At 40.3% G+C, this 111,804-nt stretch overlaps 4 protein-coding genes and 1 long non-coding RNA gene across 9 annotated transcripts; 1 reads left to right on the plus strand and 4 right to left on the minus strand.

Moving 5' to 3' along the window:
* Window positions 1-29,291: 29,291 nt before the first annotated feature.
* On the minus strand, window positions 29,292-51,919 carry LOC309513058 (tumor necrosis factor receptor superfamily member 14-like). Its single transcript, XM_082188850.1, has 6 exons — window positions 51,778-51,919; window positions 46,755-47,040; window positions 46,246-46,371; window positions 45,923-46,078; window positions 45,687-45,774; window positions 29,292-29,727 (listed from the first exon to the last, which is right to left on the minus strand). The coding sequence occupies exons 2-6, from the start codon at window positions 46,879-46,881 to the stop codon at window positions 29,538-29,540; spliced, it is 687 nt and encodes a 228-aa protein (XP_082044976.1). The 5' UTR covers window positions 46,882-47,040; window positions 51,778-51,919; the 3' UTR covers window positions 29,292-29,537.
* On the minus strand, window positions 37,239-39,463 carry LOC309513075. Of its 3 annotated transcripts, none has more exons than XR_014211273.1 (4): window positions 39,000-39,463; window positions 38,844-38,894; window positions 38,636-38,709; window positions 37,239-37,838 (listed from the first exon to the last, which is right to left on the minus strand). It is a non-coding gene; the product is annotated as an uncharacterized lncRNA (long non-coding RNA). The 3 variants fall into 3 exon arrangements; XR_014211274.1 differs by having other exon boundaries at window positions 37,239-37,640; window positions 37,741-37,838; window positions 38,844-39,463; XR_014211275.1 differs by having other exon boundaries at window positions 38,844-39,463.
* An 854-nt stretch (window positions 51,920-52,773) lies between the features above and the next one.
* Window positions 52,774-56,691, plus strand: mrps25 (mitochondrial ribosomal protein S25). Its single transcript, XM_082188834.1, has 4 exons — window positions 52,774-53,007; window positions 53,228-53,334; window positions 53,405-53,492; window positions 56,310-56,691. The coding sequence occupies exons 1-4, from the start codon at window positions 52,874-52,876 to the stop codon at window positions 56,500-56,502; spliced, it is 522 nt and encodes a 173-aa protein (XP_082044960.1). The 5' UTR covers window positions 52,774-52,873; the 3' UTR covers window positions 56,503-56,691.
* A 331-nt stretch (window positions 56,692-57,022) lies between these two features.
* Window positions 57,023-80,192, minus strand: rbsn (rabenosyn, RAB effector). The gene is made up of 12 exons (XM_082188708.1): window positions 80,025-80,192; window positions 79,147-79,408; window positions 70,750-70,881; window positions 70,489-70,589; window positions 67,651-67,696; window positions 67,402-67,563; window positions 64,529-64,773; window positions 63,823-63,893; window positions 62,744-62,830; window positions 62,551-62,653; window positions 61,222-61,326; window positions 57,023-59,862 (listed from the first exon to the last, which is right to left on the minus strand). The coding sequence occupies exons 2-12, from the start codon at window positions 79,307-79,309 to the stop codon at window positions 58,927-58,929; spliced, it is 2,151 nt and encodes a 716-aa protein (XP_082044834.1). The 5' UTR covers window positions 79,310-79,408; window positions 80,025-80,192; the 3' UTR covers window positions 57,023-58,926.
* A 1,867-nt stretch (window positions 80,193-82,059) lies between these two features.
* Window positions 82,060-94,910, minus strand: LOC309512941 (uncharacterized protein). Of its 3 annotated transcripts, XM_082188695.1 has the most exons (4): window positions 94,628-94,910; window positions 93,611-94,302; window positions 87,274-87,449; window positions 82,060-87,228 (listed from the first exon to the last, which is right to left on the minus strand). In XM_082188695.1, exon 4 carries the CDS (start codon window positions 87,212-87,214, stop codon window positions 84,155-84,157), a length of 3,060 nt encoding a protein of 1,019 aa, XP_082044821.1. In that variant the 5' UTR covers window positions 87,215-87,228; window positions 87,274-87,449; window positions 93,611-94,302; window positions 94,628-94,910; the 3' UTR covers window positions 82,060-84,154. The 3 variants fall into 3 exon arrangements, with proteins under 3 accessions (XP_082044821.1, XP_082044820.1, XP_082044822.1); XM_082188694.1 differs by having other exon boundaries at window positions 93,611-94,910; XM_082188696.1 differs by having other exon boundaries at window positions 90,173-94,910.
* Window positions 94,911-111,804: the final 16,894 nt, after the last annotated feature.

The following is a 111,804-nucleotide window of genomic DNA, read 5'->3' on the forward strand; positions in this document are numbered from 1 at the left end:
TAGTAATAGTTACTAGTATCTAAAAAATAAGTACTAGTACCTAATAAATAACTACTAGTATCTAGTAGTATATATGTACTAGTCACAATTGGAATACATACTAGTCAGAACTGAATAGTTGATATCTGAATGACAGATCCCCATAGAAGTCAACATTTGGCAATTTTTTTTATTTGTTACTAGTAACAAAAGAATAGTTACTAGTCACTATTGGAATAAGTACTAGTATATAATGAATAAGTACTAGTATCTATTTAATAGGTACTAGTATCTAATGAATAAGTACTAGTATCTAATAATAAGTACTAGTAACTAATGAATAAGTACTATGGCAAGCCGTTTTAACATTTAATCATTTAAACCGACTAGTCTCTATTTTCATGCTACTAGTGCTTATTCATTAGCTACTAGTGTTTATTCTTTAGGTACTAGTGCCTATTCTTTAGATACTAGTGCTTATTCTTTAGGTACTAGTACTTATTCAATAGATACTAGTACTTATTCATTAGATACTAGTACTTATTCATTAGCTACTAGTACTTATTCAATAGATACTAGTACTTATTCATTAGATACTAGTACTTATTCAATAGATACTAGTACTTATTCAATAGATACTAGTACTTATTCATTAGGTACTAGTACTTATTCATTAGCTACTAGTGCTTATTCTTTAGGTACTAGTGCCTATTTTTTAGATACTAGTGCTTATTCTTTAGGTACTAGTACTTATTCAATAGATACTAGTACTTATTCATTAGATACTAGTACGTATTCATTAGATACTAGTACCTATTAAATAGATACTAGTACTTATTCATTAGATACTAGTACTTATTCATTAGATACTAGTTCTTATTTATTAGATACTAGTACTTATTCATTAGTTACTAGTACTTATTATTAGATACTAGTACTTATTCATTAGATACTAGTACCTATTAAATAGATACTAGTACCTATTAAATAGATACTAGTACTTATTCATTAGATACTAGTACTTATTCCAATAGTGACTAGTAACTATTCTTTTGTTACTAGCAACAAATACATTTTTTTGCCATTGACTTCTATGGGGATCTGTCATTCAGATATCAGCTATTCAGTTCTGACTAGTATGTATTCCAATTGTGACTAGTACATATATATTAGATACTAGTAGTTATTTATTAGGTACTAGTACTTATTTTTTAGATACTAGTAACTATTACTAGATACTAGTATGTATTCAATAAACACTAGTACTAAGTCATTAGATACTAGTACCTATTAAATAGATACTAGTACCTATTAAATAGATACTAGTACTTATTCAAAAGATACTAGTACTTATTCAAAAGATACTAGTACTTATTCAAAAGATACTAGTACTTATTCAAAAGATACTAGTACTTATTCATTAGATACTAGTATATGGCAAGCCGTTTTAGCTTAAATTGTACTCAGCGTTACTCGTCGTAATTGCATTTTTACTAGTAACAATTATATATATATATATATATATATATATATATATATATATATATATATATATATATTAACATATCTTTATTGCGAGGATTAACCCCTTGAGATGAAACATCTCGTTTTCAAGGGGGTCCTCCAGTATTTCAAAGCAAAAAAAGAACCAAAACAGCAGAGCAAATATCACGATCAAAGACAGCATAACAAAACACAACAACACACACACACACCAGCTCACAAAGCTCAACCCCACCCCACCCAACACGAACCCCACAAGTCGCATGACAGAAAAACAACCACAAAACTAACATAGCTAGCATTGCACAAGGTCAAGGACTAAGAAGAACACAAACAAGAACATTGATGATGAAAATAACAAGATTAATAATAAATAAATAAATAAAAATAAGGACATAAAAAAAATAAAAAAAATAAAAATAGTAAACTCATGACCAATGAAGGCCAAGGTCAAACAAGCAAAACTAGAAACAAAGACAAATGTTCCGAAGATGTTCCCCGATAGCCCTTCTAAACGCTGTAAGTGAAGTTAAAGAACGGATAGAAAATGGAAGATTATTCCAATCATATGGAGCCTTAAAACAAAATGCATATTTCCCTACCTGTCTTTTAACTCTAGGAACAAAAAAAAAGATCTGATCATTGTGTCGCAGGCTATATATCGAATTATAAAGCACTAAGTGTTGCTTGAGATAAACTGGATAATTAAAGTAAAAACTTTTAAAAATAAACTGTAACCAGTTAGACTGTCTCCTAGCAGAAGGGGCAAACCATGACAACTGTCTGTACAACACACAGCGGTGTGTCCTAAAGGGACAGCGGAGAACAAAACGGCAAAGACTGTTATAGACCACATCAATAGAATGCAAACAAGAAGCAGTAGTGTTCTGATAAATAATATCGGCATAGTCCAAAATAGGCAGAAGCAGCAGTAAGACTATTCTTTTCCTGACCAAAAAATTAAAACAATTAACAGATTGATAAAGTATTTTAAGATGAAAGTTGAGTTTGTTTGTCATTGCTTGTACATGAGTTTAATGGCCGGTTCAGATTACACGTTTTTTTTTATCTTATGCGATAGTCACTGTGCCAGATTACACGATTTTGACTCCTAAAATCGTGTCGTGTCGTGGACAAGAACCATGTCAGACTACACGTTTCTTCCAGACCAGTCATCGCGTGTCGTCTTTGAAGACGCGCGTGAAGGCGAAACTAGTAGCGCGTGAAGGCGAAACTAGTAGCGCCTGACTTCCGGAAACGAACGTAAACAAACAATGGATGAAGCGGCGATTTTCCTATTGGCTGTCTTGTGTTCAGAAAAAGATAAAAAAGAAAGAAAACCCGACAATGGACACGTTCTTGGATTGCACGAAGAGGACAGACTGTCAATCCTTCAAAGAGAACTTGAGGTAAAATATGTTTCACACACACTCTCGCTCGCTCGCTCATTCACACACACTCTCGCTCGCTCATTCACACACACTCTCGCTCGCTCGCTCATTCACACACACTCACGCATTCTCACTCGTAACACACATACATAATCACACTCACACAAACAAGTTTCTCTATAGCGAAGTACAATTTAATGAATGATTAGTTAGCTTAATGCTAATTCCAGTCAGTTACTCACCGGGTTGCTGAAGTAACTTACTTCTGCTATTTTTCGCCAGCATTTTTCTTTTTTAATTCTGTCATGGTACTCTCTCGATGAAACATCATACAGGCAGGAGTACTGTTACCACAGCTCCACGAACCTTTCCTCCATTTCATAATTCCACTTAGCAACACCATCGTCTCTATTTCGTTTTGGCATTTTTGAAAGCTGTGTATGGAAATGCGTCTGTGCTCCTATTGGTCAATGTCACACGTGATAGAACCCGTCGTGGAGGACCGAAAAAAAAATTAAACATGCTAGTCTTTTTGTCGTGGTGTCGTGAAGCATCGCAGACGCAACGTAGGCTGTCGCCCGCTATGACACACTATACGAGATGAAACGATCGAATCTTGCGTCCCGACGCCCGTTGTCGTATACGAATTCCCACGACACTCTAAGTCAAACGGATCGTGGCAAAATCGGGCTAAAAACGTGTAATCTGAACCGGCCATTAAACGATAAATCAGTTTCCAGCCAAACACCAAGATATTTAATGGTCTCAGTTGACTCTAATGGAGAGGAATCGAGAAAACAAAGATTAAGGTTGTTTTCACCTATATCCAAGGCTTTTCTATGGAACAATAAAGAGTAGGACTTTGATTTATTAAGGAGAAGTTTATTAGCCAATAGCCACTGCTGTACTAAATTGAAGTCGTACTGTAAAGAGAGGTTTATCCCAGAGATGGTAGGTTTACTACAGTAAATGACTGTATCATCGGCATAAAGATGAATATTACAGTCTGTACAGCATAAGGGCATATCATGAACAAAGATAGAAAATAATAAAGGTCCCAGAGAAGAACCTTGAGGAATGCCTTTCACTATTCCTGTATAATCAGACTGACAACCCCTGTAGGACACACCCTGACGACGATGATGAAAATAACAATTAAACCAGAGTAAAGATGATCTCGAGAGGCCAATACCATGCAATATATCCAATAGAAGATAGTGATCTACTAAATCGAACGCTTTGGAGAGATCTAAGAAAATGGCACCGGTACACAAATTGTCATCAAAACTAGAAAATATATCATTAGAGAGTTTTAAAAGGGCAGTTGTAGTGGAGAAGTGTTTTCTGAAACCTGATTGACATTGAGTAAGTAAATTATTATCAGATAGATAGTCAGATAATTGATTAAAAATTATTTTCTCAAAGACTTTAACCACACTATTAATTATTGATATAGGCCTATAATTGTTCAGAATTTGCAAGTCTCCACCTTTGTGCAAGGGAATGACTTTAGTACATTTCCAAGCGAGGGGCACTTCACAAGTATCAAATGACATGTTGGAATGACATCAAATGACACGCCATATTGGATTCATTTATCCGAATCCAATATGGCGGAGTAGGAGTTCGGCTTCTCACAGCTCTCCCTGCTCAATGTGCTAAAACAGCTAAAGCAGCAAAAACAGCAAATCTGGAACTTTTGTGAGTACTTTTTTGAATTTTTGAATTTGGATCCGACTATGCCTCCGAAGAAGGCACCCCAACTTAAAGAAGTGCATTCACATGTTGCAGACGCCGACTCGGGCGCGTGTGAGTTGACAACTGCGTCTTTGGAATCTATCCTTCATAAGTATTTTGCTGAAGCTGATAAACAATTTAAAGATCGCTTTGATCGCTTGGAAAATCAGCTTGTTTCCATTAAAACAACACTGGAGGAACACTCGAAAGAGTTGGACTCCCAACGTAAGCTTACTACTTCTCTTCGAGCTCAAGTGAAACGTGCTGAGGACGCCACAATTGAGCATTCTGAGGCTATAAAGAAACTTCAGGAGAAATTAATCACAATGGAGGACCAGGGCAGAAGGAGCAACCTACGTATAATCAACCTGAAAGAAGGAGTAGAACATAGTAATGCTTTGTCCTACCTGTTGCTCATCTTTCCTACATGGTTTCCCGAGTTGGCCTCCAAACTCCCGGAGCTCACGCGAGCACATCGCGTTGGTCGCCCGCGTTCTGTGGGTGCTTCTCCACGGCACATGATCTTTAATTGTCTTCGCCTCACTGACAGAGACAGGATTTTGGATCTCGCAAGGAAAACATCTGTGGTTGTTGATGGTCAAACTATCCGCTTTACTGCTGACTACAGTGATTTCACCGCTCGACTCAGACGTCCTTGCTTCCCAGTAATGAACCGGGCCCGCACTTTGGGGTTTGAGGCTTTTTTGTTGTATCCCGCTGTCATCAAACTCAGCCAAGGGTCGGATCAAGTCCAGTTTGGTGATTTAAGTGAGGCTGTCAAGTACTTAGATTCTTTTGATTCTCTTGATCCTCACTCATTATGAAAAATAACAATTACGATTGCTGTCATGCTTGTTTGTTTATTTCCGCATGTCATGAAGCGTTATTTAACGTCTGACGTCACTCCGTGGTGACAGATAGACTTGTTCTCAAAGAGAGAGAGGAAAAGGGTGAGAGAGAGGAACAGGAAAGGGGGAAGGGGGAAGAGGAAATGAGAAGAAAAGGGAAAAAGTTAACTTTTTTTTTTTTTTTTTTGGTTTACTTTATTTAAAGGAGGACAGAAGGAAAAGAAAGAAAAAAAAAAAAAAATAAATAAATAAAAATGATGTTATGTTTTTATTTCTTTTCACAAGTGTCCAAGTAGTATCTAGTAGCCATGCCTACGGCCTACGTTATGTATGACGTCTCCTAGGTATCGTGTTTTTTTTTGTTGTTGTTTTTTTTTCTTGCCTGTGTAGCCTACTTGAATGTTTGATTTTCTCTGACCCTGAAGATTGCTGTAGTAGTTGTTCGATATATGCTGTTTTATTTTATTTCTCCACTGGGTTTTTTTGGAATATAAGCAAACAAAAATGTATTGTGTGTATTTTCTTTTTGCTTATTAATTTATTTTACTTATTAATTTTAAGGGATTTATAATAATTCTTGAAGTACTTGTGTTGTTGGAAGTAACTCAGTGGTTCTATAATCAGGGGAGTGAATGAAGACAGTTTAGTTTAATTTGTTATCTTGCTTTTGTGTGTGTATCTTTGTGTTATTGTTTTGTTTTTGTTTCTTTTAAATGTGGGTGTGGTTGAGTGTGTGTGTGTGTGTGTATATGGTGTTGGCTCTCATGTTCACCTCTTCTTCACTTTCACGATTTGTACCTCACAAGGTTAGTTAGCTCTATTTTCATTGATCACAAATATATATTTTATGGGTAAAGGTCTCCATGCCATCCATCTTAATATCCGTAGTTTACTCCCTAAAATTGATCAGCTTAGAGCTTGGCTGTCCTATAACAATCCTAATATAATCACTTTATCTGAAACATGGCTTACTAATAGTACTACTGACGCTATTGTTCACCTTGAAAATTACGTAATGTATAGGGCTGACAGAGGATCTAGGGGAGGTGGAGTCGCTACTTATATTTCATCTAATCTGAGTTCACAGCTAATTATTCCTGAGGTGAAACCTGAGCTTTTTGAAGGCATTTTTGTTAAGGTAACTCTTCATGCAAATAAATATTTGATAATAGGCAATATTTATCGACCACCCACTTCTCCTAAATTAGAGTCTGTTAAGAACATTTTAGCTACGGTATCATTATTGGGAGACTCAAGAGAAATTATTCTGTTGGGGGATTTTAATTTAAATTGGAATGATTCTTCTACATTTACAGAACGTAATATGGTTAATGGTGCCAATTTGACTCAAATTTACAATTAGAGAGCTCTACAAATGAATTTTTACAAGTCATATGTCTCCATTGACTTCCATTCATTTTTAATTACGGAGCTCTCTAATTGAATTTTTACTAGTAAAAATATGAATTAAAGATATGTATAATTGCAGAGCTCTGTAATTGAATTAAAGAGCTCTGCAATTACATTCTTACTAGTAACAACTGAATTAAAGAGCTCTGCAATTGCATTCTTACTAGTAACAATTCCATTGTACAGCTCCGTAATTAAAAATGAATGGAAGTCAATGGAGACATATGACTTGTAAAAATTCATTTGTAGAGCTCTCTAATTGTAATTGCTACTAGTAAGAATTGAATTGTAGAGCTCTCTAATTGAATTCTTACTAGTAAAAATGCAATTACGACGAGTAACGCTGGGTACAATTTAAGCTAAAACGGCTTGCCATACTAGTACCTATTAATTAGATACTAGAACTTATAAATTAGCTACTAGTACTTATTCAATAGATACTAGTACCTATTTATTAGATACTAGTATTTATTCAGAATGTTACTAGTAAGATTTTTTTATTTTACTAGTCACAACTGCTTTTTTACTCGTCTTATGTTATGACTAGTCAGAACGGCCACTGGATAGTTCAATTAAAAATCTTACTAGTAAAATTAAAAATCTTACTAGTAACATTTGGAATAAATACTAGTATCTAATAAATAGTTACTAGTATCTATTGAATAAGTACTAGTAGCTAATTTATAAGTACTAGTATCTAATTAATAGGTACTAGTATCTAATGAATAAGTACTAGTATCTATTGAATAAGTACTAGTATCTAATGAATAAGTACTAGTATCTAATGAATAAGTACTAGTATCTATTTAAGAGGTACTAGTATCTAATGATTTAGTACTAGTATTTATTGAATACATACTAGTATCTAGTAATAGGTACTAGTATCTAAAAAATAAGTACTAGTACCTAATAAATAACTACTAGTATCTAATTTGTACTAGTCACAATTGGAATACATACTAGTCAGAACTGAATAGTTGATATCTGAATGACAGATCCCCATAGAAGTCAATGGCAAATTTTTTTATTTGTTACTAGTAACAAAATAATAGTTACTAGTCACTGTTGGAATAAGTACTAGTATCTAATGAATAAGTACTAGTATCTATTTAATAGCCTACCTGCAAGTGCATAAATAACTTTACTTAATTTATACTTGTATGCTTTATGGCAGCAATATAAGTGGCAGGATTCCACATCTACAAAAAGGCCTACAGAAGAGTCTGCACAGACAGAGGAGACATAGGCCTACAGGTGGGCAGTGTATAGACAACTTTTCCTTTTTATTTGTTGCATGAGGCATGTGTCTAATATCTCTTGTTGCAGGCACTTGACCACTGGCTTTTCTTTAAGAACAATTGAAATAAAACTCAAGGAACTAAGCATATTTGTCTTTTATTAAACATTTAATGAAAGGTGTTTTTTTTTTGGCAATGTTGTGTAATATGGCACATGCAGCAATGTCACAGGCCCTGTCAGGTGTGCAACCCTCAGACTTATCAGACACTGAAATCTTCCCTTTAGTTAGCCAAAGATCATTTCATTGTGTGCCCTTGTCCTGGCTAGAGCTGCATTGTAACTGGTTTGGGTCAGGGAATGGGGTCATAAAACACCTGTCTGCAGGAACATGTCATAATCACCTATGAAAAAATGCAGTTCTGTTAGGATCAGCATAAGTGTATGTAATACAGTGAGCTTGATATTTAATTGTGGAACTTTTCTTACCACTTTCAAATAATGTGCATAAATGTGAATCTCTGAAAATTCTTAAGTCATGCACAGATCCTGGCCATTTTGCTTTCACATTTGTGATATGGAAGATTTAAGTCAACTGCCTTTTTTTATTTTATATAATATTACTAATCTGGAATATTAAGAATCCCAATAGTAACTGGGCTGCACATTTACATTGTGAACCCCCTTTCTGTTCACATAATCCCCTTCATTGAGGCCTTGATGGCAGTCTATGGAAGCCTATAGTCTATGGTACCAATCACGTTAGTGAAGCCTGAGTGACATACTGTAATCGGCATGGTCATGATTGCATGATCTTCATAAAAAATGACGATAGCCTAAAAAAAAAACTGCTTTACAACAGTGGCTTGGAAATGCCACCAAAAAAAACAAAAAAAAACAAACAAACTGTTTTTTAAACCTAATAGCGCCAGGTAAACTCTGAATGACACGACAGACAGCACTTTCCATCAAGTTCTCCGCATCTCCAATAGTGTAAAGGAAAGATAGATATAGGAAAGATATTTCCAATAGTGCAAATAATCTTAGGGCAATGCAAACAGTTTGTGCTGTAGTTAAAGCCCGACTCCGAAAAGTCGAAAATAAATGTGCGTTTCCAACAAATTAATAATGTAAACGACAATCTCACGAGTCACGAGAAAAAATATACATCTCAAAGTGCACTATCGCGCTGCGCTGGACTTCCCATATCAGCTCCGCTTATGAAGCCGCAGTCTAATCCCGTTTACATGAAATAAGCCTCTGCTCCCGAGCAGGTTTAAGCTTACGCACCTGTTGCTATGACAGCAAGTCCAGGATGAGCGTCGAAGATTCAAACAATCCAAGATCATGCCAAATCGCCAACAATCAAATCCAGCTAACTGAGTTAGCGACGTACGAAGAACGGGCCGTCGGGCCCCAGGTGCTTTATATGGAATAATAAGCACATTCTATATAAATCTAAATCTTTATTTCTTATGAATTGGTTTTGTAATGATATAGTTTTTGTTCACAACTGTATAACAATGAAGGTCTTATGTTGACCTACTCTGAATTCCTTTCTAAATATAATATTCCAGTTACTCCTAAGGACTTTGCTGTGGTTATGGATGCTGTTCCTTCTGGTTTAAAGCAGCACTCAGTAGCTTCGGGATTTCTTCGCTGTATTCTCGCTTTTTGCTCGCAGGTTTCTCTCTAGAGCTCCCCCCACAGCTTCGGAATAGATATTTGACAACACTGTTGTAAAAACTCGTTGGTGATTCTCAGACACCAGAGGCTATAGATCAACGACATCAAAGCAGATGGGACATTCTTTAAAACGGCTTCTTCATTCGGGTTCGGACAGCGTGAGGGAGCGCAATAATGACAGCATTTTAGCAGATTTCTTTTGGCCGTTAAGCAATTGTTTACATCGCGAGACCTGATATCACGCGAGAGTTCCTGACGCAGCGGCCGGCGGCCCGCCGGCTCAAAGTTGCAAGTGCGTATTTTCCGCTCACGGGCACCAGGGGGGTGCGAAACGACCACCATTCAACCCGAAATAAGTAATATAACCATTCCAATGACTCCAAAGCTGTTCAGTTAAGGTAAAAAAAGTTACTTAGTTCACCTTTAAACAACACCTGTCCTCTGCTCTCTCCATACTCGTTGGATCCTGCTACTGAAGTAGGCCGTATCTGTTTCTCTCTTTCCTGCAATAAAAATAATAATCGTTGCGTTTTATAATAATCCGTTGTGGGATATTGTCTCCAGACCTGCTATTATATCATTTTGGAATGGTTGTGCTGATGATCTGTTATGGAATAAAATCTGGGAACTTCCTCACAAATATTTGATCACAAACGAAATCAAAGAAATTTCACTTAAACTCATTTATAAATATTACCTATTATGATCTTGTGAACAGATTTAATTGTGATATTGATACATTTTGTACATTTTGTGATCTACATGATGAAACATTTTATCATTTATTTTGGAGTTGTCCTCATACAGTTCGTTTTTGGTCAGATTTCTGTTCCTTTATTAAGGCTCATATCATGCCCAGCTTTCAATTGTGCTTTAAAAATTTATTATTTGGTTTTATCTCTTATGACAAATCCTTTCATAAGGAATATTACTTCATTAATCTGCTTCTTCTGTTAGCGAAATTTAGTATTCATAAGTGTAACTTTGGAGGAAACAAGCCTTTATTTTTCATTTTAAGAGCAGAAATGTTACAATACCTAAACACAATATTGGGTTTGAAAAATAAGAAAGCTACAAAGTGTGTCTCAATCTGTAAACATTTTCAAATTTTTGTTTAACTTTTAAATTTGTTGCTGTTTATGTATGTCTTTTATGTTTGTTTATCTGCTTTACTCGTTGTACCCCCCTGACTGTAATTGTAGGCTAATTCTTAAAATCAATAAAAAAAAATTAAAAAAATTGTTGCACACTTCCGCATAAACAGAATGGTACTATGGCAGAAAGAAAGCGAAGTGTGGTGTGGTGCTACTTTTCAATGGCAGACAAAAAATATTGCAAGATGCAATATTCGTGACAAGAAAGTTTCACACAGCAGCAACACAAGCAACCTCTTTAAACATTTAAAAACAACACCCCCCCCCCTGAAACGTATAAAGAGGCTGAAGAAAAACAAGCTGCCAACAGTGTGTCCCGCTCCACCCTCTGTCCGACAGAAGACGTTGCAGGAGAGTTTTCATGGAGGCAGACCCTATCCAGGTACTACAGAGTGCACATTCAGTTATTATCTCCCTCTCTCTCTTTCGTTAGGCTACATTAGGGTAAAAACCTAATATATACATTAGCCTTCGGGCAACCCACATGTTATATTATATATACACATATACTAATGGGGTCTGTAATTTTTGAATTTTTTCAAAAGAACAGTTATGTTCACAATTGTTGCATCTATTTGATCAAAAATACAGTAAACACAGTAATACATATATTATTACAATTTAAAATGACAGTTTTTTTATTTTTTTATTTTAAATATATTTTAAAATGTAATTTATTCTTGTGATGCAAATCTGAATTCTCAGCAGCCAATACTCCAGTCTTCAGTAACATGATCATTCAGAAATCACACATATATTCAGCTCCCCTTCATTGGAAACCTTTATCCTTTTCAGATGATTCCCAAAGAGCCCAAGACATCACACAGAGCTCAACCAAGATGATTGTTACTGACTTGTTGCAACCAGTTTCAATGGTTGAGGATGCAGGTTTCTGTAATTTCATCAAGGTGGTTGATCCCCGATACAATATCCCGGGTAGGAAATCCTTTGTCAAGTGAAATTCCAAAACTATATGAGCAAGTCAAAACATCACTGAAACACTCATTAGACTCTGCAAGCAGTGTGGTTTTAACAAGTGACATGTGGACATCAAGAACAACTGAAGCATATTTGACTGTATCAGGACATTTTATTGACCAGAATTGGGAGATGCAGGCTTGCACTCTTGAGACAGTCCATTTATCTGTACAGCACACAGGACAACATATATCTGAGCTCCTCACAAAAATATCTGATGACTGGGGCATTACCAGTAAGGTCTTTGCTGTTATTACTGACAACGGAGCTAATATGGTCTCAGCTGTGCGGAAAACCCACTGGAAACACATTCCGTGTTTTTCACACACCCTTAACTTAGTCGTGAAAGACTCCATTAAGGCCGATACGATTTTGGAGTCCATTCTAGAGAAGTGTGGTGCTATTGTTCGGTTCTTCCACCATTGCACCAAAGCATCTGACAAGCTAAAAGAAGTGCAAGTACAAGTTGCAACTGGCACAGACTAATCCAAGCAGTAGAGACCCGGTGGAGTTCTGTGTTCTACATGCTGGAGAGACTGTCTAAGCAAAGACAAGCGGTTATAACAGCACTTTGTCTTCTTGGGAGAAACACCTTGTGCTTGAATGATGAAGAATGGTCCCATCTCAGGCCCCATCCACACTACTGCGTTTTCGTTTAGAAACGGAGACCTTTTGCTACGTTTGCACCTCCCGTCCAGACTAAAACAGCAAAAACGAAGACCTAAAACGGAGAAGTTTAGAAACGCATTTATCTGCATGCCTTACACCCAGTATCCCTCCACATGACAATAAAAGATCCTTGTAACAATGACTATATTTACATGAACAGCATATTCCCGTCCTAACCGGAACACTAACTGCTTTCATACACGTACTCTGTAGTACATGCGAGCTCATTTACATAATGTCCGTCGGAAATACTAAGAGGGGAGTAGTATAACAGCCGGCTAAGTTCGGAATTTCAGCTGGCCGGTTATGTTGTTCAGTTATACGGCCCAAACGCTTGACATCTGCACAAGCAGAACATGCGGACACCTAGGTCTGAAAGCAGCTAACTTACTAATTAAAAATCAGCTAGCAATTTCTACAAAATTTCACGATAAACTATGTTGTGCAGAAATGCACAGCATTTCCATCCCTGTCCAGACTAGCTGACCGTCACAGATGTAAGCTATAGCCTACAGCCTACAGCATTCATTTAAAATATGGGATCTAAATTAAACATTTTAAGACACATGTTGCTGGCATAGATGGTGACAATCTACATGGATGCTTGAAAAACAACAAAGTCGACAGCAATATTGCTAAATATGATTTATTAAAGATACTGCAATGTGATAAACATGGAGACAACGTTAGCCACAATTAGCTATAGCCTGTGGTCACTCACCAAGACACCTGCCAAATTCTCCACCGATTCTCCTCACACCACAACTCTATCTCTCTCCTCTGTCCATTTACCTTTCCCCTTAACTCTGCCTGACCCCTCTCTCGCCTAGGCGGCTCATAATTATATGGCAATGGCCCATCGTAAGAGTTGACATTAACCCCTACTGCAACCTCTTCACTGTCTGACTCCGTTACGAAGAGAGATTTACCGGCCGTTGCGTCACTTCTGATCAGAGCGTTTTTGACAGCGGAAGTAATTTTACTCACAATTTCTTTAAAAAAACTTTTTTAATGCACATTTATGATTAATTCCTTCACGCAAATCGAGTTCCTACACTATTTATCTACACGTTCATTCACAGGGATCTTCAACTTGAAAGATGGGCTTTAACTTCCATAACGTAATCGTGGTCGATAGATTGCTCTAGAATCTTTGCGTCCTTAGCACTCATCGCAACTTGCTTCCTTTCAGTGTCCCCGTCTTTGAATATCAGTCTAGCTGGTTTGATCATACTTCATTGTACTTTTTACAGAAATTTGGAGTGTCTTTTATAAGCACATAGTCAAAATTAGGGACACTTTTCTTCCGACTCTAAAGCGAGTGACTAATCAACATGCCATCTTGCCCTGGAATGCCGAGTCGCTGTGTCCATTTCTTTTACTGTCTATGCATTTTCCCACGTTCTTCTCCCACACAAAAACAGAATTTCATTCCAAATATGTTAAATTCTGCGTTAATTTGCTTAATTTAATTAATTTAACTTCCGGGGGGACACCGAGGCGTTCCCAGGCCAGCCGGGCTGAGCTCCTCCTGAGTGACTTCCCGGGCTCCGTACTACGCTTTTTAAGCATTTCACTTTTGACGTTGGTTGTAGTAGGCTAATCGGAAATTGGAAATGTTGACCTTTAGTCATTGTCATAGTAAGGTTATAAGGAAGGAAATACTCTTTGTTATATTATGCTATACAGGAGGCTATATCTTGGGACAAAGCATGCAAAATCCAGCATAGAATCAAGGTCAAAACAGTCATAACAATTACATGTAATATTATATATATAGGCTATAATATAAAAACCATAACATTTATTTTGAAATAGTCTATACGTTGATTAGTGTATGCTGTAGTATAGACTCTTGGATAAACCAAATTAGCAAATGTGGCATACAGTAAAAGTAATAATGTACTATATCATATTTATTTGTTCATTATTACATGCATTAAAACGCCTATATCTAACGTATTTTATGTCTGTGTCAGTGGTATTGCAAATACATAGACTACATGAACCATTAATAATACAGCATGTTCGCTTCTGGGCTAGGAAGGGATAAAATGCATTTTACCAAAAGTACTGAAAAACGGACGTCCTCTCTCACCCCTTTACTCACACTGTCAGCTTATTGATATATTTTGTTATAGCACCAGCACGTGGTTCATGTTTAGATTCCAAGCACATTATATATTTATCCATTATTATTGGCTATAATACTGCTATAAAAGCTTTACAGGGTAAATAGATCGTTTACAAGTGTCAAAGGCTTCTACATCTGTGCCATGTCAAATCTCTGTCAATTAAATCTGAAGGAGCTCCAAGAAGGTGTTCCTTCTTGTTTCCCAATCAGTGCATTTTCTGTGACAAAGCAAAATCCAAGTTCAAAGGCAAGACTGAAGAGTGAAAAAAGGCGCTGGCTTGTGATGGGGGCCTGCTGGCGCCCAGGCAGAAACCATCCATCCAGCCGGCTTCTAGGTGGCTCCTCATTCGAGACCGAGGTCTGAAACAGCCGCAGTGAGGATATGCAGCATCTCAGCATCCGAATTAGTTCCGGTAGCAGCAGCACCAGACTGCGAGAGGGCGGGGTCAACCGAGCCCGTCCACTCTTCCTCAGACACAGCAATGGAGAGGCTGTCGTCGTGTCATCTTCCTCGTGTATGCATGCTCCGCACGAGGTGCACGAGGGGCGAGGCATTTGAAACAACTTTTGCTAAATTTTACTCTTTTAGAACTGAGTGTCGCAGCGGCGAACACAACAGGATATAGAGTTTTTAGGATATAGCGTTTTTCTCGCTGGATGGCCTCAGGAGAGCTGCGACAGAAGAGAAGCGGCTTCGAGGTGAGTTGAAGGCGCTGTCTGCTATATGCAAGGCTTGTTCTAGCTATTCTGGCTTGTTTCGACGGCGAAAGCTTCAGAGGAGGTCAGAGACGTGAAGAGTCGCTGAAGGAGAGAAAATCTGCTATTTGGCCAAAATGGGCTTACTTTATGGACTAAGGCAACTTACAAATAGTAACAAACAACACATGATAAGAAACTTCAATCGTCTCCATGTATCCTCCACCCCGAATTAGACCATAAACCCCTCTGGGAGATTCAGAAGACACAGAATAACAGTTCGGCATCCATTAGACATGAACGATAAGGGGAAAAGAGGAAGAGGATTGGGAAGTATGAGTTAGATACATGTGTATGTGAATGAATGGCTGATTTAGGAACTACTTCACCACAAATCTACCACTACTAACATTCAAGGAAACATCAAGAAACACGGATCTGTGGTTGTGGCCGCCCAAAGCTAACAAACTAAATGTTTATCCTGTGCAACACTCACACACGTGACGCACCCACACACAACAGATTAACATCAGATTAAACTGAAATGGTTGTGTAGGCTGTATCTTGGCACAATTATTGAGGCTTTTTTAAAGTCTTATGTTAAAAAGACTGCATTAATAGAGCAGTTCAATCTTGCTTTCAGAGTTGAACTAATGTTAAAACTGAATAAACCCCCAAAACCAGTTTCAGAAGCTTCACTTGAATGTTATATTGAAGATCTGCTGCTTGCATAGGAACAGATCAACATGCACAAACACACACGCTCCACCAGCATGAGTTAGAGCAACACTATCCAGGAATGCCACTGTTTCCGAACTGATGACATCACAGTTTGGAGGGATTCAAGCGTGTTCAGGAAGTCAGATGAGCCTCTTAAACATCTGGACAAACTGTCCAAGAAGACTGAGTTAACTTTTAGACACGCATCCCGTTATGGTGATATCACCTTTATCTTGCATGATATAGCAGATGCAGCCCTCTGAATCAGAGAATAATTTTTTGGTTCAGTGGTGATTTGGTCTGTTTGTGAAGCAAAAGTTTGGGCTGAGTCAAGAATTTGTTGTTTAAGGAAATAAATACTTATATTCAGTTGCTTAAAAGTATGCATTAAATTGATGAAAAGGGAAAGTAAATATGTATCAAATAAATGCTGTTCTTTTGAGTTTTCTTTTTATCAAAGAATCCTTAAAAAAAAAAAAATGATCACGGTTTGCACTGTTCTCAACATTGATTATAATCATAAATGTTTCTTGAGCATTAAATCATCATATTAGAATGATTTCTGAAGGATCATGTGACACTGAAGACTGGAGTGATGATGCTGAAAATTCAGATGCTCCATCACAGAAATAAATTACATCTTAAAATAAAATGAAATTGAAAACTGCAAAAAAAAAAAAAATTGAAAAAATTGAAAAAAATGCAGCATTGGTGAGCATAATAAGAGGGTTTAGTAAAAACAAAAATTGTTCAGACCCCAATAATTTGAATAGTAGTGTATGTTGTTGATATATAGTTTTTTTAAAAAACAAAATATAACAGTGGTATTTTAAATAAGGTTTTGATTGAACTAACATTAATAATGAACAATTGTATTTTTCAACATTGACAAAGATTAATGAATGCAGCATATTGCTCATTGTTAGTTCATGTTAGCTAATACATAAATAATCACAACACCCAATTTTTATTTATATATTTTTAAAATAATATTATGATGTAATTTTGCCATTATCGCATTAATTACTTTTTTAAGCTAAAACTTTATATTTTGTTTTAGCAAAATTGTGCAGGGATCTAATAGACCTTATTAATCAAAAGTAAAATATATAATACATTGCTACTTTTGAACCAATCAACAAAAAAGGTTAAGGTTTAAAATGGACAAGGGCTTAATACTAAGACCATTTAGTCCAATCTGATTTTTTTTATTATTATTGAATTTTCCATCAAACAAAATGTATAACCTGTCTATTACACATCCATGAATGTTTCTGAACCATAAATTCTCACATACAGAAAATGTTTAAAGGGATAGTTCACTTTGAAATTAATTTTTGGTATGTTTTAGCTTACCTCAAGGGCATCCAAGATGTAGGTGTCTTTTTTTCCGGCAGTAATTTCAATTTTGATATTTTTTAGGTCAAACCGTTCTTGTCTGTCAGTCATATAATGCAGGTCTATGGTCACTGTCTCAAAGAGCATGCACAGAGTCCAAATTAAAACAATTCCCCATCGTCCAAATTAAACAATTCCCCATCGTAAGTACACATTGATGGCCTAAGACACGAAACGAGCGGTTTGTGTGAGAAAACGAACAGTATTTATATCGTTTTTACCTCTTATACACAGCCATGTCCGAGTGATCTGATCTCGGTAGCTGAGCAGGATTTTACTTCCTGCTCAGCTACTGTTCGGACGCTCTTGCTTACTGCTCCGCGCTTTGCTCTATCGCTTTGCTCTTACTGCTCCGCGCTTTGCTCTTACTGCTTTGCTCTATCGCTTTTATATTTTATCTTCTATACTTTTATAATTTGAGCTCCTTTTATCACCTAATTTTAACTTCAGCAAATCAGCACAGTGCTCAAACGACAAAGTTTGGATTACTACAAAAACGCAGAACTCTTCTACCCGACCAGCTTACATTCCGGGGAAAGGAAAACACAACTGCCTACAAGGATAAGAGAGAAAATGCCTCTTCTGGAATCTACTTGCTGCACTAACTGCCACAGACTTTTACAAAGGATTGCAGTTCTTGAAACAAAGTTATTTACGGGACCACCAAACCAGACGGAACACACAACAGAGCTTCGTCATGGACGCCCTCAGCATATAGCCGGTGAGTCCCATGAAACTAGTGCTCCTCGACAGGTAGAGAAACAAGCCGATCGACTTACGAATCGATGGCACAAACAGGGAGCGAGACCCAAAGGCACTCGAGACATCAGATTGTCACGAGCCTCACATATTACCGCAGTAGCATCCTCTACCCCAGATACAGCTCTGACAAAGACTGCAAACACTGGTCTCCCACCAACACCTATACATCTTGAGAACAGATTTGAAGTACTAATGAATGTAAATGAGGAATCCCCAAACGTGATGAATGTGATCGAACACAGACTGTATCAGCCAGTAGCTAACACTGATGCTAACTGGCGCTCAAGGTCGAGCAGACAGCGGCACTCAGCTCAGAGCACAGCCGAGCCCAGGACTCTGATAGTGGGGGACTCCATAATCAGAAACATTAGCTGCAGGGATACAACTACATGCTGCCTTCCACAAGCAACAATTTCTGATATAAACAGGGAACTTCAGAACATTCTAATGAAACATAAGACTGCAAATCGACTCATCATTCATGTGGGGAAGAATGACATTCATAAAGAGCAGTCAGAACTCCTTAAGAAGGATTTCAATGAACTTTTTGAAACACTTAAAAAACTGAAAGTTCAGACATTCATCAGTGGACCACTCCCAGCAAGAGGAACAAACAGGTTTTCACGGTTGCTTGGGATTAATACATGGCTGCAAAAAACCTGCAATATAAAAGGAGTAAACTTCATTGACAACTTCGATCTCTTCTGGAGTCAGAGACAACTATTTCATCGGGATGGCCATCACCCAAACAAACTTGGTTCAAGAGTGTTAAAGGACAACATCTACTTCTCCCTCAATCATCCTTCTGCAGTGTGTGTCAATCCACTCAATCAGAACGGCACACACACACCTGGACACAGTATGAATGACCACAGGACTTCACTTCATGATGTTGACATATCACACAAGGACAATGATAACACCACTGAGCCACAACAACCTCTGCTCACGGACACAATCTCAGCTGAGCCATGCCCACAGAGCTCACCACAGACAGACACATCAGAACTGCTCCAAGATTCAGCACCCAAGGACGACTTCCTGGAAAACAGCCAGGGAAGCCAGGACAGCATATCACAGCCTCCTATAACACCAGAGCAACAGCCCCTTTCACCAGACACGTTCTCCCTCTCGCCACCAACTCCACTCCTGTGCTTCTCACAGAAAATGGAAGAACTTGTGCATGCTGGAACCAGAGTATCACACTCTTTTGCTGCAAGCCCCCAGATATCAACCAAAAAACGTCGGGCACCGCTACCACCAAAGCCTGCAGGCCCAGCTCGCCCTCCCCCTGCCTCTGTGAGAGCTCTTCGGCCTCTGCCACAACGCCAGGGCCCACACCCTCCTCCATCTGCTCGAGGTTAACCAAAAACAACTGATACCAGCTCTCAGTGATGTATGTCGGGTCCCCGTTTTGATAACAGTAACTTTCTCAAATGTTTACAGAACAAGCGGGAACCCAGTGTGCCTGTATCTTTCTCTATTGCTGTTCTATTACAAGATAGAAAGTCTAAGGCCTTCAATAGCCGTACAGCAAACTCAACTAATCTGGTGCCTATTGCACGTCTAACTAAGATTGGTGTAGGGAAAAAAAGTAAGACTGTTAAGTTAGCAATTTTAAACATCCGCTCACTTAAAAATAAATCACTTCTAGTCAATGACTTAATAACCACAAACAACCTGGATTTTATGCTTCTAAATTAGTGGTTCTCAACGGGGGCGGTACCACCCCCCAGGGGGCGTTCAGAGAACAACGGGGGGCGTTGGAAGCAAGATTTTTGAAAGGGGGGCGATCAGGTGTTAATGGGGGGCGTTCACGAGTTTAAATATGTAAAGCAAATTTTTGTTCATTTACTTTTATTCATTTTAAGCATTTAGTAATTTAGTTACTAAATTGCCCCAGAACCACCCTAGAAGGCCAGAGGTCCACTCACCACATATTTACCAAAAATCCTGTGAGAAACACTGTTATTGCTTTGCCAATGCAGTTTATAGCTTGTTTTTTGAATGAATCACTGTGGAGTATAGTTCAATTATATTAATAAAAGACAATTTTGCACTTTTTTCATCTGTTAACTCTCACTCGTTCCTTGTCGCTCATTAGTTTGGGGGTGGGGGGCGTTCAGGGATTTGGATATTGGATAGGGGGCGCTGGCCCAAAAAAGGTTGAGAACCACTGTTCTAAATGAAACCTGGCTAGAAGACAGCTGCAGTGCAACAATCCTCAATGAAACAGCCCCTCCTAACTTTACTTTTATGAGTGTCTGCAGAGCTGTTAAGAGAGGTGGGGGTCTAGCTGCTCTTTTTAAAGATATCTATCAATGTAAGCAAATATCATTTGGGAACTACACGTCTTTCGAATATCTGGGTATTGTATTAAAAGGTGCTCCACGCATTTTACTCATCATTATTTACAGGCCTCCAAAATACTCTCCAGCCTTTGCTGAGGAATTTACAGAACTGTTATCAACAATTACCTCAGAGTTTGACTGTTTTGCCATTGCTGGAGATTTGAACATTCACATAGATAATGCAGAAAACAATATGGCAAAAGAAATCAAAACTGTTTTAAAAACTTTTGATCTGACTCAGCATGTACATGGACCCACACACAATCATGGACACACTCTAGATTTACTTATCAGTAAGGGTCTAAACATCTCATCGACTGTTATTAAGGATGTAGCACTTCTAAATTTCTGTATTTTCTTTGACATATTGATCTCTCCTGCCACTGAAGCTAGATCTGAGTCTGTCAAGAAGAGATGCTTAAATGAGAACACTAGTGTACTATTTATGAAGGCTATATCCTTAACACCAAGCATATCTGCTGACTCTGTTGATTTTCTCCTTGATTCTTTTAACTCAAAAGTTAAAAGTGCAATTGATGATATTGCTCCTGTGAAAGTCAGGAAGAAGAGTGGCAGACAAAAAGCACCTTGGAGAAACTCAACAGCAGTGCAAAATATGAAAAGACAATGCAGAAAAGCAGAGCGCATGTGGCGGAAGACAAAACTTGTAGTCCATTATAACATCTACAAAGACAGCCTTCATGCTTTTAATATGGAACTAGGCAAAGCTAGACAGACTTTCTTCTCAAACATTATAAACTGCAATTTAAACAACACACGCACTCTTTTTGCTACTGTAGAGAGACTGACAAACCCCCCAAGCCAGATTCCCAGTGAAATGCTCTCCAACAGCAAGTGCAGTGAGTTTGCTTCTTTCTTCTCTGACAAAATCAATAATATCAGAAAGGTGATCAGCACATCCGTGAGTTGTGCTGGGGTCAGACAGATCAGACCACCTGAAAAAGTAGTAACTTTGTCTGATTTCAAAAAAATTGATGGCAAAATTTTGGTAGAAACCGTACAGCACCTTAAAACATCAACCTGCGCTCTTGACACACTTCCCACATCTTTTTTCAAAAGTGTGTTAAACAGTTTAGAAGCAGATCTTCTAGAAGTGGTAAATGCCTCACTTCTCTCTGGGAGTTTTCCAAACTCCCTGAAAACTGCAGTTGTCAAGCCCCTCCTGAAAAAGAACAATCTGGATAAGACCATATTAAGCAACTATAGACCGATCTCAAATCTTCCTTTCATAGGCAAGATCATTGAAAAAGTTATCTTCAATCAGCTGAACAAATTCTTAAGCTCTAATGGATACTTTGATAATTTTCAATCTGGTTTCCGACCGCACCACAGCACAGAGACAGCGCTCATAAAGATAATAAACGATATTCGCTTAAATACTGATTCAGGCAAATTATCAGTGCTGGTACTACTCGACCTCAGTGCTGCATTTGACACTGTCGATCATAACATACTTCTTGACAGGCTGGAAAACTGGGTGGGGCTTTCTGGGATAGTCCTAAAATGGTTCAGGTCATACTTAGATGGGAGAGGTTATTATGTGAGTATAGGAGACCATAAGTCTGAGTGGACATCCATGACATGCGGAGTCCCTCAAGGCTCAATTCTTGCGCCACTCCTGTTCAACCTGTATATGCTCCCAATGAGCCAAATAATGAGAAACAACCAAATTGCTTACCACAGCTATGCAGACGACACACAGCTGTACTTAGCCCTATCGCCTAATGATTACAGCCCCATTGACTCCCTGTGCCAATGCATTGATGAGGTCAACAGTTGGATGTGTCAAAACTTTCTTCAATTAAACAAAGACAAAACTGAAGTTATTGCGTTTGGAAACAAAGATGAAGTTCTCAAGGTGAACGCATACCTTCTCTCTAGGGGTCAAACAACTAAAAATCAAGTCAGGAATCTTGGCGTGACACTAGAGTCAGACCTTAGTTTCAGTAGTCATGTCAAAGCAATAACTAAATCAGCATACTATCATCTGAAAAATATTGCAAGAATTAGATGCTTTGTTTCCAGACAAGACTTAGAGAAACTTGTGCATGCTTTCATCACCAGCAGGGTGGATTATTGTAATGGACTCCTCACTGGCCTTCCCAAAAAGACCATAAGACAGTTGCAGCTGATACAGAACGCTGCCGCCAGGATTCTGAGCAGAACCAGAAAATATGAACATATCACACCAGTCCTCAGGTCTTTACACTGGCTCCCAGTTAGATTTAGGATTGATTTCAAAGTATTATTACTGGTATATAAATCATTCAACGGCCTAGGACCTCAATACATTGCAGATATGCTCACTGAATATAAACCCAACAGATCACTCAGATCATTAGGATCATATCAGCTAGAAATACCAAGGGTTCACTCTAAGCATGGTGAGTCTGCTTTTAGCTATTATGCCAGCCACAGCCGGAACCAGCTTCCAGAAGAGATCAGATGTGCTCCTACAGTGGTCACATTCAAATCCAGACTCAAAACACTTCTGTTTAGCTATGCATTTACTGAATGAGCACTGTGCCGCTGTTCGTCCGACTGTACTGTATTGTATTTCATTTGATTTTTCTAAACTGTTTTAATTATTCTTGTTTCTTTTTATTATTTTAATTTCTTCTATGTAAAGCACTTTGAATTGCCATTGTGTATGAAATGTGCTATATAAATAAACTTGCCTTGCCTTGCCTTGATCTGACGTGTACGCAGACTGGTGCATAGATATATACACACTAGATGTCGCCTTAAAGACATTCGTTCCAATGAACTGCCGTAGACAAGGCGAAATCTAGTGTGTATATATCTATGCACCAGTCTGCGCACACGTCAGATCAGATCACTCGGACATGGCTGTGTATAAGAGGTAAAAACGATATAAATACTGTTCGTTTTCTCACACAAACCGCTCGTTTCGTGTCTTAGGCCATCAATGTGTACTTACGATGGGGAATTGTTTAATTTGGACGACGGGGAATTGTTTTAATTTGGACTCTGTGCATGCTCTTTGAGACAGTGACCATAGACCTGCATTATATGACTGACAGACAAGAACGGTTTGACCTAAAAATATCAAAATTGAAACTACTGCGGAAAAAAAAGACACCTACATCTTGGATGCCCTTGAGGTAAGCTAAAACATACCAAAAATGTATTTCAAAGTGAACTATCCCTTTAATCTACATTAATATTCATTTACATGAATAGCTTACATGAGTGTTAACACCTCATATCTGTTCTCCACTTAAACACTTCAAAAACATAAGCAAGCTGCAGATAAACAGCATAACATTACTGTAAACAACTGAAAAAGAAAGCCATCTTCATTCAGACAAACATGAAACCCAAGGCAAAAGAATTGTAAGTGTAGGCCTACAGGAAGCTGAAATCTTACCTACAAATAAACACTGTGCACAGCAGTTCTTCTTTTCCTTCTTCAGACAGAAGGCCAACTGCAACAGGAGGTTTGGGCTTCCCTTTTCTCTTTCTCTCTCTTTCTCTCTCTGTGATCCGTCTCTGGCTCTCTTGGCTGATTGGATGCCTTTTGTAAAGTTCCAGTAAACGTCATTTTGAGCCCAGCCAATCAGAAGACAGATCTGAGGAGGACGTTCTGAGGTTACGTTTAGATGGATTTCAGGAGGTGTTCTTTAATTCCTGTGCCTATAGGTTCAATAACTTTCCAGGCTGGTTCCTTGTGTTTCCAACTCTGAAACTTGTAAGCTCTTCAGTCTTGCCCTTGAACTTGGATTTTGCTTTGTCACAGAAAATGCACTGATTGGGAAACAAGAAGGAACACCTTCTTGGAGCTCCTTCAGATTGAATTGACAGATATTTGACATGGCAGAGAGTCCTTTTTCAATGATGATGATGATGATTCACCAGATGTAGAAGCCTTTGACACTTGTAAACGATCTATTTACCCTGTAAAGCTTTTATAGCAGTATTATAGCCAATATCCAAAGGCAAGTCCTCTAATGTTAATGGATCTGTTCACAAATATCCATCATGCGGTATGGTGAACTGGCTGCTTCACAGAGTCTCATATCTCGGATACTGTGTAGGTATGATAGCTTCTCGCTTTCCAAAGCATGTGATTATAGTAAAAACTGTTGAAAAATTACTTTAAAGGCAGGGTAGGCAGCTTTTTTCTAAAAAAACTTTTCCCAAATTTGTTTAAACTGTCTTTATATACCAATACATACATAATTAAAATGTAAGTACTCTGAAAAAGAGAATATAAAAATCGAGTGTCTGTAGTCCTCTCAGGGCGCAATAAACACAGCTTCTTATTTCCATTCGGAACGAATGAAATGATTGGCTGGACTGGACGACTGTCACTCCCCCTCGCTACCATGGCTACCACCCCCACCGGTACAGGAGCTGCACATATGCGCGCACCCGTTTGACTCGAGGAGGGGAAGAGGCACGGAGAGAGGCACGGAAGCTAGGAAGAATCACAATAATGGCAGAGAAAGAGCAGTCAAAATTCCAAGTACCTGCATATACAGTCAGCGAAGGCAAACAAGGCAAAAAAAAAAGGAACTAGTAAGGTAGAAAGATAGGCTACTTGTCACTGGAGTGTAACGTTAGTCCTCATCAGAGCCAACAGTGCTTTCATCGTGGAAGCTCTTACATGCAAAACACCGTATATGTTATGAATCTTACACGAAATTCACCTTCATCACAGTGTAACTGATGGTAATGGGAAAACGTGTATCAATGCAACCTGTTTTTAGCTTTGCTAGCTCGTTACCGAATCAAACTCAATATATTTGTAACTTTTCCAGTATCGAAATGCTAGCTTTATTGTGAGTACTAACAGTCATGTTAGTTGTTTATATTCATAATGATAAAGTCAGGTATTTTATTATGTGATTCTGACATGATGTCACTACATGCACTTCGCTCCTCTCCGCTCGGCGCTGGCAAACGCGTCCTCCAGCTGAGCGGTCGGCATCGCGCGTTCATGTGTTTTGGGGGCGTGGCTTTGGAAGGAGCCCAGAAGGGAGGGGGTGGGAGTGAATGGACATAAGTAGCTGTGTTTATTGCAGCCCTGAGAGGACTACAGATACTCGATTTTTATACTCTCTTTTTCAGAGTACTTACATTTTAATTATGTATTGATTTATAAAGACAGTTAAACAAATTTGGGTAAAAGTTATTTAGAAAAATCCTGCCTGCCCTGCCTTTAAATGTGCCTTTTGTAGAATTTTTTAATTTTTTTTATAGCAGTACCTGTAAAGGGACTATTGTAAGTGGGGTAAATAAAATCTAGTAGGCCATAGACATTATGCACTAGGGAAACAAGCATGCAGCCATTTCTAGAATTTTGTCTTTGAACTTTCTGTTTTTAGCTCTGTATATTTCTATGGTATCGCATCGAAGAGTAATTAGATGGGGAAATGGATTAAGTTTCAGAAAGTTATCATGAGCATTGTAATGTTTGAAGTGGATGTCATAAATGTAAGTAGACCAGGAAGATTTTAAAACAAGTGGTTCATTAATAAATCTGTAAGATCTTACCTTGATGCAGATGGGGATACAATCAGATTACTGCAGCACTGAAAAGGGGTGGAGCTACAGATCATATATAGACCTTATTACTAATCCCAGGTTAGTTAATGTGTGTTACTCTTACTAGTTAACATAGTCTGTGCTTTCGTTATTTGTTTTCATTTTTTATTTGAGTGAATTTAACTTTGCCTTAAATGTTACGGTCGGTCTAGGTAAGGGTGTAACAAATGACAAAACAGTACTTCTTAATTACCCCTTTTATAAAAATAAAAAAAAACATTTTAATAGTGTGACACTTTGTTTTTAACAAAACAATTTCTTTAATAAAAAAAAAAGTTTGGAAGCATATCTTCAGGGGTGAGCTAATGTCAAAACAATGAACACATGAAACTAACTTCCCACGTAGAACTGCCTTCCATACGAATCAAACAAAAGAAACAAAACATACAATGACATATAGCCTACCCTATCTCCTTATCTATCCAAAAAACAGGAGAAGAGTGATGGCCTTTTGGCCTTCAAAAAAAACAAAAAAACATAGTAGGAGTAGGAGATCAAGACATGTAAACGACTGTATTTAGAAATATACATAATCAGTTAGTGGAACATTTATTAATTTAAACTAGGGCTGGGACGATACACACATCTCCCGATGCGATACTATCACGATAGTTGGGTGCCGATACGATATTGCAATTTTTTTTAAAGAATTGCAATTCTACAAGTATTGTGATTTGATATTGCAATTTTTTTTAACACTAGACGATCGGGAAAAGCTAAATCATACACTTATACAGACTGTACATGATGTATAAAATGAGTCATATTTACAAAAGCAAATCATCACATCTTTCTGAGTTTTATTCAGAAGCATCATACAGCACTACGTACTCGAATAAATGATTCAATAACAAATGATCCCTTTCATGCATGAATTATGATAACCTCAGTCAGGATTTTTTCCATGTGTTTTTATTGCTCTTAGGGCATGAAAAACAAGAATTGATTTTTATTTTTATTACAAATTTTTCAAAGAGATCTTCAGATGTCCACTTGAGTGGACAGCATGCAGTTATGGTTTAAACTTAAGATATACTATATTAAATATAAGACAATAATCAAACAGATAAAGTATGTGAATTTAACAAACTAATCAATACAATTATATCAAATCATGTGAAAACTATAAAATATATACGCTAAATATTGCAAAGACTTCATACAAGTTGCACTTCGCGTATCTTTGATATCAGAACATGAGGACGTGATTCCATCAGAATTTTCTACAGCCTGTCAAGGTACAACTGTGGAAACCACTCAGATGCTCCCTCCAGTGCACCAGAGTATGGAGATTTACCCTTATTAGCTGATAATTCTGATTATGTTCAAGATGGACATGCACATTTCTATCATAGCCCTCCTCTGAAAAAACCTAGCGATACGTTTTTTCAATCTCATCTGAAATGATCAGTGTTGGAGGTAGTAACGCATTGTGCTGGGGCGTGATATGACTCATTAGATATTGCTTGATGCTGCAATATTTTTTTTACCTATACAAGAGTCCTATCCTAGGAGAGAAGGAATGGGTGGATGGATATTCCGGAGCAACTTGGCATGTCTGACTGACCCTTGGCCATCTTGGCTTGGAGAAAAAAAAAAAAAAAAAAAAAAAAAAAAAAATCGAAACACAAAGGCTTGCCACTTGGTTGCAATTTATAGGATGATGCACAAGGGTCTAATGAAGAGGCTGATGTGCAACTTTGCCATAAAAACCCGTGCAAATTCAAGAAAATGCTTTTTTAATAGCTGTCCACTGTAGTGACCACTATGCGTGAAAGGGTTAACAAACACTTGTCGCCACCTACTGGTGAAACAATGTAATCGAGAAATGCGTTATTTTAAGTGCCAAGTTTCTATCAAAAACTTATTTACTCTATTTTGATCGCTACTGTGGACATCAGTGTTCATATTTTAAATGTTAACTTTTATCTCAGAACTTCTATGATAATTTTAACTATTGCATCACAGAAATAATGATGCTATGAGGTTGAAAAGACTGTTTGTAAAGCTGTTTCATGACGACACAGCTTTGAATGTTGCGATATGATTTTATCAAAGGTTTAACAGACAGACAAATTGGAAGATGGGTGTTTGAATCGAGATCACAGTCTTTTAAAGACTAATCGCGCAGCTCTACTGTATTAACTCTCTCTCAGCATATGAGCAGCGCGAGGGCAACTCAGTGCATTCAGTCTCACGTCTCTTCCACGCGTCCACTTAACAGGGATATTACGTCACTCAACACTCATAGATAATGACACATTTCATCCTCTGTTGGAACAAAAGTGGCTAACTTCTGTCAAGCTCGTCTATAAGCAAGGACAAAAATAAAGCAATTGAATTAATATCGATTCTGGTATAAAAAAATACTTGTTTGTAAACAAATGATTATGACATTTAGAAAAATGTAGCATTGGTGCATGTTGATTCAGAGTTTGCATCATCTGAAGTCTTCACCACAGACAGTAGGCTATAAGAAAGGTCTTCACAGGAGTTGGCGTTCTCTCTTCACTGGTGTTGGGTAAAGGAGAGAGACAACTATTTCTGCAAGTTGGGAATAGTCTGCATTTGTTCAGAAGTATGTGCACTGGCATGGCACCGGTCCTGATGTGGAGACAATTCTGAGTAGTCTGGAAACTGTAGCTATTCCTAAACTTTTACGGGTTGTTCCAATCCGAATTGATTAGTATTTTTCCAGTCATCAACAACTGAAAACACATTACTTTCAAACTTGCACAGGCACAAATAATGTTTTGCATTGCTTTCTCACAGTCAAACCACAGAAGACCAACATATTGTTAAATAAATCACAATTCAAATCTAATATGTCACTGAAGTTTCTCATCATGTACATGAGCTGATTAACTGTGTTGTATGTCAACATGAATTACTACTCTTACCCCATACTGGCTTTTTCATTGAGATCATTTCCCATTTCCTTTTAACAGAAAACAGATAAACATACATTTTGTTATTTAAAACAAATTAAAAGTAATTTGTTTTCTTTTTTTTCTCTTTAATGTGAAAAAATAAATAAACTTTCAATACCTGCATTCCTGTATGAACAGAACGGAGACAAAATTATTCTTCATTTAATCAACATTATATTACTCACTGCATCACCATATTTTTTCTAATTGTAGCAAATATAGTGTATATGAATGATTGTCAAAAAGTATTCCAGCTCCATGACTGTATTTTAATTTTTATTATATTTTTGGCTGAATTTACAAAGAAATTATATGAAAAACAACTCTATATCTCATACTACAAAAACGTTCTGAACAAATTGATTAAAGCTTACCTGACTGACGAGATTGTCTCTTCTTTAGAATATGTTTGATAAGGACACTTATTACTGTAATTGTTATTAAAGTAACTATAACACTAACAGCAATGGCTGTAACATCAGGGAGATTTCCACATTCACTGTCAGACGACTGTGTTCCTGGATGTATTTCAGTAAGTCCCAATGCTTTACATCTGTGAATAATATCCAGGATCAGATGAAAAATGATGAGCAACAGCACACACACCAACAGCACACACACACCAACAGCAGCACACACCAACAGCACACACACACCAACAGCAGCACACACCAACAGCAGCACACACCAACAGCACACACACACCAACAGCAGCACACACCAACAGCACACACACCAACAGCACACACACACCAACAGCACACACACACCAACAGCAGCACACACCAACAGCACACACACCAACAGCAGCACACACCAACAGCACACACACACCAACAGCAGCACACACCAACAGCACACACACCAACAGCACACACACACCAACAGCAGCACACCCCAACAGCAGCAGCACACACACCAACAGCAGCACACCCCAACAGCAGCAGCACACACACACCAACAGCAGCACACACACCAACAGCACACACACACCAACAGCACACACACACCAACAGCACACACACACCAACAGCACACACACACCAACAGCAGCAGCAGCACACACACCAACAGCAGCACACACCCCAACAGCAGCGCACACCCCAACAGCAGCGCACACCCCAACAGCAGCACACACCCCAACAGCAGCCCACACCCCAACAGCAGCCCACCCCCCAACAGCAGCACACCCCCCAACAGCAGCACACCCCCCAACAGCAGCACACCCCCCAACAGCAGCACACCCCCCAACAGCAGCACACACCCCAACAGCAGCACACACCCCAACAGCAGCACACCCCAACAGCAGCACACCCCAACAGCAGCGCACACACCAACAGCAGCACACCCCAACAGCAGCGCACACCCCAACAGCAGCACACACCCCAACAGCAGCACACACCCCAACAGCAGCACACACCAACAGCAGCGCACACACCAACAGCAGCACACCCCAACAGCAGCGCACACCCCAACAGCAGCGCACACCCCAACAGCAGCGCACACCCCAACAGCAGCGCACACCCCAACAGCAGCGCACACCCCAACAGCAGCGCACACCCCAACAGCAGCAGCACACACCAACAGCAGCGCACACACCAACAGCAGCGCACACACCAACAGCAGCGCACACCCCAACAGCAGCGCACACCCCAACAGCAGCACACCCCCCAACAGCAGCACACCCCAACAACAGCGCACACACCAACAACAGCGCACACACCAACAGCAGCAGCACACACCAACAGCAGCAGCACACCCCCCAACAGCAGCACACCCCCCAACAGCAGCACACCCCCCAACAGCAGCACACCCCACACCCCCCAACAGCAGCACACCCCCCAACAGCAGCACACACACCAACAGCAGCACACACCAACAGCACACACACACCAACAGCACACACACCAACAGCACACACACCAACAGCACACACACCAACAGCACACACACCAACAGCACACACACCAACAGCATCACACACACACCAACAGCAGCACACCCCAACAGCAGCAGCACACCAACAGCAGCACACACACACCAACAGCACACACACCAACAGCAGCACACACACACCAACAGCAGCACACCCCAACAGCAGCAGCACACACACCAACAGCAGCACACCCCAACACCAACAGCAGCACACCCCAACAGCAGCAGCACACACACACCAACAGCAGCACACACACACCAACAGCAGCACACACACCAACAGCAGCACACACACACCAACAGCAGCACACCCCAACAGCAGCAGCAGCACACACACCAACAGCAGCACACACACACCAACAGCAGCACACCCCCCAACAGCAGCACACACCCCAACAGCAGCACACACCCCAACAGCAGCACACCCCAACAGCAGCACACACCCCAACAGCAGCACACACCCCAACAGCAGCACACACCAACAGCAGCGCACACACCAACAACAGCGCACACACCAACAGCAGCACACCCCAACAGCAGCGCACACCCCAACAGCAGCGCACACCCCAACAGCAGCGCACACCCCAACAGCAGCGCACACCCCAACAGCAGCGCACACCCCAACAGCAGCGCACACCCCAACAGCAGCGCACACCCCAACAGCAGCGCACACCCCAACAACAGCGCACACACCAACAACAGCGCACACACCAACAGCAGCAGCACACACCAACAGCAGCACACCCCCCAACAGCAGCACACCCCCCAACAGCAGCACACCCCCCAACAGCAGCACACCCCCCAACAGCAGCACACACCCTAACAGCAGCACACACACCAACAGCAGCACACACACCAACAGCAGCACGCACCAACAGCAGCACACACACCAACAGCAGCACACCAGCAGCACACACACACACCAAAAGCAGCACACCCCAACAGCAGCAGCACACACACCAACAGCAGCACACCCCAACAGCAGCACACACCAACAGCAGCAGCACACACCAACAGCAGCACACACACACCAACAGCAGCAGCACACACCAACAGCAGCACACACACCAACAGCAGCAGCACACACCAACAGCAGCACACACACACCAACAGCAGCACACCCCAACAGCAGCACACACACACCAACAGCACACACCAACAGCAGCACACACACACACCAACAGCAGCAGCACACACCAACAGCAGCAGCACACACCAACAGCAGCACACACACACCAACAGCAGCAGCACACACCAACAGCAGCACACCCCAACAGCAGCAGCACACACACCAACAGCAGCACACCCCAACAGCAGCACACCCCAACAGCAGCACACCCCAACAGCAACAGCAGCAGCACACCAACAGCAGCAGCACACACACCAACAGCAGCACACCCCAACAGCAGCACACCAGCAGCACACACACCAACAGCAGCACACCCCAACAGCAGCACACACCAACAGCACACCAACAGCACACCAACAGCAGCAGCACACACCAACAGCAGCAGCACACACCAACAGCAGCACACACCCCAACAGCAGCACACACCCCAACAGCAGCACACACCCCAACAGCAGCACACACCCCAACAGCAGCCCACACCCCAACAGCAGCACACACCCCAACAGCAGCCCACACCCCAACAGCAGCCCACACCCCAACAGCAGCCCACACCCCAACAGCAGCACACCCCAACAGCAGCACACACCAACAGCAGCACACACCCCAACAGCAGCAGCACACCAACAGCAGCAGCACACCAACAGCAGCACACACCAACAGCACACACACCAACAGCAGCAGCACACCAACAGCAGCACACCCCAACAGCACACACACCAACAGCAGCACACACCCCAACAGCAGCAGCACACCAACAGCACACACACACCAACAGCAGCACACACACCAACAGCAGCACACACCAACAGCAGCAGCACACACACCAACAGCAGCAGCACACACCAACAGCAGCAGCAGCACACACCAACAGCAGCAGCACACACACCCCAACAGCAGCACACCCCAACAGCAGCCCACCCCAACAGCACACACACCAACAGCAGCAGCACACCAACAGCAGCAGCACACCAACAGCAGCAGCACACACACACCAACAGCAGCAGCACACACACACACCAACAGCAGCAGCACACACACACCAACAGCAGCAGCACACACACACCAACAGCAGCAGCAGCACACACACCAACAGCAGCAGCAGCACACCAACAGCAGCAGCACACACCAACAGCAGCACACACACACACCAACAGCAGCACACACACACACCAACAGCAGCAGCACACACCAACAGCAGCAGCACACACCAACAGCACACACCAACAGCAGCAGCACACACCAACAGCAGCAGCGCTAGGGTTGGGTACCGAAACCCGGTTCCAATAGGGAACCGGTTCCGACGTAAACGGTAGTAACCAGACCGAATAAGAACGCAACTTTCGGTGCCTGATTTCGATGCCTGACTTTTTTCACCGCCCCCTATAAAACATCTCGCGGCACGAATGATCCAATAACAAAACATCTCCAGTTAACCAGCAGAGCATTCATTTCGTTCGTTTGTTAAATAAGAGACCGATCTAGCGCTGAAAATTATTTTCTCTTGTGGCTCACGCTCACTGCACTCGTCTCGGACGCGCGCTTCAATACGTTGCAGATATCGATCTATTTATGAGGCGTCGTCTATATGAGTAACGTTATGTGCTTGGAGAGTTTGTGTGTGCGTGCTCGCGTCTCAGATGAGTATGTGCGCGAGTTTGTGTGTGTGTGTGTGCTCGCGTCTCAGATGAGCATGTGCGCGAGTTTGTGTGTGTGTGTGTGCTCGCGTCTCAGATGAGTATGTGCGCGAGTTTATGTGTGTGTGTGTGTTCGCGTCTCAGATGAGTATGTGCGCGGTTTGTGTGTGTGTGTGCGTGAGCGACTTTAAATGTGACGTTGTATGGCAAGCCAAGAGGCTCAGAAATACGCCATAGATGAATCGCGTTTAAAGCCAAACGCCGTAAAATACGGCGTTTTAAACCGTATTGGACGCCGTAAAATACGCCGTTGTAATTACAAACGCCGTAAAAGACGCGCGAAATACGTCAATGACGGCGTATTTGACGGCGTTTTAGTGTGCATGGAAAGCGCCGCTTTTTACGCCGTTCATCTCGCCATATGACGCCGTAAAAAACGCCGTTTTGGTTGCACAGAGCGCGCGCTATTTACGGTGTTTTGCTTATAGTATAATGAGACACGCCCACTGATTTCCACAGCCAGTAAGTTTGAACTGTTCTCTCCCAATCAATGATGAACTGAGTCAGACCAGACGAATTCAGCACGGATCATTTGTGGTAATCCAATTCGTATGCTTCCAAGGAATTATTAATTTTATGTTAATTATTAATATTAATCCAAGCTAAATAATAAACTGAAATTAAAGAAAATATTAAAGATCATTCAAATCAATAAAGCAAAATGAATAGGATTTTCACATTTTAAAATTTGAGCCGGAACATATGAACATGGGTGACACATGACTTGCCCGCTTGTTGTGCTAGTTGAGATTGCTGTTTGCCTCGATCGTTTCACTCAGGGAAAAAAATGTCAAAAAAACAGCAAAGTTTGCTTAAATTTTTCAAATACGCTGGCCAGTCAGATCCCAAACAAGCAAAAATCGTTTCCGCTGATCAAGAATGTGGAGACCATGGTGGACACAGCAGTAGTATCGACATATCTCGTTATTTCGAGATATTTCACATATTATGTCGAAATAACGAGATATTATGTTGATATAACATTATTATTAATAATAGCCTACATCTTTATTTGATTGTGCTGAATGCTGAATGTTGCGCTTGTTCAATTTAATAAAACTTTAATTGTGATCATTAAAATAACTGAATATTAAATATTTAGTGGCCAAGTTTTGCGCAGCTCCCCCTGTCAATGATCTAGCACCCCCTCAGCACATGCGTTAAAAATTCTCTGGCGCCGCCCCTGCAGAGAAGCTACGTAGGCAGTGTAATTTATTTTATTTTTTTTCCGTTACCTCCAACCCCCGTTTTGAGTCGCCGGATTGTTCAGACATTGTATCAGAATTATGGATAGAGTATAGAGCAGCACACCAACAGCAGCAGCACACCAACAGCAGCAGCACACCAGCAGCACACACCAACAGCAGCAGCACACACCAACAGCAGCAGCACACACCAACAGCAGCAGCACACACCAACAGCAGCAGCACACCAACAGCAGCAGCACACCAACAGCAGCAGCACACCACCAGCAGCAGCACACCAACAGCAGCAGCACACACCAACAGCAGCAGCACACACCAACAGCAGCAGCACACACCAACAGCAGCACACACACACCAACAGCAGCAGCACACCAACAGCAGCACACACACACCAACAGCAGCACACCAACAGCAGCAGCACACACACACCAACAGCAGCAGCACACCAACAGCAGCACACACCAACAGCAGCACACACCAACAGCAGCACACACCAACAGCAGCAGCACACACACCCCAACAGCAGCACACACCCCAACAGCACACACCAACAGCAGCAGCTGTGACAATTTCGTGACGAACCCGCACCTTTTAATTACGATCACATGAATGAACTGAAGTGACCAATCAGGAGACAGACAAAGAATGACGCAGAGGGTATGAAAAGGAAGCGGTAAGGAATTGAAGGAAGGGACGGTAAACGTAAAGACAGCAGGGGACTGACAGCAGACAGTCATAGCTCACGGTTCTCTTCATTCACTGCATGAATCTTTCGTCTGCTACTAAAGATCTGCGTGGAAGTGAATATTACCAGTAACGCGAGTGAGTCAAGTCAAGTCCAAACGTGGAACTTTACCAAACGCACACTGTTTCGAGTTGGTAGCCTACAGTCAACAGAGGGAACGAGCCAAAAGGGATTTAATCGCCGCATTTTTGGGAACCTTCAGACACCAGCTGCCGAGCGTTGCCTGTGTTAAAGCCTTACCTCAGGTACTCACTCCAAATCCATTCCACTCAAGCCCGAAAGTCTCCTCTGTGGCGTGGTGCATTCACGTTAGTGATAAACGCACATTACGTTACACACACACACACACACACACACACACACACACACACACACACACACTCACCATTGCTCATTCTAACTCTTTCAGGATACGCTCAGAGCGAGCGCTTTTCTTTTGTTCCTGTTTTGTATGATTTGAGCGTGACGATTTTGCATATGAGTGTAAATGTGATATCTTGAGTTATATTTTGCAAATCATGGACTATTGATTACTGCGAGCCTACAACACTCGATCTACATCAAAGACATTGTGATTCGTTATTGTAACCTCTGATGTGAGAAACGTATGTTTTTATTTTGGGTTTTGTTTGTTTTGTAAAAGAATAATATAAATATTTACCCTAAATCTTTCTTGTGGGATGTTTTGTGAAGAAGGGTATTGCTTATACAATTTGTTTTGTGTAACTGGTGGTTTATGAGCTATCCTGGTATAAATTATTATATGTGGTAGACCTTAATTCTACCTGGCGCCCGAATTAATTTAAAAATCCTTTTGCAAGGGCATGCCACCGTTACATAAGTGGCGCCCGAACAGGGACTTGAACGGATAATACTATATTTTGTTGTACCTTCAGATATTCTTATAATTGTGTGAGTCTATTATTTGATTTTGTGAATATAAATTTGAATGTTTTTGGGAAGATTGCATGACTTCTGTGAATAGTGTTAATGAATTGATAAGCTGAAATTTCTTCTTTTAACACTGCATTTGACATTTTTTTTTTGTTATCACTTGTCATAATTGTCATGTAAAGAAATTATTTTGTATTGCTACAACTGTGTGTTGCTGATTTTGGAACCAACTGTTATTTTTTAGCCCTATGATAAGTGTTTTTGATAAGTGGTTAAATGACAGACATCAAGGGTGTGGCTTCTAAGCTAATGGACAATTGAAGTGATTTTCTATGCTAGAAAATTTAATGTGTAGGCCTATTGGTAATTGCTGTGGGGAATCATTTGAAAATTGTGACTTGTGTGAGGGTGTGTGTATGTTAATATTTTTTTTTTTTTGTGATTACATACTCATCACACAGATTGAAAAACAATACCTTTATTGAACTTGTATACATTGACTGATATACACAATGCATATGGCCACAAAAACACCCTCCCCGTCCACTTTGGTGGATATTGAACCTCCTCCGGACATCCCTACGCCAAGTGGGCAACCGGGGCAACTGCAGAATGCGCAACGTTTCAGGCACCCACTGCCAAGCCCTTCCATTTTCTACTCCACACCCACACTGCCCCACAAACTTCCACAGGGATGGAATGTCCGTTTTGCTTCCACACCACCACCTGCTGAAAACCTTCTTGACCAAGGCCAAACCTGGGAGCAGGAGCTAGATCCTATGCATCTGTGCACCCCATCTGAAACTACTTCTCCAGAAATACAACATGGCTTACCTGGTTCCCTACCTGGTTTCTTTCCCACGCCTGGAAAAGAAATGCATCATCTTACTACACAACTACAAGGGAATTGGGATCGTCTATTTGAAAGTCAAACAAATCAAGAAAAGACTGTAAGTGAACTTACCTATGAAATAAAACAACTGACTTCTCACACTGGTGGGCAACTGGATGCTTTGACTGTAAAAATGGAGTCCAACCATCAGCAACTCTTCACCACCTTAACTGCAACAAAACAACAAGAAGAAACCGAGACTGATCAATTAATTAAAGCCATGAGACTGCTACTAACAGAGAAGCTACAAAAAACTGAAGCTACCATGTGTACTGAATTTCGCTTTATGGTGGAGCAACTACAACTGGAGTTACAGCAGGACATCAAGACCACCCAGCGAATTTTTCAAAAGGAGCATGAGCAACTCGCTGCAGAAGTTACCAAAGGTAACATCAAGATGAATGAACTAGACAGGAAGATAACTGAACTTCAACTTGAAATGAACAGCCTCAAAACAATCAAGGGGGATATAGAAAGGCAAAGTGAGTCCTCATCTACAACCCCACCTAACATACCTGCTGCACCAGTAGTAAGTCCAGCACATCTACTAACTCCTGCCATCAAAAGTGACCACTTAAGACTGACCTTTCCTACTTTTGGAAGATCATCTGATGACCCAGACCCGCTGCTATATCTAGCACGATGTCAAGACTTCCTAGCATTACACCCTCTTGCCGACATTGAAGCAACTTTTCGCACAGTCCTACATGGCACAGCACGGGACTGGTGGGAGGTCGCTAGATCTTCCATAACCACTTGGGATGAATTTAAAACTGCATTTCTTTCTGCTTTTCTGTCAGAAGATTATGAAGATGAGTTGGCAGAACGAGTCCGTACCCGAACACAAGGAGAAAAGGAGACCATTCGAGATTTTGCTTTTACATACAGAGCTCTCTGCAAACGGTGGAAACCAACCTTGACAGAAACTGAAGTGGTTAAATTGATTCTCAAAAACATAAAGCCTTACCTGGCCAGTCAGTTACGTAGTCGTGTCACAACAGTGGAAGAACTCGTAAAGTTGGGTCATCAACTGGAGAAGGACTACGAGCAACAACAGCAGTATGAAACTTGTGTGAGTAAACCATCATTCCCAGATGTGTCACAAAAGCCCACAAACAGAACTGCTGACAAACCATCTTCTGTACGATGCTGGAGATGTAAAGGATATCACGCACCTGGAAACTGTCCACATTATTCAGTCACTCCTGAGAATCCACAGCACCCACCTGGTAACAGAAGAGCATTTCAACCTCACAAACATGGTAGCCAACCAACCAGTAATGCTGTAACTGCTACAACCATACCTAAAATGAAAACAACCCCGAAATTACCTTCATCTCCATCTCCTATCATTCCGCCACAGTTAGTAGTGCCTGTCTGCATTGGTGTTTGGGCAGGAAAAGCTATTGTGGACACAGGAGCAAGTTATACTATGGTGCAGGAGGAGGTGTGGAAAAAACTTACCCCACATGAGAAACTGCAACCTTGGACTTTGGGACCTTTGTATCTGGCAAATGGAGAAGCTGAAGTTCCTTTAGGATGGATACATCAACAAATTAATATACATGATCATTCTTTTACTTTACCCATTGCTGTCCTTTCTTCCAAGGCCCTTGCCTATTCAGTAGTTTTGGGTTTGGACTTCATATTTTTTAGTGGCATGCAAATCAACGTCATTGACCGACAATACTTTTTCAAGTCAAATCCAGGAGAACAACATTTGTTTCAACCTGGAAATGCCAATGTGCCTGCAAGCAGCAAATCCCAACGACAAAGAAATGAAAGAAAGCTGCAGAGTCTGTCCTTACCAAGTTCTATACCTCCTCAATCCACACTTATGTTACCATCTCCTGAGATTACAGACTTAACTCTGATTGAAAAGGCTGTGAATGATGCCCACTTACCTCCTGATGGTAAACAGCAATTGCAGGAACTTCTAGAGAGGAACACTCAAGTATGCACACTTCAACTTGGTCGTACTGATGTTCTGAAACATTACATCTACACAAGTCAGCAAGTACCCATTAAACAGAAACCGTACCGCATGTCTCCTGTCAAGCAAGCTCTGGTAAAAGAACAACTGGAAGAGATGCTTAAGACAGGAATTGTGGAACCATCACACTCGGGTTGGGCTTCTCCAGTCGTTCTTGTCCCCAAGAAAGATGGCAGTATGAGATTCTGCGTGGATTACAGGAAGTTAAATGCCATTACCGAAACAGATGCTTACCCATTGCCAAACATTACAGAGATTCTCGAATCACTTTCAGGAGCAGCAATTTTTTCCACAATAGATCTCAACAGTGGTTATTGGCAAGTGGCCATGGACCCCTCAAGTAAACCAAAAACTGCCTTCATCACTCCTTCAGGACTTTTCCAATTTAACGTTATGCCTTTTGGGCTTAGGAACGCCCCCGCGACCTTCCAAAGGTTAATGGAGACGGTATTGGGAAAATTGCGAGGAGAACAGTGTTTTGTTTACATAGATGATATAATCATCTATTCATCAGACCTAAAACAGCATCTACAAGACATTCAAACTGTCTTCCATAAGCTACAAGAAGCAGGTTTGACCATCAACTTGAAAAAAAGTAAATTCTGCCTCCAAGAAATTTAATTCCTTGGTCATGTTGTGAACACTAAAGGCATTATGGCAGACCCAAGCAAAGTTGAGGCCATTCGGTCCTATCCAGTACCCACCAACCTTAAAGAGGTACAACGGTTTCTTGGACTAGCCGGATGGTACCATCGATTTGTGCCGAATTTTTCAAAAATTGCAGAACCCATAAATGCTCTGAAAAAGAAAGGGAAAACATTTCATTGGTCAGATAAATGTCAACAGGCATTTGAGCAGCTCAAGACATGTTTGTCTTCACCCCCCATTCTTGATCATCCAAATCTGCAGCATCCTTTCACAGTATACACAGACGCTAGTGGCACGGGCTTAGGGGCTGTGTTAACACAAAGAAAAGAGCAAGGAATGGAGGAAGTTATAGCTTATGCAAGCCGAAGCTTAAACCCAGCAGAAACTAACTACTCCGTCACCGAGAAAGAGTGTTTAGCAGTCATCTGGGCGTTAGAGAAGTGGCAACATTACCTTGAGTACAGGATGTTCACAGTTGTGACTGATCACTCTGCCCTTCAGTGGGTAATGTCCTCTCCTAAAACCACTGGTCGTCTCATCCGATGGGCCCTGCGTTTACAAAAGTTTGACTTTGTCATCGAATACAGAAAAGGAAAACTAAATGCAGCGCCAGATGCCCTTTCCAGAATGTCCAACTTACCTGCATGCACCTTGTTCACTAGTCTGAACAACGAAGTAGACTTCCCAATCACTGCTATGGACCTATGGGAAGAACAACATAAGGATCCTGAAATTCAAAAGATTTTCAAAGGAATAGCAGAGAATGAGCAAGCTACACCTGAACAATTTGAGATTGTTGAAGACAAGTTGTATCTCAAGACGCAACTGGCCAAAGGGCAAGTTCAGTACAGAATGTACTTACCTAAAAGCCTTATTCCTGAAATTCTTCAGCATTACCATTCACATCCTCTGAGTGGACATGGAGGTATTTTTAAAACCTACAAACGTCTACAGGATGTTGTCTTCTGGCCTAAGATGTGGACAGATGTCAAGAATTACGTTAAATGTTGTGAGAAGTGTCAAACCTACAAATATGACAATCGCAAACCTGCAGGCAAGTTACAAACTGTCACCACCACACGTCCTATGGAAATGTTAGGAGTGGACATTATGGGACCATTGCCTAGCAGCAGCCCACACCGTCACGAATACCTTCTAGTCTGTGTAGACTATTTCTCTCGGTGGGTTGAAATGTTCCCAATGCGTAAAGCAAATGCACAAACCATTGCTTTGATTCTCCGCAAGGAAATTCTTACCCGTTGGGGTGTGCCAGACTTCATCTTGTCCGATCGAGGAACACAATTCGTCTCATTACTTTTCAGAGAATTGTGTTCAAAATGGAACATTGCACAAAAATTAACGACAGCGTACCATCCACAAACGAACATGACCGAGAGAGTGAACCGCACCTTAAAATGTATGATTGCCTCTTACCTGGATGAAAACCACAAAAAATGGGACCAGTACATACCTGAGCTCCGTTTTGCTGTTAACTCCGCCATCCAAGAGAGTATTGGAATGTCACCTGCAGAACTGCAACTAGGCCGAAAGCTCCAAGGTCCAATGGACAAACGGTTCCGATCTCAAGGAAACAACCTCTCACCATCTGATCCATCTTACGATGTTGTAAACCACATAGCTCAGCTAAAGGAAAGAGCTAAAGAGAATTGCATACGAGCGAAAAAACGGCAACTGCGAAACTATAATAAAAACAGACGAGAAGTCTTGTTCAAGGAACAAGATCGCGTCTGGCTGAGGAACTTTCCACAATCCAGCGCCCAACAAAGTTTCAGTGCCAAATTAGCACCCAAGTGGAAAGGGCCTTACAGAGTAATCAAGCAGATGGGTCCAAATAATTATCAAATCGTTTTGGAATCTACGGGCGAAGATGTTAGAGTTACTCACGTCTGTAATCTGAAACCATGCTACCCCAACGCTGCTGATTTGGAGTTATATGGTAAACAAAGACTCCAGGAAATCTTTCAAGAATCCTTAGATGAGGATACAGAATTCCGGGGATTTTAAAGCATATGACTCTCACAACCTTGAGGTTGTTTTTTTCCAGCGGGGGGGAATGTGACAATTTCGTGACGAACCCGCACCTTTTAATTACGATCACATGAATGAACTGAAGTGACCAATCAGGAGACAGACAAAGAATGACGCAGAGGGTATGAAAAGGAAGCGGTAAGGAATTGAAGGAAGGGACGGTAAACGTAAAGACAGCAGGGGACTGACAGCAGACAGTCATAGCTCACGGTTCTCTTCATTCACTGCATGAATCTTTCGTCTGCTACTAAAGATCTGCGTGGAAGTGAATATTACCAGTAACGCGAGTGAGTCAAGTCAAGTCCAAACGTGGAACTTTACCAAACGCACACTGTTTCGAGTTGGTAGCCTACAGTCAACAGAGGGAACGAGCCAAAAGGGATTTAATCGCCGCATTTTTGGGAACCTTCAGACACCAGCTGCCGAGCTTTGCTTGTGTTAAAGCCTTACCTCAGGTACTCACTCCAAATCCATTCCACTCAAGCCCGAAAGTCTCCTCTGTGGCGTGGTGCATTCACGTTAGTGATAAACGCACATTACGTTACACACACACACACACAGACACACACACACACACACACACACTCACCATTGCTCATTCTAACTCTTTCAGGATACGCTCAGAGCGAGCGCTTTTCTTTTGTTCCTGTTTTGTATGATTCGAGCGTGACGATTTTGCATATGAGTGTAAATGTGATATCTTGAGTTATATTTTGCAAATCATGGACTATTGATTACTGCGAGCCTACAACACTCGATCTACATCAAAGACATTGTGATTCGTTATTGTAACCTCTGATGTGAGAAACGTATGTTTTTATTTTGGGTTTTGTTTGTTTTGTAAAAGAATAATATAAATATTTACCCTAAATCTTTCTTGTGGGATGTTTTGTGAAGAAGGGTATTGCTTATACAATTTGTTTTGTGTAACTGGTGGTTTATGAGCTATCCTGGTATAAATTATTATATGTGGTAGACCTTAATTCTACCTGGCGCCCGAATTAATTTAAAAATCCTTTTGCAAGGGCGTGCCACCGTTACAGTGCATATTCATTACCGCGATTTATCGCACTACCGAATACCGGCACATGTCTAGCACACACCAACAGCAGCACACCAACAGCAGCAGCACACACACACCAACAGCAGCAGCACACCAACAGCAGCACACACCAACAGCAGCACACACCAACAGCAGCACACCAACAGCAGCAGCACACACACCCCAACAGCAGCACACACCCCAACAGCACACACCAACAGCAGCAGCACACCAACAGCAGCAGCACACCAGCAGCACACACCAACAGCAGCAGCACACACTAACAGCAGCAGCACACACCAACAGCAGCAGCACACCAACAGCAGCAGCACACACCAACAGCAGCAGCACACCAACAGCAGCAGCACACCACCAGCAGCAGCACACCACCAGCAGCAGCAGCAGCAGCACACCAACCGCAGCACACACCAGCAGCAGCACACCAACAGCAGCAGCACACCAACAGCAGCAGCACACCAACAGCAGCAGCACACACCAACAGCAGCAGCACACACCAACAGCAGCAGCAGCACACACCAACAGCAGCACACCACCAGCAGCAGCACACCACCAGCAGCAGCACACCACCAGCAGCAGCACACACCAACAGCACACCCCAACAGCACACCCCAACAGCAGCACACGTCAACAGCAGCACACGTCAACAGCAGCAACACACCCCAACAGCAACACACACCCCAACAGCAGCACACACCCCAACAGCAGCACACACCCCAACAGCAGCACACACCCCAACAGCAGCACACACCCCAACAGCAGCACACACCCCAACAGCAGCACACACCCCAACAGCAGCACACACACACACCAACAGCAGCACACTCACCAACAGCAGCACACACCCCAACAGCACACACCAACAGCAGCAGCACACCAACAGCAGCAGCACACCACCAGCAGCAGCACACCACCAGCAGCAGCACACCACCAGCAGCAGCACACCAACAGCAGCAGCACACCAACAGCAGCAGCACACCAACAGCAGCAGCACACACCAACAGCAGCAGCACACACCAACAGCAGCCCACACCAACAGCAGCACACACCAACAGCAGCACACACCAACAGCAGCACACACCAACCAACAGCACACACCAACCAACAGCACACACACACCACCAACAGCAGCAGCACACCAACCAACAGCACACACACACCACCAACAGCAGCAGCACACCAACAGCAGCAGCACACACACACCAACAGCAGCAGCACACCAACCAGCAGCACACCAACAGCAGCAGCACACACACACCAACAGCAGCAGCACACACACACCAACAGCAGCAGCACACCCACACCAACAGCAGCAGCACACCAACCAACAGCACACACACACACCAACAGCACACACACACAAACAGCACACACACACACCAACAGCAGCAGCACACACACCAACAGCAGCAGCACACACACCAACAGCAGCAGCACACACACACACACCAACAGCAGCAGCACACCAACAGCAGCAGCACACACACCAACAGCAGCAGCACACACACCAACAGCAGCAGCACACACACCAACACCAACAGCAGCACACACACCAACAGCAGCAGCACACCAACAGCAGCAGCACACACACCAACAGCAGCACACACACCAACAGCGCACACCAACAGCAGCAGCACACACACCAACAGCGCACACCAACAGCGCACACCAACAGCAGCAGCACACACCCCAACAGCAGCACACACACACCAACAGCAGCAGCACACCAACAGCAGCAGCACACACACAGCAGCAGCACACACACACCAACAGCAGCAGCACACACACACCAACAGCAGCAGCACACACACACCAACAGCAGCAGCACACACACACCAACAGCAGCAGCACACACACACCAACAGCAGCAGCACACCAACAGCAGCAGCACACCAACAGCAGCAGCACACACCCCAACAGCAGCACACACACCCCAACAGCAGCACACACACCCCAACAGCAGCACACACACCCCAACAGCAGCACACACACCCCAACAGCAGCACACACACCCCAACAGCAGCACACACACCCCAACAGCAGCACACACACCCCAACAGCAGCACACACACCCCAACAGCAGCACACACACCCCAACAGCAGCACACACACCCCAACAGCAGCACACACACCCCAACAGCAGCAGCAGCACACACACACCAACAGCAGCAGCACACACACCAACAGCAGCACACACCAACAGCAGCACACACCAACAGCAGCACACACCAACAGCAGCACACACCAACAGTATAAGAGAACACTTACTTTGTGTGTGGTTTACAGGATGATAAAGTGCCATCTGAATATGTGTCAGCTGTACAGTCAGCACATACTGTATCTGTGGAGCCAGTGCCTGTAGACAATAGACATATAGTTACATAAAAGATATTGTGTGTTTTTTAAACACTCTTGTTTCCTTAACTGCAACTAATGCAGCACAGATTACAATAAACAGCATTTCATGCACTGTCCATGCATCTTTATATAATGTGATCATTTACCTGCTTGTCTGATGTATTGTCCAGGTCTGCATTCAGAGTGTTGCACAGCGGATCTACAGGTGTGTTTATATAGATCAGTGCAGAAGAATCTTTCCAGTGGCTCACACACAGCATCTGATGACCGAGTGCAGGCTTTACTCACTCTTAACCCTCGCTCTAAGATAGAAATGTGTCAGCAGAAACCATATTACATTAGTTACTGTCAGGAACAGTTACCCATGAGCAACTAGCTTTCATCTCTTTAGATGCTAAATCACCAGCATTAAATTATAACAACTTTTTTTAATTTTCAGATGAACACATTTAAAGGGGGAAACACTCACTTAAATCACACTCTGTACATTCAAAGCATTCTGATAAGTCGTTGGGTTCATCAATATAAGTGGATTCAGGGCATGAAACACAAGTTGTGCTGGTATCTTCTGCACAGGCCCAATAAACACGGTTTCCTAAAAAGCAGCACATAACATTTGGTATTAATTTTTACATTTGGTGGTAATTAATTACCACCAAATTAAACATTTGGTGGTAATTAATTTTCCATCTCATAATTTTCAACAGAAATCACTTAATAATGAGATGGAAAATGCACTGTCAGGGTATTCTGACTTTCTAATTTATTTTATTTTTTTCTAACCAAACAAATGCTTTTATGCCGAAGAATATATTCATTAATGCAGAATAAAGCAGATTATCATCACTGAAGTAATAAGTTCACAAACTTGTAGTAAAAAAACATTGATAAAGAATAAAAAAAAAACATAAAAAGTTAGAAACTTTTCAATTATACACATTGTGTAAAATCTGTAAACTATATGGTATAACGTCTTACCAGGAGCACACATTGGACAGCATCGGCCATTTATCTCATATTCAGCACGATCACATTGACAAAAGCACAGTTCATAGTTAAGTGGAACAATAACAGTAATGAGAAGAGTAATCCTTAAAGTGGTCATGTCACATGAATGTCCTCAGCCTTCACAGTAGCGGTGTCGTTCACTGCATGGTCTGATGCTGACGGTAGGACTCAAGACAGCAGTTCAGAAACTCAGATCTAGTGCAGGTTGTATTTCCCACAAGCATCTTGCAGACATATCCATTCTCTGTCAAACAAACTATAAAAAGAAAGAAAAACAAGAACAAGAAATTAATAAGCTCACTGTGAACTTTATTGGCAGTACATTTGGCTGTTTCTTCAAATAAAATCACTTTTGTCTGGATAATATTAAGGAAATAAAGCTCTCATTAGTTTACTGGTCTACTGTGGACCTGCATCAAATTCCATCATTTTTAAAATTTTCCTTAAAACATCAAAAACATTTCCACCACAGTGGGTTAGGGCTAACCTAACCCTAACCCATTTTTAAACATTTCGAGGAATAAAATAAACAAATCGTTGTTTGTTTTGCTATAGGTTCAGTATTCTAAATGCAGAGTCTTAAAAAAATAAAAAATAAAAATCATAATAAATAATAGTATGGAATAAATAAACATAATAATTCTTATTTTGTTATCATGGCATTAACCTCCTAAGACCCGAGCTTTGGTTTGGCGTGCATTTTAGATTTCTTCTAGCTTTTTAGGGTTAGGAGGGACCAATAAATATAATAACCAGAAATTATCTTTGAACATGAAGCACTTTTTGAAAAAAATGATGTCCACATATGTGGACACCGGGTCTGTATTCACAGAAAAAAAATCAATACACCATTGTGTAACAAAGTGCAAATCTCTTTTATTTACAGCCAGTGCCTGAACATTTTTCGTTGTTACTCTTGTATAACTTCTGAACATACATACATACATCTTCCGCTTATCCGGGGCCGGGTCGCAGGGGCAGCAGTCTAAGCAGAGATGCCCAGACTTCCCTCTCTCTAGACACTTCCTCCAGCTCTTCCGGGGGGACGCCGAGGCGTTCCCTGGCCAGCTGGATGACATAGTCCCTCCAGCGTGTCCTAGGTCTTCCCCGGGGTCTCCTCCCAGTGGGACCTGCCCGGAACACCTTCCCGGAAAGGTGTCCAGGAGGCATCTGGAACCTCAGCTGACCCCTCATGATGTGGAGGAGCAGCGGCTCTACTCTGAGCTCCTCCTGAGTGACCGAGCTTCTCACCCTATCTCTAAAGGATCGCCTAGCCAGCCTGTGGAGAAAGCTCATTTTGGCCGCCTGTATCCGGGATCTTGTCCTTTCGGTCATGACCCACAGCTCATGACCCACAACTCAGCCCAGGTGAGTTGGATCCGAAAATTTAGCTGGGGCCCCACCCTGGAGCCAGGCCTGGGGTTGGGGATCGTATGAGAGTGCCTGGTGGCCGGGCATCCCCCCATGGGGTCCAACCGGGCTCAGCCTGAAGAAGCGATGTGGGGCCGCCCTCCCGTGGGCTCACCACCTGTAGGAGGGACCGTAAGGGGCCGGTGCTTAGAGGATCGGGCGGCAGTCGAAGGCGGGGGCCTCGACGACCCGATCCCTGGAGGGGTGCTGGAAAGTGCTCCGACTGGGGACTCTGTCGTTCTACTTGGGGACTTCAACGCCCTTGTGGGCAGTGACAGTGACACCTGGTGGGGCGTGATTGGGAGGAACGCGATCTGAACCCGAGCTGTGTTCTGTCATTGGACTTCTGTGCTAGTTACAGCTTGTCCATAACGAACACCATGTTCAAGCATAAGGGTGTCCATCAGTGCACGTCCCAGACAGCAACATAGTGTCGGCCCAGATCCGGCCCACATCTGGACCGTGTGGAATCCACATGAACCAGATTTGGGCCAGATCTGGGCTGATACTATGTTGCTGTCTGGGGTGGCACCAGGACACCCTAGGCCAGAGGCCGAAGATCGACTTTGTGGTCGTTTCATCTGACCTGCGGCCGTATGTCTTAGACACTCTGGTAAAGAGAGGGGCGAGCTGTCAACTGATCACCACTTCTGAACATTGATATGGAAAAACTAAATTTATCAAAATAAAAAAAAATATCCAAAACAAAAGTGAGCAAGAGTGTGTGTGTGCGCGAGTGAGTGAGCGTGTGCGATCGCGAGTGAGCAAGAGTGTGTGTGTGTGTGTGTGCGCGCGATCGCGAGTGAGCAAGAGAGTGAGTGAGTGTGTGTGTGTGTGTGTGTGTGTGTGTGTGTGTGTGTGTGTGTGTGTGTGTGTGTGTGTGTGTGTGTGTGTGTGTGTGTGTGTCTGTGTGTGTGTCTGTGTGTGTGTCTGTGTCTGTGTCTGTACGCGAGTGAGTGAGCAAGTGTGTGTGTGCGCGCGCGATCGCGAGTGGTGTGTGTGTGTGTGCGCGAGTGAGTGAGCGTGTGTGTGTGTGTGTGCGATCGCGAGTGAGCAAGAGAGAGAGTGTGTGTGTGTGTGTGAGATCGGGAGTGAGCAAGAGAGAGTGTGTGTGCGCGCGATCGCGAGTGTGTGTGTGTGTGTGTGTGTGTGCTCGAGAGTGTGCAGGGCTCGCAAAATCGCCTGCCCGACGTCCCGGGGCTATATTGTTTTCGATTCGGGCTACCAAAATGTATAACCGGCCTGCCCAACGGGCTATCTGAAATACTGTTCGCTTAAGTCTTGTTATAATCAGATTCAGCGCGTTCTTCATCTTCAATCCGCAGTGGCTCCGAGCAGAGCGCACGTCAGAAACAGAGGACAGGGTGTGTGTGTGTGTGTGTGTGTGTGTTCATCTGAATCTCATTGGTCTGTCAATGTCAGAATATTTGAGATGACCAATCAAATCAAAGTAGGCGGGCTTTATATACACAGAAGCTTCTGAGCGCGAATTTGAGCAGAGCGACTCGCTTTAGTTTACGGTCAAGTGCGAGATAAGATGTAAGTAAACTAAACATTTCATATTTGACAGTTTTTTAGGTCATAAATGTGAAACGAATGACAAAAATGATCAGACAAACGAATATACTTTTGTCGAATTTCGCCATTTTGAACTGAAAATAGGCCTATGTAACGTGACTAATAATTAGTTTGCTGTCATTGTGAGGGGACATTAACAGAGCATTAACAAAGCCGTTTTCATGTTGGGCACAAGATTAATAATGAATGTGTACGTATTGAGAATTAATATACAATTTGTAGCCTTCAGTAAATTAAAGTTCAGCTTTAGGAGGGGAAGAGACAGGGCAAGATGAGGAGACTGAGAGAAAAAGAAAGAGTGATGGATAAGAAGTGAGAGCAGGTATTGACAAATAATCTACTGCCCACTGACGTTGTTTTAAAGCTATTTCTTATCCTTTTTTTGGCCTTAAAATGTCTTGAAATGGACAAAAAATTGAAAAATTGAACCCCCTAATAACCTTAAATGCAGGACCTCTTTGATTATAAAGCCCTGTCTACGGCCCTGTATTAGGAATAAGATCAATAATGAATGTGTACATACTGTGAATGAATTTAATAAACTTAGGCTACCTAGCTTTCCTAGTAGCTTTCAGTAAATTAATGCGTCTGAGAAAATGATTCATAAATCAACCTATCAGATGACCCTATGTTTACTTCACTGACAGACAAAAATGAAAAGCCTATATCAGTCAAAGCTCAGCTTTAGGAGGGGAAGACAAAGAGAATATGAGTGTGATGCTGATGAGGAGAGAAAAATAATCAGCTGCCCACTTACATGGTTTTAAAGCTATTGTTATCCATTTTTTTTGGCCTTCAAAACATCTTAAAATGCACATATGTAGATCAGAGAAATAAAAATTTTCTCGAACCCCCCTGACTGAGTATGAGTGAGTATTAGACCCTAAACTAAAGTGTTACTTTTTAAAATGTTTTTATCATACCCTCATTGGGGGCTAAGTCACAGACATGACTGATTCATGTTCCATACTTGTCACACACATTTCAGTTCAGTCAGAACCAGATGCATATTTGTTGATATTTTGTGTTTTGAAAAAGTTTTTGATTCATTGTTTTGACTCCTAACCAATTTTCTACATTGAAAATTGTCTTTTTATCTGGGCTAGTAAAATTCATTTCGGGCTACCAAAATCTGAAGAGTGCCTGCCCGAAGGGCTACCAGAGATTTAGAAATTTTGCGAGCCCTGGTGTGAGTAAATGTGCGTCACGAAGCTCAGTGCAACTACAAATTTTAATTTTTTTGCAAGCATTCTTATACAGTTTCATCGAAGTTAAGTCCCATTGTCCACATATGTGGACATCAAATTTAGCAGCCTAGTAAATCTTTCCTGTTACAAAAGTTTGTCAAATGTGCATGCCATTTTAATCATACAACACTATTATGCATAACTTAACAAGAATCAACAATGAAATGTTATTACATTTTTTACCTTGTGGACGTTTTGGTCTGATGTGCCTGCGTGACATTTCGCCTGTGTTCTCCGCCATCTTGACATTATTTATGTTACATTTTTTTCTCTCCTGACACCACCAGATGGCAGTATAAGTGTCCTCGTTTGTGAAAAACATGTTCCAGTTACACAGAATTAAGTATTATGATTATGCCGCACACAGCCAAAAATGTGATGTCCACGTATGTGGACACGGGGTCGTAGGAGGTTAAGTATATCACCAAATCAAGTTTTTATAAAACTGCACATAAGAAGCAAAAAAACATAAATTAAACCATGAAAACAAGTGGGAGGAGCAAAAGGCAAAAATACTTTAAAAGTTAGACCTTTAGTCAAAATGTGAACGAAATTTAGAGATAGTATAGAACTAGATCAAAGCGACTCATAAAAGATAAAGGCACACATTTATATAATTTGGTCAGTTCGACTGCCTTTAAAATACGGACAACAAAAGCCTATGTTGTGCCGTGATTATTTAGGCTAGTAGTTCAAAGCTCCAGGTCAGCTGCAGATTTTCCTTTTTAATAAAGCTAAAACTAACTAAAACTACTTACCTTCTGAAAGGCTATATATATTCACGTCTGTTTCTTTCACATCACAGCACTGGTCGGAGAGGATTCGTCGAAAAATAGGCCGCAGTAAGTTATTGTCAGTACCTGACATTAGATAGACAGTAAAAGAAAAGTACCTGACACAGGTGTGGCCACTTTTACTGTCTATGGTGGTCACATGACAAACTGGATGTCGTCCATGATGTCGTCGGCTGCATTTACAACAGGAAGTTGGTCGTATGAATAATACTTGTAATTGTGATTTTAAATGATCAATTCAAATTATAATAGGCCTATATACTTATTATATACTAAATATATGTAGGCTATATTATTTTGTATTCATAACCAGGTTTAGAAGATAGGAATAATATAAAGCAAGTCATAAAAAAACATCTATCAAGAGCAAAACCTGAAATTACAATGGAGCAAAAAGTAGAGATGAAAACAAACGACATTCTCTTGACATTAGAATCACCTCTTTATTATTTATGTTTATCAATAAGTGGACAGAAATTGATAGTAATAGTAGTCAAGTTGTATTCTTATAATACTCTGAGATATTGATGCACTTAGAATAAACATTCAGAAAACTTGTGCATAATGCAATACTTATTTAGACTATAAATATAATTTAAGATCTATCTGAATGACAAAAGAATACATTTTGTGTGTACTATTTTAGTGGAACTATTAAGAAGACAGAATACAATAAAATCACTTATCCAGCAACAAAGACGTCCTAGCGTGTGTTTACATTGAAAAAAAATAGAAAAGTAGCGCGGTTGAATGGAAAAACGTAAAAAACATTGATTCTGAATATTTTCTATTATTTAATATAAGAAATTAAGTATTTCGCGACTTATATTTATTCCTACATTTTATTGTACTTTTGTTTATTGCAACGAATCATTACGTAATCATGTAAATTGTATATGAATGAATTTATTTAGTTTAGTCTTTGCTTGTCAGTGATTGTTCGTTCTAGGCGGCGCGTGTATCTGACGTCATCATTAAGCGCGAGGCAGGAGCAGCATGAGCTGATGTGTCGGGATCACGTCTTTGGATCATCAGTGTTACTCAAATAAATCCTATAATCATGCCGATGAAGGGAAGATTCCCCATACGGAGGACGCTGGAGTATCTGCAGAAAGGAGAAATTGTGTTTAAGAAATCAGTGAAGATTATGACTGTCAATTATAACACGCATGGAGATCTGAGTGAAGGAGCAAGGTCAGGATAACAACATCAACTACAGCTGACTTTATTAGGCAGAAAGGTCTTACTGAAAGAGTGTTAATCAGTTTTCACAGTCAATATATCGGATAAAATTACTGTTTGTGTTGTGTGATGTCAGAAGAAGATTAAATATATGAGAATTGAAGGTTATAAACATGATAGATGTTTCAAAGTCACTCATGTATGTGAAGTATAATGTTAATGTATTTGACAGGAAGTTTGTGTTCTTCAACATTCCTCAAATCCAGTACAAAAACCCCTGGGTTCAGATAATGATGTTCAAAAACACGACTCCATCCCCTTTCCTGCGGTTTTACCTCGGTAAGTGTCTGACTCTCAGGGCTGTGTTCTGATAGGCTCTCTATCCTCTAACCTCTGACCCTGTGTTCAGATGATGGAGAGCAGGTGTTGGTGGATGTAGAAGGAAAGCATCATAAAGAAATCACACACCATGTGAAGAAGATCCTTGGCAAGCCGGAGTAAGTAGCGGAGCATGATGTGCTTTAAAGTCCCCATGAGATCAAACACACTTTACAATAGCTGTCTTTCACTACTGTCCTGAAGGAAACAGTGGTGAGTTAGACCTCCGGGTTCTAACTTTATTTTTCAAAATAATTTTTTCGTTAATAATTCGTTACACCGAACTTTATTATTTTAAATATTAATCAAAAATACTTCACACCTTCACAAAATCCACTCAAAATCCACGCATTTAACACCCTAAAAATGAAATAATTTTTTTTAAACGTTTATTTGATTCACAGCTTATATAGTGTTTTGATATCGACAACCCAACTGCATCTTACCGCACACTTGCGACTAACGTTAGTTAACTTACTAAAGAAGACGCAATCGCTTGTTTGCTAAGGGTCGGTACTCCAATATTAACACACTGACAACATTGTATTCAGAATATAAAATATTTTTTGGGAGGGGCTGTGTGTGTGTGTGTGTGTGTGTGTGTGAGAGAGAGAGAGAGAGAGAGACGCGTGAGTGACAGACGGAGGGAAAGCAGGGAAAGGAAATGCAGAACGAATACGCTGCGTGTTTTAAATAGCGTAAAAAAATTATTAATGCACAACAAAACACAATATGTGGCGGCCGGTGTTGATTCTGTGGTGCACCGCCACCAATTAGCGGCACGCGTTTGCACCGCGGTTCCTCTTAAATCTGACGACGCATCTATAATATAGTTTATTGAAAAGAACACAGACAGACAGAGTTCGGCTAATGCATGTTCCTGTCGATGGACACATTTTGGGTTCCCAATACATTACAACAGCGATGGATGTCGCCAAAAAAGACGTGGACAAAACAGTCACTCTTTGTAAACTTTGTTCAGTGCGAGTGCCGTATGCTCGAACATGACCATCATTAACTCCGTCATCACCCAGGTGTTGATAGTGCACAAACACACGAGACACTGAACTGCACACGCTGCTATCTGCGCTTCAACTAAACTCATTTAAACCTTGCTAAGTTAAAGGGTTAGTTCAGCCAAACATGAAAACTTCTGTCAGTAATTACTCTCCCTCATGTTGTTCCAACCCCGTAAGACCTTTGTTCATCTTCAGAACACAAATTAAGATATTTCTGATTAAATCTGAGAGCTGGATCACTCCTCCATAGGCTTCTCTGTTATTGAAACTTGCCGGCCCAGAAAGTTAGTAAAGACAATGTTTAAAATAGTCCAAGTGACTACAGTGGCTCAACCTTAAGTTTATCAAGCGTCGAGAATACTTTTTGCGCTCAAAAACAAACAAAAATACTGACTTTATTCAACTCTTCATTTTCTTCTGTGTTTCTCTGAGTGAGTTCTTCTGGGTTGTATGTCAGAACGGAAGCTCACTATTGGCCGATGCTGGTCATGTGTGTGATGCTGGCCAATAGTGAGCCTACGTTCTGACGCAGGAGTGAGACAGCTCTCAGATTTAATAAAAAATATCTTCATTTGTGTTCCGAAGATGAACGAAAGTCTTACAGGGTTGGATCAACATGAGGGAGAGTGATTACTGACAGAAGTTTCATTTTTGGGTGAACTAACCCTTTAAACATTCAAGAGCAAATCAGAAGACACAAATGAGAACTGGCGTGCGCTGTGAGAAGATTTCTCATCTGAAGTGTGTGAATATTGAGTTCTCTTTCAAGTCCTGCACTTCAAGAGACTAATTCACACACAAATGATGTCAACACGCCAGTCTTGCTGAGTATCCTAGCAGAGTCGGTTACGTCTGAAGTGAACGAAACAGTCGAGGCGTGTGTATCAGTATCAATACGTTGGATCCGTGCATTATATCTTAAAGGGACAGCAGCCTAATATTCCTGCTACTGTCTGTATTTTTTATGTAAATCAAACAACAAAAGACAAGAAAATCTCTCACTGCTCTTGATTTCATAGCTTTTGTAACTTTAATAAGGATTAATCTTTAATTTATACAGTCAAATATGCAGTGTTATTTTACATTTGATTACTTTATTCAATTTCTGTACCTGAAAACTAATGTTAGACCTTGTATCTTTGCTCTATTGTATTTATTTGTGCTGGTGCTTGTAGTTAGATTATTTGTTCTTATTTTCTTTATATTTATTTGACAGTAGTTCTTTTTTCCCTGAACATAGCACATACCGAACCGTACCGTGACCCTAAAACTATCTGAACCCCTAATTTACATTAAGTGCAAGTAGCCCACCTTGTTAGCAGAGGCTATTTACTCTAACTCCGCCCACTGACGCCTGGTTGGGACAAACAGAATTACGGTAAACGCTGGATTGTCAACAGTAGCAAATTCGAGTCCAAATCCATCTTTGCCTTTTTTCTAATTTTTCTCAGTTATTTTGCTTTATTTCCAGATTCAATCATACACTCGTTCTTACGCACTAGAGCTCGTTCACACATGCGCACTCTTCAAAAATGATGCTTTAAATCTCTTGACAAACTAAAAGAAGTAAATGTAATTTCTATGCATTCTGAATAAAAGACACATATTGTATTGAATGTCAGCTTGCTTTGCTCAAGATAAGGATTTATTGAGTCCACATGTCATGCAAACTAGAAACTCTGCTTCTAAACACAGGTCGATGCTGTCGCTCCAAACACACACTCTGCGACGCTGTTTGCGAATGTTCGTTAGAACTTTCGGGAAACACCGACTCGTTGAACTGCTGATAACGACAGAACTTGCGACCATAGTTGGCTAACCATGCTCTCGGGAAACACCCCCCTGATCACACTGACCACAATATGCCATGATATAATGAGATGTAATGTGCCTGTGCTTCTGTCTCTCTGCCCACAGTCACGTTCTTGAAGCTGAAGCTCTGGCTAAAATGGAGCTGTCAAACCCCGCTAACTTCGGGCACAAGAAGTATTTCCTGCGGGAGTGTATGAGTGAAGTGGAGGGTCAAGTTCCTCATCCCGGTCTCGTCCCGCTTCCCAAAGAGATGACGGGCAAATACAGGGCCAAACTGGCTGCGACATCTGACGATTAAAACTGTTACAGTCAATGTGACAAACACTTTGGACTCTGGGAGAAAACCTTAATTAAACTAATGTTTTATTGGTGAGTGGACGTGATTTTGTAAGTTTAACCCATTAGCTGAACTGTGATGGACTATGGAGAGCAGACTTCACTTATAAACTTGCAAAAAATGTGTTAAAATAAATACTTTCTGACCACATTTTCTGGCCATAGTTTGCTTTCACTCGTTTTTGGAAGTCAGTCGCTAGTTCTGCCTTTTCAATGACATCATCACACACATCGTTAAAGACAACAAGCAATGATTGGATGATTTTAGAAGTTAAAATCGCATAGAAATATTATGTAGTCTAAAAAAAAAAAACATATTACACACAAATAAAGTGTTTGTTACAACTGCATCTGTCTTAGAAAATGTAAGTTACACTTTACTTTAATGTTTTATTGGTGAGTGGACGTGATTTTGTAAGTTTAACCCATTAGCTAAACTGTGATGGACTTAAACTTGCAAAAATGAATACTTTCTGACCACATTTTCATTCAGTTGGTTTTATTAATTATTAGTGTTACATTTATGATACCTGATATTGCTCGGTGTAAACACAACATTATCCAAAAGCTAATGGACAGGTTGTTAATATTACTCACAAATATGTTGCTTTGTTGACAAAAAAAATGATCACAAAAAGCATTTCATTCAGCAACTATACGCTAGTGTGTTCTCATACTGTATCCTAATGGGAAATAAACCTGTTAACTTCAGCTCTTCAAATACAGTGTATATTCTGTACAGGAAAGCCTTGACGAGTTTGTGTAAGTCAATACATGACAGTGTTTGATGTGTTTGTGATGGGTACAGTGAACAGTTCAATGGAGGATTAATAAAACATGCAAAGCAAAACAGGAGATTTAAGCGTATCAATGGAGGAGCAGGAACTTCTGACTTTAAACAAGTGTTGAAACTTGCACTGGGTGTTTTTGTAGAAGCGCGAAATCAGAATATAAATAGAAAAAAAAGTTATATATACAGATCTAAATTACATTACATCCAAGATATCTGACATTGATTAGACGAATCAGATTTTGTGCTCCAAACAACAAAGAAAAACAAAGGTTTGGTAACCAGAATTATCCTCGATCACTGATGTTTCCGAGATAAAAACACAGGATTTCTATTTAGTGCTTATCCATTAGAGATCAATAACATAAGAAAATGATTCAAAGCGGTTCAAGAAAAACTGAAATAACTCGGTAAAAGTTGCTTTGTGCACGAAATACTGACTTAGTTGAACAGAAAAAGCTTTACTTTAGATACTTCAAGCAACTCTGCATAAAAACCTAATCATTTATATGACTGGGAAACTATCTATTAAATGGAAAATAACACTAAGGTTTTGTTCGCATAAAACATGAATTTGAATATTTACCGATGCTTTTTTAGAATTGATTAAATTGCAAATTAAAGTTGATGCAATTTGTTTACAATTCTACGCGTTTGTGTTTCTCTTGCACAGAAAATTCTCATTTGTTTTACATTTTTGTCTAGTGCATCAGTGTTTGTGTGGAAGCTTGTTTCCGCCACAGGATAAAACATTTTAAAAGATAAATGCAAGTTTACGTCTCGCAATTCTGACTTTATTTCTCACAATTGCGTGATATAAAGTCAGAATTGCATGTTATAAACTCGCAATTCTGACTTTTTTTCTCACAATTGCAATTATATCTTGCAATTCTGACTCTATAACACACAAATGTGCCTATATCACGCAATTCGGACTTTTTAAAACACAATTGAGAGTTTATATCTTGCAATTCTGACTTTATATCACGCAAATGTGCCTATACCACACAATTCTGACTTTATAACATGCAATTCTGACTTTATATCACACAATTGTGCCTATACCCCACAATTCTGACTTTATAACACACAATTGTGAGTTTATATCTCGCAATTCTGACTTTATATCACGAAATTGCGACTTTATAACTCGCAATTATGGTATAAAGTCAGAATTTGTGTGATATAGTCACAATTGTGTGATATAAAGTCAGAATTGCATGTTAGAAAATCAGAATTGTGAGATATAAACTCGCAATTCGGACTTTTTTTCTCGCAATTACTGACTTTATAACACGCAAATGTGCCTATATCACACAATTCTGACTTTATACCACACAATTGCGAGTTTATATCTCGCAATTCTGACTTTATATCACGAAATTGTGACTTTATAAATCGGAATTATGGTATAAAGTCAGAATTGTGTGATAGTCACAATTGCGTAATATAAAGTCAGAATTGCGAGAAATTACAAATTCGCAATTACCTTTGTAATTTGTTATTCTGTGTGGGAAACAAGCTTCCATGTGTTTGTAACTGAAAACAAAAACGTTCTTTTTTTCCCAGTTTTCTCCAGCGAGTTTGCGTGGTCCGCTATTTTTTCCTCTTCTGCTCTTGTAGTGTGCGTTGCAGCTCCTTCAGGTTCTCCGACAGAAGCTCCACCTCATCAGAACGTCCGCTCAGCTTGGCGTCGAAGATATAAGCTCGGATATTGTCAATCTGTTGCAGCAGCAGCTCTTCCTCGATCGTGTCATCTTCATCATCATCATCTTCATCGAACGGATTGTTCGACGCGGCAGGAGTCTCGTCAGAAACCTCTTTAAAAGGGTTCCCGTCTTCACAATCTTCATCTTCAAAGGGATTTCTAGGCGACTTTGCTTTCCCAGTATCCTCCTCTTCATCGTCCTCCTCATCCTCAAACGGGTTGTACTGTTTCTTCCCATTGGCCATCTGAGAGTTTGCAGGTTTTTCCTCGACCTCTTCGAATGGGTTTCTGGCTGGTGGAGTCGGTGTGTGTTTGTCTGTGTGTGTGTCCAGCGGAGGAGAGTCTCCCAGCAGATTTAGGCTTCCGATGGAGCGCTGGTCTTCCTCGTCCTCTCTCCTCTGATTGGTCTCTCTGACGTCCGAGGAGGTTTTAGTGTGTGTCCTGTGCTCCAGCTCTCTCTGCTGTAGATGCTGGATCTGGCTCTGCTGAAGGTCGGTCTCCTCGGCCAGTCTCTGTGAGAGTCTGATGGCTCGACTGGTCTGTTGAGCGTCGAACTCGTCCTGAAGTTGCCTGAGGTTCTCCTCCAGCATGGCCACCTCATCACTGCGGTTTGCGGAGCGAGCCTGGCGTAAGAACGACTCGATGTTGTTGATCTGCTGCAGAAGCGGGTCGTCCAGCTCCGAGCGGGTGTGAAGCGTGTCCGACTGTGGGAGCCAGCCGGCAGCTTTGGTCATGCGTGGACCGGGAACATCACCGTTTGTGTCGGTTCGGGCCGGTCGGTTCTTCTCGTTATCCAGCCGACGCTTCTGTGCCTCCAGGCCGGCCTGTGTCACGCAAGACAAGAACAGAGTTACAATGCGCTTTACCCCAAACGTCACATGAACAGAACAGTCTTTTTTTACTGTTGCCATTTTATTCAATTTTAACATACGAATGTTAGATGTCAATCTAGAGAAGATATTTTGGGGAATGTGGGTAACCAGACAGTTGGTGCACCCATTCACTGCCATACTTGGAAAATAAATACTATGGAAGTCAATGGGGTCCAACAACTGTTAGGTTGCCGACGTTCTTCAAAATATCTTCTTTTGTGTTCAGCAGAAGAAAGAAACTCTGAAATCTTTGAAACAACTTGAGGATGAGTAAATTATGATAGAATTAGCATTTTGAAGTGAACTATTCCTTCTCTTCTGCCATTTTTTACTTTAGTATTTCTGACTTCATTGGAATGGTTCGAAACTTGGTAAAGGTTTTGGCACTTCAGAGGTGGACAAAGTACACAACTTCCTTACTTGAGTGAAAGTACAGATACTACTGGTCAAATATTACTCCATTACAAGTAAAAGTTGTAAAGACTGATTTTTACTGAAGTAAAAGTACAGAAGTACTTGTTTTTAAAAGTACTTCAGAATAAAAAGTGTCAATGCATTGTTTTATTATTGTTGCATTGTTATATGTAATACTTACAGTACCTTATGCCTCTGAATCTATGCCTTCCCTCATATCAATATCACATGTATTTCTAGAACACAGTTCCAGTAGTGGGATTGAATGTGGGATTGAATAAGTCACTCAATAACGTCCACAATGGTTTCGAACACCCAAATGGCTGTTCCCTCAAATAGTGCCCTATTTAAAGTTGTTTGGCTTTCAGTATGAATATGTTAGCATTACTGTTATCTATAAGCTAGTGAAGTTAAAGTAAAAGTTTCCAGAAAAAATAATACTCAAGTAAAAGTACAGATACTCAAGTAAATGTACTTTGTTACTGTGAACCTCTGCACTTGCAGTGTGAAGACAAAAAAGAAATCATGGACATGATTCGAAAAGGTTAAATGGTCCTGTAAAAAATAGTCACACTTGTGCATTATATCGAAATGGACATTTCTTGTTTTTATGGAATATTGCATTATTTATTAGAAACAAATTCCTCTCGCAGCATCTCTTCTCTTCTCTGATGACGAGGGCGGGACATCCTGTCACTCACATGAGATCAGCCAATAGCAAACCACAACCATCCAATCAAAATCAAGCCCCGCCCTACATTTGTTCTTGTTCCAGAAGCGTTTCACTCGAATATACGGCACAATAGAGAAGCTCAACCAAATTTTAAGTTACATAAAGAAAACCTGATCAGCAAACTGTATGATTATGATTATGTGATTATGATGCTGTTCTCTCACCTGTCTCTCCTGCTGAGCTCTTCTCTCCAGCTCCTCTCTTCTCTTCTCTTTAAGCTCCTCGTGTTTCTCCTTGGTGGGGAGGGACGTCAGACCCAACAGTTTCTCCTATGGGATGCAAGAAAGTGTTGAATGTGAGCTTATACCTTTACCTACGGTTGCACCCATTCGTTCCTAAACCTGCAAGATGTTTAACTAAAAATATAGGACAGATCATGAACATTTTATTAGTTTTTTTTCCAGTACTGCCATAGCTAAGCTATTTACAGAAGCTAAGCCAAGTGTTTACAGAAGACAAAATAATTGAATTTATATCTGCATTATAATATTCATAGTGTTTGCGTGTGTCTCGACACTGATGACCTCTAGACCGGGAGATCCAGAGAGAGAGCGTGTTTGAATTTGCTGCAGTATTACTGTAATATGAATATAGTATATAATTTAACAGCGGGAATGACGGCTATATATTCATATTGTGTTTGCATGTGTCTCGACAAATAAAGCCACAATAAGCTCATGGTGTGAACCTGTCAATCATCTTGATGGATGATGCAGAGGAAACTCTGACCAATAAGAGGACAGTATATCACAGGGTTTCCACACCTTGGTTCACCTCACCTGTAATATATTTGTGTTCATTTTGCATTAGTTTGTTTTCCATTAGAACTAGTATATTTTTTTTGTTTATTATTTTTTTTTTCAATAAATGCAATATTTCACATTAAAATAGAGTGGAGGCCTTTAAAATCCATCTTTTGAAGTGAGAAAAGTGCCACCTGGAGGCGTTAAAAAATAAAACTGTAAGCAACTGTAGAGCTCCCTGTATAAAGGCTAGGATGGCGTGAGGGGGAGTAAATCATGGGCTAATGTTCATTTTAAAGTGAACTACTCTTTTAACGTAACGCGTAAATGCATTGTTTTGCACTGTTCATAATGGATGAACTTCACGAGTCACTTCACCAGTGTAAAATCTAGAAACTCAAAGGTCTTCACAACAAAACGCCAAAATAAAAGTTTGGTTTAACTTGAAGAAATGAAGACAGAAATATATTTAGCCAACTCAAACTTGTCAATCATCTTGATGGATGACGCAGAGGAAACTCTGACCAATAAGAGGACAGTTCCTGAACACATTTTGGTACGCTTTGAAAGGTTTGAAAGGTTGCCTTGTGAAAGCGAACCGAACCAAGAAGAAAATGCAACATTGTAACAAATTAAGTCCCTGTTTCTGAACAAAACAAACGATCTATAGGTGTTAAAACGCTAAGATGAACATTTAAACAGGATGATAGTGTAAATACGTAAGTCCCCTTCGGATGTTGTCTGCCTCACCTGAATGAAGAGCGTTGCTGTGTATCGCACCATCCTCTGCAGCTGCAGGGCTTTCGGGTGAGGCTGAACCTCCTCTTTCAGGCCCAGCGTGAGAATCTTCTTACTAATGCCAACAGAAACCCACAGAAATGCACTGTGAGAACCCTGATTTAGATACAGCCATCACAGCGTACAGTGTGTGTCTTCAGCCTACCTCAGAACGTCAATGAGCTCGTAGTATTTCTGAATCTCCATCCTCAGACCGGCAGCGTTCTCGAGGCTAAAGGCCGTCTCGCCAGCGCTAAAGAGGAACAGAACATATACATAAATATACACTTTATATGTAGGGGAGAGCGGGGCACAACTTAACACTTAATGACTTTCTCAGTTTGTGTAAATTCCCTTAGGGTTCAGAGTATTTATTTATTCCCACATTAATTCCCCGCATCTAGTACAATTATGTGGTTTTGTTTTACCCTGAGCGAATGGAAGTGAAGTGTGACAACATTATAACATGACCATATGACAGATTAAAATGTTATCTGATGTAATCAAAAACATATACAAGACAAACTAAAATATTTTGTCAATAAAATACAATTAGTAATTTTTTCATATAAAATAATGGCATTTTTTAATAATAAAAATAAACAAATTTGAGTTTGACAACAAACGCACTGCAAAACACAGCTATACAACATAGTTCAAAACATATCATAATTAATCATTCCTGAACATTGACTCTCAGTCTTTATTCACCTTTTTCTCATGTTTTTCAATAGAATTGATAAAAGTATAGAATAGAAGATCATAGTTCTAATAGCGGCTCATTGTAACGCAGTGTAACAACATGCCCCGCCTGTGCAACTGGGGTTTAAACCTGGCGAGTGTCTTCTGCTGTTAGATCAGCATTGAACAACTATCTCAACTGTTAAATAACAGATATAAGATTAAAATAATATGAGATTTGACTAATGTTAAATAAACAAACAAAAAACAGAGATGAAAAATTAACATGCGTAAGAAATTTACTTTTGCTATGGTTAAATAAATGTTCAGTGATATCTTCCAAAGATTTCTGAATTTTGGAAAATATAGTGTTGATATGACAACTAGTAAATACACTAAGTTTCGTCATGCTTGCATGTGTGGAAGTATTTAAAACAAGTGTGTTACAACAAGCCCTGCGTTGGTTTGTGCCCCCGCTACATTCTCTGTAAGATTATAAGATCATTAGATAATTGAACTAATGCACAAGTAGTGCTTTGCTTGTAGTTGAAGTTGAGGGCTTACTTGAGCGACTCGGCCATGCGTGTGTACTCTGGAGCCTTAGCTTCAACTTTCTCCATGCACGTCCTTAACCTCTGCACAGCAAACACACACAGTACTGAGGGAAAGTCTACGCTGTATATTAACATATACAATTACAACAGTACACATATATTTACTTGATCCAATGTTCAACAAAAAAAGGTTAAGTGGTGGTTGATTATAATTTCACTTTTCTAACTTAAGTTAGTGTGTAATGTTGCTGTTTGAGCACAAACAACATCTGCAAAGTCACAATGCTCAAAGTTCAAAGCAAAGGGAGAGATTTTCTTTTACAGAAATCACTTTTTAAGGACTACTGTAGTCTACAACAAACAGCTGGTAGAGAATACACAAGCTTCTTCATGGGTTTTAACATAAAAGGCTAAACGTTTTTGAAATTTTCAGTGCATGTCTGTGTGAGGTAAGCGGAGCTGCTAACACACAAACACACGCTCTTGAAGCTCCGCCCTCTGCGCCGGGAGCAGCAGCTCATTTGCATTTAAAGGGACACACAAAAACTGCGTATTTTTGCTCACCCTCAAAAAGTGGAATTTTTGACATGCTATAAAAAACATCTGTGGGCTATTTTGAGCTAAAACTCCACAGACACACTCTGGGGACATCAGAGACTTATTTTACATCTTGTGAAAAGGACATTAAAGGACCCCATTAACTCTGAAATTTGTACCTCGTAGAGTTTGACGATATCAGGCACGTGGTCTTTTTCCTCCAGTTTCCGCTGGTACCGGAGCAGCGCGTCCATGCAGTGATGGCAGCAGCGCACGCGGTCCTCATCTTTCTCCTCCAACACAGAGGTGACGGACGAGATGCTGTTGATGGACCCGCGGCGAAGGGTTTGCTGGGTCACCGGGCCTGGAGAGCCAGTCTGGCCAGGAGCCCACAGCGCCTCCCTGGATCCACTGGTTAATTTATCTGAAAACACATTACAGTACGTTCTGAAAATCTGACCTACTAGCAGTTAAAACTTACTGAATCACACTGAATCACTTCACGTCCCGACCCGAGTCAATCAATTAAAGGATTTGTTTACTTCAGAATTAAAATTTCCTGATAATCTACTCTACCCCACGTCATCCAAGATGTTCATGTCTTTCTTTCTTCAGTGGAAAAGAAATGAGGGTTTTTGAGGAAAACATTCCAGGATGTTTCTCCATATAGTGACTTCAATGGGGTCCAACGGGTTGAAGGTCCAAATGTGAGTTTCAGTGCAGCTTCAAAGTCTCGACACGATCCAGCCGAGGAATAAGAGTCTTATCTAGACAAACCAGCCGACATTTTAGAACAAAATAAACATTTATATACTTTTAACCACAAATGCTCATCTTGCACTAGCTGTGATGCGCCACACATGCGTGAGTATGCTAACTAACGTAGGCGAAAGTAACAACCTAATGTTTACAAAGAGAACGTGCAAAGACTAAGTCAAACGCCAGTTACATAAATAAATAAATAAATAAATGGCGAGTTTTACGCCCTACCCTACCCTACCCTACCCTACCTTACCTTACCTTACCTTTTCCACCTACGTCAGGTTATCGCCTGACCTTTCAACGTGATTACGTAACTGTGCGTTCACACCGCCGCCCTGCCAACAACGCCGTAGAAAGATTCGTGGACGCTCTGATGTAGATCGAATGCTTGGTCTTTTTCTAAACAATTTAAAGGGCCACAAAGCAAACAAAAGACGTTGATCATTATTTGTGCAGACAGACCACAGGTAGAGTATAAGTGAACCTCAGGAAATCTTTTAAATGTGAAAGTAAGAAATTGATCGATGGAAAGAACTTAATTATAGTGACATGTTTGCTAACTAAATAATCCAATTAAAAGCCATTTGTGTGGTGTGGCTTTTGTGTTCATGGTTAAGTGCTAGGCTAATTTGCATTCCCGCTGCGTTCTAGTGCGAAAATGTTGCCTATAAATACTGTTGCGCGCCTTCTTATCAAGTTCACATGATCAACCTCTCCTCCATTTTGCTTGGGAACTAATGTGGTCGGAACCAAAGTTTACAGGACTGCGTTCGGATCGCATCATAGCTCATTACCATAAAGCAGACCTGACTTCAACTCTCCTCGCTGCCAGCTCACATTGAAAATGAATGACTTCGCGTGCAAGACGAGCATTTGCGGTTAAAAAGTATATAAATGTTTATTTTGTTATAAAATGTCCACTGGTTTGTCTAGATAAGACTCTTATTCCTCGGCTGGATCGTGTCGAGACTTTGAAGCTGCACTGAAACTCACATTTAATTCTGGTCTCTACAATGTCTGACACATTAGAGTAATTTCTTCTAAAGCCTAGTAATGTCTGCTTTTGCCAACTTCCAGCCAGTCTGCCAATGGGATATAAGCAGTTCAACAGTCAACAAAATACTGAACTGACCACTGTCTCATCTGTCCTGCACCAGTTTCACAATAAATCTACAATTATTGTATGCACAATAACGTATATTTATTATAAAATATTATAATAAAGATCTCGTTGTGTTTTGTGCATTGCTTTGGCAAAGCATCTGTCAATTGAAATATGCACCAAAGGTTGCGATTTAATTAAAGTATATAGTCTATTGTAATTCACTGGGTTCACAAAACTCATTATAAATGTGGTTTAATCCAGAGTTTATGAGTATCTCTGCAAAAGACGGACAATTTGGTCTCTAAAATGCTTTCACGATGAACTGCTTAAGGTTGGAGCGAGAGATACAGGGTATCAAGACTTTATTGCGTCAGATGTGTCACTTTACTCGCATGCGAAACGAACTGGCTGACAGAACCGATTCACGGAGGTCTATTGGACCTCCATCACTACTATACACACTCTTTCAAATCAGTAACATTCAGTTAGAACGCTTGTATCTGAAAAAGCAGGCAGAGGACAGAAAGGCAACTCACTATTTCTGGGGAAAAAAGGATATGCATTGAATTCTACAGTATGCAAGTAAAAAAACAAAAAGTTAATGAAGAAAGTCTTAATGTATAGAATTTTCCATTTAACTCTCTGGTGCTCTTTTGGTCACTTTGGACCGAAAAAAATGTACGTTTTGATTTTTAAAAATGTTTTACTTCATCAGAATGGTGTGGCATGTAGTGACTTTTGTGGCACTTGCTATGTGAACGAGAAAAGAAAATCATGGGCATGATTCAAAAGGTTACATGGTCCTAAAAATAGTCACACTTGCACTCTCCTCACGGTCAAAAATGAGCAGCATAGAAAATTTTTGTGAATTTTTAATACAGAGAATCTACAAATCATCCACAATGCAGCAATGAAGGGGTTTATTGAATATCTTTCCTTTTTTTTAATTATGACGCAAAACTGTGGAAACAAATGGATCATAATTATTGCATACATTTACTCAGTACCATAAAATTTACTCAAAATGTTTTTGCATTTGTTAAACAATATAGCATTGATTTTAATGGGGGGCAAAAGTTACATTTGAGGTGTTCGGCCCCTTTGACCAGGAGGAGTATGAGTGTGACCCCTAAATGAGGAGCACCAGAGGGTTAAATCTAACATATCTAAACGCGTATAACTCACATGCCATTGGCAGAGGCAGAAACTCTGTGCACTTTCTGCACATGATGGACCCACAGAGCCGGCAATGGTGGCGGCGGTTGCGGATGTTGAATTTGCCTCCACAATCAGGACAAAACGGCACATCCTGGTCATTCACCCACGACACCACCGATTTCTCAAGTGCTGGAAAAACAAAGCAGCACAGTAGTCACCTTTTAAGTTATTACTAAAATGGTACACAGCATATTTTTTTATATTTTGTTCACATACATCTTATTTGCGCTCCATCCATGCTGGTTCTGTCGAAGGAGGTTAGCTGGAAAAGAAAAGCAAAAGTAGTCATGTGAAACTATTTAATTAAATGCAGTTCTGTTAAAGATTTAACCCATTATCTGAATTTATTGAACCCCTTATGAATGTGAATCCAGACACTTCCAGCATTGCAAGTTGCATGTTTCAAAATGTGAGCACAAGTCAAGTTTCTTTAGCTTTCCCAGCTGAAGTTGAATTAAAGTGCACATATTATGTGTTTTCGAATATCACCGGTCATGGTCTGTCTTCTTGTGTGAAGCCGAGGGTGAGAAATTTGGGTGTAGTATTTGATGAAACTTTGAAATTTGAGAGGCAAATAAATTTAGTTGTGAAATCCTGCTTTTTTCAGCGAAGACTATTATCAAAAGTAAAGACATTTCTTTCTTTTAAAAATTTCGAAAAAGTAATACATGTATTTATTTCTTCAAGGCTGGATTACTGCAACTCTCTCTACGTTGGGATTAGCCATTCAGCAATGTCACGATTACAATTAGTACAAAATGCGGCAGCTAGACTTCTGACGGGTGCAAAAAAACTGAATCATATCACGCCAATTGTACGTTCTTTACACTGGTTGCCAGTGCATTATAGAGTGGATTTTAAACTTTTACTTTTTGTGTATAAATCTTTAAATGGTCTGGCTTCACCCTACTTGTCTGCTCTATTGACTGAGCATCATCCAACTAGATCACTCCGGTCATCAAATCAGAGACTCCTGTCTATCCCGAGGTCAAAACTGAAGTGTCGGGGGGGCCGTGCCTTCTCTGTAGTTGCTCCTAGATTATGGAATGACTTGCCCATTTCAATTAGAGAGGCCTCATCATTATTTGTTTTTAAATCCAAGTTAAAAACATTTTAATTTGATAAGGCTACATTGTATCTCATTATTATTTCAAATTGGTGAAGCACTTATTTTATGGTATTCTCCTTAAATCTATATTTGTACTGTTGTTTTATTGTTAGTTTGTATGATTTTTTATTAATACTGTAAAGCACACTGGACAATGTAAATTGTCTTTAATTGTGCTATATAAATAAATATGCATTGTCATGCAGAATAATAAAGCTGCTTGTGAATGTAAAAGATCAAAGAGAACGACGAATAAAGTTATTGTCTGCTAAAAGAAAGAATAGATTCTGAACTGCCTGAAACGAGTCGTCAGCAATTCCAGTCTCACTTCCTGTTACATACATGTAATAATGTTGCATACAGTGGGAAGAACAAGTATTGGATACACTGCTGATTTTGCAGGTTTTCCCACTTACAAAGCATGTAGAAGTCTGTAATGTTTATCATAGGTACTCTTCACCTGTGAGACACGGAATCTAAAACAAAAATCCAGAAAATCACATTGTATGTTTTTTAAGTAATTAATGTGCATTTTATTGCAACCGTCTCTCACAGTTGAAGAGTACCTATGAGGAAAATTACAGACTTCTGCATGCTTTGTAAGTGGGAAAACCTGCAAAATCACCAGTGTATCAAATACTTGTTCTCCCCACTGTAATGCCAGCCTCTGGTCTTGATTGGCTGATCAGCGTCTCTTTGCTCCGCCCTCAAACACTGTAGTTTATCTGAGACTGGAAGAGTTTGGTTTTGTGTTGCTCATGTTGAGAAGACGCTGTTTTCTTCCTGCGAATCCACTTTGATGCAAGTCAAAAAGATGAGGACTCGCGCTGGGATTAATACGGTAAAACCGACGCCATCGTTACTGTCAGTGTGTGTCAAGAGCTGAGATTCAGATTCGCTAATGGCCGGTTTTTGGTTTCTGACACACGCAGAAAGCAGTCGACCAATCAGAGCAGAGCAGGTCTCAGAGAGGCGGGGTTTAGAGAGACTGATGCTGCGTTTCAATTCGCCTACTTATACTACGCCCTAAAAGTATGTACTCTTTTTATGAAGAAAAAGTAGATCCTTCTGAGTGTGTAGCAGAAGAGTAGACAAGCTTCGGGACAAACTATCACGTCATACACTTGTGCCTTTAACGGTTCCTCTCTGTCACAGTAAACTGGCCTGTCAATCATCTTGTCACAGTTAAAATCCTCCACATTTAATGTCATCCTTCTGTATCATAGAGAAATGCAGAAGCACGATGATCTGCAGTCGCGAGTCTTTCATGCGGAGACTCTCCTCATATTAATGGATGATGCACTTAAAAGTTAATAGTCAAATGGATCTTTATAAAAGTCCACATTATTATTGTTGTAGACGAAATATATCACGGATAACATTAAATAGATATTTTTCTATCAGGTTAAACTTTGATTAGTCACTCAAACCTTTATTTAAATCTCTAAAAGTCGGTCGTGCACATCCGCCATGTTTTGTAGTTTTTCAACACTTTTTACTCTTGTTTGTAGTTCCTCCTCCAAAACGCAGTGGGTTGTGGGTAATATTAGCCGTTATAGTGAGCACGGATCTACAAAAAATCCACCAGAAATAGTAGATCATCCAGGGACTTCTGACACACTCTTTTCAACATACTATGCATTGGGACACACTTACTCTAATCTCACACACTGTTTAGGATGGATATTATGGGATGCAGGGTGAATCTTCGAATAAACCGTTTTCAGACTCTTTGAGAAATGAGGTGATGTGCAATATATGTTATAAAAAAAGAAATGTTTGGACCTTGGATGCATGTAAACGTATTGTAGGAGACTTTAAATTAACAAAACAGGGGCACTTTAAGCATGTCCAACAGAGCCATGCACATGCAATGTGTTCGTGTCTAATAGAGTAAATCAACAATCACGCAAGATGAAATAGGAGCGTAATGCTCAAACATTCACCTTTTCCAGTCGTATGATGCATTTATTGACTTCAATAACATAATGGTCGATTCGTGCAGCTCTCTGCTTCTTGAAGGAATCCAAGTGACTGCGAGTGGCTCCTATTTCAACAGAAGACACATTACAGTCTGACAATGACAACTGACTGGAGTCAACACCCACTGATCCAGGAACAGCTTGAATGCATGTACAATAACAACCAACCTTTAACTGCACAGCACTGAAAGCAGTGTGAAGAATGTGTGTGTGTAAGAGTCTTACCGAGCTCCTGCGGCTCCCACATGTACGGGTCCACTCCTCCGTAATAAAACGACTCATAGCCACCGTCGGTCCGCTCATCTCCGTCCCGCTTTAACAGCTTGTCTTTGGCTTTCTTTGCCTTTTGCACCAGGCCTGAGAAACAATGAACAATACAACTGAATACAGGAAGGAATCAGTTCCTTCACTTGCTAAGAAACTAGAATGTAAACTAACATGGTGAAGTATCAGAAGTATCAGCGTAGGAGTGAGCGGGGGCACAAACTAACGCACGGCTAGTTGTCACACACTTGTTTTAAATACTTCCACACATGCCAGCATGACGAAACTTAATGTATTACTATTTACTAGTTGCCATATCAACAATATATAAAGAAAAAATTACGCCAAAATTGTGAAATCTTTGGAAGATATCAATGAACATATCACAATTCTTTCAGTTTTTTGTGTTTTTATTTAGAATTAGTCAAATCTGATATTATTTTAATCTTATATCTGTTATTTAACAGTTGAGATAGTTGTTTAATGCTGATCTAACAGCAGAAGACACTCGCCGGGTTTAAACCCCAGTTTCTCAGGCGGGGCATGTTGTCACACTGCGTTACAATGAGCCGCTATTAGAACTATGATATTATATTCTATACTTTTATCAATTCTATTGAGAAACATGAGAAGAAGGTGAATAAAGACTGAGAGTCAATGTTCAGCTCAATATTTTTTTAATATTTTTTATTATAAAAAAATGCCATTATTTTATATGAAAAAGTAACATTGTTTTTTATTGAGAAAATATTTTAGTTTGTCTTGTATATATTTTTTGATTAGATCAGATAGCATTTTAATCTGTCATATGGTCATGTTATAATGTACCCCACCTATGGGGCATGTTGTCACACTTCACTTCCATTCTTTCGGTGTAAAACAAAACCACATAATTGTATTTAGACGCGTGAAATTAATGCGGGAAAAAATAAATCCTCTGAACCCGAAGTAGATTTACTCAAACTGAGAAAGTCAAAAAGTGTTTTGTGCCGCACTCTCCCCTACTCACCCAAAATGCATTGGTTAAGGACCTTCATCTGTATATAAATCAAGATCATTGCATGCTGTGCACATTTAGATGGCTAATAAGCAAATAAAGCTACCAAACTAATATAACCAAACGCATTTGCGCATAACAGTAACAAATTCTGAGAATTCATTTCATCAATTCAATTCATGACTTTGCAAAAACAAACTCTGGAGTTGGAAATACTACTCTCCGTGACTCGATAACATCGCTCAATTGAACAGACAAACGTAAATCATTTGACATTCATGTTAGGTAGTCAGCAGCCATGTCACCCTATAGCCCAAGACCGGTTGCCCACTGAAGCTAAGCAGGGCTGAGCCTGGTTAGTACCTGGATGGGAGACCTCCTGAGAAAACCAGGTTGCTGCTGGAAGAGGTGTTAGTGAGGCCAGCAGGGGGCGCTCACCCTGTGGTCTGTGTGGGTCCTAACGCCCCAGTATAGTGACGGGGACACTATACTGTCAAAGAGCACCGTCCTTCGGATGAGGCGTTAAACCGAGGTCCTGACTCTCTGTGGTCATTAAAAATCCCAGGATGTATTTCGAAAGAGTAGGGGTGTAACCCCGGCATCCTGGCCAAATTTGCCCATTGGCCTCTGTCTATCATGGCCTCCTAATCATCCTCATATTCTGATTTGCTTCATCACTGTCTCCTCTCCACCAGTAAGCTGGTGTGTGGTGGGCGTTCTGGCGCAATATGGCTGCCGTCGCATCATCCAAGTGGATGCTGCACATTGGTGGTGGTTGAGGAGATTCCCCCCTTCTATGTAAAGCGCTTTGAGTGCCGAGAAAAGCGCTATATAAATGTAATGAATTATTATTATTATTATTATTAGGTTGTGCTGAATCTGCCAGTTTAAGCTGGCTTTCATGTTTGCCCACCAACTACCAACCCTGGGTGACCAAATACTAATGAGAAAATTGGCAGCTGTGGGATCATCACACAGGCCTTGGCTATTTACTGATGACGGAACCTGAGCCTTGGTGAAAAATATGGGTTAAAATGAAGTCTTGGTTATAGACTTTTTTCTTTTTAATAAGCATGACTTGTGCCCCTATTATGCCATTTTAAAGGTTCCTGATGTTGTTTTGGAGTCTCCTACAACAGGTTTACATGCATCCAAGATCAAAAAACACTTTATTTTTCTCATAATATCCACTGCAGCATCAGCTCTTTTCTCTCAGTGTCTGAAACGCTTCCATCAAGGATCAAGGACCCGCCTCTCTGAGAGCTGCTCTGCTCTGATTGGTCAGAAACCAAACGCTCATTATCATATCTGAATCTCAGCTCTTGACACACAGTGATACGAACAGTAATGATGGCGTGGGTTTTACCGTATCAATCTCAGAAAACAGCGTCTTCTCGACATGAACAACACGAACCAAACTCTTCCAGTCTCAGATACACTACAGTGTTTGAGGGTTTAGTAACAAACCTCATGATGTGAGATTGAATTACTGACGACTCGTTTCAGGGAGTTCAGAATCGCTTCTTTCCTATAGGAGACAATAACTTTATCTGCATTTTACCTTCATTTACATTACAAACAGCTATATTACACACTTTATGAAAAGTAATATCTGAAAATGCATAATAGTGCCCCACTTTAATAAACAAGGAAATCCCTAGGAAGGATAACAATATATGAAATTAGTTTTTCTGTTTTATTATCAAAATGAGAAATGAGACATCATTTTCGGTAAGGGTGCATAGTAGGCATCGATGGCCCCTGGTTTTTGAGGTGCATTGTGGGATTTTTTAGGGACAGAACGTTCCAGTTCACCGGAAGGATTCTGCGATTGACACATAGCCGACTCCGTGATGATCAGTGCCCTGACTACTGAGTAGGGCTGCGCAATATATCGAAATATCGCAAATGTATATATCGCGATATGCATATCACAACGGCTTGCAATAACTGGGGTCATGAACTAAAGACAAAGAGAAAACCACTCACTGCTCTTGGCTGAATAACTTTTGTAGCTTTAATAAGAATCAGGATATATTTAATTCATACAGTGAAACCTAAGCAGTGTTTTATTTGTACATTTGATCATTGAGTTTCTGTTGTTTAATAACCCTAATGTAGGGTTACACGAACAAGATGGCGCCGCGGATGGCTGCCTCGGTGTGGAGCTCTCCAGTTATTGTGTTGTTTTTGTTGGTTTGTTCTGCGTTTAGTCATTCTTTTCCTATCAGTTTCACCAAAGACGAACTACTGGACATTAGGAAACACACACCAGACAACTTTTCTACAGATTTTGATTACTCAGACGTTTTACTGGACATTCTCGTCGGAGGGGCAGCGGTGTTGTTCAAACGCGCGGTCAGACGCAAACGCGGGAAGCGCGCTGGTGAAACTCCGCGAGCGCGGCCTCCGCACTGCACTCCCTAGTATTCATCTTGCAAATCTCCGATCTCTTCCTAACAAAATGGACGAACTTCTTCTCCTCACCCGCACTAACAAGGATTTTTTAAACTCCGCTGCTCTGTGCTTCACTGAAACCTGGCTGAGTGAAGCCATACCGGACAACGCACTACATCTGCCGGGCTTTCAGCTGTTCCGAGCGGATCGCATCGCGGAACTAACGGGGAAAACGAGAGGTGGTGGATTGTGTTTCTACATTAACGAAAGTTGGTGTTCAGATGTAACAACACTGAAGAAGATGTGCTCTCCTAACTTAGAGGTGCATTTCATGAACTGTAAACCTTTCTACTCGCCACGGGAGTTTTCCTCATTCATTCTCGCGAATGTTTACATTCCTCCAGACGCGTGTGTGAGCGCGGCGATACAACAGCTGGCTGAACATATAGCTGAAATGGAACAAAGGTACCCAGACTCTCTTTTAATCATTCTTGGGGATTTTAACAAAGCAAATCTCTCCCGTGAACTGCCAAAATACAGACAGCATGTTACATGTCCTACCAGAGACAGTAATATATTGGACCACTGTTACACCACGATAAAGAATGCGTATCACTCCGTCCCACGGGCAGCTTTGGGGCTCTCTGATCACTGTTTGGTTCATCTTATACCGACCTACAGGCAGAAACTGAAATCAGCTAAACCTGTAATAAGGACTGTAAAAAGATGGACCAATGAAGCAGAGCAGGATCTACAGGCCTGCTTCGATTGCACTGATTGGACTGTTTTTGAAGCTGCAGCCACCGATCTGGATGAGCTCACAGATACTGTAACATCATATATCAGTTTCTGTGAGGATACATGCATTCCTACCAGGACATTCTTATCATTCACTAATGATAAACCATGGTTTACTGGGAAACTCAAACAGCTTCGTCATGCCAAAGAGGATGCTTACAGAAGTGGGGATAAAATCTTGTATAACCAGGCCAGAAACAGACTGACAAAGGAGATCAGAGTTGCTAAAAGAAGCTACTCTGAAAAGCTGAAAACCCAGTTTTCAGCCAACGACCCGGCATCAGTCTGGAGAGGCCTGAGGAACATCACCAACTACAAATCACCATCCCCCCGATCTGTGGAGAATCAACAACTGGCCGACACTCTCAATGCATTTTATTGCAGGTTTGAGAAGCCCAGACTCACACCTCACACCCGCTCTGATGTGCACTTCACACATCCACCATCACCTCCTGCAACCCCTCTCCTCCCCCCTTCTGCCATCCAACCTGAGCTTAAGGTCTGTGTGGAGGACGTGAGCCGAGTCTTCAAAAAACAGAAGACTAGGAAAGCTTCAGGCCCAGACGGCATCTCATCTGCTTGTCTAAAAGCCTGCGCTGACCAACTGGCCCCAGTCTTCACGCAGATCTTCAACAGATCATTGGAGCAGTGTGAAGTTCCCTGCTGCTTCAAACGCTCCACTATCATTCCGGTTCCCAAAAAAACTAAAATCACTGGACTTAATGACTACAGACCTGTCGCTCTCACGTCTGTGGTCATGAAGTCGTTTGAAAGACTGGTGCTGGCCTATCTGAAGGACATCACTGGACCCCTGCTGGATCCCTTTCAGTTTGCTTACAGAGCAAACAGGTCTGTGGATGATGCAGTCAACATGGGACTGCACTATATCCTGCAACATCTTGACAGACCTGGGACTTATGCACGGATCTTATTTGTGGACTTCAGTTCGGCCTTCAATACCATCATCCCTGATCTTCTCACAGCCAAACTGACTCAGCTCTCCATGCCATCCTCAATCTGTCAGTGGATCTCCAGCTTCCTGACGGACCGGCAGCAGCGAGTGAGACTGGGGAAGCTCACATCCAGGACCCTCACCATCAGCACTGGCGCCCCCCAAGGGTGCGTTCTCTCCCCACTGCTCTTCTCCCTGTACACTAATGACTGCACTTCTAAAGACCCCTCTGTCAAGCTCCTGAAATTTGCAGACGACACCACCGTCATCGGTCTCATCCAAAATGGTGACGAGTCTGCTTACAGACTGGGGGTTGAACAGCTGGCTGTCTGGTGCAGCTATAACAACCTTGAGCTGAACACGCTCAAAACAGTGGAGATGATTGTGGACTTCAGGAGAAAATCCCCAGCACTCCCCCCTCTTACCATCATGAACAGCACTGTGGAAGCAGTGGAGTCATTCAGGTTCCTGGGCTCTACCATCTCTCAGGACCTGAAGTGGGCAAATCACATTGACTCCATTGTGAAAAAGGCCCAGCAGAGACTGTACTTCCTTCGCCAGCTGAAGAAGTTCAATCTGCCACAGGAGCTGCTGATCCAGTTCTACTCAGCCGTCATTGAGTCTGTTTTAAGCACTTCCATCACTGTCTGGTTTGGTTCAGCTACCAAATCGGACATCAGGAGACTACAACGGACAGTCCGGACTGCAGAGAGGATTATTGGTGCCACCTTGCCAACCCTCCAGGACTTGTACTCTTCCAGAGTGAGGAAGAGAGCAGGTAAAATCATCACAGACTCCACTCACCCTGGACACCCCCTGTTTGAACTGTTACCGTCAGGACGGCGACACAGATCACTGGCCACAAGAACATCCAGGCACAGGAACAGTTTCTTTCCACAGGCCATTTCCCTTCTGAACACTTAACATGCCCCCCAAGGCATATGCCTGCAAGTGCAATACTCCCACTGTCTAGTGCAATATTCTATTCTCTAAGTCAGGTGATATTTATATTTATATTATTCATACTACTCAAAATACTGTAAATATGTTCATAATCTGTAACATGCACTAGACTCCCACTGTCTAGTGTAATATTCTCTAACTCAGGTGATATTTATATTTATATTATAATTCATATTACTCAACATACTGTAAATATGTTCATAATCTGTAAATGTTTATTCAGACTAAACCCAACTGTGACCCCTTTTTTGACTTTTTATACTATTTTTATTTTTTTTATATATTTTATTCTTAGAATTTGTATTACTATGTTTCTTGTTGTATTTGTATTTGTATATGTGCACTGGAAGCTTCAGTACCAAGAAAAATTCCTTGTGGGTGCAAGCACACTTGGCAATAAAGCTCTTTCTGATTCTGATTCTGATGTAGGATAACCTGACCCCTGAACCCCGGGTTTACACTGATGTTTAATAACCCTAATGTAGGATAACCTGACCCCTGAACCCCTGACCCCCGGGTTTACACTGATGTTTAATAACCCTAATGTAGGATAACCTGACCCCTGAACCCCGAGGTTTACACTGATGTTTAATAACCCTAATGTAGGATAACCTGACCCCTGAACCCTGAGGTTTACACTGATGTTTAATAACCCTAATGTAGGATAACCTGACCCCTGAACCCCGTGGTTTACACTGATGTTTAATAACCCTAATGTAGGATAACCTGACCCCTGAACCCGAGGTTTACACTGATGTTTAATAACCCTAATGTAGGATAACCTGAACCCTGACCCCTGAGGTTTACACTGATGTTGAAATAACACTTCTTATATACAGTAAAACACTGATGTTCACTGTCAGAAGTTTAGGGATGTTTTCTTGTCACAAAAAGAATGTGAAACACGTATTTAGGTTATATAACTTTAAATATATTTTTAAGATAATTTAAGTTTATTTTACACACTTTAAGCATTATCATATCGCTTCGGAAACTCGCCTGAACACACAAAAACTCAAAATGCCTTTTTTGAAGAGTATTCACACGTAAACAGTGGGTTATGTCTTGAGTAAACGTACACAGTTGAGAAAGAAAACACACGTGTGTAACAGTATATTGGATCCGTGCATTAGCTCTTAAAGAGACAGCAGCCTAATAATCCTGCTGTCATTAATGTTCATCAAACAACAAATGACAAAGGAAAATCACTCACTGATCGTGACTGAATAACTTAAGTAGCTTTAATAAAGATTAGATTAATCTATATTTATTGTGTACAGCAGGGTTATATGCTGTGCATTTCTTTGTTGTAGGCTATTACTCATCTGAATACCACTATTAGTACACCTTCCTGAAAAACTTGGATTTTCTTTATGTTGTAAGCCTATTTATATGTCCGTTTTGTTAGTAATTAGTTTCTTTGTTCTTATTGTTTTGCTGACTGTTTACTTGTCTTATATAATTATTTTGAGTTTTTGCTGAAGTATCGATACACTGATGTTTAAAATTACTCATATCGTGAAATCAGACTGATCATATCACCCATTTCAATATTGACCAAAAATAATCATGATTATGATTTTAGCCATAATCGAGTAGCCCTACTGTGAAGTCCACTTGGTAGGGCACTTACGATCGAATTGAACATGGAGACACTGTTGAAGAGTGAGAAATGGAAACCAATCTGACTTAAAGTCCCACTGAAGTGCCTTGGATCGCGCAGCTTTGTTTGATGCGTTGATGTAATCGCCACTGAAACAGGAAGCTAAGGCGGGACATATTGAATGGCTCCTCCCCCTTTTCAAATAGCCAATAACGTTTAGTTTACAGACTGCGAGTCGTACTTGACAGCACCAATTCTATAGTGGACTCAATAGTAGAAGTGTGAATAAATTCTAGCCATTTCATTCTTAACCAACGTAAACACTGAACACACACTCAAACCCATATCGCTCGCTATGGCCAGGTGGTGTTTATAGCAGAGGGGGCGGAGCTTTAGATTCTAGAGAGCATGTGATTGGACAGAAGATGTGATGAGAAGCTGAAGTCTGCGGTGATGTCATAAAAATCCCTGATCCATTTCAGTGGAAGTGAGAGACTGTAAGTTTTGAATGCTTATATCTCCTAAATGCGAATTTTGTCATTGTTTTGGAACACACCAGCTTATTCATAACCATAAGGCTAACATATTCACACTAAAAGCTAAAAAAAAATCAATTTTAATTTCAGGGGGCCTTTAACTCAGACTTACTCTTCAGCTGACCACTGACGTGCCGGTTGTCTCCGGAGTGTTCCTCTTCATAATGGCCTTGTAGCTGGTAGAAGGACTGAAGGTCTTTCAGACAGAGCGGGCACAAGAAGCCCTCCTTCACCTCAGCCGAGTCCTCTAATGACGGCGCGTAGATGGAGGCCATGAGGTGGAGGTGAGTGTGAGAGTCTGTGTCAGATCCAACGCTTCTGAGATCACGCTGCTCCTGTCTGACAGCACCGGCCACCCCAGACCCTTTCCATCACTCAAACAATAAAAAAAATATATTAATATTGCATAAACAATGATGTGACATCTCAAGATAAACCACCTGTTTAAATACAATATTGTCTGCACAATAAATGTTTTAGTACTCGTAGGCGGTATGATGGTATAATATACTTCCATTAAAAAATATAATATAAATTACCATACTTTTATTTAATATACACGTACATAATGCATCACGTGTTTCTATATATGTTGTCATTAATTTAATTTATATAAATAGTCATATTTAGAAGAGCTAAACTGAGTGATAAATGTCTGTTGTGGTGTTTAATATGAAAATAAACATAATTTGGTTTTATTATATGAATATTCATTTTTGAAAGTCCGGTGTCATTCCTATTATCTAACGTTACATGTTAACTATAAGAGACTTCGCTCATTAGCAGAGCCATTGTGAATTTGACAGCTTTTACTTAGCTTAGCATCTCTCTTTTATGGATTTTTACACTAAACCTTTTTTTTCGTTATTGTGTTTTAACTTAATAAATGTGGGATTTGTCCTCTATTGTAAGCCTTGCCTGTGTATGATAGTTTGTAAACAGGCCTAACATAAACACACTGACAGATGAGAAAAGAACTCGTTCATCTACCTTATTCCTTAGAGACAAGCTTTCGGTGTTTTTAACATCCTCTTAAGAGTGAATGTTTAGAGATATCAAGAGTAAAAGCGCTTTAAATGGAGAGTAAAGCGGTGATCATACAGATGATCGTGTGACTCTCGGTTCACTAGGCGTGATCACAGGATCTCTGAGCTGCGCATGCGCGTCACATCGGCGTGTCAAAATAAAAGTCCCGTCTGAAATGAAAGTCCCCCTGTGGTGAAAATCAAGTTTTTAATGTTGTTTGTATGTCTATGTGTTTTTTTTTAATATGCTTTAATACATAACACATTCAAGTCACATATATAGCACTTTTAACAATATAGATTGCCAAAGCAGCTTTACAGTGATAATAGGAAATCAATGTAACAGAGATTGTACATTATAAAGAATTTCTCCATAAAGTTGAACAAAATGTCATTATTTGTATTATTAATTAACATGAAGGACTTTCAATGAATCCATCTCTATTAAGAATAAATTACATTTAGTATGCATTTTGCACATTTTTGTTTATGCATGTAATATTTACCATCCAAAATATAGAAGTTCAAAACATATACAAACATTTTGCTTCTATGTGTGTAAGAACATAATTATAACATCTTTTAGAGATAGTATATAATTAACATTTCTTGGGCAAATATAAAGAACTAACATCAGACCAAAATTTTTAAGATAAATCACAGTTGTAAAACAAATGATCGAGTCTTCCGTCCTGGAATTTTGATGAAGAAACTTTACATGGGTAGATTTTGTTAAATATTTTAAAGCGTACCTCTATAACATTATTTAACATACAAACTGTATATTGATTTAACCATGCTCTTTCCAATGAATTATACGGAAGCGTATTGCATTTACTTGAGGAAAAAAAATCTACTCTGTTTTTCTGAATTAATGAGTTAATTATCTCAAAATTACGAGATAATTTTTCATGAATAAAAAGTTTTTGCTCTGTTTTTCTGAATTAATGACTTAATTATCTAAAAATTATGAGATAATTTTTTCTTTAAATAAAAATATTTGCTGTTTTTCTGAATTAATGACTTAATTATCTCAGAATTATGAGATAATTTTTCATAAAAAAAAAATTGCTCTGTTTTTCTGAATTAATGACTTAATTATCTCAGAATTATGAGATAATTAACTCAATAATTCAGAAAAACTGAAGAAAAATAAAAAATTATGAAAAATTATCTCATAATTCTGAGATAATTAAGTCATTAATTCAGAAAAACAGAGCAAAAACTTTTTATTCATGAAAAATTATCTCGTAATTCTGAGATAATTAACTCGTTAATTCAGAAAAACAGAATACATTTTTTTTTATGAAAAATTATCTAGTAATTCTGAGATAATTAACTCGTTAATTCAGAAAAACAGAGTAGATTTTTTTTTTCTCAAGTGAATGCAATACGCTTCCGTAGAATTCTATTATATCTGTGCATAAAAAAATAAAATAAAAAAAAGCTTTGACAAATGAGTCAGATTTAATAAACAGGGCAAATTAGCGTGAGCGCGCAATTCCACAAAAGCGCCGTTGGGAGTGAAACGTTTTGTGCGTGATCTACTAATGATACATTAATGGATCATTTCCATAATGACATGAGTACATTGCAATTCATTAATTCATGCATTTTCAGAATCCTTCTTCTTAAAATTATTTAATCACATTATTCAGTGACCTAAATTCAGTCCTTAATTATTCCAAAGACATCTAAAAAATTTATTTTTTGAATATTTAAAATGGAACACTGCACTTTAGCCTAATCTTATCTCATATAATGGTCGGAGAGTCAAGAACTCATTTGTAGTGATCAGCCTTAATAATAGCCTAGCCTCAATATGTTCACTTGCTTTGATGTTATTAGAAGCTTAAGTAGGCCCTAAAAGATTGTTTAAAATGTCGAGTCTCACCTCCTCAACAACACATTCTACTGAAACCTTGTCACTAGAATATTTTTTTAGATTTCTGTTGTGGCAAACAAAATGATATCACTGAATAAGAGACAAACATGTCCAATTGTCTTTAAAGATTATTTATTTCCTTGCAAGAAAAGGTCAGAGGTCATACAGAGTGACAGTGAAGGAGGGGCATCCTTTCTCTTTTATAGTCTTGAAAAATGTAGTTTGAAAATGGCACCTTCTGGTAAAAAAGTAAAATTATATATATATAAAAAAAAGCCTATTAACAAAGATTGCATCATTTTATAGTGAAATGGCCCTGGGATTCAAAATGGCTGTTTTAATGGGGACATTTTTGTCCAAAAGGTCCTTTGTGTTACTAGTCTAAAATAGATTTTTTTAAAGGAAATGAGGGTGAAATAGTAAAATTCCAATAAAAATACACACCTGTGCCAAAATGTATGCACTTGGCATTAAAACAGGCAAAATGATCCAAAACATTTTTTAAGAAATTAAACAAAAATGTCCATAATGTCGCACAATGGTTACAAAAGGCCCTAACTCAGTCCATGATTGATGTGAAGCCTGTGGTGGCAAACAATTTCCTATTACTGAATAAGAGACAAACATGCAACAATTGTCTTTAAAGATGATTTATTCCCTTGCGAGGAAAGGCCAGCGGTCATACAGAGTGTGACCACTAGAGGAGGGCATCCGTCCTTCTTCACAGTCCTGACTCGCCCAAGGGTGTTCCTCGAGGCCATAACTAACACTTGTTTATGATATGCTACCGTTGAGTGGAGGCCCTCGGTCTCTGTCATATATAGTCACACATTTCTTTTTGTCAAGTCACGTATACAAGGTCATACACATACATACATTCATAAGGGTTAATAACAGTTATTTGTTCTATCAATGTAGCAGAGGATCATGGGACATGCAATTTTACTCGTGCATTTTAATCTAATTACCATCATGTTTCTATTCTATGAATATAAGAAAATGCAAACGTATAGAACATATTACATTTCTTCCACAATTCCCCTCTGTTTATCATTCATTGATAACTAAAAATAATAATACAGCAAATTTAAGTCATTACATCACACTTATACTCTTCATCTCTGATTTTCATAAAAATGATCACTCTCTTAAACTTGTGAAATAAGGTTTTAAAGGAAGAAAGCTTAGGCTGTTTTTAAATGTTTATCAAGCAAGTAAAGACTTTATCTGAAGCCGGGCTGAATGAATAAACACCTGACATTAAATCAGACCCGCAGTCACTTCAGTATAAACAAGTATAGATGTTCAGAATAGGAAAAACATATCTTAACTCAATTAATACATTTCATTGTAACTTCCACTGGTTGTCATCATCAAATTTCACTGGTTTTGGACATACATCATTAAATTGATCCTCATCATTAGCTAAAGATGAATGCGGTTTGGATCCAGCCACCAGATATAAACAACACTGATGCTTCGTCAAGCTTACAGACAGAGAAAACATGTGATCATTCCAACACGTATAGTTAAAACACTAGGTATCACTAGTTGGTTTTGCCACCCAATCATCTTCATCGAATTTGCCTCCGTCAACCACGACATGTGATGTGCAGTGTAGAGCTCTGTGGTTTAACACTGTCCTTCGCTCATTGACACATAAATGAAGCCCATTTTATGTCTTTAACACCCCATTCATAAGCCCATTGTGGAGTTTCTAACAAGCAACAGGGCTGGCTATCAATGCCAGGCCCAAAGTACACATTAAATCTCGTCCCATTAAGGGAGTATATAATAGGACATGCTGGGATGTAATGAGTTCATGAGTTAAAGTACTGTGTCGCACAATTTAGAGGTTCAGTGAACCGATCAGTGATTTGATGTCCTGAAGCAGAAATGGACAAGTGGATATTACAGTATTAGACATTGGCAGTAAACACTGCAAATCACATGGTCGTATATCACTAAACCGCTATCTACGGTAAACAATACCCATGAACCCTCCAGTAAAAGAGGATACTTCTGTAATTTAAGAAAGTCTTCATCTTTATACAATTGCCAGATATAAGAGAAACATAGCAAGCATTTTCTTCATTGCAGAGAGCCAAATCAGTGAATGTGTGTGTGTGTGTGTATAGTTATGGCGTTTCCCTCATCTGCGCGCACAGACCTCCTCCCTCCTGCTCTCCGTCTCCTCGCTCTCGGTTTGCTTATGCACTGTAAGGACAGTCAGCCGCCCAGTGCCCGTCTTCTTTGCACAGTCGACACTTGGTGCAGTCTCTGAGGTTATGGTCTTGTGCTTTGCAAATAAAGCATCCTTTGCTGGTGAAGTTTCCCCCTCCTCTTCCTCTGCCCCTTCTTCTTCCAGATGGTTGACTCCTCTGATGACTGTTGTTGCCCCATTGTGATACCGTGTAATCTCGTTTCATCTTGCTTTTCTCCTTTTCCAGCTGTTGTTCTTCAGCGTGCAATGCATGAGCTAGAACAGAACCAATTGGTCCGTTCCTCCACTCAATGTACTTTGCTTTTACTGCTTGTGTGATCTCTTGTCTCAGTCCATTCAGGAAACAGCTTCGCAGGTAACATTCCCAGAGGCCTCTGTTTTCAGCCTCTTCAATCCCGCTATGTTTGTTGAAAACATCACATAGTCGGACGTAATAGTCCTGGACAGATTCTTCTCTGCCCTGGTAGCAGTTGTTTATCTTTGATATGTCTATTCTGGTTGGGAACGCCACTTTAAAAGCATTCGCCAAGTCACTGATAGCTACTCGATAGCCATCGTTCGCTGGATTCTCCCACTCCGGGTGTTTTCGCTGGATGTCCGCGATGGACACTTTACCACTCACTTTTTGCCAGACAGTCGCTCCCAGTTTCATAAGCAACAGTCTCCTCAGTTCCGGCAAGCTGGGGCTGAATGCTTGACAGAAAATAGTCAGCCACTCAGAAAATCTTTTCCCGGAGTCACTGGGCCTGGGCAGATCGGCCATTGCTTCTTTCATATCAGTTATAGTCAATGGTCGAAAGTACATTAATGAGTCCTCTTGTCCAGCCACGTCAATCTTTGCCGGTTCGAGGGCTTTCAGGTTTGGAGGAGAGCAGTCGAGGTCCGGGTTCATTTTCCACGTTTGCAGCTTCGCTACAGGATAAATTTCCTTCTGCAAAGACTTTCTTTCTCTGCGTTCTGCCTCTTCTAACCAGCACAATATTGTTGGCTTACAATCCACACACACATGTTCAGCATAACAACCGCCCTTCTGTTTTCCACTCCCCTGTACAACAGAGTCTGTTACTACTGTCAGCCTAGTGACGCTTAAAGTTCCTTCTCTAGGGAAATCATGGTATGTAATTAACCCTCGTTTCATGTTGCTGTTCTCCTTTTCCAGCTGTTGTTCTTCAGCGTGCAATGCATGAGCTAGAACAGAACCAATTGGTCCGATCCTCCACTCAATGTACTTTGCTTTTACTGCTTCTGTGATCTCTTGTCTCAGTCCATTCAGGAAATAGTTTCGCAGCAAACATTCCCAGAGGCCTCTGTTTTCAGCCTCTTCAATCCCGCTATGTTTGTTGAAAACATCACATAGTCGGACGTAATAGTCCTGGACAGATTCTTCTCTGTCCTGGTAGCAGTAGTTTATCTCTGATATGTCTATTCTGGTTGGGAACGCCACTTTAAAAGCATTCGCCAAGTCACTGATAGCTACTCGATAGCCATCGTTCGCTGGATTCTCCCACTCTGGGTGTTTTCGCTGGATGTCCGCGATGGACACTTTACCACTCACTTTTTGCCAGACAGTCGCTCCCAGTTTCATAAGCAGCAGTCTCCTCAGTTCCGGCAAGCTGGGGCTGAATACTTGACAGAAAATAGTCAGCCACTCAGAAAATCTTTTCCCGGAGTCACTGGGCCTGGGCAGATCGGCCATTGCTTCTTTCATATCAGTTATAGTCCATGGTCGAAAGTACATTATTGAGTCCTCTTGTCCAGCCACGTCAATCTTTGCCGGTTCAAGGGCTTTCAGATTTGGAGGAGAGCAGTCGAGGTCTGGGTTAATTTTCCTCGCTTGCAGCTTCACCACAGGATTAGGATAGGGTAGTGGTAATGAAACAGATAAAGTTCCTTCTCTAGGGAAATCATGGTATGTAATTAACCCTCGTTTCATGTTGCTGTTCTCCTTTTCCAGCTGTTGTTCTTCAGCGTGCAATGCATGAGCTAGAACAGAACCAATTGGTCCGTTCCTCCACTCAATGTACTTTGCTTTTACTGCTTGTGTGATCTCTTGTCTCAGTCCATTCAGGAAATAGCTTCGCAGGTAACATTCCCAGAGGCCTCTGTTTTCAGCCTCTTCAATCCCGCTATGTTTGTTGAAAACATCACATAGTCGGTCGTAATAGTCCTGGACAGATTCCTCTCTGCCCTGGCAGCAGTTGTATATCTTTGATATGTCTATTCTGGTTGGGAACGCCTCTTTAAAAGCATCCGCCAAGTCACTGATAGCTACTCGATAGCCAACGTTCGCTGGATTCTCCCACTCCGGGTGTTTTCGCTGGATGTCCGCGATGGGAACTTTACCACTCACTTTATGCCAGACAGTCAGTCCCAGTTTCACAGGCAACAGTCTCCTCAGTTCCGGCAAGCTGGGGCTGAATTCTTGACAGAAAATAGTCAGCCACTCAGAAAATATTTTCCCGGAGTCACTGGGCCTGGGCAGATCGGCCATTGCTTTTTTTATATCAGTTATAGTCCATGGTCGAAAGTACATTATTGAGTCCTCTTGTCCAGCCACGTCAATCTTTGCCGGTTCAAGGGCTTTCAGATTTGGAGGAGAGCAGTCGAGGTCTGGGTTAATTTCCAACGCTTGCAGCTTCACCACAGGATTAGGATAGGGTAGTGGTAATGAAACGGGTAGAACAGGAGAAGGATTAACAGGTTTTTCCTCATTTTTATTTATTTCCCCTACTTTCCTAAATGGCAGTTCCTTCAGCATCGACTTTCTTTCTCTGTGTTCTGCCTCTTCTAACCAGCACAATATTGTTGGCTTACAATCCACACACACATGTTTAGAATAACAACCGCCCTTCTGTTTTCCACTCCTCTGTACAACAGAGTCTGTTACTACTGTCAGCCTAGTGACGCTTAAAGTTCCTTCTCTAGGGAAATCATGGTATTTAATTAACCCTTCAATGCCCCTCATAGATTTGAACCCGTACGCTTTCCTCATCAGACAAAACGCTGGTGTGTCATACTGATAATTTTTACTCTGGGACTTCCCCATGATGGTTTGTTATTCTCTGTAGTTATTTAGTATAGTCTCCAGAGAGATAAAATTTTCACCTCTCAGGTACCTCTTTATAATTTTAGTTTGTCTTTCACCAGTCTTAGTTTGTGCCACTTCAGTTCTTCTGATGATTCCAGTGGTGTTTCTCCCGGACCCTGGCGGTCAGCCCGTCGTCTCTTAAGTGTGCGAGGAAGGGCTGGATCTGCTCAGTCCAGGATCGTCAGTCACCGTCCTGTTGTGGCAAAAAAATTCTTGAACATCACTGCTTAAGAGACACTGAGTCAGATTGTCTTTTAAAGTAATTTATTCTCTTGCAAGAGAAGGTCAGACAGTCATACAGACATTCAGAGCCTGCAGAGTGTAAGACGAGGAGGAGGTGCTGTGCGACACCTTTTAAATTCTTTACCAAGGTCTCCTTCAGCTGTTGCTTTTCCTAGTAGTTTTGCACTAACTTTGGCACACTTTTGCACATGCTGCTATTCATCACTACTTCTGACACTGGGACCAACAAATTTAGATGCATCCTGACCTCTGAGGTCAAAAGGTCCCTCTTCAGCTAACCCCCCCATCCTGTCTCACTCTGCACGGATACACATGTGCAAACATGGCAAGTCGTTTTAGCTTAAATTGTACCCAGCGTTACTCGTCGTAATTGCATTTTTACTAGTAAGAATTCAATTAGAGAGCTCTACAATTCAATTCTTACTATTAGCAATTACAATTGGAGAGCTCTCTAATTCAATTATTATAGTAAAAAAAACGAATTAAAGATATGTATAATTGCAGAGCTCTGTAATTGAATTAAAGAGCTCTACAATTGCATTCTTACTAGTAACAACTGAATTAGAGAGCTCTCCAATTGGAATTGTTACTAGTAATAATTGTATTAGAGAGCTCTCTATTTAAATTGTTACTAAGAATTGAATAAAAAGAGCTCTGCAATTGCATTCTTACTAATAGCAATTCAATTGTAGAGCTCTCTAATTGAATTCTTACTAGTAAAAATGCAATTACGACGAGTAACGCTGGGTACAATTTAAGCTAAAACGGCTTGCCATACAAACATTCATAAATTTCCTGGGGCCGGTTTCAATAAGGAGGTTCAACCAACTCTGAGTTAAAACTTGAACTCTGAGTTGACTTACCCTGAGATGGGCAACTCTGAGTTTTTGGTTTCAGAACAGCTAAAATTAATTAGTTCAATCAACTCTGAGTTGACCTACTCTGAGTTAAGCGCGTGCACCACAACTATAAAAAGCCATTATCAATGGAGCGCAGATATTATGAGTCACCATGGCAACAGCGGCAGACAAAAAGAGGTCTTCACATTTCTAACCAATAGAACTGGATGTGTTTCTGCAAAAATTATGGAGAGTACGAACTATTTCGTTTATAAGTTTACATTTTAATTACTGTTATACAGTGATGGATGTAATTAATTACCAAGTAATCTAAATACTGTAATTAATGAAAGGGATTACTCTTAATTCTTCTGTAATTTAAAGTTAAATCTGATGTAATTGTATTAGACTATAGAACAATTCTGTATAGGCTATTTAACATACATTTTTAAAAGTTATATTTTTAATGTAACCTTCTCCCTCTACACACTTTGGTCAGTTCAAGAATAATTCATGCAATTGTAGATTGTTTATTTGAAAGCATTAAAAGTGCAGTTTCTTGTCTCTCCTTGTATTGTTCAAGTGTTTAAGGTTGACATGGGATTTAGTAATTAGTAAAGTAGACCAATAATTTATAAAGATAGTCATTATTACATTAATCTAATTACACTGTTAAAAATGCCATTTGTAGTTAGTAATACAAGTAACTTACCCACCTGTTATAATATCAGAGGTGAAACTGGAAGAACAGTATGTTATTCAACCTAATTTTAATTTTCATGGGTGCAATCCTGCAGGTATTAAAAGAACATGGCAGCAGCTGAAAATTAAATATAAAAATATAATTCAGTCAAGTAAGGCTTGAGCATATCATGTAGGCTACCTGACTTTACAAACATTTGAGATATTAAATAACTAAAGCATCCAGTGTCTAGCAATGCAGCAGCATTTTTGGCTGAGGGAATTCCTGGACGGACTTCAGAGCCAGTCCCAAAGATCAAAGGGCCTTCATAAAATGTAAGAGGTTTACATATGTGTTATTTTTTATATAGGCTATTTTTGATATTTCCATTTATTTTACTTTGGGTCAGGATTTGTGTTGGTCCCAATAGATTCTGATGGTAAAATCTGTCTTTTGGAGCCTCCTGTCCCAACAAAACCCCAGGCAGTTGTAAGTCGCCTACTCAATACACCAGAAATTATGACAAATAGTGTTATAAAGCGTACTCAACCAACAGCAGGAGGACGGTCCATCAACTTCTGGTGCACAGATGAACAGTTCAGTGATTTCCAGTAAATGCCACAGTTTAATTCTGTAGAATTTGTTTAGAACTACATTATGTACCTCTAATCTACTACTGTATTTTCAGTTGCCAGTTAAGGAGTTATATAGACTTCATCTTATTAATTAAAAAATAAAAAATAAAACAGCAGTAAATATAGCAATATTTTATTTATTAATAAAATATTAATTTTATTAATAAAAATGTACTGAAAGAATGAATGAGGTGTTTAAACACCACTTCCTCTTTAAAAAAGGGGAGGAGACCGAAAGAAACTCTGGGTTTACCGAAGAAAACCTGCTCCCGACCAGGTTAGGTTCACAGAGTAAGTTACCATGGTTACTGACTCTGAGTATAAGTTACCTCTCTTTCAGAAACGGGCTTGACTTACTCTGCTTTCTCAGGTTTAACATACCTCCCATTCTGAAACAGAAAACTCAGAGTTTCCCTCATTTCAGGGTTAACATAATCAGAGTTTTCACTTAACCTCCTTTCTGAAACAGGCCCCTGTTCACATACCACATTACAAACAATATAAACATGCGACTCACATTCCTTTGTAATCTCTACTGAAGATACATTTTTTCGGGTCCAAGAGGCACATCCAAGGAACCCTGCCGACTATGCAAAATTGTTGTGGCAAACTAAATGATATCACTGAATAAGAGACTAAAATGTTACATTTTATTTATTTCCTTTCAAGAAAAGGTCAGCATTCATACAGAGTGTGACAGTGAAGGGAGGGCATTCTTCCTCTTTTATAGCTGGGACTCTCAGACAGACTGGGGGTAAAACCAGCACTGAATACCAGGGCCCCAAGGGGAGAGAGGGCCCTTGAAAAGTCTGGAATATATTTTATTTTACCTGGATATTTAAATTTCCTAATTAAATTTCCTAATGAATGTCAGATGAAATGTAAAGTTAGTGTATTGGCTGAATAACTTGGTTGATCGACTGACTACATTTTGTATACAAAAAAGTAAAGACTAGCTATCTAAGGTCTCACGGTCCCACCCCTTGCTAATGCGCCAAATGGTTTAGTCCATCTGCACGCATTTTGTGTTAGTTAGCGCGGGAGAATAGAATGAAAACAAAATGAGGGGAAACGATTGGTAACTGACTTATTTTCAAAGAAAGGCGAGCACAAACTAGAGCACGAAATCTATAGTGCTAAACTGCTTGAATATCTCCTCGATCGTTAGTGCTAAAAATGAACTGAGAGAGCTAACATACACTGTCAGATGATAATTTGGTGATATGTAATCTGAGGTAAAGGCTAAATAAATAAACTGTACACTGTACAATGCGTTTGCATACAACACACCATTATAATAGCCTAATTTGAAACATGTTTAATTTTAAATTAATAGGTTATAATATCTCAAATTAGCAATAATAAGCTAATCAGTGTCATATGTATTTTAGGGGTGGCCAGGCAAGGGCCAGCAACCAGTCTGGGGCGGCACAGAAATCTTACTTATTGTATCTTAAAAAATAATTTGACTATAATGTATTGGACTGTTTTAGTGCCTACACAACTGAATACAGTTAATTTGTACTTAATTGTAATTGAGATAGTAGAATCATGGAATACTGAGTGAATTATATATTGTTTTATTATTACCCACCACCTCATATTAAAATTAATTAAATAGTAATAAAAGGGCACACACTATAGCTAAAGTTCATCTTGCTCAGTTAGATTGGTTCTGGTTCTCAAAATCTCCAATAATTGTTCTACATTGTTGCATCTTCATGGATGAGATAACATGCAGATAAATACTGTAGTCCAAAGATTATTCAACCTTCAATGCGTTTTATATAATCAATGAACTCTTCAACCAATTCTGAGTTTGTCAAAACATTTTTTTACCTTTCTATAGTAGTTGTCAAAATATATAATTGCAACAGTTCTATCATACCTAAATTAAAAAGGAAAACAAAAGTTTTCTTTTGAATCCCCATGTGCAAGAATGTGAACAAGGCGGAAGTCAACAGCACACAATGTAAAATGTTATGTTTTTCATAATGTAATGTTGCCAGAATGTCAAATTAGTTATTTTATGGATTTAAAAATTATTCATTTTTGTTTGTCCATTACAAATTAACGCAAAATGAATGACTATCTTCTAGTACAAATGCACAGTGCTCACATTTAGGCCTATTTGGACATTAAAACATTACATATCAGTTTGTGCCTTATATTGTGATCTCACATAGCAGAATATATTAATCCAGACACATGTGACGTATATATAACAAATACATGCATGCAGTTTTGACAGCTTTAATCGCCTTTTTGATTCTTACATGAGTTAATTCTGATTCTGATTCTGATTAATTGACGACAGAACTACGGCTATAGTGCGCCACATTTGTGCGTGATGCAAGCACAGTACAACAGCTGTCAGCCATATGACAGGAAAGTTAGTTAGTTTAACTGACATTTGTGGACTGACAACATCTCATCTTACCGAAGATAGCCAACTGAATAAGGACAACGCCCTTTTCTCAGCATCTGACAGATGTGTCACAAGCTTTCACACACATTTTCTAAAATAAAAACGCATCAGACAAAAAAAAAAGGACAAAAAAAAAGAGAATTAGGCTACGTTTGTTGTTGACTGCACACTATTCGACTTACTCAAAACGGTCTTGCAACCCACCAGTTATAATCCACTCTATATTTACTATGTGCATATCACTGTGATGTTCTGCTGAAGCTCATTCGGCACTTGCACATTTCCGCACTGGTTTGACTTGCACCTGGCGCCTGGTTGGAGTGCGTCTGAAAAGTCTCAAGTTTTTTTTGGTCTTAAAGAGACGGTTCGGCGTTTTAAAAAACGCATTTTTTTGTCAATAAAAAAAGAGACAGAATCAGCAGTTGTGAGAGGGGTGGCCAAAGGGGTGACCAAGCTTAGACCAAGCCACCCCCCGATCCGCCAGACTTGTTCATCATATTCTATCCTTGAGTGAAGGAAGGCCCTCCTGTCACATACTCTTCTTGTCATATAATGGTCACACATTTCTCATTTTCTGCCTTAGAATTGTCAAATACATCCATAAGATTAATAACTGTTCTTTGTTCTATTAAGTCAGCACAGAAGCATGTGACGCCTCATGCAGTCCTCTTGCAAATTATCAAATGTTCTTGTCTCTTTCTTGTAAATGCAAACATAAGCATATCATATCAATAAAACATATACTAATACAATTTCTTCCACATTTCCCAGAAAAAAAAACAATATGCTCTAAAGGGGGTGGATGGTGAAGGGAGTGGATTCTGGACTAATCTAATGAGTGATATTAAAGCAACACAAATTTTTTAACCTTAAAATAATGTTTCCAAAATCATATCAGTGGTTCATCAAGTCGTAACAGGGTGAAAGGCACTTCTGGATTCGCTGTCCGGACCTATATCTGCTATAACCACACTATGTAAGTTTGCCAGATCGGGTCACGTTTCTGTAGTAACAAGTTACAGTTTAAAATATATATTTATATTTATAATTAATTTTAACGGATTATAATTAATCATAAATATTTTAGTTATTTTTTTAGAATTGACTGTAGCAGAATTAATAGTACAATTATTTAATCTGTTCATCCAATGAACAGAAAGCATAATCAATTATTAATTCTATAAATATATTATCTTCCCAGCCAAGAAAGAATAACCTTTTCCAACTAAAGTTCTAGCAGGGTAATAGCATAAATATCGCTAGATCAAGATGTTTAAGTGACTTCGATATGTGGCAAACACAGAGACAATAAAGCGTCGATATAATGGTTTAATAAATGAAACTAGGGTAGGCTACACACAACTAAGCAAAGATTGTTTACAGAATCAAGAAAGAAAAGAAAAGTGAAGAAAGAGCGAGAGAAGAAAAGAGAACGGCAAAATTACAATCAGTTAACCACGAGAAACATCAGAGAATCAGGGGCACAATAACTTATAACGCATCTAAAGGCTGCGAACGAGTACTTGCATTGACTTTGGTTGCTGAACAAGTCCAGATGCAGGAGATTCTTGATGATTTTGCCAGGAGTGCGCTGAAGCGTTCGTTTGGGTTCTTGGGGTGGTCCACGTTGAATCCAAAGAAGTTAACTTGACGATGAAGAAGACAGGAGAATGTTGTCTCAAAGAGATTGAGCAAAGATCTGACCTAATCAGATACTCCTCTCAGTTCACACCCATTTGTTGAGGAGACCAATCTCTGATGACCTGGAGAAAGTCTTTGTTCCTCTTATCGCCATTTGCATGTTCATGCTGGTGTGGAGAATTTGTGCAGTCTTTACACAAAAGTATGGTACAAATATTTATGATGCAGTTTATCAAAACATGTACACCATTGATTATAAAATCAAAAGGGGATTATTTTGATACTGAGAAAAGACATTAAAGCAGTGATACATCATCTTTGGATATCAACATTGGAAGTCACTTTAACATAACTAAAGAATCATAAGTAGGCTAATAAAACATAGGGACATGCATAAAACACAGGAGAAATACTATAAACATTTGGGAAAAGTTTGTGGGTAAGAATGGAGTAAATGTCCTTTGTGTATTGGAGTTTGTCTCTATAGTCTTTAATGGCTCGTGTCTCCTGTGCTGTCTCTGGGGGTTGCAGACACATCTCTTGCTGAGATCGTTCAGTGGAGCCGAGGTGATAACAGCCTTTGAAGAGAAATGGTTTTAGGGCCGATGACAACAGGGGAGAGGGGGAAGGTTTTGAAAGTTGAACGTTTATTTGCCGTTTGTACCCGTACAGCTACAGATACATAGAAACTTTCGTAGCAGAGCTCGTTGAGTTAGCATTTTAAAAAAGTCAAACAAACTACACACACTATATAGAGAGATACAGTCAACGAAGAGCAGCACAAACCTATGTCAAGCAATCCCACACACTAAAGATTATTACTTTAAGATTAAGATTAAATTAAGATTGTTACACATTAAAAAATATTGCACTGTCCCGAGATAATAATTATTTAAAACTTACTGTAATAAAGCATTCTCTATTTAACAGAGGCCGACACATGAACACAACACAGACTACCTCTAACATCTCTATATAAAAGGAGGTAACACCTGTCATTTTACAAAAATGAGACAGACATATTTGTTCCCTCTGCCATGTCCTTCGCCATCAGTCTAACCGTGGCTGGAAAAAAAAAAAGTTATAAAACCGCACCCTGTGTGAGATACTGTCCGGTCTGCCATATCTCAAGTTGCATATTGAGTGTTTAGGCCTGAACATGTAATGTTGGGTGGTGTGTGTCCCTGAGAATATTCGTAGCTCTCTTCCTGCAGATGGAAGGTCCGTGACCCTTTGTGACCCTTTGGAGAGTCAGTGATCATAGACAGTAAAAGAAATGGACACAGCGACCCCATTGGATTCAACGGAGACAAAGTGAAGCAAATTAGAAGCTCTCACTTCCTGATGGTCGAGCGTACTGCGCAGACTCAAACTGAGCTTGATGACGTAGATGTGACGTGAGCAACCCGTCTGTCTTCTAGTGGCTGTGCCGAGAGAAATCTGAATCATTCCCTTCCGAAACTTGCAGAGACGGAGAGTGTGAGTAGGAGCTGTCCATGAGATAGGAGCAGGAGAAACTTTTGCTAAGTATTCTGATTAATTATTTAGTCATTTTGCCATTTTGCTTCTCCTCCTGTCCATACGGTAATCTCTCTACTGTGCGACAGAGAGTCGCGTGGTTATGACGCAATCGTTAGCCTATTTTTACAAAAACTGCTTCTACGGGGCCATAACGTAAGATACAAGGTAATGGAGCCTTTTATACATTTTCGTGTTTCTTTAGAAATAAATAATGGACAAATGGAGTCTTTAAACGCCTCAGATGTAAAGTTATTCACTGTCAAAGTGACGCCAAAATGAATGGGAGTCAATGGGATGCTAACAGCAGGTGGGGGTCCGCTAGCCAATGGCGGCGCCCGGGGAAACTTCAAAATAATATAAAACCCTGCCCCCCTGTCAGTGATGCCATTTGTTAGGATGCTTTCCACAAGTCCTCTATAGAGAGCCTAAGTCCCTCCCCTCCGCTTCCGGCTCATGGGACCTTATGTCGGAAAAAATATGTATGGTAGTCTATGGCGAGAGACAACTTATCTTTTTATTCCGTCTGAACTGTGCCCTGAATTACACATATGATGTTTGTCAATTTCAAAAGATAATTATGAAAGTCAAGAAAGTCGCAGTTTGTCATAAAACAGAAGAGTAACATTTAGTTTTATGTGAAAATCGCTCAATGAACTACATCTCTCGTCTCGCACTATGTACGTATGTGTGCAGTCTGGTACAAAAGCGAGGCCTCGGTTTGCGTGGATACGTCATCGGTTCGGTCTGAGTGTCGCTTCCGGATGCAGGGGGTTTGACACTTATGGAAGGCCAAAAGGGCCAAAACGTGTGAAACTGTCGCGTTAACGTGTATTTACGTGTTAACACGCAATTTACGCGTTAACACGTCATTACGCGTTAACGCGTATTTACGTGTTAACGCGTAAATTGCGTGTTAACGCGTAAATGACGTGTTAACGCGTACCTAAATTTGGGACATTAGCACCACCTACTGGTTTGGTGCTGCTCTTGCTCAAACACAGAGAACCTAAATTAAGCTTGTAAATAGCAGTTTTTAAGGTGAAAATACATGTTCAACAATGACTTTTCAGAATAATTACAGCATATTTTAAATGGGCATATTTAGACAGTTAACTATAACTGTTCAAGCCCTAAAAGTCATGACCATTTTCACAATCACAATAGAAATTGTGTAATATATTTACACATTTCTCCAAACAGTATTTACATGTACACTTATACTGTAGCATATTTCTAAAGTATCTTTTTATAATTGAACCACTATGCATTATTTGTTAGAGAACCCCTTCTGTTAACACCATTAAGCCTTGAATCTGAGAATTTAGAAGAATCTGAGATTTGAGATGCATTGTTTTGCAGTATTTTTCGAAGATAACAAGCTCAATAAAATATAACAAATAATATATATATGTATATATATATATATATAGGCTATAAAGGTGGTTATAAATTAGAATGTCTTGGAAAAGTTAATTTTTTCAGGAATTCAACTTAACAGGTGAAACTGTCCATAAGCAAAAGTGGCCCAAACCAAGTATTGAGTACATATGCATTATACTTTTCAGAGAACCAACATTTCTGTATTTAAAATCCTTTTTTTGTTGATTTCATGTAATATTAAAATTTTCTGAGATTTTGAATTTGGGGGTTTCAAAAGCTGTAAGCCATAATCATCAAAATTATAACAAATAAAGGCTTGAAATATCTCACTTTGCATGTAAAAAGTGTATATTAGTTTCACCTGTAAAGTTGAATTCCTGAAATAAATGAACTTTTCCACGACATTCTAATTTATTGAGAAGCACCTGTATGTATATGTGTATATGCTATATTACAAAGTTATATTTAGGGCTGGGAATCGATTAAAAAAAATTAACTAATTAATTGCACAATTTCTGTAATTAATTGCGCTTCCCCCAAGCTTGTAATCATCAATATTTAAACTTAGAATCACCTAATTAAACAACACAGGAAAAAAAGGGAACAGAAAATAGCCCTATATTAAAATATTAAACATCAATATATCAATATATTATTCTTTTTCAATAATCAATCAACATAATCAATTTAACAGATTATTATTATTATTATTATTTTATTAATTATTAAAACAAAATATAGTCCTACAAAGCTATTATTACCAGAGCATGTGATCAGAGCAGGTCATTTTACCATTGTTGCCCAGCATGGCTATACCAGCTCAGCAAACAGAAGTCAACAGAGAAATTTCATGTTACTTGAGTGGACTTTACTTTTCCAGTGCTTAGTACATGATTGAAGCCTTTGGGCCGTTAACGACAGAGCCGCCGACACACACACACACACACACACACACACACACACACACACACACACACACACACACACACACACACACACACACACACACACACACACACACACACACACGGAACGGAGAGCTCGCCGCTATGGAAGGCCAAAAGGGCCAAAACGTGTGAAACTGTCGCGTTAACGCGTATTTACGTGTTAACGCGTAAATTGCGTGTTAACGCGTAAATGACGTGTTAACGCGTACCTAAATTTGGGACATTAGCACCACCTACTGGTTTGGTGCTGCTCTTGCTCAAACACAGAGAACCTAAATTAAGCTTGTAAATAGCAGTTTTTAAGGTGAAAATACATGTTCAACAATGACTTTTCAGAATATAGGTTACAACTAGGCCTACATATAATTACAGCATATTTTAAATTGGCCTCTGAAAGTCATGACCATTTTCACAATCACAATAGAAGTTGTGTTAGGATAATATTACACATTTCCTTCAAATAGTATTTTCATGTAGCTACACTCCTACTGTAGCATATTTCTAAAGCATCTTTTTATAATTTAACTACTATGCATTATTTGTTAGAGAGCCCCTTCTGATAACACATTAAGCCTTGTGAATCTGACTGATATATATCGTATATAACACACACTTTGCACATTATACATTATAATGTGTAAAAAAAAGCTACTTTCAATCACCTCGCGCCCAACGACCTACCCACTGTAGATATTTAGTGGCAGGTGTCTTTTTGTCATAAACACAGGAATTTTGTGCAAATATACTGTCTGTTATAGGAAATGTAAAAAAAAAATTCTTCCACTTGCTTGGGCGAGAAAAAAATCTCTTGGTGTGACTAGGGCTCTTACTGGCGCCCCCCGGCTGTTTGCGCCCTAAGCAACTGCCTAGTTTGCCTATGCCTAGAAACGGCCCTGGCTACATGTGTGTGAGTATCTCTCTGTTCTGGAAATTATTTTGAGTATTAAAGAAACTTTCTTCATCATCCTGTTCTAGTCTGTCTTCCACTCAGGGCGTTGTGACAATAGCCAGAACTTTAGAGTTGTTTATTTTTTTACAACATTGTGTTATTATTTATTTTATTAACGAAATGTCAATCTTCGTGTTTATAACAGATCGAAGATACAATAAAATACAAAAATCTTCAAGATACAGCCTACAATCGTATAACGGATTGTCACCTTATAAACAGTCATTTGTGTGGTGGAATAAGCAATGCTATATGTTAGCATCTTATGAAAATTTATTTTGTGATTTTATTAGTTAATTAACTAATTATGCTAACTCAGTTTAATGTAAGAGCTGGGAACTAATTAGGCTACTAATTAAATCATGTCAGCTATTTAATGGGCTATTGATTAGAGTTGTCATAGACTAAATATTTTTCCTAGGGTCATTCATTTAAGCACGGACTAATCGCATGTTTAAATTCAATCCTGAGTGCAAAGCGCATGCATATTGCCGCAAAGCACCGGCAAAAGTGGGCTAATGATAATAAATGTGTCTGAAAAAATTACATAGCATTTTAATTGTTTATTAATAGTGTATTCTTAATCAGTGTTGGCAGCAATCAGTGTATTGCATATAATGGCAGGCTGTCGCGCTAATTGCGAAGCAACAATCTCATGACAAACTTAAATAAAGTTAAAAAAAAAAACTATTTTCAACCCACCGTAATATGTTTAACAGTGTTTATTATAACCGAAAGCTAGTTTGTTCACAGTTACCTGTAAAGAAGTGTAATATATAATTTGGAAAAACGATGTATGGATTCCCGTCTCTCTATACGATTCTCATCACGGGCGCGCACCGAACGGAAGATGCCATGTGACGTAGGCTCATCGTATCCATGAGGTAAGCGCTTTTTCGCAATCTCATGAATAAATACAATAAAACGAAGGTGTGCGTCACCAAATTAATAGTCATGAGAATGATTACAAACAGTAACGACAGGCGGTGTCACCGTGACACAACACCTTTATTTTATTTGAATTATTCATGATAGAGTGACTCAAGCACTACGCTGAACATACCTCATGAGCCATCATGAGCAACGACACTGATGGAAGGGTAACTTCCAGGAAACTGAATAGATAGATCACGAGTGTATTAGCACTCCAAATCTATCCAACATTTTGGCGAGAATATAGATTAATCTCTTGTTCTGTGTAGTATTAATAAAATATATATTATTACTTTTGGTCCTATATTCATGATTTCACAATGTAATATCCATTGTAAAAAAAGAAAAGCAGAAGTTCTGTTTCATTTCATTTATTAAAAATTCAAGCCAATCACTTTAGATTATTATTATTACGCATGTGTGTGTGTGTGTTTGTGTTTGTGTGTAGTGTGTGTTGTAATATAACTTTGTAATATAGCATATATATATATATATATATATATATATATATATATATATATATATATATATATATATATATACACATATACATACAGGTGCTTCTCAATAAATTAGAATGTCGTGGAAAAGTTCATTTATTTCAGGAATTCAACTTTACAGGTGAAACTAATATACACTTTTTACATGCAAAGTGAGATATTTCAAGCCTTTATTTGTTATAATTTTGATGATTATGGCTTAAAGCTTTTGAAACCCCCAAATTCAAAATCTCAGAAAATTTTAATATTACATGAAATCAACAAAAAAAGGATTTTAAATACAGAAATGTTGGTTCTCTGAAAAGTATAATGTACTCAATACTTGGTTTGGGCCACTTTTGCTTATGGACAGTTTCACCTGTTAAGTTGAATTCCTGAAAAAATTAACTTTTCCAAGACATTCTAATTTATAACCACCTTTATAGCCTATATATATATATATATATATATATATATATATATATATTATTTGTTATATTTTATTGAGCTTGTTATCTTCGAAAAATACTGCAAAACAATGCATCTCAAATCTCAGATTCTTCTAAATTCTCAGATTCAAGGCTTAATGGTGTTAACAGAAGGGGTTCTCTAACAAATAATGCATAGTGGTTCAATTATAAAAAGATACTTTAGAAATATGCTACAGTATAAGTGTACATGTAAATACTGTTTGGAGAAATGTGTAAATATATTACACAATTTCTATTGTGATTGTGAAAATGGTCATGACTTTTAGGGCTTGAACAGTTATAGTTAACTGTCTAAATATGCCCATTTAAAATATGCTGTAATTATTCTGAAAAGTCATTGTTGAACATGTATTTTCACCTTAAAAACTGCTATTTACAAGCTTAATTTAGGTTCTCTGTGTTTGAGCAAGAGCAGCACCAAACCAGTATGTAACCCAGGTCACTAAAGAGATTCTGTTGATGTAAGGAGAGAGAAAAAAAAAAAGACTTAACACTTGTGAATATATATAAAACAGTTATTTTATTAATGTCTGTGGGGAAAGAAAAAAAATAGAAAGTTTAAGATTCTAAGAGAAAATAAGAAAATGCATAAACTAAAATCATAAAACTCATTTAGAAAATGTATCCAATTTAGCAAGACAAAGATTGGTTCAATTCAACGAGTGGGAGTTAGCCCCGCCTTAATAGGTGGACTCAGGGCAAGGGTGATGCAACACTTTTTGCGAGACACTGAAGCGGCTAGTTCAAGTTACAGAAGCTGCTGGTGCGATCCTAAAGAAAGAAACGAGAATTAGAACAAACAAACCAAGATTTAAATCAGAGAAACAATAGAGAAACTTTTAGATTAAAGTGCGGATTGAGATTCATCAGTCAAACGTTACGAGTGAACGTGATATTGACTGCTACGAAGAGAATACATTTTCCAAAGTTGGAAGTTTTGCCCTTCATAGCCGATGAATTGAGTTCTCTTGGTTGGGTCTTTTTCTTTCTTTCCTTTTCCCCTTTTTTCTTGTTTTTTTCCTTCTTTTCTACTTTTTGTCTTTTCTGAGTCGGATGCTGCACATTTCCTGGACACCGGACGATTTTGGAGAATTGTATGTGAATTGTCCCTGCTTGCTTCACATCGGAAAAAAAAACGTTGCGAGCGGGAACTGGCGAGCCATTTGCCCATATAAGGAAGGACCGAGTTTGTGAATCAAGAAACGAACGGAGTGGTATGATTGTGCACACATCTGAATTGAACTGTGTTGATCCGAGATACATTGCGGAAGAAGGATCTCGTGAGAGCGGCATTCGAACTGGAACTGAGAATTAGTGTGTATATAAATTATATACATATAAAAAGAGGAATCTGAATTGTATTGAATTTGAGACTGCTAATTAAGCAGTAAATTTTGACCTGTATTTTATTTTCTCTACTGTTATTTTTTTTTTCAAATTCCATTGTATTTCATTTCAATTCATTTTGATTTTATATTTTATTTTTATTTATTTTTCTTGGAGAACGAGAGTAAAAAGGGTATTCTTATAGGGTTATCATTTGGAAGGATTGCATTTGAATTTAAAACGTTTACTTAACCTTAAATAAGCCAATTAGAAACAAATTGAATAAATAGGTAAACAAATAAATTATATACATATATTAATAGAATAAGGGTCAATTAAATTTATTAGCTTGAAACTAAATAGGTAATAAAAAAAGGAGAGAAACAATAATAATTATAAACTAAATAGGAAATATAAATTAGGGTTATATTAAGGTTACATTTATTTGTTCCACGGCAAATCTTTGCTGTTCTCCTGGTCATTATATATATATATATTTTTTTTTTTCTTTCCCTCCTGTGTGATGTGATGTTTTAAATTTCACTGCTTTATCATTTAATTCCTTAATACATCATTCCAAATTTTCTAACGCAACGAGTGCTTGTCATAAATTCTTTCTCCCCTTGCTGTTAACGCAGTCTCTTGAGCGATTCTGGTCTTCTGGTCACTGGTCCAAATTTTGAAGCGGTGCACTTCACGCTCATTTGCATATTTCGCTATTTGTAAGTGAGGGTTGTATTGTCGCCGCGACGCAGGTTACAGAAAGTTGGCGAGCCAGCCAGGAGACTGTTGCTTAGCAACAAGGACAGTAATAGGAAAGGTAGGAAGCGAGCAAATTTGTGAGAAAAAAAAAAAAAAAATCCCCAGAGTGTTGACCCTACATTGTGATAATGGAAATCATTGAGAGAGAAAGTGTGAACATTGAAAATGCGCTTATAGTCAAAGGCCTCACGTTGACCGAGGCGGATGATGAGCTAGTAACTTTCTTGCAAAAGTTTGGCTCAGTTAAACGTAACTTGATAATTGATGATCAAACTTCTGAGTTCCATCAGCATGCTATTGTGGAATATGTTCACAGCTCTGCGATGCTGAATTTAACGCCAATGTTACCCTTAACCCTGGGAAGCCTCTTGAACCCAAGTGTCACATTCCAAGTACGAGCTCTGGCTAGCGTCTGTAACCGGACAGCTAGTGATGAAGTCACTGAGGGGTATATTGAAAAATTGAAGGCCCTTGCTAAAGAGAGTGAGAGGCCCCTCTCAGATGTGCTTCAGGAGGAGTTGGAAAAACTCCAAGCTAACTATGCTAACTGTACTCCAGAAAGAGCACAAAAAGCTTGCGTTGATGATTCCCTTAGTTCAGAGGCGTCTTGTTCTCCGATACTCTTATCGACCAATGCAGAAACTGTAGGAATGCGAATCCCAGAATCCAAAGACCCAACCAAGAGACGGATGGCCCCAATGGCCTTCCCAAATCCAGAAACCACTGTTGATGGTGTCACAGTGACTACCAGCCCTGGTTTCTCTGTGAACATTGCAGACCCACCGGGTATTCAAAGAATGGTAGTAGAGCACATAGTAAAGACAGCTGATGCTGCAATGGTGCAACAAACCTCAGTTCGCCTTAGGATTTTCTCAGGGAGGTGCCCACGCCCTCCAAATGAACCTGATTTTGATACTTGGCGAGCAAGTATAGACCTTCTGCTAAGTGACCCGTCTGTTTCAGATTTACATAGAGCACGTAGGATCTTAGACAGCTTGCTGCCTCCCGCTACAGACGTAGTGAAGCATGTGCGACCTCCAGCCTTGCCTGTGGTATACCTAGAGTTACTAGAGTCAGTGTACGGTTCTGTAGAGGATGGTGATGAACTGTTGGCCAAATTCATGGGCACCTTACAGAACCAGGGTGAAAGGTCATCTGATTTCTTGCATCGGTTGCAAGTTCTTCTGAGTTCAACGATCAGGAGGGGAGGTATTGCGGAGAAAGATCATGATCGTTACCTCTTGAAACAGTTTATGAGAGGGTGTTGGAACAATGGCCTCATTGACAGCCTTCAGTTAGGAAAGAGCGAGTCTCACCCACCCACTTTTGCTGAATTGGTTGTGTTAATTCGAACAGAGGAGGGTAAGCGTGCCTCCAAAGAGGAGCGAATGAAAATACACCTTGGGTTGTCAAAAACTCCTGTTGCTTCCCCAAGGCCACGGTCTGCCACTCAGCAAGTGTCTGTCTATTCACATGAGACATCAAATTCTAGCAATTCGGAAACTGACTTCCTAAAGAAACAACTTGCAGAAGTACAGGCCCAAGTTGCTACTCTAGGTCAAACTCCAAGCCAGAAGCGCCTGAGTGGGTGTTCTGAGAAGGCAGAGTTGAACACTTTGAGGAAAGTAGTGGAAGAGTTGTGCACTCAGGTAGCCTCTATGAAAGCATCCATGGCTCAAGAAGTGAAGTGTGGAAATTCCGATGACTCAGAAGTCGCTAACCTGCGACGACAAGTTGCTGAACTGCAAGCTCAGAGTGCTGCTCAAAAGAGTTATAGAGACCACTCCCGAGAGACTGCTAGTCCCCGAGTTTTTCCGCCACAGAATTCGTTTGAGACCGACACAGTTAGAGGTGCTAGAAGGGCCCAACCAATGGCCAATCGGCCTCGCCCTGGGTATTGTTTCCGTTGCGGAGAGGATGGCCATTTGGCTGTTGCTTGCGATAATCCTGCAAATCCCCCGAAAGTTGAGGAAAAGCGGCGTAAGTTGAGGGAACAACAGGCCCAGTGGGACTCTCTGCATGGGAATTCCTCTTTGCCTTTAAACTAAGGGAAGTCTCTGTAGCGGGGCATACAGAGACAAGGTGTAAAAGTAACCGCCCTAAATGTTATAGGCAAGTGCCTGTCGCTAGCAATCATGAGTCACCCTTAAAGAATCTACCGAAGGGGTTAGTAGGAGTAAAGTGCACTGCGCAGATCAGTATTGGTGGTAAAGAGGTAGGCTGTCTCCTAGACACGGGCTCTCAGGTTACTACGGTTCCCCAGTCATTCTACGAGGCACATCTGTCTAATCACCCGCTGAAGTCGTTAGAAAATTTGTTAGAGGTGGAGGGAGCTAATGGGCAAGCCGTGCCATATTTGGGTTACATCGAGTTGGCCTTGAGGTTTCCGAAAGAGTTTGTAGGTGTTGAAGTCGAAGTCCCCACTTTAGCTTTAGTAGTTCCGGATCTAAAGAGTATGTCACAAGTTCTTGTCGGTACAAATTCCCTGGATGTACTTTATGGCCACTGCATTAGGGAGAATCAGAGTAACCCTTGTTCGAGCCTCCAAGGATACCAGGCAGTGCTTAAAGTCCTGGAGGCAAGATGGAAGCAAACTAGCAGTGAAGCATTGGGGCACGTGAAGCTGATAGGGAATTTACCTGAAGTCATACCTGCCGGGAACACGGTGGTCCTGAATGGTTCAGTTCAGCTTAGGGAACCTTGTATGGAGAAATGGGTGACTCTTGAGCAACCATCGGCCCCATTCCCAAGCGGTCTCTTAGTTGCAAGCTGTGTGCACACATTGCCTTCTAGACGACCTTCTCAGCTGTCCGTCTTACTTAAAAATGGTACTCAAACAGATATAACGATCCCCCCTAAAGCTGTACTTGCTGAGATCCATGCTATACAGAGGGTTATAGAGAAAACAGCCCAGAATTCAAGCGAAGTTGAATCATCAGCACCTACCCATGCTAACCTTACCTTTGATTTCGGAGACTCTCCTTTGTCTTCAGACTGGAGGGAGCGGATATCAAACCGGTTAAATTCTATGCCTGAGGTCTTCTCTTTACATGATCTTGATTATGGCTGTACAGGTCAAGTGAAACATCAAATCAGATTAACTGACGAGACACCCTTTAAGCATAGGGCACGCCCGATCCACCCCCAAGACATTGATGCTGTTCGAAAGCATCTTCAGGAACTAATGACTGCTGGAGTGATTCGTGAGTCTGAGTCCTCCTTTTCTTCACCCATAGTGGTAGTCCGAAAGAAAGATGGCTCGGTGCGGCTCTGTATAGACTTTCGGAAGTTGAATTCCCAGACGATCAAAGACGCATATGCTCTGCCCAATCTAGAAGAGGTTTTTTCTGTACTTACCGGCTCAAAGTGGTTTTCGGTGCTTGATTTAAAGTCTGGGTTCTATCAGATTGAGATGGATGAGGCCGATAAGTGTAAGACTGCTTTCGTATGCCCTCTTGGATTCTGGGAATTCAATAGAATGCCCCAGGGAATCACAAATGCGCCAAGTACATTCCAAAGGTTAATGGAGCGGTGTATGGGTGACCTCCACAGGAAACAAGTATTAGTCTTCATTGATGATTTGATAGTCTTTTCAAAGACCTTGGAAGAGCATGAGTCGCGGTTAGTACAAGTCCTCGATCGACTTAAAGAGTACGGATTGAAGTTGGCGCCTGAAAAATGCCGTTTCTTCCAGACATCAGTCAAATATTTGGGGCATGTCGTCTCGAGGGACGGGGTAAAGACTGACCCGGCTAAGATTGAAGCTCTAAAAACTTGGCCAAGGCCCACAAATTTGAAAGAGCTAAGAGCTTTCTTAGGTTTTGCGGGGTACTATAGAAGGTTCGTGTGTGACTACTCGAAGATAGCTAAACCTCTTACAGGACTCACTGAAGGGTACCCTCCACTTCGTAGGGGCCGCAGCGGGAAACGAGAGAGGGGAGAGTACTTCAATACCAAAGAGCAGTTTGGTGATCGGTGGACTATTTCATGTCAGAATGCTTTTGACGTCATCATTTCTAAGTTGACCTCTGCTCCTGTTCTGGGCTTTGCTGACCCCAAGCTCCCATATACACTTCACACCGATGCCAGTACTACGGGGCTTGGTGCGGCATTGTACCAGGAGCAGGATGGGCAGATGCGGGTAATAGCGTTCGCCAGCAGGGGACTGACAAAGAGTGAGGCAAAATATCCTGCACATAAGCTTGAATTCTTGGCGTTAAAGTGGGCTGTTACGGCCAAGTTCAGCGATTATTTGTATGGCACAGACTTCACTGTTGTAACAGACAGTAATCCTCTGACATATGTTTTGACTTCTGCGAAGCTTGATGCTACCAGCTACCGCTGGTTGTCTAGCTTGTCGACCTACACCTTTAAGCTCCAATATAGGGCTGGGAGTCAGAATCAGGACGCAGATGGTCTTTCCCGGCGTCCGCATGGTGAGCCCTTGGATGATCTGATCTCTCAGAAGGAAAGAGAAAGGATCAAGCAGTTTACACTTCACCACCTTGCGGAGCCTGGAAACGGGTCTGATTTTCTCATGGCAGATGTAGTGAAAGCCATTTGTGAGAGACATGAGGTGATTGGTTTGCCCGAAGGGCCTGGTTTGGCACACTTTTCAATTACATTAGTCGAGTCCCTCACTCATTGTGTTGATGCCTTGCCGAATGAGTTGCAGCACGAAGCTGAGCATGGTCTGCCTGATCTCCCTAATCTCTCAGAGACCGCATTAGCAGAATGGCAAGGGAAAGATCCAGAGCTTGAGATAATAATTGAGTGGATGAGGAGTGGGACTAGGCCAGGTACTCTGAGGGGCCAGCCACCTGAAATAGTATTGTGGTTGAGGGAGTGGAGTCGACTTGAGCTGAAGAATGGGCTGTTGTATAGGAGGAGGCAGGAGCATGGGGTCTCTCGCTATCAGCTTGTATTACCAGCAGGGCTAAGGGAAATGGTATTGCGCAGTCTACACGATGACATGGGGCACTTGGGTATTGAGAGAACCCTGGACTTGGTGAGGTCCAGGTTCTTCTGGCCCAGGATGTCTCAGGCAGTGGAGGAGAAGATCAAGACATGTGAGCGTTGCGTGCGCAGAAAGAGGGCTCCAGACAGAGCAGCTCCACTGGTCAACATTCAGACCAGTAGACCTTTGGAGTTGGTCTGTATGGACTTTTTGTCGTTAGAGCCAGACCACAGCAATACCAAAAACATATTGGTCATAACAGACCATTTCACGAAATACGCCGTGGCGATACCGACCCAGAACCAAACAGCTCGTACGGTCGCGAAATGTCTGTGGGAAAATTTCTTGGTTCACTATGGCTTTCCTGAGAAGCTACATAGTGACCAAGGGCCCGATTTTGAATCCCACACCATCAAGGAGTTGTGTCATATTGCGGGTATTCATAAGATTCGTACCACGCCATACCACCCCAGAGGTAACCCGGTAGAACGTTTCAACCGGACACTTCTCCAAATGCTGGGAACATTAGATAATGAGAAAAAGTCCAGGTGGAAAGAGTTTGTGAAGCCCTTAGTGCACGCATACAATTGTACGCGCAACGATACAACCGGGTATGCTCCTTATGAGCTCATGTTTGGGCGGCTGCCTCGCTTGCCAGTTGATTTAGCTTTCGGGTTGCCAACAGAAGCTCCGGGCAAGTCTCATTCCCAATACGTGAAGGATTTGAAAGATCGGTTGCGAGAGAGCTACGAGATAGCTAAGAAGAACTCTGTTAAATTAGCAGAGCGTAACAAAGGAAGGTTTGATAAACGCGTGGTTGTTTCTACCTTGGAGGAGGGTGACAGAGTCCTTGTGCGCAATGTTAGATTGCGAGGGAAGCATAAGCTCGCTGACAGGTGGGAGCAAGGTGTCCAAGTAGTAGTCAAGAGAGCGGGAGACTTACCAGTGTACACTGTCCGACCAGTTGGGCAGAGTGGTCCTTTCAGGACGTTACATCGAGACTTGTTGTTGCCCTGTGGGTTTTTGCAGTCGGATCGAGATGAGCAGCAGTCTAAACAAAGAGTTCGCAGGCCCAGAACTAGAGCCTGTGCTAATAAGGATGATTCACAAGAGTCAGAGTGTGAGTACGAGTCTGAGACCGATCAGTTCTTTAGTCCTGTACTTGGGGACATGTTGGACTTTGAAACTCGGGTTCTGGTGAGCCCTGAGCAATTACCCTGCTCAAACCCTCAGAAAGTCCCAATTGACTTACCTGCTGTTGAACCTGCAAGAGAGAGTATACCTACCTGTGAGTTATTAGAGGAGAATTCAGAGGAACCTGTAAGGGAAAGCTTACCTGAGTCTGGAGAAGTAGAAACTCCTTATGTTGAGCTGGAATCTGGTCATAGTGATCCAGGGGTTTCGGTAAGGGAAGAGCCAGGATTGGATCTCTGTCCTAAGTCTGTAGGTGAATTTCCTTCTCAGGAGGTTGAAACAGACGTTGATAGTGAGGTTGAGAACATAACTATGAATGCTGGAGTTGATGAAAGTGAACGAGAGAATGACCCGGAGTCCGAGGAAGGAGTTATTCCCAGGCGTTCGCAAAGAGAGCGAAGACCTGCAAAAAGGTTTGAGTATCCCCAGTTAGGGAATCCACTTACCGTAGTGATTCAATCTCTGTTGCAAGGTCTAAGTATGGCATTCAGTACTTCTTTGGAGGAGGTGAATGCTTCTACTATTGACGATGTGCCTGTAGTTGTGGCTCAACCCAAAAAATATGCAGATGCAGCGAGGACGTGCATGTATTCAGGAGGGGAGGGTGTAACCCAGGTCACTAAAGAGATTCTGTTGATGTAAGGAGAGAGAAAAAAAAAAAGACTTAACACTTGTGAATATATATAAAACAGTTATTTTATTAATGTCTGTGGGGAAAGAAAAAAAATAGAAAGTTTAAGATTCTAAGAGAAAATAAGAAAATGCATAAACTAAAATCATAAAACTCATTTAGAAAATGTATCCAATTTAGCAAGACAAAGATTGGTTCAATTCAACGAGTGGGAGTTAGCCCCGCCTTAATAGGTGGACTCAGGGCAAGTGTGATGCAACACTTTTTGCGAGACACTGAAGCGGCTAGTTCAAGTTACAGAAGCTGCTGGTGCGATCCTAAAGAAAGAAACGAGAATTAGAACAAACAAACCAAGATTTAAATCAGAGAAACAATAGAGAAACTTTTAGATTAAAGTGCGGATTGAGATTCATCAGTCAAACGTTACGAGTGAACGTGATATTGACTGCTACGAAGAGAATACATTTTCCAAAGTTGGAAGTTTTGCCCTTCATAGCCGATGAATTGAGTTCTCTTGGTTGGGTCTTTTTCTTTCTTTCCTTTTCCCCTTTTTTCTTGTTTTTTTCCTTCTTTTCTACTTTTTGTCTTTTCTGAGTCGGATGCTGCACATTTCCTGGACACCGGACGATTTTGGAGAATTGTATGTGAATTGTCCCTGCTTGCTTCACATCGGAAAAAAAAACGTTGCGAGCGGGAACTGGCGAGCCATTTGCCCATATAAGGAAGGACCGAGTTTGTGAATCAAGAAACGAACGGAGTGGTATGATTGTGCACACATCTGAATTGAACTGTGTTGATCCGAGATACATTGCGGAAGAAGGATCTCGTGAGAGCGGCATTCGAACTGGAACTGAGAATTAGTGTGTATATAAATTATATACATATAAAAAGAGGAATCTGAATTGTATTGAATTTGAGACTGCTAATTAAGCAGTAAATTTTGACCTGTATTTTATTTTCTCTACTGTTATTTTTTTTTTCAAATTCCATTGTATTTCATTTCAATTCATTTTGATTTTATATTTTATTTTTATTTATTTTTCTTGGAGAACGAGAGTAAAAAGGGTATTCTTATAGGGTTATCATTTGGAAGGATTGCATTTGAATTTAAAACGTTTACTTAACCTTAAATAAGCCAATTAGAAACAAATTGAATAAATAGGTAAACAAATAAATTATATACATATATTAATAGAATAAGGGTCAATTAAATTTATTAGCTTGAAACTAAATAGGTAATAAAAAAAGGAGAGAAACAATAATAATTATAAACTAAATAGGAAATATAAATTAGGGTTATATTAAGGTTACATTTATTTGTTCCACGGCAAATCTTTGCTGTTCTCCTGGTCATTATATATATATATTTTTTTTTTTTTCTTTCCCTCCTGTGTGATGTGATGTTTTAAATTTCACTGCTTTATCATTTAATTCCTTAATACATCATTCCAAATTTTCTAACGCAACGAGTGCTTGTCATAAATTCTTTCTCCCCTTGCTGTTAACGCAGTCTCTTGAGCGATTCTGGTCTTCTGGTCACTGGTCCAAATTTTGAAGCGGTGCACTTCACGCTCATTTGCATATTTCGCTATTTGTAAGTGAGGGTTGTATTGTCGCCGCGACGCAGGTTACAAGTAGGTGGTGCTAATGTCCCAAATTTAGGTACGCGTTAACACGTAATTTACGCGTTAACACGCAATTTACGCGTTAACACGTAAATACGCGTTAACGCGTAATGACGTGTTAACGCGTAAATTGCGTGTTAACACGTAGATACGCGTTAACGCGACAGTTTCACACGTTTTGGCCCTTTTGGCCTTCCATAGTATACTGCCGTGACTTAATCTTTTACGCGAGACGTGCGAGACACACCCGCTACCCAAACACACAGGACAATGGAGGAAATCGAGTGTATGCTGTTTTTGGATGTTTTTGTTTTTGTTTTTGCTGTTTTTTATTCAGGATACTCCGTCTGGCACGTGCAATGATGACGCAGTGAATAGTGACGATTCTCTCTGACCAATCAGCAGTCTGCTGTGTTTTCACGTCACATTTTAGTATCGCCTCAGCTCGCCTCAGCTCGATCAGAACCTCGCCGGAGGTGAGGTTCGATCACTGACGAAAAAAAGTACCTGGAAGCAGGTACAGGTACAACTTTTACACAGTGGAAAACCAAACAGAGCCGAGTCGAGTCGAGTCGAGCCGAGCCGAGGCGAGCTGGTACTGTGTAGTGGAAAAGCGCCATAAGAACCGGTTTGCGTTTCCACCGGCCAGAGAGCCACAACAGAGCTATATCTTACGTCACTGCATACGTATCATGTTGCCCAGCAACGCTAGTGCGGCAGCGCCAAACACAAACACACCAGACTTGTTCGAGATGCATCGGCTTCTCGCAGAACGATCAGCACATGAAATCAAAGCACTGCGAAAGCGATCAAAAAGCACAAGGAGTCGTATGATCTCCAAACACTCCCGCAGCTCTGATCGGTCCACGCTGCTCCGATGCATCT

The sequence above is a fragment of the Leuciscus leuciscus genome, assembly GCF_965113295.1.
Source record: "Leuciscus leuciscus genome assembly, chromosome: 13".
NCBI lineage: Eukaryota > Metazoa > Chordata > Actinopteri > Cypriniformes > Leuciscidae > Leuciscus > Leuciscus leuciscus.

Coding starts and splice junctions, on each gene's coding strand:
- LOC309512941 (XM_082188695.1), bottom strand. CDS start 87,214: ATGGGGAAGTCCCAGAGTAAAAATTATCAGTATGACACACCAGCGTTT.
- LOC309513058 (XM_082188850.1), bottom strand. CDS start 46,881: ATGACCACTTTAAGGATTACTCTTCTCATTACTGTTATTGTTCCACTT. Junction 46,079..46,245: donor ATGTACAGAGTGTGATTTAA/GTGAGTGTTTCC, acceptor TTTCTATCTTAG/AGCGAGGGTTAAGAGTGAGT. Junction 29,728..45,686: donor TCCTGTAAACCACACACAAA/GTAAGTGTTCTC, acceptor TATTATTCACAG/ATGTAAAGCATTGGGACTTA.
- mrps25 (XM_082188834.1), top strand. CDS start 52,874: ATGCCGATGAAGGGAAGATTCCCCATACGGAGGACGCTGGAGTATCTG. Junction 53,008..53,227: donor GATCTGAGTGAAGGAGCAAG/GTCAGGATAACA, acceptor TGTATTTGACAG/GAAGTTTGTGTTCTTCAACA. Junction 53,493..56,309: donor AAGATCCTTGGCAAGCCGGA/GTAAGTAGCGGA, acceptor CTCTGCCCACAG/TCACGTTCTTGAAGCTGAAG.
- rbsn (XM_082188708.1), bottom strand. CDS start 79,309: ATGGCCTCCATCTACGCGCCGTCATTAGAGGACTCGGCTGAGGTGAAG. Junction 64,774..67,401: donor TCTGCCTCTGCCAATGGCAT/GTGAGTTATACG, acceptor ATGTGTTTTCAG/ATAAATTAACCAGTGGATCC. Junction 63,894..64,528: donor ATATCGTCAAACTCTACGAG/GTACAAATTTCA, acceptor TTTGCTGTGCAG/AGGTTAAGGACGTGCATGGA.